The 121,896-nt window shown below is 40.7% G+C and overlaps 1 protein-coding gene and 1 long non-coding RNA gene across 4 annotated transcripts; one reads left to right on the forward strand and one right to left on the reverse strand.

The window, feature by feature from the left end:
* Positions 1 to 47,882: 47,882 nt before the first annotated feature.
* On the reverse strand, positions 47,883 to 61,152 carry LOC134732499 (uncharacterized). 2 transcript variants are annotated; one of them, XR_010115740.1, is made up of 3 exons: positions 61,036 to 61,152; positions 59,787 to 59,884; positions 47,883 to 47,988 (listed from the first exon to the last, which is right to left on the reverse strand). It is a non-coding gene; the product is annotated as an uncharacterized lncRNA (long non-coding RNA). The 2 variants fall into 2 exon arrangements; XR_010115739.1 differs by lacking the exon at positions 47,883 to 47,988 and adding an exon at positions 53,392 to 56,246.
* A 29-nt stretch (positions 61,153 to 61,181) lies between these two features.
* On the forward strand, positions 61,182 to 119,084 carry PNPT1 (polyribonucleotide nucleotidyltransferase 1). Of its 2 annotated transcripts, none has more exons than XM_055240599.2 (28): positions 61,182 to 61,433; positions 67,149 to 67,209; positions 68,397 to 68,471; positions 69,809 to 69,914; positions 71,051 to 71,100; positions 74,347 to 74,410; positions 74,504 to 74,551; positions 75,454 to 75,567; positions 82,162 to 82,348; positions 83,271 to 83,322; positions 83,941 to 83,998; positions 87,822 to 87,918; positions 88,681 to 88,783; positions 94,192 to 94,262; positions 95,978 to 96,014; positions 100,039 to 100,105; positions 100,189 to 100,278; positions 101,457 to 101,510; positions 107,345 to 107,451; positions 108,316 to 108,387; positions 108,480 to 108,543; positions 109,607 to 109,690; positions 110,319 to 110,402; positions 111,621 to 111,727; positions 111,833 to 111,888; positions 114,332 to 114,410; positions 117,472 to 117,519; positions 118,795 to 119,084. In XM_055240599.2, exons 1-28 carry the CDS (start codon positions 61,273 to 61,275, stop codon positions 118,948 to 118,950), a joined length of 2,352 nt encoding a protein of 783 aa, XP_055096574.1. In that variant the 5' UTR covers positions 61,182 to 61,272; the 3' UTR covers positions 118,951 to 119,084. The 2 variants fall into 2 exon arrangements, with proteins under 2 accessions (XP_055096574.1, XP_055096576.1); XM_055240601.2 differs by having other exon boundaries at positions 61,381 to 61,433; positions 68,401 to 68,471.
* Positions 119,085 to 121,896: the final 2,812 nt, after the last annotated feature.

The following is a 121,896-nucleotide window of genomic DNA, read 5'->3' on the forward strand; positions in this document are numbered from 1 at the left end:
ACACATCCAAAGCAAGACACAACATCCTCAGAAGTCACAAAGTAAAGGATTATTCATTTGTATGAAATAAAAATATGAAATTTCTAAGCAGGGTTAAAAGACAACTGACAGACTTGGAAGTTTTACAGCATGTAAAATAAAGAAAGAATTAATGAGAACTCTCCAAGTTAATAGGAAAAGGACAAAAAACTAGTGAACAGGAAATTCACAGGAAATACATTTAAATGCCTGATAAACACATGAAAAGATTCCTGACATTGCTAAGAATGAAGAAAATACAATTTTTTTAAGTGAAGTACTATTTTTTATTCATCAGATGGGTGGAAATTCAAAAGTTTGATAATACCAAGTTTTTACAAGGGTGTAGGGAATAGCACTCTCACACTCTTATCTGTGGACATATAAATGGTACAAACTTTGCAAAGGTTATTTTGGCAATATCCATCTCGATACAAATGCAAATACCCTTTAACCATTGATTACACTTCTAGGATTCTATCAGCATATGACATGGTTTGGCTGTGTCCCCACCCAAATCTCATCTTGAATTGTAACTCCCACAATTCCCACATGTCATGGGAGGAGCCCAGTGGGAGGTGACTGGATTATGGAGGTGGGTCTTTCCTGCACTGTTCTCATGATAGTGAATGAGTCTCATGAGATCTGATGGTTTTAAAAACAGGAGTTTCCCTGCACAAGCTCTCTCTTTGCCTGCTGCCATCCACATAAGACGTGACTTGCTCCTCCTTGCCTTTTACCATGATTGTAAGGCCTCCCCAGCCATGTGGAAATGTAAGTCCACGAAACCTCTTTCTTTTGTAAATTACTGAGTCTCAGGTATGTCTTTATGAGCAGCATGAAAATGGACTAATTCAGCATATATCCACAAAAACACAAGTAGTAAGATTTTAACTACAGCATTTCTTGAAACAGTGAAAAATGTGAACAACTTAACTTTCCATTAATAGTGAAGTGTTTAAAAAAGAAACAACTATGATATAGCCTAGGAGTTAGAAATCTATTGGCCCCTGAGCCAAATGTGGCCTATATCCTGCCTTTGTACTGTCTCCCAGCTAAGGATGGTTTTTGAAGAATTGAGGACAAGGAGGACAAATAAGAGAAAGGGAAGAAGGAGGGAAAAAAATGACAATATGTGACAGAGAACTTAAGTGACCCAGAAAGCCTAAATATTTACTATCTGTCCCTTTACATAAAACATTTGTTATAACCATGAAGATGAAGGGAAAATTAGGGTAACTAGGGTTAACCTAATTGCCAAGGACTGAAATTAACAAATTTATCCTATTCCTATCATCTTTAAGGCTACTGTGCCACTATCCGATAGCATTTAAAGATATAACTCTCACAGTGCCCCTTTGAAAGTTTGCGAGGCATTTAAAACATAAGCCCCATTTAAAAACACAGACACACTAACTCAAAGTGGCTGTCTGTACTGATCACTATCGCTAGTGAGTGGTTATCTATGGCTCATGGCTCTCAGTTGACCAATGTTGATATCACAAAACCATAGTTTCACAGGATTAAGAGACCCCAGAAACTCGTATAGTTTGAATCTTAATCTTACGCCTGGATCCTCTTCAGAGTTCCTAACAAACAGCTGGCAAGAACTTACTGTGATGAGGGCCATTCCAGTATGAAACAACACTGAATGGGGGAATGGTGCACGGAGGCGCATACACCAGGTACAATCAGAGACTTGTGAAATGTTCACATTTTGGTTTATTGAATGATTAATAAGATAGCAGACTCTAAACACCTAAAGTAAAAAGAGACTACTAAAGGAAGTTTTGTGGGAAAAATCTGTGACACTCACTACTTACTTCACATAAAAGCAATGAATAACCTGTTTCTGAAACTACAAGAATTAACCCAGGTGTTCTGGATGTGGTGATCTAGGGCCAGCATATGCAATGCAGGTGTTTTAGGTTCTGTTCGAGAGCACTACTATGGAAGGTCCTTTTATTTCAAAGATTTTTATTTATCATTTGTAGATTAGCTTCAGTGGTTGACTCAGAAGGTGAAGAGACAGATCATTCCCAGGTTGGGGAATGTAAAACTAAGTGATCCGTTAGAAAAGAGATATCTCTGACACCAGGACTTGCTTTGTTGTTTTGCAATAGGAAGAAGATTGCTCTTGGAGATGATTCTACTCCCAACTCCCGCCTCATGGCACGCTTCTGCAACTTACCAGGTGTAACCTCTTAGCCTCTGTTATTTTATCCATAAAGTAGGAATTTATACCTTGCCTGGCCAAAAGTGGGATTGAGGCGGATCACTTCATGAGGGCCTACCTGACAACAAGACCTATGATTCTGGCTTAAATTCCAAAGTCACCATGTTTTTAACTTTTTGCCACAAGACAGGAGCCATTCTCTCCCTGTTCTAATGATTTAGTAATCCTAAGCAAGGCAACAGGCATGAGTTATGCTGACTATTCATGTCTTCTTGATTCATAAGTTTGTGAATTTTAGTCGTAATCACTTTTCACCAGAGGTAGAGAATCTAGTAAAGTGAGTAGTAGTACAAAAACCTCAAACTGTATTCTGTTTACTCCATAAGCAAACAAACAAAAAAACATGGCTGACATTTTCTTACTCAATAGCACCTTGCCTGTAAAGATTGCTTTACGACTGACAAGATCCAGGCAAAATAAGCAGCCATGTCTCTACTTTCACATGTGGAAACTAGTACCAGCTCTAGAACCCAGATCTCCTGGCACCTCTGAGAGTTATGTTTCCATTATTTTCACCTCCAGACTTCCATTAAATGATCCTGAACTACTGCAAATAAGAATTTAGAGACTTTCAGGGGGGAAAAAACTCAAAATCTATTCTAGCCACTGTGCTGAAAAGAGCATATACCTTCGAGAAAGACAGACCTAGTGTTTCTCACTCCTAGTTACCTTAAATATAAATTAAATGAGGAATATGATACATCCCTCACATGGTAATTAGCAGAATTAAACAAGATGATATATGTAAGTGTAGGTAGATAGTGGATTCTCTATTAATACTAAATGCCTTAATAATCTCAGCATTCAAGAAATTCGACTTTAGGCCAGGTGGGGTGTTTCACGCCTCCAATCCCAACACTTTGAGGACCAAGGCAAGAAGATCTCTGAGGCCAAGAATTCAAGACCAGCCTAGGCAATATAGTCAGACCCCCCCACCCCTGACTCCATCTCTACAAAAAAAAATTTTTTAAACTAGCCAGGCACAGTGGCACATGCCTGTAGTCCCAGCTACTCAGGGTGGTGAGATGAGAGGATCCCTTGAGCCCAGGAGGTCAGTGAGCTGTAACCACGCCACAGCACTCGAGCCTGGGTAACAGAGAGATGCCTGTCTTTAAAAAAGGGAAAGAAGGAAGGAATTAAAGAAAAAGAAAGAAAATAAATTCTACTTTATTTTGGGCTTAAATCTTTCCTGTTACATTTTTTTTTTCTTTTCACACTGTGGAAGATGTGTGTGTGTGTGTGTGTGTGTGTATGTGTGTGTGTAAATCTTTAGTACCTCAATGTATTGTAAGTTTTAGAGTATGAAGGGAGGCTGGGCATGGTGGCTCATGCCTGTAATCCCTGCACTTTGGGAGGCTGAGGCAGGCAGGTTGCTTGACCCCAGGAGTTTAAGACCAGCCTGGGCAACATGGTGAAACCCTATTCTACAAAAAAATATAAAAATTAGCAAGGCCTAGTGGTGCATGTCTGTAGTCCAAGCTACTCAGGGGGTGAGGCAAGTGGGTCAATTGAACCCAGGAAGTCAAGGTGGTAGTGAACTGTGATCGTGCTACTGCACTCCAGCCTGGGTGACAGAGTGAGAAGAAAGGAAAGAAAGGAAGAAAGGGAGAGAGAGAGAGAGAGAGAGAGAAAGGAAAGAAGGAAGGAAGGAAAGAAGGAAGGAAGGAAGGAAGGAAAGAAGGAAGGAAGGAAGGAAGGAAAGAAGGAAGGAAGGAAGGAAGGGGAGAGAGAGAGAGAAAGAAAGAAAGAGAGAAAAGGAAAGAAAGAAAGAAAGGAAGGAAGAAAGAAGAGATAAAGGAAATCTGAATATAAGCTCTACATCAAGTTAGCGATCCTGATCTTAAGCCTAGCATAGACAGTATGACACTATATAACTCATTGAGGACCAAGGCAAGAGGATCTCTGAGGCCAGGCATTTATGGGAGCCTCCTTGTGTCATATCAGCACACGGGAAGAGAAGCCCTGAATAACCAAGAAACAAACAAAAAAAAGAGACCTGAATCACTTGCTGTTGGGTTTTTTGTTTGTTTGTTTAATAATTGTAGCAGATGAAAAAGTAGTGGAAAGATCCTAACACGCAAAATGCTACCCATTTGCATCTTATACAGCATTGTTTAAACTCTGAAAACAGGGGGAATTGATTCCTCTGCCCAGATTTCCCCTGATAGTGGCAGTTTAAAAACAAAACAAAACTGGACTTGACTCTCACAAAATATTTTTCTTAAAAGCCTTGCAAAACATCCTAATGGTTTTCAAAGGCCAGGCCTTAAAAGCAAAATGATTTTGCAAAAGCCAACTCTGGTTTTGTTGAAACTACCATGGCCAAATGAAAACTTCACCCATCTTTCATGAGTTAAAGAAGCAGCAGAGCAGCATACCAAGCAAATGGCAAGGCTACAGTCAATGTAACTTACATTGAGAAAATAATGACAGTTCAGATTTGAAGGAGCTCAGAGTCAAGCTTTATCCTCAAACAGAGATTCATTAAGCACATAGTGTACTAACCACAGCGTACCCTACAGGGATAAATTCAGAACTCTTGGCATATAAGATGTTAGGGCTGGAGCAACTCTGAACTTCTTTTATAAAGGCATGAAAAACATGAGAAGCATGCCTCTGAACCTGAGCCAACACATAAGACTGCCATGCCCTCCTGTTTGGGCAAGAAATTGAAAAACATTTAACCTTCGGATAGTTATCTGTCCTCATCATGTTATTCCAATCCGTAATATTCTGAAGATAGAAAACTAAAGCTAAAATTTGAGTAACTGGGAATAGGGTGAGGAAGACCCTATATCTAAACCCAACTTCACACTGCCAATTACTATCACTAATATTACTACTCTTACCTCTTCTAGCAGTAGACTTCAGCGGGTACTATAGGTGTATTTGCCAAAAAATTGCATAGATATGTTTTGGAAGAAAATACTGTGTTTGAGGAGCAAATGATATGAGGCAACAATGCTTGTTGGAAAAAACACAATGAAAAGAAAAAAGAAACAGCAATCCAAGGAAATTGAAAAACTAGGATAAACAAAGTGAGTGATGAAATCACATAGTGAGGAAATCCGTAAAGCAAGATTAGGACATGCACGCAGAGAAATAAATATAAAATGGAGAAGGGAAAAAGCAAAGAGCGGACATAAGAAAAATTTTTAAATGACAAAGGAAGAGAAAAGGGCATAGGAAGACAGGGTTAGAGGAAGTGAGGGACTAAGCACTTGTAGGACAAGAAGAACACACTTGCAAACATTTCAAAAGGCACCCAGGTAATGGCACAAAATGATCTTGGAAAATGTTTGTCTTTGAGATGTTTTACATTTGCATTATTTGGTCCTGTATTAATTGCAGCAAATAAGGTATTTTTAATTGTGTTCAAGTACTAGGCAATGTAAGTCAGACTTTTTAAACTATTAATGTATAATTATGCCTCAGAACTTTTTCCCCAATAAGCATATAAGCAGACGAAGTCAATATAAAGTTACTATGATGGAAAAATACTATGAGTATTAAGGAGTCCTGTGGGGTAATTGTGCGTGAAAGAACACAAAAACACCTAAGCTTTCCCCTTGGAGAAATATTAGGAATTTCAAATAGAGGAGAACACAGTCTCAGTGTCAAGCAAGCTTAATATCTTGCCCTTATGCATAATAGGAGCAAAACTAGACTCATACTTAACTGGTCCGTTTCTCACAGAATAATTATTTCAGTCATACCATTCTAAAACCATCTTAATACAGAAATTTTTAACACAGAAACTCAAAGACTGTAGCCAGTAAGCCAGCCACAATGGCACACATATGTAGTCCCAGCTACTCAGAGTATTGCTTGTGCCCAGGAGTTCGAGACTGGCCTGGCAATGCAGTGAGACCCTGTCTCTTAAATAAATAAATAAATAAATAAATAAATAAATAAATAAATAAATAAAGACTGCAGCCAGTAATGTGAACAGATAAAAAAATTACAACTTCTAATAATATCTTCCCAAATTTTGAAGCCAGCTTTTCTTTTCTTATTTAACATCTAAAATGTTGTGGTATGCAGAATTTTGGCATGCATTTTAATCTTTGCCCCTGGGATTACTTCTATGGTTATGGTTCATTACATGGTAAAAGGATGTTAATGATCTAATGAAGGTTTCTAATCGGCTGACCCTAAAATAGAGAAATTATTCCGGATTATCCAAGGGGACCCCAAATAATCACATTTACACTTAAAAGCAGGAGAAGAAGTCAGAGAGATGCAATAGAAAAGGAAGTCAAAAGAATTGAAAGTATGAGAAAGATGTAATGTGCTGTTGTGGGCTCGAAGGTGAAGGGGGCCGTGTAGGAGGCATGAGTAGGAACTGAATTCTGCCAACAACCTGAATAAGTTTGTGCTTTAAAATGTAAGTCCTATTATTATTCAGGTATGATGGGCCAAAAGATCAGAAGACAGTTGTCATTAAAAAGACAGTTTGTTACTCACAGTTGCCAAAAGAAGGGGGCACGCCACACCACACAGGGAAGCACCAGGGTTGGTCAGGACACAAGAGCCCTAATTGTGGTTCCCATAGGAAGAAATGGGTGAGGCAGAGTATGCAGGTTTAGAACTGGCTAGTTAGAAAAATTACATTGGGTTCTGGAGAACGCAGGTTTTCCCCACGTGCCTGGTACCTGGGCCCTGGGATAATAGAGCAAGTGGAAAGGGGTCCTGAGTGTGAGTCTGATAAACGAAGTCGTTAGGGTATGGGCTCTGAGTTTGCTAATTTGCATATGAAAGGTACACTCAAAGGCAAGCCATTTACTATCTCTAGGAATTGGCTAGCCCTAGAAGGTACAGGCACGGGAGTGCCAGCAAAGTCCCAGATGTCAAAGCATCAGAAATACAGAAATAAAAAGGCATGATTAATATCTTGGATACAGCTTGGATACAGATTCTTCCCAATAGCCGCCAAAAAGGAATGCAGCCCTACCAACACCTTGATTTTGGCTTTGTGAGATCCTGAGCAAAGAATCCATGCCATGCCATGCCATGCCAGACTTCTGTTCTACAGATCTGTGAGAAAACAAATGGATATTGTTTTAAGCTGTTAAATTGGTGGCAATTTGTTACGGCAGCAAGAGAAAACTAACACATATGCCAAATCTTCTTTGGGGTATGCTTCTAATTAATTCTCTGGGCATAATATATCCTGAAGAACTTTCTGCCCTTTCACAATTATAATCATACAGAAAAAGGCTAATTAGACAAGCTATGTTTGATGACTATTTTTGGCAGGCTTCCATTAAGTTAAATATAATATGAAAATTCTAATGTTATTCACCATTCGAGTATGGAGGAAAATTAAATAAAGATGTGCTTAGGAAATTACTTTGAGTTTGTGAAGCTCAAATTCTTAAAACTAAGTATTTGAAGGTTATGTGAGCTATAATAAAGACTGATAATGCAGCACATGTGATCCATTCCTATTAGGCAAAAAGCTAACTGTATTAATATATATATTTAGCCACAACTTCAGATCGAGATAATGTCATAAATTCATGTTTTGGGCCACTCCCCACCCCAAATAAGTTTATAGCAATGAAAGATAAAATAGAAATTGGAAAAAAAAATTCTAGCCAGGCTTACAAAAAGACAAACATTTCTGTGGGTCAGAAACCAAATATTCATTCATTCATTTACTTAACAAGCTTTTATTAAGCAACAATGTGATAGACATTGTTCTATACAAAGGATGCTGAGCTGAACAGAATAAAGTTCCTGCTCTTATGAAATTTAGGTTCTAACAGAAGAGAATTCTAACAGAAACACAAAGCAATAAACCGGTGGATGCAGTAGGCAAAGGCAGACAGGAATTTACATCCTTAATGGAAATCAAGACTATCAGCATCCTATGTGAGGTAGAAGACCAAATCCAGTCACGCTGCTTGAAATAAGAGACTAAGGTGGATCCCAGCACTTTAGGAGCCAAGGTGGGCGGATCGCCTGAGGTCAGGAGTTTCAGACCAGCCTGGCCAACGTGGTGAAACCCTGTCTCTACTAAAAATACAAAAATTAGCCAGGCATGGTGGCACACGCCTGTAATCCCAGCTACTCAGGAGGCTGAGGCAAGAGAATCACTTGAACCCAGGAAGAGGAGGTTGCAGTGAGCCACGGTCACACCACTGCACTCCAACCTGTGTGACAGAGCGAGATTCTATCAAAAAAAAAAAAAAAAAGAGAGAGAGAGAATGGAAAGGAAGCTGGAAAAAGCTCTATTTCTGTACCTTCCTCTTAATGTTGCAGTGAACCTGAAACTTTTCCAATAAAATTGCCTTTTTAAAAAATTTTTGGCTGGGCGCAGTGGCTCATGCCTGTAATCCCAACACTTTGGGAGACTGAGGCTGGTGGATCACAAGGTCAGGAGTTCGAGACCACCCTGGCCAATATGGTGAAACTCCATCTCTACTAAAAATACAAAAATTAGCCAGGCGCGGTGGCGTGTGCCTGTAGTTCCAGCTACTCAGGAGGCTGAGGCAGAAGAATGGCTCGAACCCGGGAGGCGGAGGTTGCAGTGAGCTAAGATCAGGCCACTGCACTCCAGCCTGGGTGACAGAGCGAGACTCCATTTCAAAAAAAGAAAGAAAAAAAGTTATCGATTTAGTTTGGGTCTGCATCCACATCAAATTTCATGGTGAATTGTAATCCCTAGTGTTGGAGGTGGGGCCTGGTGGGAGGTGATTCCATCATGGGGGTAGTTTCTCATGAATGATTCAGTACCATCCCCTTTGGTACTGTCCTCATGATGGTGAGTGAGTTCTCATGAGATTTGGTTGTTTAAAAGTGTGTGACACCTCCCCCCACCTCCTCTCTCTCTCTTGTTCCTGTTCCTGCCATGTAACATGCACCTGCTCCCGCTTTGTCTTCCACCATGAGTGAAAGCTCCCTGAGAGCTCCCAGAAGCAGATGCTGCCATGCTTCCTGTACAGCCTGGAGAACCGTGAGCCAATTAAACCTTCTTTCTTTATAAATTCCCCAGTCTCAGGTATTTCTTTATAGCAATGTGAGAACAGACTGATACAGTTAGAAATCCTGGAAATTAAAAAATAGAGTTTAAGTTTTCAAAAACCTTCATAATTGAGATAATGGAATCCAGAACTGATATATTGAAAGAGTGCTAGGAATTTACCCAGAACCCGTTATGGTGGAATAAAGAGGTGCAAACACATTATAAAAAATATGGAAGATCCACTGGGCATCTCCAACATATATATAACGGGAACACCAGAAAATAACATTGAGGAAACGGCATACACTTTTCCAAAATAGAAGAAATACAGTAGCCTTCAGATTAAAAACACCCACCAAGTGCTACAAAGAATAAGTGGGCCGAATTTATGCTAAAGTAAAAAGTCTATCCTTAAAATACATATTTATATTTAAAATCTTTAGAAGATTTTATGAACTTATACACTGATCTCAATGTTCCTTAGCAGCTCCAAAACTCAATGGAAGACACACATAAGTAAATTTTGAATTTCCAGTTAAAACTGGTTTGGAAATTGTATCTAACAATGTTAAATTTATCATGTCTTCCTATTAATAAATTGCCTATCCATTTCAATGATTCTGTGGAGTAATGATGTTGAAGTAACTCAAAAAGTTAAAATGGAGGAAAAAATAAAGTCAGACATTGGGGAAATGAAATATTATTAATAAATTGCCTGTATTATCTGGAAGAAGGGCAAAGTTTCTATTAACTTTAGATTTTGATAAGTAAATTAGGCACGTTATAATGTATAGTGTAATTACTAAAAGAATAAAACTGAAGTATATAACTACAAAGCTAATGAGTTTAAAAAATATTGCCAGTCAATCTGGAAAAAAAGCAAACAAAGAAAGAAAAAAATGTAGACCAGGTATGTCAAACAGAAATAAATAAAATAAAATAACATAATTAAATAAAAATATATCAATGGTTACCTTCAATGTAAATAGACTAGATGTTCCAGTGTTAGAAACAAAGATTTTTAACCTGGATTTTGAAAGGACATTGAGAAATTGAAAGTTAAAAGATGCGAAAATCATAAACCATGCAAATAATAACCATAAAAAAGCTGTGTGCACTTATGTTAATATCACAAAATCAACTTTAAGGGAAAAAAGTGTCTGGCACTGTGGCTCATGCCTGCAATCTCAGCACTTTGGGAGGCCGAGGCATGTGGATTACCTGAGGTCAAGAGTTCAAGACCAGCCTGGTCAACATGGCGAAACCCTGTCTCTACTAAAAATACAAAAAATTAGCTGGGCGTGGTGTTGGGTGCCTGTAATCCCAGCTACTTGGGAGGCTAAGGCAGGAGAATCGCTTGAACCCAAAAGGCAGAGGTTAGAGTGAGCCGAGATCACACCATTGCATTCCAGCCTGGGCAACAAGGGCAAAACTCCATCTTAAAATAAATAAATAAATAAATAAATAAATAAATAAATAAATAAATAAATAAAAGTATTCTAAATAAAGAGGCTTCCTAATGATAAAATTTCAATTCACCAGGAAGACAAAATTTTAAATTTGTACGCACCTAACGTGGCCTCAAAATATGTGAAGCAAAAACTGATCTACAAGGATAAATAAAGGAATCCACAATCATACCAGGAGATTTAGCATACCTCTCTCAGTAAATGATAGAACATTTACTATCAATATTAAGACATTTAACAGTGGCTGGGCATGGTGGCCCACACCTGTAATCCCAGCACTTTGAGAGGCCGAGGAGGGTGGGTCACTTAAGGTCAGAAGTTCAAGACCAGCCTGGCTAACATTGTGAAACCCCATCTCCACTAAAAATACAAAAATTAGCCAGGCATGGTGGCATGTGCCTGTAGTCCCAGCTACTCAGAAGACTGAGGCAGGAGAATTGCTTGAACCTGGGAGGCAGAGGTTACAGTGAGCTGAGATCACCACACTGCATTCCAGCCTGGGTGACAGAGCAAGACTCCATCTCAAAACAACAGAAAAAAAGACATTTAACATTAACATTAAAAAGATGACATTTCTTCCTCAATTTATGTAAAACAAACATAGAAAAATAAGGACAAATTATTTGAACAACACAATGAACAAACTGACTTACTAGATGTACCAGACATACATAGAACACTGAATCCAACTGTGGAATGTACAAAAGAAATATTTACAAAAATTGCCCATATACTGGACCATAAAGCAATTCTTAACAAATTTCAAAGGACTAAAATCATACAAAGAATGTTCTATGACCACTATACATTTTGGAAGGATAACTACAAAAATTGCCATTTTTTGAGAAATTATGAAAGGGGCCAAAGAAAACAAATAAGAGAGAAATTAGAAAATAATTTAAAATTAATGATAATGTACAAACTTGAATACCAGAACTTTAAGATACAACTAAAACAATACTTAGAGGGAAATATATAACTTAAACTGAATACGTCAGGAAATTACAAGGACTAAAAATTAGTAAGCTAAGCATTTGTCTCTAGAAATTAGAAAAAGAAAAAGAAAATTGAAGAGAGCAGAAGGAAATAAATAATGAGAGAGTAGATAGATATTAAATAAAAAACAATGGAGAAAAGCCAATAAAGTCAAAAGGTCTTTCTCTGAGAAAAACTAACAAAATTGACAAACCTTTGGTGAAACTGATCAGGAAAAAATAAAGAAGGAATGAATAACAAGTATCAGAGGTAAAAGAGGGCACCACTACTGATGCTACACACATTAAACAAATAATAAGAGCATATTATTGACAGATTTTGTCAATAAATTTTAAAATTTAGATGAAATTTTATAAAAACCTAGATGAATATCATATAAAACTGATATCAGAAGAAACAGAAAATATTGAATCCTATAAACATTAAAGAAGTTAAATCAGTAGTCAAAGTGTGCCCACAAAGAAAACTCCAGGTCCAGATGATTTTACTGTTGAGTTTTAACAAACGCACAAAGAATTAATAATTCCCATTATATACAACCCCTTCCAGAGAACAGAAAAATAGAAAATACTGTCCAACTCATCTCTTATGGCTAGCATAATTGTGATACCAAAACCTAACAATGATATTATAAAGAAAAGAAAATTACAGGCCAACCTCACTTATGAGCTATGATGGTTAATTTTATGTGTTAATTTGAGTGGGTCATGGAGTGCCTGGATTAAACATTGTCTCTAGGTGTGTCTGTAAATGTGTTTTTGGATGAGATTAGCATTTGAGCCAGTGGACTCAGTAAAATAGATTGTCCTCCCCAATATGGTTAGGTATCATCCAATCCACTGAGGGCCTGAGTAGAATAAAAGGTGGAGGGAGGAGGAATTCACCCCTTTTTTCCTGCCTTACTGGTTGAGTTGCCACATCTCATTTCTTTTCTTTTTTTTTTTTTTTTGAGACGGAGTCTCACTCTGTTGCCAGGCTGGAGTGCAGTGGCACGATCTCAGCTCACTGCAGGCTCGCAAGCTCGCCTCCTGGGTTCACACCATTCTCCTGCCTCAGCCTCCCAAGTAGCTGGGACTACAGGCGCCGGCCACCACGCCTGGCTAATTTTTTGTATTTTTACTAGAGATGAAGTTTCACCATGTTAGCCAGGATGGTCTCGATCTCCTGACCTCATGATCCGCCCGCCTCGGCCTCCCAAAGTGCTGGGATTACAGGCGTGAGCCACCGCACCCGGCCTCCCACATCTCATTTCATCTAATCTCATCAGGCCTTCGGACTCAGACTGAATTACACTACCAGCTTTCCTGTGTCTCTAGCTTACTGACAGCATATTGTGGGATTTCTCAGCCTCTGCAATTGCATGAGCCATTCCACATAATAAATCTTTTGCGTATATATTTGTTTTATTTCTCTAGAGAACCCTAATATATGAGCATAGATGCAAAAATCCTAAGCTAATAGTTTGCTCTACTGGATTGGCAAATACAATCTAGCAACCTATAAAAATAGATCTTGATCAAGTTGGATTTATCCCATTTATCCCAGAAACGTATGGTTGGTTTAATATTCAAACATTAATTAATGTATTTAACTATGTTAACAGATTAAAGGAGAAAAAAGTCATATGGTCATCTCAATATAGGCAGATAAAAGTACTTAATACACTTAAACATCTATTTATGATTTCATCAAATAAAGCTCTGTGCAAACTAAGAACAGAAGAAATAGTCTTTATTTTGATAAAGGATATTTGTAAAAACATACAATAAATATCATACTTAAATGCTGAAAGTTTTTCATTTAAGATCAAGAACAAGACAAGATAGTCTCCTATCACTGTTTCTAGTCAACATTTCACTGGAGGGCCCAGCCATGAGGGAAAAAAAGCAAGAAATTAAAGATAAGAAATTAAAGCAAAGGAAAAAACATAATTATGATCATTTACAGCTGATAATGATTATATACAAAAATCTAAATATACATATAAATGAGTTGTTGGCATTTAGAACAAGAAAGTTTAGGAAACGTATTAGATAATAAATCAATATATAAAAATCTATTTATACCAGCAACAAATAGAAATTTTAATTTTATAAAAGATACCATTTACAATAGCATTAAAAAATTACCAATTACTTAGGAATAAATCTAATAAAGATGTTTAAGACCTTTATAGAGAAAATTATAAAACCTTGTTGAGAGACCTTAAAGAAAGTAATACAGAGGAGACTGTCCAAGGATTGAAACAGTCAATATTAAAAATATGGCATTTCTTCCACAATTTATGCATAAATTCAATGCAATCTTATCAAAATCATAAGTTTTTATGGAATTTGACAAATTGCTTTTAAAATTAATATAGAAATGCAAAAAGCCAAAACAATCAAGACAGTCATGTTAGTTTTCTAGGGATGCTATAACAAAGCACACCACAACCAGGTCATATCCAGAATATGAAGAAACTCCTCCAAATAACAAGGAAAACCAGGAGTAAAACTGGTGAAAAGACTTGAACAAACACTTCTCAAAAGAGAAAATCCCAACAACCAATACCATATTTTTAGATCTTCAGTGTCATTATTTTTCAGGGAAATGTATTTTAAAACCACAACGAAATACCACTACTCATCCATCAGATGCGCAAAAATATAAAAGTCTAATAATACAGACTACATTATACAAATGGAATTAACTGTATTAACTGTGTTGAGTTATCCAAAATATAGAGCATCAGAAACTTACATAATGTGAATGATGTAAATTGCTACAAATTATTTGAAAATGTGTTGCATTATCTAATCAAGTTGAAGATATGCTTACCTTATGACCTTGAAATTCTACCCCCAAATCTTTATCTTAGAAATCGTATGTTTAAATGTACCAGGGTATATGTACAAGAACATCCACAGAAGCATTGTTTATCATCACCCAAAACTGGAAACAATTCAAATGTCCATTAGCAAAAGAATGGATAAATAAAGCATGATCTTTTTTTTTAGAAACAAGGTCTCGCTATGTTGCCTCTCTCTGGCCTCAAATTCCTGAGCTCAAATGATCCTCTTGCCTCAGCTTCCTGAGGAGCTGTGATTACAGGAAGCTCCTCTCCACCCAGCAAGTGTGGCCTTAATCAGCAATGAGAAGGAACAATCCATAACTATAAATATTAATAGGAATAATTTTTTTTTGAGATGGAGTTTTGCTCTTGTTGCCCAGGCTGAAGTGCAGTGGCACGATCTCTGCTCACTGAAACCTCCACTTCCTGGGTTCAAGCGATTCTCCTGCCTCAGCTTCCTGAGTAGCTGGGATTACAGGTGCCTGCCACCATGCCCAGCTAATTTTTGTATTTTTAGTAGAGACAGGGTTTCACCATGTTGGCCAGGCTGGTCTCGAACTCCTGAGGTAATCCACCTGCCTCAGCCTCCCAAAGTTCTGGGATTACAGGCGTGAGTCACCCATCTGACCAGGAATAATTCTTAAAATAAAGTCAAGAGAAGAAAAGAAAAGTCACACAGAGAATACATACAATAATGACTCCATCTATATAAACACCAAAAACAGGGAACACAAACTCTATTACTCAGGAGTATATACCCAAGTAGTCAGATTATAATGAAAAACAAGAAAAATACTTCTATAAAAGTCAGGAGAGTGATTTTCCCTGGAGAAAGAAAAGGAGCTTGGGATTGAGAGGACAATTGGGAAGACAGACACAGGAAGCTTCCTATGTGTCAGTAATGTTCCATTTCCTTACCTGGGTGGTAGTTTTCATGGATGTTCACTTTACAGATATTTTTTAAACTATACATATGAGTTGTACGCACTTTTTGTATCCTATATTTCACAATATTTAAATTGTTTAAAAAAATTTTAAGCCCAAATTGTCTGGAAGAGAATAAACAAGTCAATCTTTTAGTCAAGAGAGAAGACTGTGATTTTGAAAAGAGACCCCTCTAAGTGCCATAAGGGGATATATCATTGAAGATTTTCTGAGCAGGGAATAATAATATCAGACTTTGGCTTCAGGAAGCTAGAAACAGGATGGTAAACAGTCTGAAGGCAAGAAAATTGTAGACAGATGGAGGCTCAGAATTGGAATTCATCTGTTAGAATTGGGTAGGTATGAGAGCTTTTAGGGAGATAAACTATATACAACTTAGCAACTCGTCAGCAGAGCAAAGAATAAGGCAGAGAAAAATTAAATACGGCTCCAGATCCCAATCCTAGGTGACTTTCATGGATGATTCTATCATTAACTCAAAAGGGGGTCATCTAAGGAAGGGCAGATTTAAGCATATAGACGACAAGTTACATTTTATACATAATGATGCAGAGGTACTAGAAAATATCCCACTGCTGATATTTTGCTGACCATTAAAATCATAGACCTGTTAGATACTGGATAAATATGGAAGAAAAATAGGGAGAGAGATTCATTTAGTAGGGAAGGCTGGGCTGTATATACAGATTCAGGAGCCAACCACAGACAGCTAACAATGGATCCCCATAGACCAGATAAGTCCGAAATTGGATTAAAACGAGGAATAAGAAGAAAACAATGCCAAGATCAGATCCTTGAGAAACAAAGTTATAGAAGAAAGATGAAACAGAAAAGGGGCTAGCAGAGAGATGGGAAAACCAGGAAAATGTAAAGAAGCCAAAAGAGAAAATAAGTGATATGGTTTGGCTCTGCGTCCCCACCCAAATCTCACCTTGAATTGTACTAATCCCCACATGCCAAGAGTGGGACAAGGTAAAGATAATTTAATCATGGGGGAAGTTTCCCCCATACTGTTCTCATGATAGTGGGTAAGTTCTCATAAGATCTGATGGTTTTATAAGGGGGGGGGGGTCTCCCTTTGCTCAGCACTAGTTTTCTCTCCTGCCACCCTGTGAAGAGGTGTCTTCTGCCATGAATGTAAGTTTCCTGAGGCCTCCCCATCCATGTGGAATTGTGAGTCAATTAAGCCTCTTTTCTTTTTAAATTACCCAGTCTTGGCTATTTCTTCATAGCAGCATGAGAATGGACTAATACAATGAGTTTCCAGATTTAGACAACAGCAGGGAAGAGAACTGAAAGTTCATTGTACTTAGTCACTGACCAATTCTTAGTCAACTTTATGAGAGTGGTTTCAGTAAATGTTTGGGGGCAAAAGCCAGGCTACAAATGGTTATGGAATTTCGGGATTCTTCTGGATTAAAATAGAGGATTCTTTCAAGACTTTTGTTAATGAAAAGGTGAACTAAAGGAAAGTAACATGAGAGATGAATAAAATCAAAAGAAAGACATTTGTGGTTCTAGTCAGATAGGAAAGCTACCACAAAGAAATATTAAAGAAGCAAGATGGGGTCAGAGTAGATAAGTGAAGAAACAATATTCTGGGAGCTGGAAGAACACAAGCACAGGAACTAGTCTTTGAAAGGAGGAAGAACACACCCTTGTCTGAAGCAGAAGACCTTGGATATTAAAGTGTGCAATGTGAAAGGAAAAGTCAGAGACAAAAATGTTAGTAATAGGAAAGTATTTTTACTTCTAATGTCTTGTAACGAAGCCTAGTCTAGTCTAAAACAATTGGCCCCATAAGCAAAGCAAACAGCAGATATTTAAGGGGAGAGATGCAAAGTTACCAAGATAACAGCATGCCTATTTATGGCAAAAGCAGCCATTTTCTCATATGGTTAGCATATCAGCAAGGATTGCCGCCTATCTGTAGACGGCAGAAGTCAGGGTAAAATTGCTTCCAAATAGGAACTTTACAGAAAGGACTCAAACGAGGCTTCACTATTTCAGGGCTTATGTTAGACAAAGTGTTCTTGCTTTTTGTTTTGTTTCAGTTTGTCTTTTTTGTGGTTCAAGATGTACTGTTCATGTTGCTCTCAGAGTTGAAGTCATCTGCAGTAAGTATCACATTGAAAAACTGTTGAGGAAAACACAAAATGCTTGAGAAGGCCAGTGTGAGAAATATGAGAGAGAGTAATTATAGATTTCAAAGATTCTAAAATATCAGAGATGGCCTGTAATTACACCTGTAATTCTAGCACTTTGGGAGGCTAAGGCAGGTGGATCACTTGAGGCCAGGAGTTCAAAACCAGCCTGGCCGACATGGTGAAACCTCGTCTCTACTAAAAATACAAAAATTAGCCAGGCATGGTGGCAGGTACCTGTAATCCCAGCTACTTGGGAGGCTGAGGCAGGAGAATTGCTTGAACTCAGGAGGCAGAGGTTGTAGTGAGCCAAGATTGCACCACTGCACTCCAGCCTGGGCGACAGAGTGAGACTCCATCTCAAAAAAAAATAAAAAATAAAATAAAATATCAGAGATGGTGAAAACAGGAAAGTCATCCAATCCATCCTTATAGATATATGTTTGGGGAAAATGAGGCCTAGAGAAATGACTTAGCAAAAAGCAAAATTTGAACTATAGGGCTATCAACACATAGGACAGTGTTCTTTAAGCCTTACCATATTGCCATGTAAAATCAAAGTTCTTTGGAGCCCAATTCCTTCTTCGTGAGTTATGTAATACATGCATAGGAATGGAATCCTAGCATGAGCAGTAAAACAAGCATTTCCTATGCTTTCAAATGCAAGTGAGGTACCTTGGATTATATTTCTTTTGGTCTTGGCCAGACTTTCTGGTGTGGGGGGTTGGGGAGAGGAACACAGTATTTCTTTTTAAATTCATTAAAAAAGTTCGAAGTGTTGTAGGGATAAATTTAGAAGAAAAAATTGCCTAATAGTATAGCATTTTATATTAAATTGGTGTTTTAAAAAATATTTCTAGCTTCCTAATTTCTAAATTAATCAAGAGCTCACTTTGCATTAGATAAATTAATCCTAAGAACGGCTAAAATAAATGTACTTATTTAATCACAGAAGTTATTAAGATACTATTAAGACATGGAAAAATTTCAAATCTCTTGCTAATATCAAATCACATTACTAAGTTGTTTTGATAATGAAGTTTAAGTGCAGCTTGAAGACAAGACTAAAAGGATAAAGAAACACTTCACTAGTCTTCTACCACATTTTAATCATGCCAGAGAATAGTGAAATCTGCTAATATGTGTAAAATAGCCAAATGAGGCTAATCAATTCATAAAAACGAGGAAGCCACAGAAAATATGTCTACTTCTCATTTACAGAAGAGCAACCTGAATGTATATTTTAGGAAAAATTGTAATTAGAAAAGGCCCATTTTCTTAGTTACCCATTGTAGATTCAAATGTGAAGAATTGTCAAAAATAATATGAAGGCAGCTGTTTCCAATTATACTTATTTTGACAACTGAAAATGAGTAAACAAACCAAAAATAGTTTAATATTTTAATCAATGTAGCTTCTTAATACTAACCAAAATAATTATGCTTTATATTAATGTACAATTTAAGAAACACATGTTAATGTTTAAATAAAAAGGAATTATTTTCCTAAGTTCTCACAAATTCATTTTTATACAAATTGAGGTAAACAAATTTAGGCAGACAAAGTATATCTTCATAAACACAAATATTCCAAAGAAGTCATGCCCAGTCTCTAAGTCAGATATTCAAATTCACTCAACACAAGTTCATAAAATGTTTCCACAATATTTGTTATTTGAAAGATAAGTCAAAATAGAATGTCAATACAATAATAGTATAAATGTGACTCAACTCTCCTAAATATTTTCCATTCTGCCAAAGGTAGATTTCTACCCTAATTCTTAAAAAAACAACAAAAACAAACAACAAAACTATTTTATAGTAGGAAAACTTCAACTTTCTGACTTTCTGTTTGGAAGGAATGTTTTGTCATCTATCAAAACAAACAGATAAATAATAAGGACAAGGCAAAAAGAAGGGAAACATAAGCAAGAGAATTAGTTGTCAATCATATAAAAGAGCTAGAATAATACTGCAGAAACAATACAGGAATCTGGGTTTTTCTTATCTAGACTGCTATGAAATATTTGGAACACCATTTAAACATTTTGTATTTTTTGGTTAAAACATCTTTCTAATAAGGACCCATCCTTCTTTCATTACAAACCTGCATTTTTCTTTGAAGCTTTCATTAAGACCTTTCAGTAGAAGGAATAGGGATTTTTCTCAAGAGAAAAGAAGTGAAGATTCAAAGGCAGCTCTAACCTTATATATAATATACTATGGGACGCTAGAAAACCTGCCTGCTCCCAGACAGGCAGGTTCAATTAGCCTGACATCACCTAAAATTTCCACAAATTTGTTATATTTACAGAATTTCTTTGGGGATCAGAAATTAATTCTAAAAGATTCCTGTTATTAAAGTGCAAAATGGTATATTCCTGCTATTTATCTTTCCAGCAAGCTAGCTGGCTATGCCTAGCTTGGAGCAGATACATAAAGGAAGGGGACACTCAACTGTTTCAGGTCAGTGGCCGGGCACGGTGGCTCACACCTGTAATCCTAGCACTTTGGGAGGCCGAGGCAAGCAGATCTGCTGAGGTCAGGAGATCAAGACCAGCCTGGCCAACACGGTGAAACCCCGTCTCTATTGAAAACACAAAAATTATCTGGGCGTGATGGCAGGTGCCTGTAATCCCAGCTACTCGGGAGGCTGAGGAAGAAAACTAGCTCAAACCCAGGAGGCAGAGGTTGCAGTGAACAGAGATTGCGCCACTGCACTCCAGCCTGGGCGACAAAGCGATACTCTGCCTCAAAAATAAATAAATAAATAAATAAATAAATAAATAAATAAATAAATAAAGGACTGTTTCAGGTCAGTGGCTATCCATCCTTACCAAGGACAGTAGGGTGAGGAAGATATCCAGAGCAAGGGGTATGGTCTAAAGGCAAATCTGTGGGGGCTTTGAGGGGGGTGTCCTTAAACAAAGCCATATGGGAATAGTCATGTTATACCAGAAACTTGGGGACAGCAAGAGAACTAAAAAACACCATTTTCCTACTTTACCATTTGATTTCCTAAATACTTTTCGTTGCCAGAGGTAGCTTCATTCACAGCATAACGGTATTGGTTGAATGTACCAGAAAAAAGCAACATGTTACCGTACTGTAAGTTTTGTGTTTCTCCATATTTGGAAAAAGGAGCTGTTTCTTCATATAAATCTGTGCCTTGTTTTCTGCCTTTGAGTAATAATTCTGCTTTTCCCTAATTCCTTATCTGCCTAGTCCTGCAGCAGGTCAGGCGTAAAACACAGGACCAGTCAGGATCATTCCACCTTAACATTAAACAATCAGGCCAAGGGCAGGAAGGAGCCAGGAGTAGCCATCCTTGCATATTTCTAAAACGAAAAGCCATGACTTTGCTTATTTAAAGTGTCAAGCCATCTCATGGACTAACATTAGGATCAAAACCAGATGGTTAGCCTGTTTAAAGATTACCCTGTTTTTCCTAAGAAAAAATAACCCTAGTTAGCTTAAAAAACTATAATCTAATTTTTATCTTAAAAAAATAAAAAGCTCTTGAAAGTAAATTATTTCACACACACAGACCCAAAAACACCATAGTTTACTTGGGTGGAAGGGAGGGGAGGGAAAGAAAAAGAAAAGAGACATAAATTGAGGTTTGTGTGGAGCATAAGTAATTTGAACCCTGGACATGGGCATAGATCTTTACCATTAGTAATTCTTCTGCTATTCCGGGGGAGAGGAGAGATAAAACTAGGGTTGAAAACAATTCAGGATTGACCAGAGATTAAAGCAGTAATTCCAATGCGGGTGGGGGATCAGATTCAGAAATACTGGAAAGCTTTGTTTTCCTCACCCTGTGTCTTGGAACCGCCGGATCAGAAGTTGGCAACTCTAGATTAAACATCATAACAGCTGGGATGAGGAAACTCTTCACAGAAGGGCCACCCCAAAAGTCAGGAATGAAAAAATGCTAGAGGAATAAACACAAGGAAATCCCTCAGGAAAACATATCTGGCCACTGGGTGGGTACCAGCTTTGTGTCATATTTGGTATGCACTGGAATTTTTTTTCCTTTAAAATAAAGACTTTTTTTCCTTTCAGAAAGTTTTCTCATTTTTAGATATTCACCCATCTTTCCTAGAAACTTCACTTCTAAGTATATATTGCTTATAAGGCTTTATTTTGAGGGGACCTCTGAGGCCCTTCAAGTGATATGAAAACAGAGCACTTAGAAAGTATAGCAAGGTGGGAACCAAACCCATGAACAGGTAGTCAGAGACCCTGGAAAACAATCCTTGGTCAAACAAGGATCAAAATCAAGGGCAGAGAGAGGGTCTAGAAAGATAATAAAATATCCTTAATTTAGCTTTTTAACCTTGAAGAGAAATCCAGAAAAACAAAGCTTTCTATATAGTATGTGCTTTTCCCCCCATTGAACAATGAATTCTCTAGGTAAATGTCAGAGAAATTACCAGAATACCTTCACTTTAAGTTGCCACATAGGCAGATACATTTCTTCTGTATACTAAGGAAGAAATAGAGCTCTAGGCCAGGTGTGGTGGCTCACGCCTGTAATCCCAGCACTTTGGGAGGCCAAGGTGGGCGGATCACCTGAGCTCGGGAGTTTGAGACCAGCCTGACCAACATGGAGAAATCCCATCTCTACTAAAAATGCAAAATTAGCCGGGCGTGGTGGTGCATGCCTGTAATCCCAGCTACTTGGGAGGCTGAGGCAGGATAATTGCTGAACCCGGAGGCAGGATAATTGCTTGAACCTGGAGGCGGAGGTTGCAGTGAGCCGAGATCACACTATTGCACTCCAGCCTGGGCAACAAGAGTGAAACTCCATCTCAAAAAAAAAAAAAAAAAAAAAAAAAAGAAAGAAAAGAAATACAGTTCTAATACAATAATACAATAGTTGACACTTGTATTGGACTTTTTTTTTTTAACTGACTTTAGGGGAAAAAAGTCACTGGAATATGGCACCAAAACATCTTCTCTGGAAACTTAAAGAATCTAAACTAATTATTGGACAGGGCTACCTGGAAAATCTAGGCGAGAGCTCCTTTAAGCCAAGGAAAGACCATATGTTTTTGAACACTATCTTGGCAGTCAAGCATATTCTGGATGTGAATTATTCTTCTACCAGTAGCCGTATCTGTGATCTCAGGCAAGTTGGTTAGCCTCTAGAAGCAAAGGGTTTCTCAGCTATGAAAATGGAGCTAATACTAAGCTCCTCAGCAGGGTTGTTATGAGAATTAAATGAAATGATGTATGTAAGCTCTGGTACAAGAAAAACAAATAATAATAAAGCTAAACGGTATCTAGTGATAGCTGAGTGTCAGGCACGGTTTACCCGTATTCTTAATTTAAACTTCACAGCAATCCTATATTACATGCTATTAGTAGCCACATTTCACAGATGAGGAAACTGAGGTTTAAGTAATTTGTCTGTGGTCCATTAGTTAGGAAGTAGTAAAAATAGGTCCCAAATCCAACTACTCTTACCCACTGTGTAACTACTACCATTCAATACTCATCAGTATACCCCCAGTACCAAGCACAAGCCTAGCATATTAGGCATTCAATAAATAATGTCCTGTATTGAATTTAATCTCTCCATATTACTTAGCACTGAGACTGGCAAGCAAGTGAACTGTCCAGGCCAGGCGCAGTGGCCCATGCCTGTAATCCCAACACTTTGGGAGGGCAAAGCAGGAGGATTGCTTGAGCCCAGGAGTTCAAGACCAGCCTGGGCAACACAGTGAGACCTCATCTCTACAAAAAAATCAAAAAATGAGGCAGGAGGATCACTTCAGCCCAAAAGGTGGAGGCTGCAATGAGCTGTGATCGCACCACTACACTCTCACCTGGGTGACAGAGCAAGACCCTGTAAGAAAGAAAGAAAGAGAGAGAGAGAGAAAGAAAGGAAGAAAGAAAGAAAGAAAGAAAGAAAGAAAGAAAGAAAGAAAGAAGAAAGAAAGAAAGAAAGAAAGAAAGAAAGAAAGAAAGAAAGAAAGAAAGAAAGAAAGAAAGAGGAAGGAAGGAAGGAAGGAAGGAAGGAAGGAAGGAAGGAAGGAAGGAAGGAAGGAAGAGGGAGAGAGGGAGGGAAGTTAGGAAGGAAGGAAGGACTGTCCAATCAACCAAATAAATTGTAATCTTATTTACAATACCAAAAGGCATGCTTGTCATTTTCTTCATTGCTTTTATTTTTCTTAAGTGAACTGAATGAGAGTTTGGGTAATAGAGTACACTCTAATGTTCATGAATGTTACAAGAAAACTATAGACCTGGCAAGGTGCAGTGGCTCACATCTGTAATCCTAGCACTTTAGGAGGCCAAGGCAGGCAGATCATTTGAGGTCAGAAGTTAGAAACCAGCCTGGCCAACATGGTGAATCCCTGTCTCTGCTAAAAATACAAAAATTACCCGGGCATGGTGACAGGTGCCTGTAATCCCAGCTACTGAGGAGGCTGAGGCAGGAGAATTGCTTGAACCCAGGAGGCGGAGGTTGCAGTGAGCCGAGATCACACCACTGCACTCCAGCCTGGGGGATAGAGTGAGACTTCATCTCAAAAAAAAAAAAAAAAAGAAAAAGAAAACTACCGACCAATATTGCTTATGGAAATAGAAATAAAAATCATCAACAAAATACTAGCAAACCAAACCCAGCAACATATAGAAAGAATTATATACTATGATCGAGTGAGATTTATCCCAGAAATGCACAGCTGAAAATCAATGTGATAATCACAAATAGCCTCAAAGATATGACATGCAGCATTTTGTCATTTTACTAAGAAGCAGATTTGAATCACACACAGCACGAGACTGATGCGTGCAGGCAGGCATAGGAATGTGTTTGGTGTGTGCATTGAGAAAGGGCCCACTTGGAAGGCAGATTTGCCCTTTTCTATAGGTCATTATCTTGGTAATAATTCCTATGAAGTTGTGGCGGGAAAGGCTTCTTTGTGGAAAACTGGGCCTGAAATGTCAGCCAAAGACAAAGCTATAGCAATATTCATGAATTTGGGATTCAAAAGAAGATGGGGAAAATCCCTAGTAGATATCATATGGAATTTGACAACCATGAAAACTAAAATCAGATCAAGTCAGAACCACCCAATTGGAAGACCAAATAAATTATCTAACAATTACCCAAAAATTCGGACGCAAACTTTCAAAATCCAGTTCCTCTTTCTTATAATTTTTCCATGGTTGTTATATAAATATGATATATTCATGATTTCCTATTTATCTTCAGAAGCTTTTAAAAAAACTGTTATATTTTTGCATTTTCCAAATAGCACAAGGAATCAGACATCAAACCAACCATAATAAAGGATTTAAAACGGACATAAAGAAAATATGAAATTGCTTTGCATTGTAACAAGAACTTAACCACATTCCAGGGTAAATATTATGTTCCCATCCAGATAATATCATAAGAGTAAACTAATGGCTCAGAAACAACATGTGTGATCTGACTAAATTAGTGTTACTATGGCAACGTGATATTTTCAATTTCCTGACCCTTAAAGTTAATTTCAACACAGCAATATGCTGTGTTTTCCATTTTGCTGCTATAGTTTAGTACAGTAGAAATGCACACTGCAAATCAAAGTTATTTAACACTCTAAACTACAACCAGGAAATAAAAGTAGGAACAACTATATTCTCTTAAAAAGTTCACTCATATGTCATCTATGGTTCATTCCATAACCCAAGTCCTCATCTGGCTTGTCTTTATTTTTCCCAACAGTTTGCTGGCAGATTAACAAACTCAAAATAAATAGAATTTTTCCACTATCTAATTCTGAATTTGGCAGAGGAACTCAATGATGAATCTATTCCTACCTCAAAAAATGTTTTCTTTTATACATTTCACTCACCCATACTCAAGTCTGTAGACTAGAGGAATAACATAACTTTATTATGGGGGTGTTTCTATCATGTTTTTCAGGAATAAGTCAAATGCAAATTAAATCATAACATCTGAAATTTCAAATAGGAATACTCAGTTTTTCTACCATTTTCCATTTTGGATTTCTTCCAGGCCATCTGAGAAGAAATCTCACAGGCTTTATTCCTCATATCCTAACCTAAGAAAAACCCCTCACAATAGCAGGTAGTGCAATGGCTCACAGCTTTACCTATCCCACAACTCGATCCTGTTTAAAGTACAAATGTTTCGCAGCCCATACAACCTTGTAGCTAGCTAACTTATGCAGGACTTACAATAGTAAAATAATTAAAACAATTTTTTATTATTTCCTTCACTGTGCATAAGTAAGTGAAGGATTATAGCTATCCAAAAATGCTTTCTCTAGTCATTTTTTTCTCATTTTTTCTATTTAAACTTAGTCCCAGTCACTCTCCACCTACCAAGTCTACTTCTATTACAAATCTTTTCAAAAGAGCCTTAAAGCTTTTTCATTCTAGTTTGGAATTAATACCAAGGAAGTGACACAATGTGAACCACCCTGCTTGTTCCACGTAGGTTCCTGGAAACAACTTATAATTTCTATTTGGAAAGAGACAAACCTAGATTATACATGGGCTTTTACTGTGGAATCAGTTAACATTTCTGTGTCCCCAGGACATTATTTCAAGGGGATTTATTAATTTATACTGCATAATGCCTCCAAAATTAAGTTTACCAAAATCACGTCACTACCCTATGCAAAAACCTTGAATGATCTTTCTTCCTCCATTGCCTACAGGCTAACATTCCAAAAGGCCCTCCACAATCTGGCAGCAATTAATGATGGGGACCCTACTTTACTCTTGCTACCCAGACTCTCTCTTACAACCAGGGTAGGGAGGACTTAAAATTTCTTTCCAGCAGGATGTAATATGTGCTGTGGACCAGGGAAACTGTGTATTGTGGTCCATCCACTCTTCCTAATGAGCGTTTTATTGAAGTTACCCAGTTCTTTATTCACAATTCCATATTAGTTATGTTAGAAGTGGAGGCCGGGCGCAGTGTAATCCCAGCACTTTGGGAGGCCGAGGTGGGTGGATCACAGGGCCAGGAGTTCGAGACCAGGCTGATCAACATGGTGAAACCCTGTCTCTACTAAAATACAAAAATTAGCTGGGTGTGGTGGTGGGCACCTATAATCTTAGCTACTCAGGAGGCTGAAGCAGGAGAATGGCTTGAACCCAGGAGATGGAGGTTATAGTGAGCCGAGATGGTGCCACTGCACTCCAACCTGGGCGACAGACTGAGACTCTGTCTCAAAAATAAATAAGTAAATAAATAAATAAATATTAAAAAGTTTACTGCTTGGCCAGTCACAGTGGCTCATGCCTGTAATCCTAGCACTCTGGGAGCCCGAGGCAGGTGGATTACCTGAGGTCAGGAGTTCAAGACCAGTCTGGCCAACATGGTGAAACCCCATCTTTACTAAAAATACAAAAATCGGGCCGGGCGCGGTGGCTCACGCTTGTAATCCCAGCACTTTGGGAGGCCGAGGCGGGCGGATCACGAGGTCAGGAGATCGAGACCACAGTGAAACCCCGTCTCCACTAAAAATACAAAAAAATTAGCCGGGCGTGGTGGCGGGCGCCTGTAGTCCCAGCTACTTGGAGAGGCTGAAGCAGGAGAATGGCGTGAACCCAGGAGGCAGAGCTTGCAGTGAGCCGAGATCGCACCACTGCACTCCAGCCTGGGCGACAGAGCGATACTCCGTCTCAAAAAAATAAATAAATAAAAATAAAAATACAAATAAAAATACAAAAATTAGCTGGGCATGGTGGTGCATGCCTGTAATCCCAGCTACTCGAGAGGCTGAGGCATGAGAATCACTTTAACCCAGGAAGAGGAGGTTGCAGTGAGCTAAGACGGCACCATTACTCTCCAGCCTGGTTGACAGAGTGAAACTGTCTCAAAAAAAAAAAAAAAAAAAAAAAACTTTACTGCTTAATCTGCTAAATTTGAGGGGTTTTTGTTATGCAGCAATAGATAACCAACACATCCAGGTAGCCATCTAACAACGAAGAACACCAGGCTGAAGGTAGAGAGGGCAGTGAGGCTCACATGCAAACGGAGCTACAACCCAAATTAACCCACTCCTGCACACTCTACCTCTAGTTCTCTTTAGTTATATGAACTAATAAATGCCCTAATACCTGCCAGTTTTCCAGGACTTGCAAAGGATGCTGTTACAGAATTTCTTTGAGGGGGACTCAGTGTCCCCAAAGGTGACTTCCCAGCTACCCTGATCTCTGCTCATTTGCTCACGTAGCAGCCCTTTAGTCTTTGCCCTCTTATTCTCACCCATCCTTCATGGCACCATTCGAGCCTCACCTTTTGCAATCAGGCAACCAGTGCAAGAGGGTCTCTAGGTAATCTAAAGTCAAACATAACCTTTACTGTCACTTTGATTCACTTGGCACTTGTCATATGCTGCCTATCTTTAATGAGCATACGTTTATCTAGAGTGTCACCACCTTGAAAGTAGGGAACTTTTTTGCGTGTGTGTGAGATAGGATCATACTCCATCGCCCAGGCTGGAGTGCAGTGGCATGATCATGGCTCACTGCAGCCTCGACCTCCTGGGTTCAAGCGATCCTCCCACCTCAGCCTCCTGAGTAGCTGAGACTACAGGTATGTACCACCAAGCCCAGCTAATTTTTTGTATATTTTGTAGAGACAGGGTTTTACCATGTTGTCTAGGCTGGTCTCGAATTCCTGGACTCAAGTGATCCACCTGCCTCAGCCTCCCTAAGTGCTAGGATTACAGGTGTGAGCCACTGTACTGGCCAGGACCATTTTTTATATACTCTTTCATTCCTATGGTATTTGCCATGGAAGGTACTAATTGAATACTGACTGTTTGATTGTATCTATCGGTCTATCAGTCAGGATTTCTTAGCATCCTGGCAGGTCAGATGCCAACACATCTGCTGGGGCAAAAGGAAAACTCAGAAGAAAAGAAGAGGTTACCTTTTTTTTGGCCCACGTTTTCTTAATTTCATCACTTTGATATGCAATAATTTTTAAAATGCTGCTTGGTTCCTGATAACATCATCCCATAAGACTTTCTGCATATTTGAAAAGGATGCAAAGCTATCCATAAATATTGGTTATTATATTTATATATATGGAGAGAGGCATATGTAATGTCTATTCTACACAACCTGAATTCAGTAGAGCACAAGTATAAAGTATCCTTTTTCCCCCCAATTACTACCTTAACCATGCTCCACTGAACCTCCCTTTCTCACCACTTTAACAACATTCTGGGCAGCTCTCACAGCTTTGAAATGAAGAAGTCCAATCCTCCCTTCCTGTAGATAGCTCAGGCATTTGTGGCCAGGACCTGAAATGGAAAACGGGTGCAGTCTCCACCTTCCTTCCCTCTTGAGTTGTGGGATTTGGGAGTGGTGGCTTGTAGCAGATGCAGAGACAGAAAGGAACAGGGTCTCATTCAGTGCTGCAGCTGTGGTCTTCTCTTGGCTGGTGCTGTCGATTAGTCTCTGTGTGGTGGGTGTCCCAACACTGGCTCTTCCACGGGCTACATTAGAGACTTGCAGGAGTCTCCCCAGGGCAGAGTTTCCTGCTGTGGGAGCACCCTCCACCCGGCTCTTCTACTACCCCCTCAGTTGCTTCCCCTGGCATTGCCCCCAACTCCTTTTGAGTAGAGTACTGGCAGGACAACTCAAGTCCGGCTACTTCCATGGTGGCTTCTTGACCACTGGAATGCCCATACAGCACTGTCATAGCACCAGATGGGTGCAGCCTGCTCCACTGCCTCACTTCTCTCTGCCTCATTATCTCAATTCTCCATTCCCTTACTCTCATAGGCACTGAGGTCAGATCAGCTGGTGTGAGCTAAGAAATAAGATGTCATTCTTCTCATTTAATCCCACTCTCTGTAGGTGGTCCTCAGGGCACCCAGTCTTTGGCTTCATAGCAGGAGCCACTGTACTTTTCACCAAAGACTTGAGACTCTCATCACATGCCTGTCTTCCCTGTCTAGTCAAAAGTGTAAATAGATTGGGCATGAGGAGTGGTTGAGTCTCAGATGATGATTAGGGGAATGCCCAGTCAGTTTGCCTGACTCTTACTAAATCCTGGAGGAGGTACTTGGCCTCCAATACGCGGAATATGAAGTTCTTGGTGCCACTTTGTCCTTAGCTTTGGATCCAAGTCACCAATTGCCCATTCCACATTCTGACACATCTCAGAGAAAAGGAAGCTAGTGTGGTGAAAAGAACTGGATTCTTGCCTCTGCTCATCAGTGTCAGCTAGCACAGTACTACTGTGGGAGTCTTTAATTCTCCATGTCCATATTTTCTCATCTGTAAAATGAGAATACTATTTGCTTAACCAATCAACGTCATACATACACGATGTGATACTATCCTAAATATATAAAATCATATTGATTTTATTTCATATTTAGGTTGTGTCTATAGAAGAACATCCAGGAAAAAAAGTCAGTTATGCCAGTTTCTTAGCACTGATGTATAACGCTAGCTTGTCACATATTATGTAAGAGGTAATAAGACTATTGTGTGGATTAAATGTGATCATGCTTGAGGAAGGCTTGGCATAGAGAAAGTGCTCAATTAATATTATCCATCATTATTATGTTTATCTCTGTGACCTTAGATAAGTCATTTAAGTCCTCTGAGTCTCCATTTCCTCATTTTAAATTGAGGGTAATAATAGAGTTCTCAGGATTCTATGAAATCATGTTATCTGGAAGCAATTGTAAATTTCTTTGTAAATGTTAGATATTATCTATGAAACAAGGACATTGAACTTTTAAAGTATTTTCCTCTTCTAAAATGCTATGTGTTTACTAATTGGTGTTACAAAGAAAGAAAAGAAAAATGTTTCTTTTTCAACAGAGTGTGTCGGAGTTATTAAAAAATAAAATCAGCAAACACTGCCTCATTTTATCCATGAACTCACAAATTTTCATAGATAGTAAGAGACTGGTCTTTCTTTCTATCATACTTTCAATTCTTATCTGTTCTCCAAGATATTTTATGTCCTCAATGTATATACATTTCAAGCACCATCACATAACCTAAAACAGAAAGGAAATTATTTAAGATACAATGGAAAACTACTAAAGAATCAATCAATAAAACTTAGTTATAGGGGTTACTTATTCTAATTCTTGGCATCTAAGACCTTGGTGGAAAACTTTCTTTCATCCAACCTTTAAATATGAATATTAATCATATCACAAAGATATTAGCTCCATTTTGGAAATTCCAAATTTTAGCATATTCCTTTCTTATTGAATAAGGTATAGAGTATATTCAAAAACTAGGGTTTGGGTGGGTTCAGTGGCCCAGGCTTGTAATCCCAACATTTTGGGAGGCCAAGACTGGAGGATCACTTGATCACAGGAGTTCAAGACAAGCCTGGGTAACATAGCAAGATCCAGTCTCTATTAATAAATAAATAAATATAAATAAGAAAAATTTAAAAGTTGACCATTTATAATTCTATATATGTAATGTGATACCAAGTGCTATTATGGTCTTCGAATACAATGTGAAATAATTGAATCAACCTAGCTAACATAAACATCACCCCACATATTTAACATTTCTTGTGGTGAGATCATTTGAAACGTATACTGTTAGCAATTTTGAAATGTACAACGTTCTATTATTAACTATATTCACCACGATGTGCAATAGATCTCAAAAATAAACATATTCCTGCAGTGTAAAAAAAAAAAAAGAATAACACACTATTGTCACAGGCAACAAAATGGATGAATAACTTTAAGTAAAAGAAGCCAAGCATAAAAGGTTACAACATAGTGTATGGCTTCATTTGTAAAGGTTTAAAACAAGAAAAACGAGTCTCTGATGACAGAAGTCAGAATAAAGGTTTTCTTCCTGGGGTGGTATCTGGAAAGGCATAGAGGGAGGGGCTTCTAAATGCTGGGAATGTTCTATTTTTTTATCTCACTGTTGATTACATTAGGCCTATTTCATTTGTGAACATTCCTCAAAATACTGATGATTTAAGCACTCTTTTGTATGTACACTATACACCAGTAAAAAGCTTATTTTATTAAAAAAAGAAAAAATTTAAAACTAAAGTTTGTTTTTAAAATAATCTATGTAATTTACATTCATTGGCTAGTCTGTCAAAAAATATCTTGACTACCTCAGCACAATGAAATTTGAAAGAAACATAAATCTAAGTTTCTATTGTCACAACATATCATAATTATTTATTGCAATCTTTAAGTACAAAATTGAAACAAACTCTACAATGTCTGCCCTTAACGAATAAAGTAGTAGTTAACGTATTTTGGCTACTAAAGACATTCAGACTCACAGTTATTTCTAATTATTAAGCTTTGAAACGGGAGATTATCTTGGAAACAATCAATTTTAAGTTTTAAAGTTAGCGCCTCAGTGGAAATTTAATTAGCAAGTGGCTCCATTTATCTATAAAGCAAAATATCTTTTGAACAACCTTCTCTACATATTTTTATGGACCTTTGCAATTGAGAAGGGCTTTCTCATGCATTTTTTTATTTAATGTGTGAGATTCTTTGGGAGAGAAGCAGAGTAACTGAGGAAAATGAGGCTCAGTGACTTGCTCGAGATCAGAGGAAATGGTAAAGCAAAAAGCAGAACCCGGGTTTCTTCAGTCCCAGAGCAGGAATCCTTCCGCCCCAACAGGCTGCTTCAGACACCCATGGAGTTATCAGAAATCCTGAGAGAACACTTCATCTATCCCCGGACATCCACCAGTTAAAATCACATCCAAAATAAATAAATAATAAAATAAAATCATGTCCAGTGTGGAAAAAATGCTTACAAAATTCTTCATTTACTTATTCACTCATTCAAAAATGATTTGTCGCGGGCGCACTATGTGTCCAGCATTGTGCTGGCACTTGGCATCAGGTTGTGAGTAAATCAGACACAGCTCCTACTCTCCCAGAGCTTGCAGTTCAGCCACGGACAGAGACAACTCACACCATCACACAGGTAAATGTATAATTACAGACCATGAGGAACGCTGTCCAGAGTGAGCACAGCACGCTTTGAAAGCGTCTAGCAGGGAGACCTCACTTTATCTGAAGCATCAGGGTGGGCTGGGATGGGAGGAAAGGGTAGGGAAAGAAGGAGCAACCAAAGCCAGAGAAAGCCGTGCCCGGCCAAGAGAATCACATCTGAACAAGCCCTGAGGCAGGAAGGAAAATTGAACGTGCGTTATGATAGCAATTTTATATAAGCAAAGGGGGAAAAATCTAGCAGGAAATACTCCAAAACATTAATGATGTTTTCCTCTGGAGAAGGACTGGCGATGTTCATTTCCTCGTTAATGCTTTATTGAATATTGCAAATTTTCTGCAAATAAAAATATAAGCTTTGTGATCTGGAGGGGAAAAGAATAAAAAATCTGGCTCAAAAGACCCCTGTGTGAGAAAAGAAGGGAAAATAGAACCCTCTCCTAGCCACTCCAGAAATCCAGGAGCTGGAGTGTGAAGCTGGAAGTAAACAGTACAAGAACATAATTCATTCTGATGATTTTTGATTTTTGATTATTTTTATTTTATTATTATTATTTTATTTCATTTATTTATTTATTTATTTTTGCCTAGGCTGGAGCACAGTGGCAACAATCATAGCTCACTGCAGCCTTGAAAACCAGGGCCCAAGCGATGCTCCCACCTTGACCTCCCAAAGTCCCGGGATTATAGGCATAAGCCACCAGTCCCAGCCCACTTTGACAATTTAAAAGGGTCCTGAATACTCAAAATGTACAAAGCTTTGCAAGAAAGGGAACTAATGTGTATCTAGCCCTATCATGTGGCTAGAACTACCCTATAACTCTACAACATTTCCTGGAACAGTAATATACAGATAATTGTGCCTTATTTCCACAATTTACCTTCTGATTGTATTCCTTTCTCTCACACTAACTCTGTTAGATGATCATTATCACCCATATTTTACAAATGAGAAAGAAAGTGAAATTTAAAGAGAGGTTAAGTAACTTGCTCACAGTCAGTCCTATTAGGTGGGAGAGCTGGGATTAAAAGAAAATCCCAGGCTGGGGTGCAATGGCGCAATCTCGGCTCACTGCACCCTCCACCCCCCACCCCACCAGGTTCAAGTGATTCTCCTGCCTCAGCCTCCCAAGTAGCTGGGATTACAGGCACTTGCCATCACACCTGGCTAAATTTTTGTATTTTTAGTAGAGATGAGGTTTCACCATGTTGGCCAGGATGGTCTCAAACTCCAGACCTCAGGTGATCCACCCGCCTCGGCCTCCCAAAGTGCAAGGATTACAGGCGTGCGCCACTGCATCTGGCCATAAATTCTTAACTGACTCTCATGGTGCCCTCTATATGTGAATGGTCTATGGACTGGTGTCCCTGCTGAGACTGGTGAAAGACAAGTTCTCTTTAGAAACTTGAAGCAGGTGGAAAACCACCTTGACCCTGACTGCCATTTGCCTAAGGGTCTGAGACCTAGCCTAGAGGGAGTCTGTTCCTGATTCTTAGAGAGGGCACTAACCAATAAAACCTGGGCTCTGATTGCCCAAAAGCAGTTTGCCTTGTAAAAACCAAGTATCTAGCCTAGTGGGTCTCAAACTGTAGCATTCATCAGAATCACTCAGAGAAATTGTTCAAATGCGGACCAATGGGTCCACCCTCAGAAGTTCTAATTCAGTAGGTCTGGGGTGGGGCCCAAGAATTTGCATTCTAACAAGTTCCCAGGTGATGCTGATGTTGCTTGGTGGGGGGACTGCCACTTTGAGAACCATTAGCATAGTCTAATGTAAGGCAGGACTCACAAGATTGTCAGCACCTTGCACCAAATTCTGAAACTGAGAGTTTATCTCAGCCTGGCCATCCCACCCCACCTCCACCTTCAATAAAGTGGTTCTAGAGTAGGTAAATAATGGAGAAGAAACTGTGCCTCTCAAACCTGCGATGAACCAGGACCAGAAATGTTTGCTGGAAAACAAAAACAATTGATTTGGGGGATGTTGGAAGTTGTTTTTTTTCTTTTTGGAGGGAGTTTTGATTGCTGTCATTTGGGTAATTATTTTTAATATGAAATGAAAAACAAGACACCCCAAGCTTTAAAATGTTGTTGCTACATTAATCCTAAAATGTTAGTTAAGTTCACCCACAAATATAAAAATTAAAATTCCATTTTACAGTTTGAGTTACAAAGGAGGTCCCAAAAAAAAAAAAAAAAAAAAAAAAAAAAAAAAAAAAAAAAAAACCTGAAGAGGGGAATTAAGCAACACCTGAGCGCCCTCTAGTGGGAAATGAATTCTCCTAGTGTCCAAAGGCTGTAGTATGCTAAACAATAAATGAGATTTCCATTATTTTCTTTTAACCCTTTGAAGCTGGCAAATGGTTTGTGCATTAAAAACAAATATAAATAAAAATAGAAGAGAGCTAAATTTTAGATCGTGTAAATATCTGTTACTCTTCAAATTTTCACCCACTAGTTTGAGCATCCATTGATGATTCTTGCTTGTCTCAATTATTTATGATGGCAGAAAGTATCTTTACTTACATTATAGAATCCAAAGCACTTTAACAATATATTAATTTATTAATATAGAATTCTAGTAAACTCTTGAGATTACCTCAAGTTGTAAATATTATGCTGGTCTCATTTGAAAACACGTTAAGACTTTTGTAAAAATCACTGGTCTTGTGGCCGGGCATGGTGGCTCACGTCTGTAATCCCAGCACTTTGGGAGGCCGAAGAGGGTGGATCACCTGAGGTCAGGAGTTCGAGACCAGCCTGGCCAATATAGCGAAACCCTATCTCTACTAAAAATACAAAAAGGTAGTCAGATGTGGTGGCGGGCACCTGTAATCACAGCTACTCAGGAGACTGAGGCAGGAGAATCACTTCAACCTGGTAGGCAGAGGTTGCAGTGAACCCAGATCATGCAACTGCACTCCAGCCTGGGCAACAAGAGCAAAACTCCAACTCAAAAAAAAAAAAAAAAAAGGAAAGAAAGAAAAAGAAATAACTGGCCTTGTTTCCGTTTACTTCACATTTCGTAAAGCTAACTTTTGCACTTTGTAAGGTGTCTTGACCCACGACATGGATCTCTCTGGATTCAAATTAGTACAGCACGTACCTAAATGTTCAGAGCCAGATCTAGGGGTTCAGTATAAACCTGTTTTTCTATTAGACGCCTTTATTTCTATAGAGGCAGTACCATCTTCTCAATCCCTTGTAATCCAACCATCTTTAACCTTTGACCTGAGCCACACTCTCAAATGCAATAATTTCCCGCTCTTCTTCGTCACTGGTCCCTCCTCTCCATTCCTGTTTCTGGCATCCTGGTGTAGTGTCCTGACTCCTCTCTGCCTTTAATTTTTCTACCTCTAATGTATCTTATATAATACCTGAGATTATTTTTCCTAAAGCGTAGTCCCATTCACAGTATTGCCTAATGCGAAGCCCAATGCTCATTAGAGACAGAAGCCCAAAGCCTTTGAGGACTTGGCTCCGACTTACCATGGTAGCCACATCCTCCTTATCTGGCTTTAGCTTACTCTATAGTCACACAAACAGGAAGTCTCAGTTGTTCCCAAACAATATCCTGAGGGTGATTGTGCCTTCACTTGGACAATTCCCTCCCATCATATCCCCATATCCAAATCTTACCAATCCTTCAAGGCCTAGACCAATCCTTCTCTATGATTCCATCTTTCCTAATTCTGCAAACCAGAAATTATTTATCCTCTTTTGAGTCCTATTTTTATTTTATTCCTCTGAGTTCTATTTCTGTTTCTCTGTGTCATTTATTACTTTCAACCTTGTGTTACAGGACAAGGTGGTTAACAAGTACCTCAGACTTGGCACGACCAAAAACTGACATCATGGCTGGGCGTGGTGGCTCACGCCTATAATCCCAGCACTTTGGAAGGCCAAGGCAGGTGGATCACCTGAGGTCAGAAGTGCGAGACCAGATTGGCCAACGTGATGAAATCCCGTCTTTACTATAAATACAAAAATTAGCCAGGCGTGGTGGCGGGTGCCTGTAATCCCAGCTACTTGGGAGGCTGAGGCTGGAGAATCGCTTGAACCCGGGAGGCAGAGCTGGCAGTGAGCCGAGATCATGCCACTGCACTCTAGCCTGGGCAACAAGAGCAAAACTGTCTAAAAAAAAAAAAAAAAAAAAAAAGACATCATCTTCTCTCACACTCTAAATCTCTCAGAAACCTGGGAGTCATCCTGGAGTCCCCCCTTCCCCTCAGCCTTTACTGTAATCATAAACCAAATTCTGGATGCCCTGAACATCTCTAACATTCACACCCATTCTGCCGTCTTGCAATGCCCTAGTTCTTGTCATCCTCATCACTCATGGAACTACAGCAACTAGTCTCTTTCTTGTCTTCTGATCTTACCCCCTCAAGTTCACCCTCCACACTACCACAGGAGACATCTTTTGGAAATTCAGACCTTTACATCTCTCTCCTACTTAAACCCACCTATAGTTCTCCACTGCCTACAGAATGCAGTCCCGGATCCACAGCACGGAATCACCCATCCTCTAGTTTTGCATCTTACCACTTTCCACCTACAGTTTACAGTACAGTAATAGCAAACTGATTCCAGTTCCCTAAACACACTCTGCTGTTTTACAATTCTCCACCTCTGTTCTGCCTGGGCTGATCTTCCCTTCAAGATCCCTCTTCCAGAACCACCCCCATTGCATTACCCCAGGAGCGCTAGTCACACAGGATACAATGAGTCGGGCCAGGAGCGGCCTCTGGCATCCTCAGCTCCACTTCTGTACCTGGTGATGTCATTCTGGTTGAGTTCAAAATTCATCTTTCTCAGGAAGCTTTCCTGGAATTCTTCAGCAAGCAGAAGTCTGTGCACAGGGCTTCTATCATAGCACCTTGCCATGTTTTTTTGTTTGTTTGTTTGTTTGTTTGTTTGTTTTGAGACAGTCTAGCTCTGTCGCCTAGGCTGGAGTGCAATGGCGTGATGTTGGCTCACTACAACCTCTGCCTCCTGGGCTCAAGCGAGTCTCCTGCCTCAGCCTCCAAGTAGCTGGGATTATAGGCACCCACCACCACGCCCAGCTAATTTTTGTATTTTTAATAGAGATGGGGTTTCACCATGTTGGCCAGGCTGGTCTCAAACTCCTGACCTCAAGTAATCTGCCCACCTCCGCCTCCCAAAGTGCTGGGATTATAGGCATGAGCTACCATGCTGGGCTGCCATGGTTTCTTTTGAAGCTACCTGGCTATGTGTTTGTTTCTTTCATTACTAGAGTTAAGGGCAAAGTCCATGACTTACTAATCTTTATAGCTCCAACTCCTAGCCCAGTGTCTCATACATTCAATAAGTGTTGGTTAAACTGAAATGTTATGTTCATGCCATCTCACTTCCAGGACTGATTTGCTAGAGAGGAATTCTGACTTATAGTACATATCTTTACATCATCTATAGTCATCATACACAAAGCTGGCTAAATATTAGAATCTCCTGAAGAGTTTTTTGTTTTGTTTTGTTTTAAATATAGCTTCCTGGGCCACGCACGGTGGTTCACACCTGAAATCCCAGCACTTTGGGAGGTCGAGGCAGGCAGATCATTTGAGGTCAGGAGTTCGAGACCAACGTGACTGACATGGTGAAACTCTGTCTCTACTAAAAATACAAAAAAATTAGCCAGGCGTGGTGGCACACACCTGTAGTCCCAGCTACTCAGGAGGCTGAGGCAAGAGAATCGCTTCAACCTGGGAGGCAGAAGTTGCAGTAAGCTGAGATCATGCCATTGCACTCCAGCCTGGGTGACAGAACGAGACTGTCAAAAAACAAAACAAAATAAACAAACAAACAAAATATATATATATGGGAATTGAGTGTATTACAAAGATGCCATTTCATATCATGGGGGAATGGATAGCAACCATTTCTCCAATAGTGCTAATTTTCATAATTTCCCTAGGACATAATGTGATCAGTAGTTTAATAATTTGATTGTGATACAGAACCAACGCTGACTACATAGACAACATGTATACAAAGCATAGGACACAGAGCCACTTTGCTGGAATGAGTGGCTACTCTCAGGTATTTATTCACCTGGGCAATGCGTTTGCTCTTACATTTACCTTTGATGTTTATGAGGTATGCTGCAAGTAAAATTGCCAGGTCAAGGCCAAAGATTAAAGAAAAGAATAAGTGGAGGGAGTGGAATGTAATGAAAGTGAAGAAGTTTGTCAGTTTTAATATAATTTATTATTTTTAGCATCTAATAACTAAATATATTTATATTCAAAATTCCTTTATTATTGAAACCCCTGCAGCAAAAATAACTTTGATATTTCCCCTCTAAAAATTCTCTAACTCCTAATTTCCTTAATCTCCGGAAACAATGGTTTTGATAATATACTTTTCGTAGTGATAAATATCTTAGGAATGATACTATTGGCTTACAACAGAATAAGTTATATTTAATAAATAGTATTGCCCGACCTTATGGAACTTACAGATGAAGGGAAGAAGAAACCATTAAACAACATCAACATGACCAAACTTGAACTCACCTTTTGTCTCCCAAATCCAGACTTCTTCACATCTGTTTAAGAGAAGCATACCATGTCTTACTTGACTCTGGCCATTACATATTTCTCCAGCCTCATCTCTTGCCACTTTTTCCCTCAAACGTTCCTTTCCAGGCCACGCGCCGTGGCTCACACCTATAATCCCAGCACTTTGGGAGAACGAGGCAGGTGGATTACCTGAGGTCAGGAGTTCAAGGACAGCCTGGCCAACATGGTGAAACCCCATCTCTACTAAAAATACAAAAATTAGCCAGGCATGGTGGCAGGCACCTGTAATCCCAGCTACTCTGGAGGCTGAGGCACAAGAATCACTCAAACCCAGGAGGCTGAGGTTGCGGTAAGATCGCGCCACTGCACTCCAGCCTGGGTGGCAGAGCAAGATTCCATCTCAAAACAACAACAACAACAACAACAAAAATTCCTTTCCAAACACAATAAAATCACTTCACTTTCCTCACTTCCTGGTTTTTATATATGTGTTGCCTCTGCTTTAATCACCCTTTTCTACCCCTTTGTCACTTGCCTACTTAGCAAGCAGCTCTTCACCCACTCTAGGAAGCTTGACCTGACACCCTCCTCACTAGTTTTTATTGGCCTCTTATCTCTCTGCTCCCTATGGCACCCTGCAGTATGCCCATCATAGCTGCTACTACGCTGAATTGTATTTATCTGTTTACTTCTCTCCTTCACCACCAGACTATAAACTCGTTGATGGTAAGGATTGTGCCTATAATGTTTACTCTTATACCTCTAGGCTTAACACAATGCCTGGGACATGGTAGGCATTCAATAGTTCATTGGTTAAATGGATGGATGGATGAATGAATGAATGAACAGTGTGATAAGTGTTATAGAAAAAAATTATCAAAGAGTGTCAAGATCACCTTCAGGTTTGACCATTCACTGGATGGACTCACAGGGACTCAGAAAAGCTATTACACTCAAAATTATGGTTTACTACAGCAAAAGAATGCAGACTTAAATTAGCAAAAAAAAAAAAAATACATAGGGCAGAATCCATGAGAAACCAAGAACAAGCTTCCAGTTGTCATCTCTCAGAGGAATCTCACAGACAGCACTTAATTCCCCCAGTTAAACAATGCGTGATAACAAGCGCAAAGTGTTGCCAACCAGGGAACCCCAGCAAACCCTTGGTTCAGAGGTTTTTATTGGGGTCAGTCATATAGGTGTGGGATACCTGCATGACCAACTCTAGTTACTCTATCTCCAGCCTCCATCCAGAGGTCAAACTGATACAGTGTGGCCCAGGGCCTCAGTCACACAAAAACAGGCATTCATCATAAATCACATTGTTAGCATAAACTATTCACGTAAACCAAAGTCTCAGGTACACAAAGGCAGTCTTATCAGAGAGGACATTTCAAGGTCTCAGAGGTTACCTCCCAGGAACCACTCAAGGATCCTTCCTGAAGACCTTCGGAATGTGCAGAATTTGAGGAACCCAGGACTACTGAGTTAACCGTTTGCTTATTACAGAAACTTGGTAGACTGGGGTAGGCTAAAGCAGGCCTCCCAACAGAAACATCAGCTGAGCCGCATACAAATGTAGAAGCAGCATGAGCAAAATCACTGAGGCACAAGTGAATATGGCTGTTTGGGGGACTGAAAACTCGTTCAGCTCAAGTCTCCTCTATTACAGATCCTCAAGTTTCAAGTCCCTATGACCACCCCTCCCCAACCTGCGTTTATCTTCTCTCTAGGCTGTCTTTTCAAAATACTGGATAAATGCTCCTCAGATCATTCCATATTCTTCTTAATACTTTTTGTAGCATGCAGAACTTTATGCCCCTTTTCTCACAAAGCATTTCTTTCAAAATATGGTCTGTATTTATTTTGAAACTCAAAAAGTATTTATTATTTTCTTTCTTCTTTTTAACAATCTCTCCTGGGGCACTTAAAGTACCCTAGTTACTTCCTAGGTTGGAGAGAATGGTAGGATAGCATAAAATATTAGGAGAGAGGAATAAGTTTATATCTTAAAATATAGTCTCATTATACTCATATGTCTCCTTGCAAATTTCTCAAGAGAAAACAGAATCTCACCGGGCGAGGCGGCTCACGCCTATAATCCCAGCACTTCGGGAGGCCAAGGCAGGTGGATCACCTGACGTCAGGAGTTTTAGACCAGCCTGGTCAACATAGTGAAACCCCCTCTCTACTAAAAATGCAAAAAAATTAGCTGGGTGTGGTGGTGGTCACCTGTAATCCCAGCTACTTGGGAGGCTGAGGCAGGAGAATCGCTTGAACCTGAGATATAGAGGTTGCAGTGAGCCGAGACCACACCATTGCACTCCAGCCTGGGCAACAAGAACAAAACTCCACAAAAAAAAAAAAGAACGAAAGAAAGAAGGAGAGAGAGAGAGAAAGGAAGAAAGAAAGAGAAAGAAAGAAGAAAGAAAGAAAGAAAGAAAGAAAGAAAGAAAGAAAGAAAGAAAGAAAACAATGTCATATATCACTTGAATTCCCAGTTGCACATTGCTCATGAATTTATATTAGGCCAAGTCTGCACGGTCATGCTCCACAATTAAATAAAATGATAAATGTGAATAGTGCTGCAATGAACATACATGTGCATGTATCTTTGTAATAGAATGATTTATATCCCTTTGGGTATATACCCAGCAATGGTATTGCTGAGTCAAATGGTATTTCTGGTTCTAGATCTTGAGACATGGAATCAACCCAAATGCCCATCAATAATATAGATAAAGAAAATGTGGTACATATACACCATGGAATACAATGCAGTTACAAAAAGGAACAAGATCATGTCCTTTGCAGGGACATGGATGGAGCTGGAAGCCATTATCCTCAGCAAACTAACGCAGGAACAGAAAACCAAACACTGCATGTTCTCACTTATAAATGGGAGCTGAACAATGAGAACACATGGACAAATGAGGGAAACAACACACACTGGGGCCTGTCAGGGTGTGGGGTGGGGGAAGGGAGAGGACTAGGAAAAATAGCTAATGCATGCTGAGCTTAATAACTAGGTGATGGGTTGATAGGCACAGCAAGCCACCATGGCACACGTTCACCTGTGTAACAAACCAGCACATACTGCACATGTACCCCGGAACCAATTAAAGTTAAAATTAATTTTTAAATGATAAATGTGAAAACAACATACTGCCTACATTCAACATATTCGATAAATCATTATTGAAACCAAACCCCAATATTTTAAGCATCATTTCCAAATTTACCTCTTCATCAAAAGGGATAACAATTTCAGTGTGTGTAGACCTCGTCTTTCTTTTTTTTTTGAGATGGAGTCTCACTCTGTCACCCAGGCTGGAGTGCAGTGGCATGATCTCGGCTCACTGCAACCTCTGCCTCCCGGGTTCAAGCAATTCTCCTGTCTCAGCCGCCCCAGTAGCTGGGATTACAGGCACCGGCCACCATGCCTGGCTAATTTTTGTATTTTTAGTAGGGACAGGGTTTCACCTTGTTAGTTAGGCGGGTCTAAAACTCCTGACCTCAGGTGATCCACCCTCTTTGGCCTCCCAAAGTGCTGGGATTACAGGCATGAGCCACCACACCTGGCTAGAGCTCAAGTCTTGAGTGAAGTATACTTTCTTAACGTTCAGAGTATTTAAAAAATTTAATTAGGAGGTCATTAGGCTGAAACAACTCTGGCACCTTGGGTCCCTTACTAATAAACCAAAACCTAACTCAATGTCAACAGTAAAATGAAACTTAAGCTTAATCAATCAGAAACCACCAATTAACCTCTAACTAGGAACTTTCCACTTTAACCAATCAAATATTTTCTTTGTCTTGCTTCCACAAACACCTGATAAAAGTTTTCCCATCAAACCCCCCTGGTAGAGTCCTGGACTGCTTGAGGTCTGGTGCTGCCCAATTCATGAATCTCTGCCTGCACAAATAAATTCTTCCAAATTTTAATGTGCCTAAGTTTATCTTTCAACAAAAGCAACCAAATTTTACAAAAGTTAAAAACTAAAACTAGGCCGGGTGCGGTGGCTCACGCCTGTAATCCCAGCACTTTGGGAGGCCAAGGCGGGCAGATCACGAGGTCAGGAGATCAAGACCATCTGGCTAACACAGTGAAACCCCGTCTCTACTAAAAATACAAAACATTAGCCGGGCGAGGTGGTGGGCGCCTGTAGTCCCAGCTACTCGGGAGGCTGAGGCAGGAGAATGGCGTGAACCCCGGGGGGCGGAGCCTGCAGTGAGCCGAGATCGCGCCATTGCACTCCAGCCTGGGCGACAGCGAGACTCTGTCTCAAAAACAAAACAAAACAAAAAAAAAAAACAACTAAAATTTCCCACAAGAAAATACTGGGGCAGGGGAGGTAAATTAAACTGGGCTATGTAGCTAAAGCCGAAACCAAATTAAACAAGGCCTAATGAGAACCAGGCAGAGGCCTAAGAGAAATCTCGTACACCCTTTTCATCCTGGCATTGCTTTGCTTAAGAGTCCATCAGAGTCTGTATTTAAAGGGATAAAACGTGAACAGATTTACTAAAGAAATTGCTGTGCTTTCTCACATAATGATATAGGCTCCATGCATGGTTAGTGGTATTGAGAATGATGCATATGAGAACCAGGAAAAAAAGAGACAAGGATTGCTAAAAGAAAGAGAAACTGCAAATGTGGGTGAATTTCTGTGGACTCAATAATTTTTGAAAGCTATATGAGAGACTGAAAAGGACAATAAAATATTAAAGTTGACCAGGCACGGTGGCTCATATCTGTAATCTCAGCACTTTGGAAGGCCGAGGCAGGCGGATCACCTGAGGTCAAGGGCTCGAGACCAGCCTGGCCAACATGGTGAAACCTCGTCTCTACTAAAAATCCAAAAAATATTAGCTGGGAGGGTGGTGCGTGCCTGTAGTCCCAGCTACCCGGAGAGGCTGAGGCAGGGGAATTGCTTGAACCCTGGAGGCGGAGGTTGTAGTGAGCCAAGATTTCACCATTGCACTCCAGCCTGAGCAACAGAGGGAGACTCCATCTCAAAAAAAAAAAAAAAAAAAATTAAAGTTGATATTACTGCTCAACTTCAAAGCCATCTCTCTCATAAGATTGATTCACAAGAATAAGCAGAGGCTTTATTTATTTATTTATTTTGAGATGGAGTCTCACTCTGTCACTCAGCTGGAGTGCATTGGGGTCACTGCAACCTGTGCCCCCCAGGTTCAAGCGATTCTCCTGCGTCAGCCTCCCAAGTAGCTGGAATTACAGGCACCTGCCACCAGGCCCAGCTAATTTTTGTATTTTTAGTGGAGGCGGGGGTTTCACCATCTTGGCCAGGCTGTTCTGGAACTCCTGACCTCATGATTCACCCGTCTCAGCCTCCCAAAGTGCGGGGATTATAGGCATGAGCCACCCAGCCCGGCCCTAGAGGTTTTATTTTAAATGTAAACATTTCAAAGACTACAGCATGATCTTGAACACCATCTCTTTAAAAGAAAACAAGCTGTGAGAAGCTAAAAGCTTGTGATTTTAATGAGGGTTAACGATGATAATGTCAAGCTTCTTTGCATATAATAGTCCATTTATTACAACAGCTCATGCTTGTCTGCTGAGCCACCTGTTTCATATCCAAGACACAGTAAGCATATTTTAGTAGAAAGTCTTAAGTTACTCTAACACATTCTAAATTTGGCTCAATGTTATCATCTTACACAATGAGCCAAAATTCAAATGTATAGATTGCTTCTCTCCCAATCAGACTTATGCCAATTGTCAAAAGAAACCAGAGAAAATTGGGTGAAGGATGGTTTCCACATTATCCCTGAGCTAACATTAAAGATAGCCTATTCCAAAATCAGGTCAAAGACATAATTATTCTGTTAACAAAACACAGAAACACAGAAGAATGTTAAGGAGCAAGAGAAAATGTTAATATGTTCTGAAATTCCCACTAGCATAATTGACCAAAACAATTCCAAAATTCCCCAAATTTTAATTCACATTAATTACAAATGACAAATACAATTAATATAAACTGTAATGGTCTAAACTAATTTGACTAAGCATGCAATGCACTGTTGGCAAGGTCAGGCTTTTGTGCTCAATTACTGTTCATTCATCCTGATTTTAAAGAAACTGTTTTGTTTTGTGAGAAGGAACAATGATCCCACTATCCTAAGAACAATTAACCAATGTGAAAAGTTAGACAACAATCCAGTGGCATGGGGTGTGAAGGGGGGCGCTGCATTTAGTTAAAATCTAAGAACACACAAGTAAACACCAAAGACTACTTGTGAATTGATTCTGTTTATCACAAATCAGTAAAACTTTCTCTGTAGCAGTTTGTGACTGAGTTGCATGTACGAAAGCATCAGGAGTGTGGTCAGCATGGGAAAAATCTATTCCCTAGGAATAATGACAATGTTGGGTGGTGGTAGAAGTAGCAAATCACCAAAATGGTCATTGGCGGTGGCATGACACAGAGCAACACTCATGACACTGAGGGTCTAGACATTGAACCTTGCTGTTTTAAGATCTGGAAAAATTAGGGGTGGTCCTCTTTGGAGACAGACCCTTTCTGATTCTCTTGTGTTGGAATGAAGGAAAAGTTCAGTATACCAAGAGACAAAAACAGGCTGAAAGAGGTTTTTACTATCCCTTATTGTCAATTAAAAACAAAAAAACTGCAGCAGCAAGTATCATCCAGGCATATCTAACCTGCTGCTACCTTCTGCCTTAAAGTGGGAGTTTTTAGTTATCCAATTGGTCCAGAACCCCAGAACTGTGCAGTTTGTTCGTTCTTAGGGAAGATACAGAAGAGATATCTGCTACCTGCACCAGCAGAGCTGGGTGACCGTTCCAAAGGAGGGAAACGTTCTAACCTCGGTTATTGCTTTCCTCAGAGCAGAAACTGTGGGCCAGCGGTGCCATCTAGTCACAGCTTTCTTACTGAACCCATGACAATGAGGAATAGGTGTGTTTGTTTCTTAAAAAAAAAATTAAAAAGTAAAACACAAAAATTAAGTAAGAAAGCATAATTTTTAGATAAATGCTTACTTTTCACGGACAATGAAAAGAGCAGTAGCAGATATATTTTCTGGATCTTCCCTAGGGACAAACAAACTGAGCAGTTCGGGGGCTCTGGACCAGTTGGATAACTAAATGTGTGAACGTACTCTTCCTTGATTTTCCCAAGTACACAGTCTGTATTCTGGATAGTGCAGCAGTGTCCATTACATATATAATCCCTATAAAAATTCTGTGCAATTGACATTGTTATGACATTCACACTCACCAGTATGTGAAACTTTTTTAACTGCAAATGTCAGAAGCCCAGTAAAAATTAACTGGGCAAAAAAAAAAAAAAAAAAAAAAAAAAAAATCCAATAATTCACATTTCCGCAAACAAACCAAATGTCCATCAACTGATAAGTGGATAAAGAAAACATGGTATATCCATCCAATGAAACATTATTCAGCCACAAAAAGGAAGAATGTAGTGATATATACTATAACATGAATGAACCTTGAAAACAACCACCACCTTTTTATCCTCATTGTTATAATTCAACATTTGATCCATTGGTCCCACCATTTCTCACGATTCATCAACTTTCTCTTGGCTTCATGTCCACAGCACCTTGTCTAGCCTAGATTTCATGGTCCCCTCCTTATAATCACTCTTCTGCAAACATCCATAACTCGTTTGCCTCTCTCTCCCTCAGTCATCCTTGCCTAGGGTATTAGTCAGCTTGGACTGCCATAACAAAATACCATAAACTGGGTGACTTAAACAACAGAAATGTATTTTCTCACAGTTCTGGAAACTAGCAGTCTCAGATCAAGGTCTGACAGAGTCTGTCCTTGGAAGAGGCTCTCTTCCTGGCTTGTAGATGGCTGCCTTTTCACAGTCCTCACATGATGAGGAGAGAGGAAAAGCCCAAAAGCTCTCCGATGTCTCTTCTTATAAGGAAACTAATCCTATCAGAGCTCCTCCCTCCAGATTTCATTAAACTTAATTACTGCCTTACTTCAAACGCAGCAACATTGGGGGTTAGAGCTTCAACATACAATTTTTTTTTTTTTTTTTTTTTTTTAGACAAGGTCTCGCTCTGTCACCCAGGCTGGAGTACAGTCACTCAATCTTGGCTCACTGCAAACTCCACCTTCTGGCCTCAGCCTCATGAGTAGCTGGGATTACAGGCATATGCCACCGCAGCCAGCTAACTTTTTTGTGTTTTTGATAGAGACATGGTTTCACCATGTTGGCCAGGCTGGTCTGAAACTCCTGGCCTCAAGTGATCCTCCTGCCTCAGCCTCCCAAAGTGCTGGGATTACAGGCATGAGCCACCGTGCTGGCTGAACTTCAGCATATGAATTTGAAGAGTGGAGGAACACAATTAGTCCATAGCACCTAGAAAACCCCAACCCCAGATGAATACTACCATTCACTTTTTCCATGCCTGCACCAAACAGGTACAATTTGCTAGAAAAAAAAGTCACCCAACTGAATAGACTGGTTTCTCTTGAAATTCATGATCACAAACTTCAAAGGGCATGTAGCAAGGCACGACTGTCTAGCAATCCCACTGTGTTTCTTGAGTAGACTTACTCTTCCATCCCCCAAAATAACTTCCTCCCTTAACTTCACATACCTTCTTTACCCCTTACTCTCAGCTGCTCCCCTTGCCTCAAAATTCACTAGAGACTGAAGCCAAATAAATTTTTCCCATCCTCCCTTAAGCAAATCTTCTAACTCACCTGCATCTGGCTGGGCATAGTGGCTCATGCCTGTAATCCCACTACTTTGAAAGGCAGGTGGATCACCTGAGGTCGGGAGTTCGAGAACAGCCTGGTCAATACGGTGAAACCCCATCTTTACTAAAAATACAAAAAAAAAAAAAAAATTAGCTGGGTGTGGTGGCACACACCTGTAATCCCAACTACTAGGGAGACTGAGGCAGGAGACTAGCTTGAATCCAGGAGGTGGAGGTTGCAGTGAGCCGAGATCGTGCCACTGCACTCTAGCCTGGGCAACAGAATGACACTCTGTCAAAAAAAAGAAAGGAAGGAAGGAAGAAAGAAAGGAAAGAAGGGAGGGAGAGAGGGAGGGAAACTAATTCACCTGCATCCGTTCTCAGCCTTGCACTCTCTGCCATCCCAATGAAAGAAATTTTCCTCCTCCTCTGTGTATAACCGGATGTTGAATGAGCACTGAATGGTCTCAGAATTTGAGTTAAGGCTCTAAAACTGAAAACAATGAGTAATAATTGCCCCAACACTCTACAAAATCTAAGATAGCAGAATTAGTCCATAATTATCAACTCCTATCACTCATTCCAGCCAAAAAGCAGAATAGTAGAAATTTGGAACACAGATTGATGGGAGGCATTGAGGTAGACAGTTGCCAGCCTAGTTAGAAATGATGGTGACATTTTTCTCCCCTCTCTGTGGAGGAAGTCAGAGTCCCTCTTGCCTATCTTCCCCTCCAAACTAAGCAATGGGAGCCCAAGAGAACCACAGTAGAGAACGAGGAAAAGACTGGCATCTCCCTCTCCAACTAGACATTTATTAAGCTGTACAATAGTCTTATGCTATCATGAGTTAGAAGCCAAGCCCAGGCCCAGGAAGAGAGTTATCAGGAAGTCTTGCCATATGTCCCCTAGAGCTAGACTAAGCCTTAATAGAGTTTAAATCCATTTTTTGATGTTTGATTCCTGATCATTTTTAACGCTCACCACTTTCTCTTCCCCTTGTGGCCCACATCTGGGCAAGCTGATAAGAAAGCTCAGGTGCTCCGTCCTTTGGCACTCGTGGGAGATTCTAACCACAGAAGCCTCTGCCTACCCATACGCAGAGACCATCGCCCCACCCCACCCAATTACCAGAAGAAAAACTCCAAGCCAATCTCCTTTTCCTACTCTCTCAAGTCACCTTTAGACCAGCTTGTGAAGCCTGTCCTGCTTTCCCCAAAAAGCCTCATTATGAAAGAAATACACCTGACGGGGCACAGTGGCTCACGCCTGTAATCCTAGCACTTTGCGAGGCCAAGGCAGGCAGATTGCTTGAGCTCAGGAGTTCAAGACCAGCCTGGGCTACATGGTGAAACCCCATCTCTAATAAAATACAAAGAATTAGCCAGGCGTGGTGGCATGCGCCTGTAGTTCCAGCTACTTGGGAGGCTGAGGCAGAAGAATTGCTTGAACCCAAGAGGTAGAGGTTGCAGTGAGCTGAGATAATGCCACTGCACTCCAGCCTGGGTGACAGAGCAAGACTCTGTCTCAAAAAAAAAAAAATACACCTTTTCACACCCTTTTGATGTGTGTGTATGACATCACCAGTCTTGACATCGAATTAGAATGTTGGGTGAGGGTCCATCCTGCTATTGCAAAGTGGCCATACCAGGAACATTTAAGAATATGGACACTAGTGCCTGCTTCCCACAGAGAATTTGGAAGACAGAGGCTACCTGAAGCCACCAAATGGCAGAGCAAGAATAGAGATCAATGTTTGAAACAAGCTATAATTTTACCTGTTTGGGGGACAAGGATGTATGAGTTTGTGGTCCAAGAGAACCCAAGAAATCCATTTTGAAGGTACTTCACCTAAGAGAGCTAAGAGCCAAGACAAGAGGATCTCAGCAGTAAGAAGCTGTGCAATAGGGCCAGGCGCAGTGGCTCATGCCTGTAATCCCAGCACTTTGGGAGGCCGAGGTGGGCGGATCACCTAAAGTCAGGAGTTTCAAGACCAGCCTGACCAACATGGAGAAACCCCATCTCTACTAAAAATACAAAATTAGCCAGGAGTGGTGGCATGCACCTGTAATCCCAGCTACTCGGGAGGCTGAGGCAGGAGAATCACTTGAACCCAGGAGGTGGAGGTTACTGTGAGCCAAGATCGCACCACTGCACTCCAGCCTGGGCAACAAAAGCAAAACTCTATCTCAAAAAAAAAAAAAAAAAAAAAAAAAAAAAAAAAAAAAAAAAAAAAAGCTGTACGAGTACAATAGACCACCAGGAGCAGAGGCTGAAAGAGTCACAAAAGATCACCCAGAGAGCACTCACACTGGGAAATGGCGTTAGTTTGGCAGTCCTAGCAGAGGTCACCCATGTAACCCACACCTATAACCCATATCATGGCCAGATTTTGGATGTCTGTAGCAATGGTAGAAATGGAAAACATCCAGTGTTGGTCAAAGAAGAATTCCACTGGCTCCAGAAATTGAATTATTGCATTCCTTCCTCTATTCTATTATCCTATGTCCCAATCCTGGAAGAGCCATACAAATTATGGAGGCAGGAGGAGGCAAAAAAAAAAAAAAAAAAAAAAAAAAACTTGTGAATGAAAAAATTAGACTCTTTCTTCACCTTCCTTAGTAGAGAGGAGAGGTCTTGAATTGCATGAGAGGCCTGTGGCTTCTGCTTAAGGTGTAGAAATCTGGAAAGAGCATCCCACTCTTAGAGCAACAAAAACAATCACAACAGTAGCAACAACAAAGCCAGACCATCGGAAAATTCACAACTCTTCTTGAGCACATCAGAGAACTGAAGAGACAGAACAACCTACTAACCGGAAATCTTAGGAAAGACGGGCACCTGCAAAGAGAGCTGGGACATGAGCTCTTGCCACCTGGAGCAGTCACCACCAAACACTGGCAAGAAGAAGAATTCAACCAAATACTTTAATTGCTAAAACCTGAGTATGGGCTATTACTGTGCACTGAATTGTGTCCCTCCACAATTCATATTTTGAAGGCCTAATCTCCAATATGATAATGTTTGGAGATGGAGCCTTTGGGAGGTAATTAGGCTTAGATGACGGTGTGAGGGTATCTTCATACAGGGATTAATGCCCTTATAAGAAAAGACCAGGGAACTTGCTCAGGTTTTCTCTCTCTCCCTTCCTTCCCCTTCCTTCCTTCCTCCCTCCCTCCTTCCCTCTCTCTCCTTCTCCTTCCCTGCTCTCTCTTTTCCCCTCCCTCTCTGCCTCTCTCTCTCCCCTAAAACCCTACTCTCTCTTTCCTTGTAAGGACACAAAGAGAAAGTGACCAACTACAAGCCAGAAGAGGACCCCTACCAGGAACTGGATTGGTCAGCCCCTTGATCTTAGACTTCCCAGCCTCCAGAAGTATAAGAAATACATTTCTGGGCCAGGTGCAGTGGCTCATGCCTGTAATCCCAGCACTTTGGGAGTCCGAAGCGGGCGGATCACAACATAGGAGTTTGAGACCAACCTGACCAACATGGTAAAACCCCATCTCTACTAAAATACAAAAATTAGCCCTGTGTGGTGGCATGCACCTGTATTCCCAGCTTACTCAGGAGGCTGAGGCAGGAGAACCGCTTGAACCCGGGAGGCAGAGGTTGCAGTGAGCCGAGATCACTCCACTGCACTCCAGCCTGGGCAACAGAGCAAGACTCTGTCTCAAAAAAAGAAAGAAAGAAATACATTTCTGTTGTTTAAGCCAACCAGTCTATGGCCTTCTGGCTCAAGCTGACTAAGAAAGCTACCCAGAGAATATAGAACCCCTGGTGACCACAGACACAAGAGGAGTTTGCAATCACTCAAAAGCTTGTCTCCATGGACCTCACTGGACCTTACAAAAAAGACTCAGGTAAGAGCAAGAATCCTGAGAGCGTCCCTCGTGGTGTAGGCCTGGGGAAGGGGGACACAGTCACTGTGGGAAAGGCAGAAGCCTCACTGGATGCTTCTTTCCCATCTCTCCAAAGGAATAGAAGCCTTAGGTGCTGTGGGAAGGCAGCAAACACCATTAGCCTAAGACATTGTGAAAAGCAGCCAGGCACAGTGGAGCATGCCTGTAGTCCCAGCTACTCCAGAGGCTGAGGTGGGAGGACCCCTTTAGCCCAGGAATTTGAATACAGCCTGGGCAACATAGTGAGACCCCCCTCCCCCAAAACAAAGAGAGAGAGAAAGAGAGAAGGAGGGAAGAAAGGGAAGGTGGGAGGGTGGCAGAGAGGAGGGAAAAGAAAGGAGAAAGGTGAGGGAAGGGGAGGGGAGAGAGGGGAAGGGAGCGGAGAGGGAGGGGAGGGGAGGGGAAAGGAAGAGAGGGGAAAGGAGCGTTAGGGGGAGGGGAGAGTAGGGGAGGGGAGGGGGGAGAGGGAAGCAGAGGGGGGAGGGGTGGGGAAGGGAGGGGAAGGGAAGGGAGGGGAATGGAGGGGAGGGGAGGGGGGAGGGGTGGGGAAGGGAAGGGAGGGGAGGGGAAGGGAGGGGAGGGGTGGGGAAGGGAAGGGAGGGGAGGGGAAGGGAGGGGAGGGGAGGGGAAGGGAGGGGAGGGGAGGGGAGGGGGGAAGAGAGAGGAAATGAGAGGGGAAGGGAGGGGAGGGGGGAGGGGGAAGCAGAGCGGGGAGGGGAAGGGATGGGAGGGGAAGGGTTGGGAGGGGAAGGGAAGAGGAAGGGAAGGGGAAGGGAAGGGAAGGTGAAGGGGAAGGGGAAGGGGAAGGGGAAGGGGAAGGGGAAGGGGAAAAAAAAGAAAAAGAAAGAAAAAGCTGTGGAAACTGATTGCAGCTCAGGGAAGAAACAGAACAAGACTCTCTACCCCTGGGGAAGGGGCAGAAGGAATGCTGGGCTCAGAACGACAGCTGGGATGGGGGTATGAACACAGAGAATGCCACCAGCACCGAAGACCCTGAGACACAGGGCCTGCCTGAGACTGTGGGTTAATCAGAACAACAGACAGCACAAGCTCCTGACTTCCCACCTCCAGGCTAACAAGCTGCTAGTGACAAGTAACAATGACTTCCTGCTAGGAGAGAGTATGGAGAGGCATCTCTGAGGTGTCTCTGAGGTGGCAAGGGAAGCAGGAAACAGATTGCATACTCAAGTGAATTCTGAAGAGAATTTTAGGAAAGTACTAGTTACAGAGTGGCAGGCAGATTCCAGGACTAACAAGAGTGCTGCAGCACCGAGGCACTAGCAACCATGGGGAAGTGTTAAGGCCGGAGCAGCAAGGAGGAGAAGCAGAACTGGAGTGAGAGCTGGAAGCAGGCAAGCAGGGCCTGCCTGGTAGGAGCCACAGTGGCAGAGAAACATAGCCACTGCCTCGCCATGACGAATTATGGCTTCCTAATTTTTAGTATGTCTCTCCTCTTGTATCTCCTGCTGGTACTTCCCATTGGCTGATCCAACCAATAGCCAGAGGGCCAGGGAGCTGGGGTGTTGCAATCCATAATGATCAGTTCCCTGGGGCACAGAGCAAAGCCAAGGAAGGTAGAGAATGTATGGATGGGAGCAAATGGAAAATACCTAGCATAATACATTTTCTTTTTTTTTTTTTATTAATTTTTTTTGCATACAAAAACAATAAACATTTTCTAAAAATACATACAAACAAAAAGATGCGTATCAAACATATTAGGAAGGTTGCACATGGGAAGTCGGGGAATAGAAATGGGGGGTGGGAGTTAAAACAAATGAGAGAGGGACTTTATATGGATCAGTGATAATAACTCAATCCTCTATTTGACAAAGAAGAGGGAGAAGGAAGAGGAAGAAAAAGAAAGTGGGATAAAGGATCAGAAAGGGAGGAAAATAGAAAAAATTAGAGTATGACTCCAGGGTAGACCTGTTTTGTTGTCACTGAGTTGGTTGGTTTGTCTGTTGTATTCTTCATGTTTCGCCAAGTTGGCCAGACTGGTCTTGAACTCCTAGCCCGAAGTGATCAACCCGCCTCGCCCCCCAGAGTGCCGGGACCACAGGCGTGAGCCACCACGTCCAGCCCCCACATTGCTTCTGGCCTCCGTGGTAGACCTCCCAGACGGACCGGCCAGGCAGAGGAGCTCCTCACTTCTACCCAGACACGGGGCGGCCGGGCAGAGGAGCTCCTCACTTCCCAGACGATGGGTGGCCGGGCAGAGGTGCTCCTCACTTCCCAGACGGGGCAGCCAGGCAGAGGCGCTCCTCACTTCCCAGACGATGGGTGGCCGGGCAGAGGCGCTCCTCACTTCCCAGACGATGGGTGGCCGGGCAGAGGCGCTCCTCACTTCCCAGACGATGGGTGGCCGGGCAGAGGCGCTCCTCACCTCCCAGACGATGGGTGGCCGGGCAGAGGCACTCCTCACTTCTTCCCGGACGGGGCGGCCGGGCAGAGGCGCTCCTCACTTCTTCCCGGACGGGGCGGCCGGGCAGAGGCGCTCCTCACTTCTTCCCGGGCGGGGCGGCCGGGCAGAGGCGCTCCTCACTTCTTCCCGGGCGGGGCGGCCGGGCAGAGGCGCTCCTCACTTCTTCCCGGGCGGGGCGCCCGGGCAGAGGCGCTCCTCACTTCTTCCCGGGCGGGGCGGCCGGGCAGAGGCGCTCCTCACTTCTTCCCGGGCGGGGCGGCCGGGCAGAGGCGCTCCTCACTTCTTCCCGGACGGGGCGGCCGGGCAGAGGCGCTGCTCACTTCCCAGACGATGGGTGGCCGGGCAGAGGCGCTCCTCACTTCCCAGACGGGGCGGCCGGGCAGAGGCGCTCCTCACTTCTTCCCGGACGGGGCGGCCGGGCAGAGGCGCTCCTCACTTCTTCCCGGACGGGGCGGCCGGGCAGAGGCGCTCCTCACTTCCCAGACGGTGGGTGGCCGGGCAGAGGCGCTCCTCACTTCCCAGACGGTGGGTGGCCGGGCAGAGGCGCTCCTCACTTCTTCCCGGAGGGGGCGGCCGGGCAGAGGCGCTCCTCACTTCTTCCCGGACGGGGCGCCCGGGCAGAGGCATTCCTCATTTCTTCCCGGACGGGGCGGCCGGGCAGAGGCGCTCCTCATTTCTTCCCGGACGGGGCGGCCGGGCAGAGGCGCTCCTCACTTCCCAGACGGGGCAGCCGGGCAGAGGCGCTCCTCACTACTGCCCAGACGGTGGGTGGCCGAGCAGAGGCGCTCCTCACCTCCCAGACGATGGGTGGCCAGGCAGAGGCGCTCCTCACCTCCCAGATGGGGCGGCCGGGCAGAGGCGCTCCTCACTTCCCAGACGATGGGTGGCCGGGTAGAGGCGCTCCTCACTTCTTCCCCGACGGGGCGCCCGGGCAGAGGCGCTCCTCATTTCTTCCCGGACGGGGCGGCCGGGCAGAGGCGCTCCTCACTTCCCAGACGGGGCGGCCGGGCAGAGGCGCTCCTCGCTTCTTCCCGGACGGGGCGGCCGGGCAGAGGCGCTCCTCGCTTCTTCCCGGACGGGGAGGCCGGGCAAAGGCCCCCCTCGCTTCTTCCCGGACGGGGCGGCCGGGCAGAGGCCCCCCTCGCTTCTTCCCGGACGGGGCGGCCGGGCAGAGGCCCCCCTCGCTTCTTCCCAGACGGAGCGGCCGGGCAGAGGCCCCCCTCGCTTCCTCCCGGACGGGGCGGCCGGGCAGAGGCGCTCCTCACCTCCCAGACGATGGGAGGCCGGGCAGAGGCGCTCCTCACTTCCCAGACGATGGGTGGCCGAGCAGAGGCGCTCCTCACTTCCCAGACGGGGTGGCCGGGCAGAGGCGCTCCTCATTTCCCAGGCGGGGTGGCCGGGCAGAGGCGCTCCTCACTTCCCAGATGATGGGTGGCCAGGCAGAGGCGCTCCTCACTTCCCAGACGATGGGTGGCCGGGCAGAGGTGCTCCTCACTTCCCAGACGGGGTGGCCGGGCAGAGGCGCTCCTCACTTCCCAGACGGTGGGTGGCCGGGCAGAGGCGCTCCTCACTTCCCAGACGGTGGGTGGCCGGGCAGAGGCGCTCCTCACTTCCCAGACGGTGGGTGGCCGGGCAGAGGCGCTCCTCACTTCCCAGACGGTGGGTGGCCGGGCAGAGGCGCTCCTCACTTCCCAGACGGTGGGTGGCCGGGCAGAGGCGCTCCTCACTTCCCAGACGGTGGGTGGCCGGGCAGAGGCGCTCCTCACTTCCCAGACGGGGCGGCCGGGCAGAGGCGCTCCCCACCTCCCAGATGGGGCGGCGGCCGGGCAGGGGCTGCAATCCCAGCACCCTGGTAGGCCAAGGCAGGCGGCTGGGGCGCAGAGGCTGCCGCGAGGCCAGACCACGAGGCCAGACCACGCCACCGCACTCCAGCCTGGGCAACACCGAGCACTGGGTGAGCGAGACTCCGTCTGTAGTCCCAGTACCTCGGGAGGCTGAGGCGGGCAGAGCACTCGGCGTCAGGAGCTGGCGACCAGCGTGGCCAAGATGGCGAACGCGTGCCTGCAGCGAAAGGAGAAAAGGCAGGGAGTGGTCGCGCGCGCCGGCAGTCCCAGGCAGTCCGCGGCGCGGGCAGCAGCAAGCGGAGTAGATTGTAGCCTGGGCCAGAGAGGGAAAGAGAAAGAAAGAAAGAGAGAGAGAGAGAGAGGGAGGGAGGGAGGGAGGGAGGAAGGGCATAATACATTTTCACGCTTCTCTTGCATCAACACAACGCTGGCTCCAACTTCATAGCCATGCAGCCTCTCCCTCCTCAGGGTTCAGACCAGGCCCTCTTCTCTTTTCTCTCTACTCTCTCTCTCTAATCTCTACTCCCACAGTGATTACTTTTATATTTATGTTTCCCTAGTCCTCTCCTCTGCGTCCTGCACTCAGATCCAACTATCTGCTGACAGCTACACTCTGGTGTCTCAGACATTGCATTTCTGACCCATCTGAGCCTATTAATGGTCTTCATTCTTCTCTCTCTGTATCCAATTCATCAGCAAGTCTGATCAATTCCACCTCTAAAATATATTCCAAATCTGCCCATGCTTTCTTCTTGTCACCCCTGCCACCACATCAGTCCATGCCACCACATTAGTCCTAATCACAACATTTCTCTCTTGTCCTCCTCTGATCCATTCTAGACCTGGCAGCCAGAGGGGACCATCTTAAAATGTACGCTAGATCATGCTACTTCCCTGTTTAAACTTTCTGCTGTTTTCCCAAACCCCTTGCTATGCTCTGCCTTCCTCTTCTACTTCATACCCACTTGCTTACTACTCTCCTGCTCACTACTCTCTAGTGACACTGGCTTTTCCACATCCTCAGAGAAGCCAAATTCTCTCCTGACTTGGGGCACCCCTCCCGCTACAAGTCATGCTCCTGCCTGGACCCCATGTTTCAGAAGCTGTCTTCTTCTCGTCCTTCAGATTGGCTAAAATATCTCCTCAGGAATGCATTCCCTGGCCACTGTTTTTGAAGTTTGTTCTCTCTCCATCCCATTATTCTCTTTTTACCTAATTTATTTCCTTCTTAATATTAACCACATTACAATTTATCTGTTTATGTTTGATTGCGTTTTTGTCAGTCTCTCGTTAGAATGCAAGCTCCATAAACCACATTCTAATTTATCTGTTTATATGTTTGATTGTGTTTTTGTCAATCTCTCGCTAGAATGCAAGCTCTGTAAAGCAAGGATTATGCCCTATGTTTCTCTTGACATCTCTATGGTCTCAAGCCTAGCACAGTGCCTGGCATAAAGCAAGTATTCAATAAATATTAGAGCACCTTATCATGCTTTCCATGTGCCAGGGACTATCCTTACTTTCATAAAAATAAGACTGCATTAAGTCCACATAACAACCCTGGGAGGTAGATATTTACTATCATTCCCATTTACAAAAGAGGAAACTGAGGCATAGAAAGGGTGCGTATCTTATCAAGAGTCATATGTTTAGGAGGGGAAAGAGGTAAGATGCAAACCCAGGCAATCTGATGGCAGAGCCAGCACTTTTAACCACTATGCAATACCTATTCCCACATTCACTTCCATAGATGAATTAATAACTACATAAATACATTAATTAAGTGGAAGGACAGACATAGATTGTATCCATAAGTCTGCCTAGGGAAGTAAAGAGGATAGTACTGAAGACTGAGTTTGTTTGATTGATACGTGTGAGGAGTATGTGCCAAGCACAGAGAATCATATCTGCAAAGCCATAGAGGCAGGAGAAAGTGTTGCAAGGGAACAAGCAGTTCAGTTTACTTGGAGTACAAAGTGAAAAGAGGGAGGGAAGAAAATAGGGTAGTAAGAAAAAGTTGATGAGGCCAATAGGAAAGGAAAGTTTATAGTCCATATAAAGCAGTTTAAATTTTATCCTTAAAGACTTAGGAAGCCACTGAAAAAATTTAATCAGGATGGAGACACAATTCTATTTGTGATTGAGAAAGATCCTTCTGGTAGTGGTGTAGCGCAGACTTTCTTAAAGTTGAGTAGGCTACATTCTTTCAAGAGAAAAATTTTTTCCTGAACACTTCAGGGTCCGCTGATACTTTTAATTATAATGTTACTATATAACAAAATATAACTTCCATATTGTTACAGCTTTTAGTCATAAAAGCAATACAAATGTATACCCTGTCTAAACTAAACTACAAATTAAATCAAAATATAGTTAAAGGGCCAGGCTCTGTGGCTCACGCCTGTAATCCCAGCACTTTGTGAGGCCAAGGCAGGCAGACCACCTGAGGGTGGGAGTTGGAGACCAGCCTGGCCAACATGGTGAAACCCCGTCTCTACTAAAAGTACAAAAATTAGCTGGGTGCGGTGGCGCACGTCTGTAGTCCCAGCTACTTCGGGGGCTGAGGCAGGACAATTGCTTGAACCCAGGAGGTGGAGGTTGCAGTCAGCCAAGATTCATTGTGCCCAGCCTGGGCAACAGAGCAAGACTCCATCTCAAAAAAAAAAAGTAGTTAAGCATAATTTAATGCAATGGTGTTTTACTTAACGTAGTTGCTTATTCAGAGCATGCAGTGGTATTAACTATTTTGATGCAGGTTCATTGGAGTTTGAAGAAAAGGGAAAAGGAGAAGTTGCTGGTGGATTTAAGTTGGATCATTTTTAATGTCCTTCAGCAGTCATAGGTAAATAAATCCCTTTTAAATTATATTTTGGCTGTTAAACTATACTTGACATAACTCTACTTCTAGAATAACATCTCAGACTGAACCTCATGGATTATAGCTTCAGTAGTAACAACTACAAGAATTTAAACTTTTTATATTTTTCTTTCTATGCTAATCTAAAAATGCTTAATATAAACATATAAACGTATTCTGTATCATCTATATCTTCATAACAAAGCTCTGCTACAAGATTTTAGTGCCTACATTTGCTTTTGAGTTTACAATCCAATTACTACTATTTGAATTATATCAGATTTGTGTGAGGAAATGGGGGTGGGGGATTCTTAATAGGTAAATGCTGCTTTCCGTCATTTCTGGCTGGATGAAAGCTAACTGATTCAAGGAGTTCAAGGAGTTCTGAAGAAGAGAAAAATGTTCAGAATACCTGGAAACTGGAGGAAGAATTAAGAAAAGGCTGCATAAGGTTGGGCGCGGTAGCTCACGCCTGTAATCCCAGCACTTTAGGAGGCCGTGGTGGGTGGATTGCCTGAGGTCAGGAGTTCGAGACCAACCTGGCCAACATGATGAAACCCCATCTCTACTAAAAATACAAAAAATTAGCCAGGCATGGTGGCGGGCGCCTGTAACCCCAGCTATTCGGGAGGGCTGAGGAAGGGGAATTGCTTGAACCCGGGAGGCGGAGGTTGCAGTGAGCTAAGATCGCGTCATTGCAACAAGAGTGAAACTCTGTCACGAAAAAAAAAAAGTCCGGGCGCAGTGGCTCACGCCTGTAATCCCAGCACGCTGGGAGGCAGAGGCGGGTGTATCAGGAGGTCAGGAGACCCAGACCATCCTGGCCAACATGCTGAAACCGCGTCTCTACTAAAAATACAAAAATTAGCTGGGTGTGGTGGCACATGCCTGTAATCTCACCTACTCCGGAGGCTGAGGCATGAGAATCGCTTGAATCCAGGAGGCGGAGGTTGCAGTGAGCCGAGATCGCGCCACTGCACTCCAGAGCGAGACTCCATCTAAAAAAAAAAAAAAACAAAAAGAATTAAAAATGTTCATCCTTGATTTAAAAAAGAAAAAAGAATGATGAGCTCTAAACAGACAAATGATTTGGTGGCAAAGCAGCTGACACCTTGCTTTCATGAGCTATTATTACTGATTTGGGATTTCCATTCCAATAGAGGGATTACCATTAACTTGGTTTACAGATTTTTAGTGTTAAAGCAGTTTTTGCGTCTTCTCCCTTTTACTTTACTGTGAGTTGCCACAGAGTTTTCAAGACCAATCAATCTACTGAAATCTCTCACGAAGAACGTTCAAGCGATTCCCCTGCCTCAGCCTCCCGAGTAGCTGGGATTACAGGCATAAGCCACCATGCCCGGCTAATTTTGTGTTTTTAGTGGAGGCGGGGTTTCTCCATATTGGTCAGGCTGGTCTCGAATTCAGGTGATCCGCCCGCCTCGGCCTCCTAAAGTGCTGGGATTATAGGCATGAGCCACCGCGTCCAGCCAACGTTTTTAATTCTTAAAACTGTGTTTGAATGAGTGTTGGGTTTTTGCTGTTTGGTTTTCTTTGGGGGAAGGCGGTTATGACCTTACACAAAAAAATATACATCATAATGTGAAAATGCCCATTGGTTCATTCAAGGAACAACATAAAGAATTTCTAACAGAATGGATTAATGGGGTGGAAGAAATTTATCCACTCTCTAAAAATTTTTCAAATCTCAAAAACTTTTTTTTTCATTTTACAAAATATTTACTTCAAACAGTAGCTGGCATTTTGCATTTAAGAATTCGACCAAAAGTGACAGGAATATAAATTGCTAATTATTAGCAATGGAAATGAAAATGAATCAGAAATGACAATAAAGATTTCTAAAATTACAAGTCGATGAAAAATGAATTTACTGTAAATTCGTTAACACAAATCGCTGCAGTAACATATCTGCTATGTGAAATTAATAAAATAAAAACCAGCGCGGAGAAGGGGAGAAGGAGATCTCTTTCCAAGGCCCACCACGCAAATTCTAATTCTTAGTTCACAGAGCCAAATAATAATAATGTGTTGTTCTATAACTTCTAGTATTAAAAGTAAATATAAATTTACTCTGCATATTAAACATTTACATTATTCTAGGACTTCTCCTTTAAATTACGATAGTACACACACAAAAACCTTATTTATCTAATTGCCTTTCGTTGGCACATAAAGACAAAGATCGTTTACAACATAATCGCGTTCTGATAGGTTTGACCCTCCCTAGTCTTCGTAGAAGGTGGCCAAGGTTTCCGTTACCCCGGCGTCCCTCGCGCACCGCGGAAACGAAACTGCATCAGGCTCCGCCCCACGGTCTGCGGAGTGAGCCAGTCAGAGCACAGGCTGGGTTGATCGCGTGCCGGGTGTCATGGCGGCCTGCAGGTACTGCTGCTCGTTCCTCCGGCTCCGGCCCCTGAGCGATGGTCCCTTTAGTCTGCCAGGGCGGGATCGGGCACTCACCCAGTTGCAGGTGCGAGCACTATGGAGTAGCGCAGGGTCTCGAGCTGTGGCCGTGGACTTAGGCAACAGGTAAGGAGTGACGTGCGCTCACTGTATTGTCATAAGGTGTCTTGTCCAGCCAGCTTGAGCGTATTTATCTCCCAGGGTAGAAACCCAGTATCCCAGGTCTATTTAATCTCTCCTTACCCTAAACCTAAATTCCAAATTTCCCTTTCCGGGTTTGGAATGTGTCTCCTCGGATCCTCCTTCCCGCTCTATGTCGTGCCCTCTGTTGGTGTGTGGCGGGCTTCTTTGCTCCATCCGACTGTGTCCGTCCGCCTGACTTCCGATCTCTTTACTTTCCGGGACCACTGGGCTCTTAAGTGGAAAACATTCCACCTAGGGATAACGAGTTGACGTGGATGTATCATGTCATCCAATGTAATTGATTGCCTAAAGTGTGGCCACTATGACCCTGGGTTAGGAGGAAAAGGAAAAGTCAGTTTTTTGAACGCCAGTTATATGATCCTCGCAATCTTTTTAAACCTGTCGTAAAGGTACTATTACCCTCATTTTATAGTTAAGACTACAGAGGCTCAAAAAAGGTTAGATAACTTTCTAAGAGTCAATTAAAAATTTAGTGTTATGGGACTAGGTGGTTTTCGAATTTCTGGTTCTTGCTTACAAAGCCCGTACTTTTTTTAGGGGACCGTTTAAAAAAAAAAAAAAACACTTATGCTTTAATCGTTTTTAGAATAAATGGAATTGCTAATGCAAACTTCATATATCTAAATTTTTTACGTGTACTTTGAAAGAATTTTGACCCCAGTTTATACAAAAAGCAAAAAAATCATTTTGAATCCAGGTCTCCCACTCAAACTTGGATAAGTAATTGACGTTGAACAAGTTAATTCACCATTTTCTTGTGCAAAGTGTGGAGACTGGATTCCATCAAGGGTCTGCAAACTTTTTCTATAAAGGACCAGATAATATATATATTAGGCTTTTTGGGGTACACACTGTGTGTATGTGTTTACAAACCCTTTAGAAATATTTTAAAAAACGGCCAAGCACAGTGGCTCACACCTGTAATCCGAGCACTTTGGGAGGCTGAGGTGGGTGGATCACCTGAGATCAGGAGTTCGAGACCAGCCTGGCTAACATGGTGAAACCCCGTCTTTACTAAAAATACAAAATTAGCTGGGCGTGGTGGCAGGCACCTGTAATTCCAGTTACTTGGGAGGCCGAGGCAGGAGAATCGGTTGAACCCAGGAGGCAGAGGTTGCAGTGGCCGAGATCGTGCCATTGCACTCCAGCCTGGGTGACAAGAGCGAAACTCTTGTCTCAAAAAAAAATATGTATATATAAAAACATTTTTAATTGTAGAGTAGTACAGAAATAGGCCACGAGCTGTAGTTGGTTGCCCCTAGACTAGGTTTTCTCTAAGGCTCATTCCACTCCCAGCATTCATTAATTCTGATTTTTGAGGGAGAGGACAGCTAGTCCATTCTTCAAGGACTGCACGTGCTTCGAAGAAATGCCCAGAACATTTCATTCAACAGACGCATACTGTGAGATAGGCACTAGATACTCAAAACAAGGTGCAGCTGCTACCCTCCATATTTTCCATAAATAATCTACTTTGACTCTTTCATTTATTAGTCAACGTGTTCCTCTTTTGTAGGTAGTTCTTTTTAAACTTGTGTCATGTATTGAAATAACTAGACTCATAAAATATCATACCTGCTGGATAAATTCTTTCATTTTTGTCTTGTTTGCCATTGGCAACATTTATTGAGTGACTACTATGTACCAGGCACATTATATTTGTTATCATATGTATTCTTTACTGCATTCTGGAAGATTATATAATTATTGTAGGTGTTTTGCAGATAATATATTTAATGCTCACAGTAACCTTGGAGGCAGGTGTTTAATTTTCATTTCAGCAAGCTTTTATTGAGCATCTACTATGCATCAAATCACTGAGGATATTCAACAGAATATGCCACAGTGGGCAAAATGCTAAGGCAGTAGCCCCATTAGTAGAGTAGAACTGTAGCTCTCACAGTTTTTCTTCCCTGTGTTTTGGGCCCACTTCAATCTAGTTAAAGATCCTCCACTCCCCTTCACAAAGATCACTTAGGTATTCAGAAGTCACATTGGTAGACAGAATGCCAGTTCCTGGTAGGTTTTGAGAAGTACTGGTGGCATGTTACTCAGGGTTAAACAAAATTTCAAGATGTCAAATTTACGTTTGCCCCATGAAACCATTACTTAATACTGATTTCAGCTATAGGTTGTTGCAGGTCTGTGATACTACGCAGTGTGACTGGTTTTGAGTATCTCATTCCTTCCATCTACTCCACGTATTAATCCAGTATCAGCCTCCTCTCTGTACCGCATTCCCATCAGTCAGAGGAGACCCATTTTATTGTAGGCTTTCATCATTACAACATCTGTGTTGAATAAATAGAAACCCAACTAGAATTTCTCAAATATTCCCTGATTTAAAAAAAAAACTAATATTTCAGAGTCAAGAATTTGATACTAGAAAATCTTTGTATTTACTAACATGTATTAAATGTACACACTTTGTTCTGACTTTCAAACTTAACAAAATGAGTCTAACTGAATAGATAAATATGCTTTTCATTAACTCAGGCTTCTGGCAAAGGTATTTAACAGGTGAAAATATTAAGGGTTGTTCCTTCATCTCTTTGGTATGGGAAGGACAGAATAATCTTACTTGGAGTAGGGCATTGGGCCTGTCTACATGCTTGTGTTTGGTTTGTGCATTTTCAGCACCAGACTATGATAGAATGTTGCCAAAGCTGAGTTCATGTGACAGAGCATCTTCCTCTGTATCTTCAGGGGTCACTGACTTGGTTTCATCTCAAAACACCTTTTGATGAATCTTGAGCTCTTTGACAAGTTTCGCTGGTCTGTTTCAAGACCTCAGTAACCTCTTTTTGCATTCTCTGCTGAAACTGGGGAATAAGGCTAATAGTGCTACCTATTTCATGTATATAAGATGGCTTTATTAAGATATAATTCACATACCATACAGTTCATTTAAAGTGTACAACTCATCTGGGAGCAGTGGCTTATGTTTGTAATCCTGGCACTTTGGGAGGCCAAGGCAGGAGGATTGCTTGAGTCCAGGAGTTTGAGACCAGCCTGGGTAACATAGTGAGACCTTATCTCTACAAAAAACTTAAGAATTAGCCCAGCGTGGTGGTGCACACCTGTATTTCAAGCTATTCGGGAGGCTGAGATGGGAGGATCACTTAAGCCTGGGAGGTCAAGGCTGTGGTGAGCTGTGATGGCACCACTGCACTCCAGCCTGGGCAACAGAGCAAGACCCTATCTCAAAATAAGTAAATACAGATAAATAAAGTGGACAATTCAGTGGATATTAGTATATTCAAAGTTTTGCAGCCATTACCACCATCAATTTTAGAACACTTCTATCACCCTAAAAAGAAATTCTTGTGTTTTTTTTGTTTTTTTTTTTTTTTTGAGACGGAGTCTCGCTGTGTCACCCAGGCTGGAGTGCAGTGGCGCGATCTCGGCTCACTGCAACCTCCGCCTCCCGGGTTCACGCCATTCTCCTGCCTCAGCCTCTCCGAGTAGCTGGGACTACAGGCGCCCGCCACCACGCCCGGCTAATTTTTTGTATTTTTAGTAGAGACGGGGTTTCACCGTGGTCTCGATCTCCTGACCTCGTGATCCGCCCGCCTTGGCCTCCCAAAGTGCTAGGATTACAAGCGTGAGCCACCGCGCCCGGCCAAAAGAAATTCATTAGTAGTAGTCACTTAGCGTTTCTACCCAGCCCCAGGCAACCACTAATCTACTTTCCATCTCTAGATTTGCCTATTATGAACATTTCTTACATGGAAACATAGTCTTTCGTGACTGCCTTCTTTCACTTAACATAATGTTGTCAGTGTTTATCCATGTTGTAACATGTATTAGTACTTTGTTCCTTTTTATTGCTGAATAATAATCAGTTGTATGGATTATACCACATTTAGCTTATCCATTCATCAGTTGATGGACATTTGGGTTGTTTCCATTTGGGAACTATTATGAATAATGCTACAAGGAACATTCATAACAGGTGTCAAGTGGTATTCATTGTGATTTTGATTTGTATTTCCCTGATAGTTAATGATATTGAGCATATTTTTATGTACTTACTGGCCATTTGTATGTCTTCTTTGGAGACATGTCTGTTCAAGTCCTTTGCCAAGTTCTAAAATTCAGTTGTCTTTATTGTTGAATTATAAGCATTCTTTAAATATTCTAGATATTAACACAAGTCCCTTATCAGATATATGGTTTGCAAATATTTTTCTCTTAATCTATGGTGTTTCTTTTACTTTCTTAATTAAAGTTTTAAATTTTGATGAAATCAACTTGCCTATTTTTTTCTTTTGTCACTTACGCTTTTGATGTCATATTTAAAACTTTGTATGGCCCAAGTCTCTGAAGATTTACTCCTGTGTTTTGTTTCTAAGACTTTTATCGTTTTAGCTCTTACGTTTGGGTCTAGGATCCATTTTGAGTTAATTTATGAAGATTCATTATTTTTTGCATCCACTTGTCCACTATTGCCTCAAAAGACTACTCTTTACTCATTTAATTGAAGATTATTCTTTCCCCTTCTGTTGAACGTGAGGTCCTTATAGGCAATATTTAGAAGTTTATATTTTGTCCTAAAAGCATTGGGAGAAATTCTAGTTTGTTGTTGTTGTTGTTGTTGTTTTGTTTTTTTTTGATACGGAGTCTCACTCTGTCACCCAGGCTGGAGTGCATTGGCACAATCTCGGCTCACTGTAACCTCCCCTTCCTGGGTTCAAGCAGTTCTCTTGCCTCAGCCTCCCTAGTAGCTGGGATTATAGACACGCACCACCATGCCCAGCTAATTTTGATATTTTTAGTAGAGATGGGATTTCACCATGTTGTCCAGGCCGGTCTTGAACTCCTGACCTCAGGTGATCAGGCCTGCCTCAGCCTTTCAAAGTTCTGGGATTACAGGTGGGAGACACCACGCCTGGCTAAAGGATTTTTAAGTAAGGAAACAATCCTGTTTGTATGTTAAAACATTACTGTAGTCAACAAGGTGAGAGATGATAAGAGACTGTACTAAGATGGTAAATGGAGCCAGGCACAGTGGCTCACACCTGTAATCCCAGCATTTTGGGAGGCCAAGGTGGGAGAATTGCTTGAGGCCAGGAGTTCAAGACCAGCCTAGACAATATAGTGAGATCTCATCCATACAAAAACTAAAATTAGCTGAGTGTAGTGGCGTGCACCTGTAGTGCCAACTACTCAGGAAGCTGAGTTGGAGGATCGCTTGAGTCTAGGTGTTCAAGGTTACAGTGAGCTGTAATTGTGCCACTACACTCCAGCCTGGGCAACAGAGCAAGACCCTGTCTCAAAAAAAAAAGAAAAGAAAAAGAAGATACAAGGCACAATGACCCAGCCCCCCCGCCCCCCCAAAAAAATAGATGGTACATGGGAATTAACATTTAGGGAAACAGTTCTAACTTCTGAACCTCCAAAATACTTTCCTGTTCAGATCAATCCTGTGCCTTGGTTTCTGTATTCTTCTTTAAGCCACTCTGAAATTCCACTTTTACTTTTGATAATGATCATGGATTCTGCCCCTTTTTGTTGGTGGAGTGGGTGGGTGGGGGGTTTACAATCTTCCCTTAGAATTCTTTTATTATTTTATACTAAGCAGGAATTGTACAGATGACCTAAGTCTTCTTGTATTGCATTTTTATTTTTAAACAGGAAATTAGAAATATCTTCTGGAAAGCTGGCCAGATTTGCAGATGGCTCTGCTGTAGTACAGGTAAAAAGTCCAGATTTTTAAAATGCATCTTAAAAATGGTTATGGAGACTCATAACTAAATGTGTAACTACAACATCGTGTAACTACTTAGAATTTTGGTACTGGAAATTAATTCAGCTACTACTAAGATAATTTCTACTGTAAGAATCATTCCAGACAACCAGAGTCCAGAGTGCTGCATGTATTAAGTGACCTATTTTTTTTTTTTTTTTTTTTTTTTGAGGTGGACTCTTGCTCTGTCTCCAGGCCGGAGTACAGTGGTGCAATTTTGGCTCACTGCAACCTCTGCCTCCCAGGTTCAAGCAATTCTTTTGCCTCAGCCTCCCGAGTAGCTGGGACTACAGGCGTGCACCACCACACCCAGCTAATTTTTGTATTTTTAGTAGAGACGGGGTTTCACCATGTTGGCCAGGATGGTCTCGATCTCTTTTTTTTTTTTTTTTTTTTTTTTTGAGATGGAATCTCACTCTGTTGCCCAGGCTGGAGTGCAGTGGCGCGATCTCGGCTCACTGCAACCTCAGCCTCCTGAGTAGCTGGGACCGCAGGCACCTGCCACCACGCCCAGCTAATTTTTTGTATTTTTAGTAGAGTCGAGGTTTCACCATGTTAGCCAGGATGGTCTTGATCTCCTGACCTCGTGATCCGCCTGCCTCAGCCTCCCAAAGCTCTGGGATTACAGGCGTGAGCCACCGCGCCTGGCCTGGTCTCAATCTCTTGACCTCGTGATCCACCTGCCTTGCCCTCCCAAAGTACTGGAATTACAAGTGTGAGCGACCGTGCCCAGCTGTATTAAGTGACCTTTAACATCCTTTCCAAACCTGGGCTTCTGTTTTATGTGTTAATAAATTCTGTTGTGCTTTTCTAGAGAAAGTGATTTTGGTATTTTCTTCTATAGTAATAATTGGGGAATTTTTCCTTATGTATAGCCACATAAGAAGTAGAGAATAGTATTCAATTCATTGGATATGACTAAATTACCTGTTAATCTTTCCTTATTTTAATTCCATAGCTTTTGAAGCTCAGAGATCAAGACTGGACTACTTGTGAATATTTTTTATTTCATAATCATGTCATAGAATTAAATATCTTTTCTTGAGTTTAACTGGAGTAAGGATTTATTCAGTTGCTACTTAGGTGCTAATATCTGATTTCAAAGGAACTTACCAGTGTTGTTCTTTATGTTTAAGTCAGGTGACACTGCAGTAATGGTCACAGCGGTCAGTAAAACAAAACCTTCGCCTTCCCAGTTTATGCCTTTGGTGGTAAGTATTTGCTGATTTATCTGAACTGTAATATGGTCTAAGTAAGTGTAGAATGTGTAATATTTTTGTGCAGTGTCTGGTGAGTGGAAAATACAAACTCGCACAACAAAGATTTTTTCCTAGTTTTTTGATACTGATTCATTAAAAGAGTATAAACTGCTTCATAAACAAATACTAGGATTAAGCATACTTTAGAATTTGGAACGTCCAGGTGCGTAAGTTGACAAGAAGATTGGAAGTGCATGAGTACTTTGACATTGAATAAGCAATGAATTCATTGCACTCATAGTTTCCCTTCAGTATGACTCTTCAAGTACAGTCAGCCCTCCATGTCCCTGGGTTCTGCATCCATGGATTCAAGCAACCATGGATCGAAAATGTTGGGGAAAAAATTGCATCTGTACTGAATATGTACAGACTTTTTTTCTTGTCATTCCCTACACAATACGGTATAAAAACTATTTACATAGAATTTACATTGTATTAAGGATTGTATGTAATCTAGAGATGATTTAAAATGTATGAGAGGATATACATAGGTTATAAACAAATACTGTGGTGTTTTACATCAAGGATTTGAGCATCCATGGATTTTGATATCTGCAAGAGGTCCTAGAACTAATCCCCCAGGGATACCAAGAGACAACTGTATATGTTTAGTAATGAGCTCATTAGAATTTTATAGCTCCCTTCTATTATGAAAAGGGGGGTACAATTATATTTAACAGAGTTGATACCAAAGAAAGCAATGTTTGACTTGATCAGAATGAGCATCTGTGGCAAATAGTGAGTCTTCCACTCTTACTGTTGAGTAGAAGACTTTTTTTTTTTTTTTTTTAAGAGACAGGGTCTTGCTCTGTCACCCAGGCTAGAGTTGTTCAGTGATGTGATCATAGTTCACTGCAGCCTCAAACTCCTGGGCTCAAGCAATCCTCCTACCTTAGCCTTCTGAGTAGCTAGGACTATGGGCACAGGCCATTGTGCTCAACTAATTTTTTTTTTATTGGGAGTAGAGACGAGGTCTTTCTATGTTACCCAGGCAGTTCTAAAACCCCTGGCCTCAAGTCATCCTCCTGCTTTGGCCTCCCAAAGTGCTGGGATTACAGGCGTGAGCCACTGCACCTGAACGTTTTTTAAAATCACTTTGCAGAAACATTTCTATCAACTTTCCTCTCCCCAAAAGATACAAAATGCTAAGTAAATAACATTTTCTACTCGGAGTCTAGACTGTGTTGTTAGCAACCTCAGGAGAATTAGCATACATATAGTAGTTCTTACAGTATAATTTGTTTCTGCAAAAATAATTATATGAACTTTTTTTTTTATTGCTGCTTCAGGTTGACTACAGACAAAAAGCTGCTGCAGCAGGTAGAATTCCCACAAACTATCTGAGAAGAGAGATTGGTACTTCTGATAAAGAAATTCTTACAAGTCGAATAATAGGTAAGATATTAACATAGAGGCATTCATCTTCTCTGATATGCCTATGTTAGCATCTCTTCTCTTGCATCTGTGTTCTACAGTGTCTTAAGTTTTCCTTCATAGCATTAACACCACCTAAGATTATTCACTCTTTCTCTTCCCTCACTCAAATGTGGGCACTACGAGAGAAAAAAGCTTTTGTTTCTTCACTGTTGAATCCCTAGTACCCGTTATACTGCTTAGCACAGAATAGGCATTCAATAAATATTTGTTGACTAAATGAGTAAATCTCTATTGAGCATGTGAATTTTTTGGCCCATACCTCTACTCTGTTGAATCTATTCCTCGTACATTTTTTCATGTTCAGAATAGTAATTCCTAAACATTACATTCATCAGCTACTGAAATATGTCCATAATCTTTCAAATCGTTAACATCCCTACATATTGTGGGATCATATGCAATTTATAGCTCTTCTACCCAGAAATTGCTTTTTTTTGAGATGGAGTCTTGCTCTGTCACCCATGCTGGAGTGCAGTGGCACGATCTCGGCTCACTGCAACCTCTACCTCCCGGGTTCGAGTGATTCTCCTGCCTCAGCCTCCCGAGTAGCTGGGATTACAGGCACCCACCACCATGCCTGGCTGATTTTTGTATTTTTAGTAGAGATGGGGTTTCTCCATGTTGGTCAGGCTGGTCTTGAACTCCCGACCTCGTGATCCGCCCGCCTCAGCCTCCCAAGTGCTGGGATTGCAGGCGTGAGCCACTGCGCTCGGTCAGAAATTGCTATTTTATGTATATTTATATACAGTCTTCAGACACGAAGTAGCAAGGAAGCATTTTCTTTTGGCCTGCTATTGGTCTTAAGTCTCTTTGCGCTGCTTATATATGTAACTGTTGCCTGTGGAACCAGAATGAAAAATTGCTCCCCAATCTTTATTGTTAATGTGCTCCTTCTCCTTCTGTGTTTGTTTTTGTTGTTAGGGCATGGTATGTAATAATGGAAGCACTGACATTTATCTGTGTCCCTCTTAGTTAACCAGTCCAAGGGGATTTTTCTTGAAAACATTGAATGGCTATCTATATTAGTTCAAAAGTTTTGAACTGTAAAGCAACTCTGTCACTATGGTTTAATGTCTTTTTTTTTCTTTTGGCAGATCGTTCAATTAGACCACTCTTTCCAGCTGGCTACTTCTATGATACACAGGTAGATTCTGCTTTAGGTTTTTTAGTTGCCAGATCAATCAAAAATTACTTAATGAATCTCTGTAATATTTCCTAGACTAAACATTATAAAGAACATAAGAATTTTTTATGATACTGTTATATTTTACATTAAGTTTTTGAAAAAAGATAATACTTTTTTTTTTTTTTTTTTTTTTTTTGAGACAGAGTCTCACTGTGTCGCCCAGGCTGGAGTGCAATGGCACGATCTCAACTCACTGCAACCTCCACCTCCCAGGTTCAAGTGATTCTCCTGCCTCAGCCTCCTGAGTAGCTGGGATTACAGGCACGCACCACCGTGCCCAGCTAATTTTTGTATTTTTAATAGAGACCGGTTTTCACCATGTTGGTCAGGCTGGTCTCGAACTCCTCACCTCGTGATCCACCCCCCCCCCCCCCACCCCGCCTCGGCCTCCCAAAGTGCTAGGATTATACGCGTGAGCCACTGTGCCTGGCGAAAAGATAGTACTTTTAAAAAGCTAACATTTATTCAGTGTCTGTTTGAGTTGACACCCGAATCTGAGTAGGAGTTAGCCAACCAAGTTGTGTCAGGGAAGCATTGAAAGCCCAGAGGCAGGAAAGAAATTAGTGAGTTTAAAAAGAAGATCAGCGTGACTAGAGTGAGTGGAGACCAGATCAGGCTGGGAATAGGACAACCAACGTAACTAATCTTTATTACCTAATTTTATTGCTGGATCCTCTGAACCTCTACTTTATTATATGTTAATACTTTCTGAATAATATTTTTTTCAGCATAATGACACATATACTTAAGTAACCATTTCATTCATTTTTTTTTTTTTTTTTTTGAGACGGAGTCTCGCTCTGTCGCCCAGGCTGGAGTGCAGTGGCACAATCTCGGCTCACTGCAAGCTCCCCCTCCCGGGTTCACGCCATTCTCCTGCCTCAGCCTCTCTGAGTAGCTGGGACTACAGGCGCCCACCACCACGCCCGGCTAATTTTTTCTATTTTTTAGTAGAGACGGGGTTTCACCATGGTCTCGATCTCCTGACCTCATGATCCGCCCGCCTCGGCCTCCCAAAGTGCTGGGATTACAAGCGTGAGCCACCGCGCCCGGCCTATTTCATTCATTTGAAATAAATAAATACACCTTGCAAATATGCCTTTGCAAGAATATCACAGCCTCAGCCTCAGGAAGTTTTTTTTGTGTTTTTTTTTTGTTTGTTTGTTTTGTTTTGAGTCAGGACCTTTGTTGCCCAGGCTGGAGTACAGTTGGCATGATTATGGCTCACTGCAGCCTCAAACTCCTGAGCCCAAGTGATCCTCCCAACTTAGCCTCCTAAGTAGCTGGGACTACAGGCACAAACCACTATACCCAGCTAAGTTTTTTTGTTTTTTGTAGAGAGGGGGTTTCACTATGTAAGCCAGGCTGGTCTCGAACTCCTGCTTTCAAGTGATCCTCCTGCCTCAGCCTCCCAAACTGCTGGTATTACAGGCATGAGCCACCACACCCGATCAGGGAAGTTTTTTTCTTAAGTGCATGACATGGGCACATTATTGCAGTATAAAGTTTGTTTCATCTATGCTTATAAACAGAAAATTTTTTTTTTTTTGAGACGGAGTCTCTCTCTGTCACCCAGGCTGGAGTGCAATGGTGTGATCTCGGTTCACTGCAATCTCTGCCTCCCAGGTTCAAACCATTCTCCCTGCCTCAGCCTCCTGAGTAGCTGGGATTACAGGTGCCCGCCACCACATCCGGCTAATTTTTTTCTATTTTTAATAGAGACGGGGTTTTGCCATGTTGGCCAGACTGGTCTTGAACTCCTGACCTCAAGTGATCCCCTGCCTCAGCCTCTCAAAGTGCTGTTATTATAGGCCTGAGCCACTGCACCTGGCCAACAGAAATTGTTTGTTTGTTTGTTTTTTGAGATGGAGTCTTGCTCTGTCGACCAGGCTGGAGTGCAGTGGCGCAATCTCGGTTCACTGCAAGCTCCGCCTCCCGGGTTCACACTGTTCTCCTGCCTCAGCCTCCTGAGTAGCTGGGACTACAGGCACCTGCCAACATGCCCGGCTAATTTTTTGTATTTTTTTTTAGTAGAGACAGGGTTTCACCATGTTAGGCAGGGTGGTCTCGATCTCCTGACCTCGTGATCTGCCCACCTCAGCCTCTCAACATGCTGGGATTACAGGCACGAGCCACCGCGCCCAGCCTTTTTTTTTTTGAAACGGATTTTCGCTCTTGTTGCCTAGGCTGGAGTCCAGTGGCGTGATCTCAGCCAACTGAAACCGCTGCCTCCGGGTTCAAGTGATTCTCCTGCCTCAGCCTCCCTAGTAGCTGGGATTATAGGCGTGCACTACCACGCATGGCTAATTTGTGTGTTTTTAGTAGAGACGGGGTTTTGCCATGTTGGCCAGGCTGGTCTTGAACTCCTGACCTCAAGTGATCCTCCTGCCTCGGCCTCCCAAAATGTTGGGATTACAGGCGTGAGCCACCATACCTGGCCGAGAAAATATTTTTATATGATAGAAATAGCTAACATGTACTGAATACTTGCAACATGCAAGGACTGTGATAAGTGCTTTACCTACGATATTTATCTAATTCTCATAGGAACCTTTTGGGAAGATGCCATTATTTTTCACATTTATTTATTTATTTAGAGACAGATTCTCACTCTGGCACCCAGGCTGGAGTGCAATGGCGCGATTCAGCTCACTGCAACCTCTGCCTCCTGGGTTCAAGAGATTCTCCTGCCTCAGCCTCCTGATTAGCTGGGACTACAGGCACCAGTCTCTACACCGGCTAATTTTTGTCTTTTTAGTAGTGACAGAGTTTCACCATGTTTTTTTTTTTTTTTTTTTTTTTTTTGAGACGGAGTCTCGCTCTGTCGCCCAGGCTGGAGTGCAGTGGCACAATCTCGGCTCACTGCAAGCGAGTTTCACCATGTTGATCAGACTAGTCTCAAACTCCTGACCTCAGGTGATCCGCCCTCCTCAGCCTCCCAAAGTGCTGAGATTACGGGCGTGAGCCACCATGCCTGGCCTGTTTTTCCCTTTTAAAGATGAGGAAGCTTTTGAGGTTTAAGTAATTTATCTAATGTCAAGCATTTGGTTAAATGATAGCCAAAATTAAGAGGTTTGGCTACAAAGCCGCTGCTTTTAGCCATACGGTGCTCTGGTATTTTAGGCCAAGATGTTAACCTAAATGATAACCCTTCCAAATCAAACAGATTATTTTAAGTGCTTCAAATTTTTTCCCTTTTACCAGGTTCTGTGTAATCTGTTAGCAGTAGATGGTGTTAATGAGCCTGATGTCCTAGCAATTAATGGTGGTAAGTATAAAAGTAGGGATTAAAATTATCAGTGTTGATTTTTTTAAAGCAGTGAAATTCTAATTTCAGCCCTTATTTTTCTCCTTTTTAAAGCTTCTGTAGCCCTCTCATTATCAGATATTCCTTGGAATGGACCTGTTGGTAAGTTAGGATTTAAAAGTAAGAAATCATATGTACATTTTTTTCATTAAGTAGTAGTGACCATGTTACAGCAATGGCATATGGCTCTGATTTATAACCTCTTCATGAATTGAACTAGATGACATTCTAAGTCTCCTTTCAGGTCTTTCAGACATTTTCATCCTTGTCTTGGGTTCTGTTTCTAATAGCATATGTTACAGTGTTACAGATTTTATGTCCCTAGATATTTTGACCTCATAATTGCCTCTTTCTGTTAGAGGACTTCTTTTTTTTTTTTTTTTTTCTAACTGGGAAATTATCAGAGTATATACTCCTTCAGCATGAAATTAATGTAACTTACGGCTGTTATAAGTTCATAATCATGCAATATAAAAATGGCTCATTGAGTAAATAATTATCAAGTGTCCTAGGCAGAGCAGGCCCTAGCAATACAACGATGAAAGATGCAGTTCTTGCTTTCAGCATAAAGGAGACAGATAATTATTTATAATCAGTGTTATTATAAAGACATAGAGTGCTAAGAATATGATAGAGGAGCAGGTTTGATTTTGCGTGGTCAGGTTGTCAAGGAGGGCTCCTCAGAGTCATTGTGTAAGCTGAACCTTAGTAGGATCTGGTGTTAAGCATTTGCCTTAGAGAGGATACTGACTAGACCAGGGGACAAACATGAGCATAATCCCAGAGGTGTGGAAGAAGTGGTATATTTGAGCAATTCAGAGTGGTCCAGTGAGGCCAGAAGGTAGGGTGGGGTAGGATGTTCTGTGGGTCTTAAATACCATGGTAGAAACATGGATTTTATTCTGTGGTCACAATCAAAGATGGGGTTGAAGCCATGACTGGAATAATGTCTTGAAAACTGGGAATTTCCATTAAATAGTTGCCAATATTCTAATACATTTCAGGGGCAGTACGAATAGGAATAATTGATGGAGAATATGTTGTTAACCCAACAAGAAAAGAAATGTCTTCTAGTACTTTAAATTTAGTGGTTGCTGGAGCACCTAAAAGTCAGATTGGTAAGTTGTTTTAAATACCACATTTGTTCTGGATTTTACTTTCAAGTTCTGGCTTCTTAAACTGAATTTAATCTCTGTGTGTATGTTTTGTTGGTAGCCATAAAAATTTTTGTTATGTTTTGTCTCTGTCCTATTTTTGTAATGTTTTATCTCTGTCCTATTTTTGTAGTGCTCTTGCTTCGTGTCAAATGATACCTAAAATTACAGGATTGTATTCAATTTTATTTAAAAATATACAAAAATATTTACCAAGATCATTTCAGTAATTATTTTTAGACTAAATTTTAATTAAAATTATTAAAATTATAACTAATTTTTAGTCTAAAAATAATTTCAGTAATTATGTTTAGACTAATAAGTTATTAGTCTAAATAACTTAGTTTAAAAATAGAAGTTCTAAGTCTGGTAGTAACCATTTTATTAGTTTAAATATTATAATTTAGCTATTTCATTCTAAGTCTGCTTGGTATCCTCTTAAGAAGTGACCCATTTCTACTAGGTGGAAAACTGGTAATAAAATAGAAGAAATGCATTGACCATGGGCCATTTTCACTTACTCCTTGTGACAGAAATGTCATACTTGCATACGAAAATCAGGTCCTTGTTCTGTGGAAGGAAAATGGGCTTTAGCAGTCAGAATGACCTGTATTTGAAACCTGTCTTTGCCACTATAATCATGTGATCTTGGACAAATTATTTAAGGACTTTTATTGTTGGTTTATTCTACTATGTGATGTTAGATGTGTGGGACTTTTTGACATAGGGTCTTCTGATGTGGGAACATTTTGATGAAACAAAACTATTCAACTTTTACTGCTTTTTTGTACAAGTAATATGTGAAACATCTCATTTCCAGCTTCTTCTTCTGGTATGTTAGCCAGTGATGAAGTTAAAATTAGGTTCTGTAAGTTAGAAAAATCCCCACATATTAGTTGGGGGTTGTGTTGTCGAACCAAATAAATAAGACTTAAACAAGATGGAAACTTTGTTTTTCTCTCAGGTAAAAGAAATTCAGAGGTGGTAAATCTAGGACAGTGATAGTGGTTACATGACATCTTCAGAAATCTAGATTCCTTTTAGCTTTCTCCTCTGCTATCCTCAAGATGTGGCCTCATCTTCATGCATATGAACTGGCATGAAGAGCTCTGGCCAACTTACCTGACTTATAGGCAGGAGGAAGAAAAAAGAAGGGAATAGCAAAAAGGTGTGTGGCAGTTGAGTAAGTCAACCTGCGTTTTAAGCAACTTTCCCAGAAATCCCCACACAGCAGTTTCTATTTACATCTCATTGAGCAGAACTGTGGCACATGACTATACCCTTGAGTGCAAGCGAGGCAAGGAAATGATTTTTGTATTCTGCCTCCAGAAGGTGGGATTAGTCCTGTGAGTAACTATCAAAATGTAGAGAGGATATTCCAAAGAATGGGGAAGCCGTGAATAATAGATGATGTCTACCTCATGTTTGAGCATCTCGGAGCCTTGAGCAAAGTATTGGTTTCCTGTTCATCTGAATTTTTGCTGAAAGTTACGGCGTTCGTTTATTCACTATTAGTAAACTAGTCTTATTACTTTACAGGGTAGTTACGAAGATAAGAGTCAAGATTTGCAAAGTGCCCAGCATGTTACTGGTACCTAATAAGCATACAGTTAATACCTGCTATTATCATTAAGACACAGAAGTGGCCGGGCGCGGTGGCTCACGCCTGTAATCCCAGCACTTTGGGAGGCCGAGGCAGGCAGATCATGAGGTCAGGAGATCGAGACCATCCTGGCTAACACAGTGAAACCCTGTCTCTACTAAAAATACAAAAAAATTAGCCGGGCGTAGTGGCGGGCACCTGTAGTCCCAGCTACTGGGAGGCTGAGGCAGGAGAATGGTGTGAACCCGGGAGGCGGAGCTTGCAGTGAGCCGAGATTGCGCCACTGCACTCCAGCCTGGGCAACAGAGCGAGACTCTGTCTCAAAAAAAAAAAAGACACAGAAATAAACCTGCTGCTAATTGGTCATATAGCCACTATCTGCCTTAGAGTTTGAACCCTTCTAATTGTTAAGTAGACATTAGAAGAATGAACTAATAATCTTTTTTTTTTTTTTTTGAGACAGTCTCGCTCTGTTGCACAGGGTGGAGGAGTACAGCAGTGCGATCTTAGCTCACTGCAACACTGCCTCCCAGGCTCAAGTGATTCTCCTGCCTCAGTCTCCCATGTAGCTGGGATTATAGGCATGCACTGCCACGCCCAGCTAATTTTTGTATTTTTAGTAGAGACGGGGTTTTGCCATGTTGGCTAGGCTGGTCTCGAATTCCTGGCCTCAAGTGATCTGCCACCAAAAGTGCTGGGATTATAGGCGTGAGCCACCGCACCCAGCAGAACCAAGGAATCTTTGCTGCGCATATGGCATGCCATAGAAACCCCATAGGCTGACTTCCAGCTGGCTCTTCTCACCTGTTGCTTTCAGGAGGGAAGAATGAGACTCTAGAGTGCATAAATTTCAGAGACTAGTCTTGGGTAGAGGGAGGCTGAGAGTGATTCAGAACCAACCTGTAAGGAGATGGTTTTCAGGAATTACCAGCCTCCATTTTATGACTTTTGTATCACTATTTCCATGCAGCTATTCAGCCAGCTCTCTCTGTTTTCATAAAGATGCATCAAATATGCATTTTAACCCCTTGTTTACCTGTTAAAGTTAACATTGGGTCCAAGTGAAATACCACCATCATGGAACTTCCATGATACAAAAATACAAAAAAGTAATTGCTACTATTTCATTATTAAAATATTTAGTCATTTAGTCATCCAAATCTTTTTTTTTTTTTTGGAGACCAGGTCTCTCTCTCTTGCCCAGGCTGGAGTACAGTGGCACGATCTCGGCTCAGTGCAGCCTCCGCGTCCCAGGTTCAAGTGATTGTCTTGACTCAGCCTCCTGAGTAGCTGGGATTACGGGTGTGCACCACCACACCTGGCTAATTTTTGTGTTTTTAGTAGAGACAGGGTTTCACCATGTTTATCAGGCTGGTATCAAACTCCTGACCTCAGGTGATCCACCCGCCTCGGCCTCCCAAAGTGCTGGGATTGCAGGCGTGAGCCACCACTCCCAGGCAGTCATCCGAATCTTTACAGTATAATCTTATAGGGCAAGAATAATTACACCATGCTGTCAGCTGCTGGATAACTTCAACACCAACATTCTGAACAGTACCATTTAGATGCTTGTTTTCAACTGGTATATTTAATATCACTATTATTTCTGTATGTGAGAAGATATGTCTGGAAAAAGTATACCAGTAACATATTTTTAGAAGATATTTTGGGTCTAGAATTTATAGCTTCTTTTTTTTTTTTTTTTTTTTTGGTTGAGATGGAGTCTTACTCTGCCACCCAGGCTGGAGTGCAGTGGCGCAATCTCGGCTCACTGCAACCTCCACCTCCAGGTTCAAGCGATTCTCTTGCCTCAGCCTCCCAAGTAGCTGGGACTACAGGTGTGTGCCACCACACCTGGCTAATTTTTTAATTTTAGTAGAGATGGGGTTTCAACATGTTGGCCAGGCTGGTCTCAAACTCCTGACCTCAGGTGATCCACCTGCCTCGGCCTCCCAAAGTGCTGGGATTACAAGTGTGAGCCACCATGCTGGGCCTATAAGCAATCATTTTGACAAGCTTTTATGTTTAAATTTTTAGCATCGATGGCAGTGTTGTCCAGTAGAACTCTGCAGTGAAGGGAATGTTTTATATCTGATCATGTGGCTACTTAGCACTTCAGATGACTTCAGATGTGGCTAGAGTAACTGAGGAACCAAAATTTTAATTTTGTCTCATTTTAAATAATTTAAATGCAAGTAGCCATATGTGGCTAGTAGTTACCATATTGGACAGCACAGCTCTGTAGACTCAACTGTAAGGAGTGTTCTTTCTTTTTTTTTTTTTTTTTTTTTTAAGACAGTCTCACTCTGTTGTCAAGCTGGAATGTAATGGTGTGATTATACATCACTACAGTCTCAAACTGTGGAGTTCAAACGATCCTCTGTCCTCAGCCTCCTGAGTAGCTGGGAATCCAGGCACATGTCACCACACCTGGCTAAAGGAATTTTCTTAGAAAGTATTTTTTAAAAGGAATTGCATTAAAGTTTAATGAGTGAAAACAAAATTTATTTGGGGGGTAACCATTTTTCTTTGTCATATTCTATTTTTTTAATTTTACCGTTATTTTTATTAGATATAGCATCTCATTATATTGCCCAGGCTAATCTCCTGGCCTCAAGCAATCCTCCTGTCCTGGCCTCCCATAGCACTGGAATTACAAGCATGAGCCCCATGCCCAGCCATATATATATATTTTTTAATCTGGTTCTCAACTCTTCTCAACTCTGTTGTCCAGACTAGAGTATGAGTATAGTGGCGTGATCATGGCTCACTGTAGCCTAGCCTCAAACTGCTGGCCTCAAGTGATCATCCTGCCTCAGCCTCTAGAATAGCTAGGATTACAGGCACACCACCACAGATGAGTTTTTTATCTTCTAGCTTTTATTTTTTTAGGGACAGGACCTTGCTGTGTTGCTCAGCCTGGTCCCAGACTCCTGGCCTCAAATAATCCTCCCACCTTGGCCTCCCAAAGTACTGGGACAATAGTCGTGAGCCATCACACCTGGCCACATATTTCATTTTTAAAAGCAATTTATTGAGATATAATTTACACCCATTAAATGAATTTTTAAAAATCTCTGGTTTAATCCTGTCAAAGTGAGAGGATATCCTGGAAATACAGATGAGAAAAAGAATGTAGCCATCTCAGTATCATGGTATCAGAAGAAATTTCTTCAGGCCTGGTGCAAAATACGGAAACCTTATTTCCCTTTACCCTCTCCCATTTGGAATGCAATTGTTATCATTTTCTTCTACAGTTAGAACCATATCAGACAGTGTTACAATTTTTGCTTTTGCTTCAACTGTCAAACATAATTTAGAAAACTCAAGAGGGAAAGAAAAGCTTATTGCTCTGTATTTACTCTTTTTCTCTCTTTATGTATTTATTTATTTATTTATTTTTGAGATGGAGCCTCATTCTGTCGCCCAGGCTAGAGTGCAGTGGTGTGATCTGAGCTCACTGCAACGTCCACCTCCTGGGTTCAAGTGATTCTCATGCCTCAGCCTCCTGAGTAGCTGGGACTACAGGTACCCACCACCACGCCTGGCTAATTTTTTTGTATTTTTAGTAGAGACAGAGTTTCGCTATGTTGGCCAGGCTGGTCTCGAACTCTGACTTCAGGTGATCTGCCCACCTTAGCCTCCCAAAGTGCTGGGATTACAGGTGTGAGCCACCAGGCCCAGCCTCTATATTTAGTCTTAGTTTGCATACTGATTTTCTTTCCTTTCTAACAGTCCACGATATCTGCTCATATTTTTTCATTTCTGTTTAGAAAACTTCCTTTAGCTATTTCTAATGCAATAGAAAAAATTATATTGGGCTGGCGTGGTGGCTCACGCCTGTAATCCCAGCACTTTGGGAGGCTGAGGTGGGCGGATCACAAGGTCAGGAGATCAAGACCATCCTGGCTAACATGGCGAAACCCCATCTCTGCTAAAAATACAAAAAAATTAGCCGAGCGTGGTGGTGGGCGCCTGTAGTCCCAGCTATTCAGGAGGCTGAGGCAGGAGAATGGCGTGAACCCAGGAGGCAGAGCTTGCAGTGAGCCGAGATGATGCCACTACTGCACTCCAGCCTGGGCGACAGACAGAGACTGTCTCAAAAAAAAAAAAAAAAGAAAAAATTGTATTATTCAGTCCTTTAGTTGGCTTACTTGAAACAGGATTGCTGCAGAGATTTCCCCATCTGTGCAAGAATTAGACAATGTGAGAATTAATTGTTAAACAGGAAATATTTATTAGATTCCTATTGTGTTACATATTTTTACATTTTATTTAAAATATGTATTGCCAGGGGTGGTGGCTCACGCCTGTAATCCCAGCACTTTAGGAGGCCGAGGCGGGCAGATCACAAGGTCAGGAGATCGAGACCATCCTGGCTAACACAGTGAAACCCCGTCTCTACTAAAAATACAAAAAATTAGCTGGGCATGGTGGCGGACGCCTGTAGTCCCAGCCACTCAGGAGGCTGAGGCAGGAGAATGGCGTGAACCTGGGAGGCGGAGCTGGCAGTGAGCCGAGATCGCGCCACTGCACTCCAGCCTGGTCAACAGAACGAGACTCCGTCTCAAAAAAAAAAAAAAAAGTATTAAAAACAAATGCACTTGTATACTTTAAAAGATTTAGTTTTTATTTTATGTGACTTATAGTTCAATAAAACTTTTAAAATAAATATATAATTTCTTTTTTTTTTTTCTGTTTCATTTTTTATGGGAAATCCCTCCTTAAACTTAAGGAGAATATAAACCTAAATACAGATATCAAGGTGTCTTTATTCATTTACCACTGCTTACATTTGGGAAGTATGTTGATTCTGAGGAAAGAAATCAAGGTGGATCTATCACTAAGAAGTAAAATTGATCCATAATATTTATGTCATGTCATGGTATTTGAAAATGTTGTATTACTGAGAGCTTCGATGGCAGTCATTTTTTTTTTCTTTTTCCTTTAAATAGTCATGTTGGAAGCCTCTGCAGAGAACATTTTACAGCAGGACTTTTGCCATGCTATCAAAGTGGGAGTGAAATATACCCAACAAATAATTCAGGGCATTCAGCAGTTGGTAAAAGAAACTGGTGTTACCAAGAGGACACCTCAGAAGTTATTTACCCCTTCGCCAGAGATTGTGAAACATACTCATAAGTAAGAACATCTGTGCAAATGAAAATATGAAATTGTCATCAGATTTAATTTCCTCATGGGAGAGAAACTTCCCATGGAAGCACTGCCCATGCATTACTTCATAAATAGCACTTTTCTGTTTTAAGAGTCATTCCCATAAATATCTGTTTACTCATAAATAGCTAAATATCTGTTTACTTCATAAATAGCACTTTTCTGTTTTAAGAGTCATTCCCATAAATATCTGTTTACTCCCTTAAGAAGGATAAGCCCACATCACTCTTGTAAGACCTGACTTTGAATCTGAAATGAAAGAGAGTGTTTATTGGTCAAGATTCAGGTAATCACCACATCTCTCCACGTCTGGGAAAAAGAGAATAAAACATAAGATATTTGAATATCTAAGGAGACTGTTAGAATTCTCAAAAAGAAATCAGATGTAATCACTGTTTCATGCCCAGTGCTTAGAACGTTAGGCAGACACTCAGTAAATGTAAATGAATCACTGGAAAATTATTTTATTTGAAAAAATTGAAAAGGTTAATACTTTCCCTTAATGTCAGTTGCACAGCCATGAGTTGGAAATTAAATTAACTCTTCCTAGCAAAAGAGTTTCATGTGATAATGGAGCCTAAATGGGTAGAATGAAGAAAGGAAGAGGTTAAAAAGAGTATGTGAAAGCTGAAATTAATTGAACAATTAAGAAGAAAAGAACAGGATACCACATGTGGTTTCCCCTGAGAGGGTGAGAGAAAGAAATGTGTTCTATACCATAAATAGTAAACAGATTAGCAATGATAAATAGCAATATAAATTTTTAATTCTTTCTGAAGTATTTATTAAAGTTTTAGCTGATTATTATTAAATATTTCAGTTTTGTTTATAATAGAAACTGCCTCATGTTTCCAGATATTATGCTAACATTTATTTTGTGCTTAAATAGACTGGCTATGGAGAGACTCTATGCAGTTTTTACAGATTACGAGCATGACAAAGTAGGTATACCTGAGTTTTGTCTTCTATAATTGCCCTAGGAATACATTTTTGTCATAACTCATGTAATTTTCTTTATGAATGCTAGTCCTATTTTTATTAAAAATCTCTAAATGAAAAGCTAACAAAAGCCTAATTGTTTCTCCGTTCTTTTGTTTTGTTTTGTTTTTGAGACAGAGTCTCTCTGTGTTGCCCAGGCTAGAGTGCAGTGGCGTGATCTCAGCTCACTGCAACTTTCGCCTTCCAGCGATTCTCATGCCTCAGCCTCCCAAGTAGCTGGGATTACAGGTGCACGCCACCACACTCAGCTATCTTTTGTATTTTTAGTAGAGATGGCCATGTTGGCCAGGCTGGTCTCGAACTCCTGGCCTCAAGTGATCTGCCCACCTTGGCCACCCAAAGTTCTTTTCTTTTTAATGTAAGTTTTAGGGGAGTGTACAAATGTATTTGAATGAATTAACATATAGTATTTGTCATAAATCAAGAACCAATTCTAATATTTTAAAGAATATTAAAGAAATCTGAGTAATTCACAGTGTGTTCATTGTATAATAATTAGAAAACAGAAATATTAAATGTTGTCATGTATATGTGATAACTGAACCTCAACTTTCTTTTAGGTTTCCAGAGATGAAGCTGTTAACAAAATAAGATTAGATACGGAGGAACAACTAAAAGGTAAATTTCATTTTATTTTATTTTATTTTATTATTTTGCTGAGGGCAGCTTTAATAAGGCATGGCCTGACTCTTGCTTCTTGGGATTAAAGGTCAAAGAGGAAAGGCATCACATCTGTAAGCAAAGAAGAATTCAAAGGACTTTGAACTTTACAGCTGCTGTTCCCTAGACCTAGAATGCTCTCTCATAGTAGGTGGTCTTCTTCTAATCCAAGGTTCAAATGCCACCTCTTCTCCAAAGCCTCCCTGAACTGTTTTGGGGAAAGAGGAAGTCCCCTTTGCACAGAACCGCTATTACTATGTTTTTTTTAATTTTAAAAGCGTTAAAAGAAATAATAGACTTTTTTTTTTAACTTTGGTTGAAGATCTCAAGTAAATGTTACTCTCATTGTTTCTCAGCTTTATTGTCAATAAACTTTTAATAATGATAGCTCACAGGGTTACTGGTAAATTAACTTCTATGAATGTAGCTAGCACTACATTTGATGCAGAGTACGTACCTAGTAAGTGTTGAATGTGAATGTTGCTGATCTTTTCTGAATCAAACTCTTAGCATACAAGAAATGTAACCTGGTATCTTGTCATTTGAAAACCCAAATATATTATTTAAAATTCTTGAGTTCTTGATCTGTGAAATTGCAGTGTTAATAATACCTGGTTTATGGGGATTAAATGAGTGAATCATTTACATCTGCGCCTGCCACACAGTAAGTGTTCAATAAATGTTAACTGATGCTATTCTTAATACCTAGTGGAATCATAAGATACAGAACTTAGGTAATTTAGCTCTCCAGTAATTATTAAGCAAAGGATCTTACTGTATAATATCAACCTCTGGCCAGGCGTGGTGGCTCACGCCTGTAATCCCAGCACTTTGGGAGACCGAGGCAGGCGGATCACGAGGTCAGGAGATCGAGACCATCCTGGCTAACGCGGTGAAACCCTGTCTCTACTAAAAATACAAAAAGTTAGCCGGGCGTGGTGGCGGGCGCCTCTGGTCCCAGCTACTCAGGAGGCTGAGGCAGGAGAATGGCGTGAACCCGGGAGGTGGAGCTTGCAGCGAGCCGAGATCGCGCCACTGCACTCCAGCCTGGGCGATGGAGCAAGACTGTGTCTCAAAAAAAAAAAAAATAATAATAATAATAATATCAACCTCACACAAACTGAATATAAATGAAGTATGACATAGTTTTTGTTAATTTTTCTAATAGACAAATATACTCTCACATGAATATTTATTTTAAGATAAAAAACTGGCCAGGTGTGGTGGCTCATGCCTGTAATCTCAGCACTTTGGGAGGCCAAAGTGGGTGGATCACTTGAGGTCAGGAGTTCAAGATCAGCCTGGCCAATATGGTGAACTCCATCTCTACCAAAAATACAAAAATTAGGCGGGCGTGGTGGCAGGCGCCTGTAATCCCAGCTACTCAGGAGGCTGAGGCACGAGAATCGCTTGAACCTGTTAGGCAGAGGTTGTAGTGAGCCGAGATCACCACTGCACTCCAGCCTGGGCAATAGAGCAAGGCTCCATCTCAAAAAAAAAAAAAAATGCTGTTAGCATTGATACTAAGGCCATTAATTGTAATTGTCATTGAATAAGTTTAGTCCTTTGTCACTACATTTCATCCTATTTGGTAAGAAAGAAATTTTATAGCGAATATTGTCTTATTTTAAAAGAAAAGTGACTTTTTGTTTGTATTATACATAGTAGAATATCTTCACGACCCTCTGGGTTGATAGGATATTTTAAACGTTTTGGTACTGATTGTTTTCCTTTCTAAGTACAACTCAGTTAAAGCAGAAAAGATATTAAAGTCTAATATTAAAAATTATTCTTATCTGAGGAAGATACAATCTAATATATCTTTCTATGACCATTTCTTGTGTTTTGGTTACTTTGAAGTTATGTTTAATAAACCATACACATGAGAGAATAGTACCTTTTTTTTTTTTTTTTTTTTTGAGACGGAGTCTTTCTCTGTCCCCCAGGCTAGAGTGCGGTGGCGCGATCTCGGCTCACTGCAAGCTCCGCCTCCCGGGTTCACGCCATTCTCCTGCCTCAGCCTCCCGAGTAGCTGGGACTACAGGCGCCCGCCAACACGCCCGGCTAATTTTTTTGTATTTTTAGTAGAGACGGGGTTTCACCGTGTTAGCCAGGATGGTCTCGATCTCCTGACCTCGTGATCCGCCCGCCTCGGCCTCCCAAAATGCTGGGATTATAGGCTTGAGCCACCGCGCCCGGCGAGAGAATAGTACTTAAAACTTGGCATAGTCCCAGCTATTCGGGAGGCTGAGGCAGGAGAATGGCGTGAACCCGGGAGGCGGAGCTTGCAGTGAGCAGACATCGAGCCACTGCACTCCAGCCTGGGCGACAGAGCCAGACTCCATCTCCAAAAAAAAAAAAAAAAAAAAAAAAACTTGGCATAAATTAATTGATAGGGTAGAATAGTTTAACATCTAAACCCTAAGCTAAAAATAAAATAAAATAAAACCATATGCCTTTGAGGCTGACAGATCTGTATTCAGGTTACAGCTGTATCAGTTACTACCTGTGTGGTCTCAGGCAGTTTACTCCACCTCTTTGTTTTTTATTTATGTTTTTTTTTTAAACTCATTGGTTATCTCTTACACAGTACTTTACCCCTTTAAGCCTCAGTTTCTTCTTCTGTAGAATGGGAATAATAAAATTTAGTTCATAAGTTATTATGAAAGTTAAAAGCATTAAAAAACCAATAAAGTGCCTGGCTCATGAAAGCATTCGACAAATATTAGATAGAAAACAGTTTGTAGGGATTTATAATATATTTTTAAAATTTTTCCCCAATTTGCAGATTTAGATTAAAGGCAAAAGAGCGAGGGTGTCTACTCTTAAAACTGTCAGTTAGGCCGGGCACAGTGGCTCATGCCTGTAATCCCAGCACTTTGGGAGGCCAAGGCAGGCGGATCACCTGAGGTCAGGAGTTCGAGCCCAGCCTGACCAACATGGAGAAACCCCGTCTCTACTAAAAATACAAAAATTAGCCAAGTGTGTTGGCACATGCCTATAATCCCAACTACTAGGGAGGCTGAGGCAGGAGAATTGCTTGAATCCAGGAGGCGAAGGTTGCGGTGAGCTGAGATCATGCCATTGCACTCTAGCCTGGGCAACAAGAGCGAAACTCCATCTCAAAAAAAAAAAAAGACTGTCAGACCTTTTCCATAAAGGTTGGCTGGATTCTTCTGGTAACATAGTAGAAAAGGGAACTAATGGGCTGGGCGCATTGGCTCACGCCTGTAATCCTAGCACTTTGGGAGGCCGAGGCAGACAGATTGCCTGACTTCAGGAGTTCAAGAGCAGCCTGGGCCACATGGTAAAACCCTATCTCCACTAAAATACAAAAAAATTAGCCAGGCGTGGTGGTACATGCCTGTAGTCCCAGCCACTCAGGATGCTAAGGCAGGAGAATTGCTCGAACCCAGGAGACAGAGGTTGCAGTGAGCCAAGATTGCGGCATTGCACTCCAGCCTGGACAACAGAGCAAGACTTTGTCTCCAAAAAAAAAGAAAGAAAAAGGAACTGATTTCAAAGCACTGTCATTCAGTCATTCAGGTAGAAAGCAAACTAAGTTCACAATATCAACACAGTTGTGGTACTTGGTACTTGATGTGTCACAGTTGGTTGAGAACATTTAATTTATCTACTTTGTTTGCCTGAGGACTAAACATTCAGAGTCATCTCCCTTGGTTGATTCCTGTAGTTAGTTGATTTTATGCTATGAACTTTAGAGAAATCCTATTTCCTAAAAAAGTAAAAATCTTTGTTTTGGTTTGTCTTTTTTCTATAGAAAAATTTCCAGAGGCCGATCCATATGAAATAATAGAATCCTTCAATGTTGTTACAAAGGAAGTTTTTAGAAGTATTATTTTGAATGAATACAAAAGGTAAGCATACCCTTTTTTGTTGAAATTGAAGTATGCACTGTCTCTGCAAGTTGCCTTGAAAATGGAAACTTGATCAAAGAAAGTTTGTTTTTTTTCAAGTGAACAGTAAAGAATTATAATATTTGCTGTATAAATGGACACCTATTGAAGAAAAAGTACGTGATATGTGACCATCTGTCTTGGGCCTGGTGTGTAAAGCAGTGCCTGCCAGCCCTGACTGCACTTCAGGATTATCTGTAGAGGTTTTTTGTTTGTTTGTTTGTTTGTTTTTTTGAGACAGAGTCTCACTCTGTCACCCAGGCTGGAGTGCAATCTCGGCTCACTGCAAGCTCCGTCTTCCGGGTTCATGTCATTCTCCTGCCTCAGCCTCCCGAGTAGCTGGGACTACAGGTGCCCACCACCACACCCGGCTAATTTTTGGTATTTTTAGTAGAGACGGGTTTCACCGTGTTAGCCAGGATAGTCTCGATCTCCTGACCTCGTGATCCGCCTGCCTCGGACTCCGAAAGTGCTGGAATTACAGGCGTGAGCCACCGCGCCCGGCCTACCTGTACAGCTTTTTAACAACACAGGAATATAGGTTCAACTTCAGACATTCTGATTAAGTGATATTCAGGATAGTGCTCAAGTATCTATTATTTTTTAAAGTTCCACAGGGGCTTATGATACACAGCTGAGATTGAGAACTTCCTGGGAGAGATAAAGACGTGATTTTTCTGTTTCCAGCATTACTTCATGTACTTATTTCCTATATCACTATAGGTGCGATGGTCGGGATTTGACTTCACTTAGGAATGTAAGTTGTGAGGTAGATATGTTTAAAACCCTTCATGGATCAGCATTATTTCAAAGAGGACAAACACAGGTAATTTATATAAAAAGCTCTAATTATTTGCTGAATTAAGATTGTTTAATTAGATCTAATAGAAGTACATTAGTAGATGCTGTAGGTTTTGTCATATGGTATATATTATTTATTTAAATTAATATCTGGCAGTTCTTGTTTGTTTTGTTTGAGACAGGTTCTTGCTTTGTCACTCAGGCTCCAGTGCAGTGGCACAATCATAGCTCATTGAAACCTCTAACTCCTGGACTCAGGCGATCCTCCCACCTCAGCTTCCTGGGTAGCTGGGACTACAGGCGTGTGCCACCATGCCTGGTTAATTAAAAACTTTTTTTCGTAGAGACAAGGTCTTACTATGTTGCCCAAGCTGGTCTCAAACTCTTGGCCTCAAGCAATCCTCCTACCACAGCCTCCCAGTGTTCTGGGATACAGGCATGAGCCACCACGCCTGGCCTTTGGTGTGTTTTCTATGTAATTTTCACAGTTTTTTTGAGGTATAATTGCTATTCAATAAACTATGCTGTTTAAAATGTATGATTTGGTAACTTTTCACAGTATGCAACTGAGAAACCAGCCAAGATAATGAACAGGCCGGGCATGGTAGCTCACACTTGTAATTCCAGCACTTTGGGAGGCCCAGGAGGGAGAATTGCTTGAGGCCAGGAGTTCGATGTTGCAATAAGCTATGGTCATGCCATTGCACTCCAGCCTGGACTACCGAGCAAGACCCTGTCTCTTAAAAAAATTTAAAAATGAAAAAGATAATGAACATATCAGTTACCCCCAAGAGTTTCCTCATGCCTTTTTGTAATTCCTTCTTCCTGCCCCCTACCTCCTCGAGAGACTACTGATCTGCTTTTGTCACTATAAATTAGTTTGCATTTTCTGGAATTATCTGGTATTTCTGTTGTATCTTTCTTTTAATATTGGGTATACAAAATTGAGTAACTCAGACTCCACTTTATGGCATATTGTCATTGTTGACCTGTTCAAGGCCCTCATTTGTTTTCTCCATTTAGCCTCTACAGTTCTATACCTTTTCTATTCTTTATTCTTTACATAGGCACCCACTCTTGTATTTAACAGGTAGCCTTCTGGTTCTCCTTCTGTTCGTTTATTAATATTTACCTACATCTGTATTCATTGTTCTGTGTACCATATTATGTTTTATACTCCTTTCCCACATTGTTTCTTTAATTCTATCAATCCGATAGGTACCAAGTAGTAACTTTTTGCTTTAATTTGTATTTTCCTGATTACTAGTGAGGCTCAGCATTATTTATATAACAGCCAGTCAACATGGTCACTGCATAAACCATGCCCTGGGGAACTGCACACCTCCAGGGCACTATTTCACATGGATGTTGTCCCCTAGAGTTGTGCAGTGTGGTGGCCCTGCCTCAGGTTTGCCCTTTTATGAATTTTCTGTCCATATCCTTTGGCCAGTTTTTCTTTTTTTAATGTGGTTTATTGTATTTTACCTGCTATTTTGTAGTAATTTCTTAAGTGTTTTAAATATTAATTCCTTTTGGTAACAAACTTTGTATATATATGTTTCCTTTATTTATTGCCTTTTAACTTTGCCTGCGATAGTCTACTATGTTTAGAGTAAATCTGAAAACTTTAGTTCTAATATAAATTCTTCTGTACCTCAGTTACAAAGTTACTCACCTACTTTTTCTATTAGCATTCTAGTTTTAGCTGTCAAATTTAGACCATTAGTCGATCTTTGAATTTATTCCTACACGTTGTATGAAATGAAAACCTCCATAGTGAGCCAATTTTACATTATTCACTAATACTTTATTTTTCTCAATGACTTGTGATGTCACCATATGATAGTCAAAGTTTATAAATACATTGTTAAACTATATCCTTTTTCATTGTTATGTGAATTTTCTGGGCCACTGTCAAACTATTTTAATTATTATGATTTAGGGGTATATTTCAGTATCTGAGAAGCAAGCCATCTTCCCTGTTTGTTTAATCCCCTCAAAATTATCTTAAAATTTAGATACATTTATTCCTTTATTTGAATTTTAGTATTATATCAAGTTCTCAAAATATCCTTCTAGGATTTATAATTATAATTGTACTAAATTTTTATATTAATCTGAGAGAAGAATGATACTTTTACAATTTAAGCTATAGTCTACAATGAATATAGTCAGTGTCACCTTTGATTCAGGTTTTCTTTTATGCTCTTTAGTCAAGTTTTTAAAATACCTTTATAAAGATGTTCTGCATACTTTTGTTGTCCATTGTGACAATCTCTGGCTTTGTAACTGTAGTACTTAGTCCATTCATGTTAAATTTAATCATTGATGTGATTGAATTTACTGTCATTTTATTATTTGTTTTTCTTTTGCTCTTCTGTTGTTTCTCTATTTTTTACTTTCAGCCTTCTTTTTGAATGAATTGAATAGTTCTTATAATTTTATTTTAATTTGCCTATTTATTTTTTAGCTGTACCTCTGAATTATTTTCCAGTGATTACTATAGAAATAACAGTATACATCCATAACTTCTCACAACTTTTTATTTATATATTTTAAAAAATTTTTGTAGAGTCAGAGTTTTGCCATATTGCCCAGGCTAGTCTTGAATTCCTGGGCTCCAGCAGTCCTCCTGCCTTGGCCTCCCAAGGTGCTGGTATTACAGGCATAAGCCACCATCCCAGGCCCTCACAGTCTTTTTAGAATTAATTTTGTACCACTTAACATAAAATGAAGAAACTTTGCAACCATTTAGGTGCATTTCCTGCCCCTTCTATCCTTTATATTGCAGTTGTCTTATCAGTTACATCTACATGTGTCATAAACCCCCACAAGGCAGTGTTATAACTTTCATACAATCATGTATTTTAAACAAGTAATAAGAAAAAGGCTTTTATATTGGCTCACGTATTTACCATTTCTGGTGCTTTTTATTCCTTTCTGAAGATCCAAGGATGGATCCAGTATTATTTCCCTTCATTCTGACAAGACTTCCTTTAATATCATCCTATGAGTTTTCTTTTTTTGGGACGGAGTCTCGTTCTGTCGCCCAGGCTGTAGTGCGGTGGCGTGATCTTGGCTCATGGCAAGCTCTGCCTCCCGGGTTCACGCCATTCTCCTGCCTCAGCCCCCTGAGTAGCTGGGACTACAGGCGCCTGCCACCACGCCCAGCTAATTTTTTTGTATTTTTAGTAGAGACTGGATTTCACCATGTTAGCCAGGATGGTCTCCATCTCCTGACCTCGTGATCTGCCCGCCTTGGCCTCCCAAAGTGCTGGGGATTACAGGCGTGAGCCACCGTGCCTGGCTCATCCTATGAGTTTTCTAATAACAAATTATTATCTTTCGTTTTTCTGAAATGTCTTTATTTTGCCTCTGTGTGCAAAGAATCTTTTTGCTGGTATAGAAATTCTGGGGTGAGCCTTTTTTTCTTTTAGCACCTAAACTTGTTTCAGTGTTTTCTTTTTTTTTTTTTTTTTGAGACAGAGTCTTGCTTTGTCGCCCAGGCTGGAGTGCAGTGGCGTGATCTTGGCTCACTGCAAGCTCTACCTCCTGGGTTCATGCCTATGCCATTCTCCTGCCTCAGCCTCCCAAGTAGCTGGGACTACAGACGGCTGTCACCACGCCCGGCTAATTTTTTTTTTTGTATTTTTTAGTAGAGACAGGATTTCACCATATTAGCCAGGATGGTCCGGATCTCCTGACCTCATGATTCGACAGCCTCGGCCTCCTAAAGTGCTGGGATTACAGGCATGAGCCACCGTGCCCAGCCGTTTCAGTGTTTTTTGTTCTCCATGTTTTTCTGATGAAAAGGACCCATTCAAATCATTGTTCCATATCTATTATTATTTTTTTCATGTGGGTGCTTTCAAGATTTGCTCCTTATCTTTGGTTTTCAGCATTATGATTGAAACGTGTGGTTTCCTTTGAATTTATCCTGCTAAAAGTATCCTGAGCCTAAATCTGTACATTGATGTCTTTCACCAAACTTAAGAATTTTCATCGATTATTTCTTCAAATATTTTTTCATGCCTCATTGTCTCTCTTCTTCTAGAATTGCAACTGCACATGTTATTCTTTTGATACTATCCCATAGGTCACTGCAACTATGTTCTCTTTCCTCTCTTCTGCAAATTGGGCAATTTCTGTTCATTCATCTTCATGCTCACTGACTCTTGCCATCTCCTTTCCATTATGAGATACTAAAGTTTTCAATTCTAGAATTTCCACTTATTCTTTTTTATGTCCTTTGAGTATAGTTATAATAGCTGTTAAAAATCTTTTGTCGCCGGGCACAGTGGCTCACGCCTGTAATCCCAGCACTTCGGAGGCCAAGGCGGGCAGATCACGAGGTCAGGAGATCAAGACCATCCTGGCTAACACAGTGAAACCCCATCTCTACTAAAAATACAAAAAAATTAGCTGGGTGTGGTGGCACGCACCTGTAGTCCCAGCTACTCAGGAGGCTGAGGTAGGAGAATCGTCTGAACCCAGGAGGTGGAGGTTGCAGTGAGCTGAGATCGCTCCACTGCACTCCAGCCTAGGCGACAGAGTGAGACTCCGTCTCAAAAAAAAAAAAATCTTTCGTCTGCTAATCCACCATATTAATCAACTCAGAATCAGCCTCTATTCCTGGTCTTTCTTCTTGAGAATGGGCCCTGTTTCGTGTTTCATTGTAGGTTGTTTTCTGGATGTTGTGAATGATACATTGTAGATTGTCTGGATTATGTTACGTCTCTACAAAGAAGACTGATAATTAATTTATTTTTCTTTTCTTCTTTTACTGAGACGGAGTCTCGCTCTGTCGCCCAGGCTGGAGTGCAGTGGTATGATCTCGGCTCACTGCAATCTCTGCCTCTTGGGTTCAAGCTATTCTTCTGCCTCAGCCTCCCAAGTAGCTGGGACTACAGGCACACTCCACCATGCCCAGCTAATTTTTGTATTTTTAGTAGAGACAGGGTTTCACCGTATTGGCCAGGCTGATCTTGAATTCCTGACCTCGTGATCCACCCACCTCAGCCTCCCAAAGTGCTGGGATTACAGGTGTGGGCCACCATGCCTGGCCTGATTTTTTTTAAATTTTAAGCAGGCAGCTGTATTGGCTGAACCTGTATTGAGGCTTCCTCAACATACTGTCATACATAGTTCTTAAAAATATTGCTTTCTCTTCCTGCCTTCCTTCCCCAGCATTCCTAGAGCAGTGCTTTACATATGTAGTCTATGTGATGTTAGAACTTTGGATTATTGAGGTTTACACATAGTATGAATATTTATAGAATAAATAAGTGTTTACTGCAGTTAGTAGCATGGCAAGCTTTGTGTAGGATGTACTTATCTCATTTTTTAAAGAGTTAGTTGGATTCTTCAAGTATTTTTAGTTTTCATCTTTGTGGTTAGTGTATTAAAGCCTGAGGATTTCTTTTTCTTTTTTAGGTGCTTTGTACCGTTACATTTGATTCATTAGAATCTGGTATTAAGTCAGATCAAGTTATAACAGCTATAAAGTAAGTTACGTTTTTATGATGTTTGTTGTGTTTTATGATGTTCTATTATGTAATTAAAGCTTATGTGGTATATTATTAATTATTGTTACTTTTTTTAACCTGTGTTTTTGTACTTCATTTTTCTGTTTACATCATCATGATTTCAAAGGATTTTGTGTGTGTGCTAGATTGTCTTCTAAATCACTGATTTGGAACAAATATTAGTAAAGCATTTAATTCTTTAATGTGAGTATATTTAGTTTGTTCTCTGTCTCTAGAATGATTTCTTAGGACAGACTTCCTTGGTAATCTTGAATGGATTGGTTTTTCTATTAGAAACGAGAGCAAATGAATACACGAAAGCCCCCATTGCTGAAAGTAATCTGGAGGCTGTTAATGAAAAACCTTGTTAATGAAAAGCCTTGTCGAATCCCAAGCCACCTTGTGATTTTGTGTTCAGAAATGCTTGGCTGTCCTCCTCTGCCCCTAAAAAGTCAACAGTAAAATCATGCTAATCAATTTTGATGATAAGAATCTGTATTACAGGCCAGGCGCGGTGGCTCACGCCTATAATCCCAGCACTTGGGAGGCCAAGGTGGGCGGATCTTGAAGTCAGGAGATCAAAACTATCCTGGCTAACAGTGAAACGCCGTCTCTACTAAAAATGCAAAAATTAGTGAGGCGTGATGGTGGGCACCTGTAGTCCCAGCTACTCGGGAAGCTGAGGCAGGAGAATGGCATGAACCCAGGAGGTGGAGGTTGCAGTGAGCCGAGATTGCGCCACTGCGCTCCAGCCTGGGCGACGGAGCGAGACTCTGTCTCAAAAAAAAAAAAAATCTATATTGCAGTCCTCACCAGCATTATTGCATAGCGTCTTGACACTCATAGCCAGTTCTTTATTTTCCTCAGTGCCTAGTAGGGCTACTTCCTGTTCCTGGTTAAGGGTCTCAGAAGACCACAGGGCCCGGCCTTCCTTTTCCTGCTGCCCAACTGATGAGGATAATTCCCAGTAGCCGCTGTAATTGTTTTCCATGTATCTGACAGAATCGACAGTGCAGCTATGTGTGTGAAGGTGGAATGCAGAACACTGGGCTTGGTCAGGGTACCTCCATATATTCTAGTCTTAGGTCTATAACCTGTGTAAATAAAGGGGCACACATCATCACTCAGCCACACTGGCCTTTGGTTTCTATTTCTTGTCAAATGAACTGGGCCAGTGACCTGCTATAATCCTCTCTGGCTCGCAAACTCTGTGATTCCTTTAGTCCTCTGAAGGAGTTTGGTTTTTAGATTTCTTTTTCCAAAGCTACAGTTTATGATCATGCAGATTTTGCCCCATCCCAGGACTTTTTCTTCATTTCACATATTGACTGGCAGAAGCATTGTAGCTCTGAGATTTAACTAAGGTGGGTATAGCATTTAGGATTCTCTCAGTAGTTATTAATGCTTAAAAATACATCTATTGTCTTGTCTTAGTATTCAAATCTGGATATTTAAGGTCTTATATTTAAAGTAAAATTGGTTTCCTAAATCTGTACAATTCATTCATAAGCCCCAGAAGAAAATATCATCTCACAATCATCCTTCTAATCAATTCTTTGGTTTTCAGTTTCAGTCTGATTTTTCATTAACACCTAGTTCTTTTGTAAAATCCCCTTAAATCTGTTTTAGTTGTGTTTTGAAATAAATATGTTTTTTCCCTATGATGTTTTTAATATTATGCCTTTTATTTTTAGTGGGATAAAAGATAAAAATTTCATGCTGCACTATGAGGTAAGGTGAATTTTTTTCCTCAAAATTTTATTTATTTTTGTGAGACAAGGTCTCACCCTGTTCCCCAGGCTGGAGTGGAATGGTGCAGTCTCAGCTCACTGCAACCTCTCCCTCCCAGGCTCAAGACATCCTCCCGCCTCAGCCTCCCGAGTAGCTGGGATTACAGGCTTGTGCAACCACAATTGGCTAATTTTTCTATTTTTTTCTAGAGATGGGGTTTTGCCATGTTGCTCGGGCTGGAACATTTTATTTTTAAAAACTTCCAGGATACAGTAAAGTTGAAAGAACTTTACAGTGACTCTCCATATATCCACTACCTGAGTTTTACCAATAATATTTTATTTTTCTAGTTTTATCATATATCTATTAAGGTCAATTTGGGGCTACTATTTTATTGCTTACAGAAGGCATGGCAAGCTTTGTGTAGAATGATAAGTAGAGAGAGATGTAAGTAGTATTTTTAGAGAGTACTGTAGCACTCTCTAAAGTACTACTTGAGAGAGATAAGAGATAAGTACTTTAGAGAGATAAGTAGTATTTTTCTAATCAACAACTTCGTGTTCTAAGTCATACATAAAACTTAAAGAAAGTATAGCAGACAATATCGTTTTAGGTTAAAAAAAAAAAAAAAAGTCATGCCTGTGTATACACGTGTGTCAAACAAAAGTAGAGTTTTTTAAATACCTCAACTGACAAATCACCTGTTTGCTCATTGAAATGTTCATATTTATACTCAGTTGATTAGTAGTAAAAGATGAGACATTTAATATTAAGTTACTTTATATGAGATAATTATAGATAATTGAGTTTGTGATTGACTTTATTCACAACAAATCCTAAGGGACCAGACCTAATATAAAGTACTTTTAATTTTATTATTTGGCCGGGCGCGGTGGCTCACGCTTGTAATCCCAGCACTTTGGGAGGCCGAGGCGGGTGGATCACGAGGTCAGGAGATCGAGACCACAGTGAAACCCCGTCTCTACTAAAAATACAAAAAAAAATTAGCCGGGCGTGGTGGCGGGCGCCTGTAGTCCCAGCTACTCGGAGAGGCTGAGGCAGGAGAATGGCGTGAACCCGGGAGGCGGAGCTTGCAGTGAGCCGAGATCGGGCCACTGCACTCCAGCCTGGGTGATAGAGCAAGACTCCGTCTCAAAAAAAAAAAAAAAAAAAAAAAAAAATTTATTATTTGAAGAATGTACATGGAGAGCAGGGCATGGTAGCTCATACCTGTAATCCCAGCACTTTGGGAGGCCGAGGAGGGAGGATTGCTAAGCCCAGAAATTCAAGACAAGCTTGGGCAACATAGTGAGATCCTGTCTCTACAAAAAGATCTAAAAATTAGCCAAGCATGGTGGCATGTGCCTATAGTCCCAGCTACTCGGGAGGCTGAGATGGGAGGATTGCATGAGCCCAAGAGGTTGAGAATGCAGCAAGCCATTATCACCCCACTGCACTTCAGCCTGGGCAACAGAGTGAGACCCTGTCTCAGAAATAAAAAGAATACAACATGAGAGACTTATGTAAAGTAGCAAGTCATTTCGTTTTTGTATAACCGTTGTTGGCTGCCCAGAATTCCAGCATTTCACTCTTGCTGAATCTGCTGTAATCAATAGAGAACATTTTTTTGTAGAAAGTATATGCTACAGAATATCCATAAACATCGAGATTCATACAGGGCTTGAATCCCTTGTAAATATCCTGTTCTGGATATACCCTGGTGCTACAGAAGCCAGAGAGGAATTGTAATTGAGTAAAGCAGGTTCTTTGTCATGAGCTGGAGAGCACGTGGCAGTCTTAAAAGGGCAGCTGTGCACAGTGGAGGTCTAGCTGATTATTGGGTAAGGGGGTTGGGGAGGGAACTGGAGAAGGATATGGGCCATGGGCCATTATTGCCATATTTTATTTTTGTAAATCTCTTTATTATAAAATAAAGCAGAGGTACTGAAAACTGTATAAAACAAAGGATGGCTTAGTAAGTTTTTATAAGGCAAATACCCTTGTAACCACCACCCAAGTCAGGAAATTTAACATTGCCAGCCACCTCAAAAGCCCCTCCATGTTTTTCATCCCAATCTCAATACCCTTCGTCTCTTAAAAGTAGGTAACTACTCTCCTAAGTTTTACAGTAATCATCTTGGATTTCCTGGCTCCATTTTTAGATACTATAGTTTAGTCTTGTTTTTTTCTTTAAAACGTTTGGTATTTCCTTTTTTGTTTCAGTTTGTTTGAGACAGAGTCTCACTGTCACTCAGGCTGGAGTGCAGTGGCACCATCTTGGCTCACTGCAACCTCCACCTCCCAGGCTTAAGTGATCCTCCTGCCTCAGTCCCCCAAGTAGCTGGGACTACAGGCACCACTACACCCAGCTAATTTTTAGATTTTTTACAAAACGCGGTTTTGCCACGTTGCCCAGGCTGGTCTCAAACTCCTGGGCTCAAGCAGTCTGCCTGCCTCAGCCTCCCAAAGTGCTGGGATTACAGATGTAAGCCACTATGCCTGGCCTGATATTTCTTTAAGTCTTTTTAAATCTATACATTTCTCCTCCATTACATTCTATCTATTGAAGCCCCATAGCCATTTTACTTATAGTCTCCCACAGTCTGGGTGTTGCTGATTGCACACTCGTGGTGCAGTTCAACATGTTCCTCCATCCTCTCTATTTCCTGCAAATTGACTGCTAGATCCAGAGGTTTAATCAGATTCCTGCTCCATCCACTGCTTTTAAGAGCAGTGGCTCATGCCTGTAATCCCAGCACTTTGGGAGGCCAAGGTGGGCGGATCACCTGAGGTCGGGAGTTCAAGACCAGCCTGACCAACATGGTGAAACTCTGTCTCTACTAAAAATACAAAATTAGCCAGGCATGGTGGCGCCTGCCTGCAATCCCAGCTACTTGGGAGGCTGAGGCAGGAGAATCACTTGAACCCGGAAGCGGAGGTTGTGGTGAGCCAGTATCATACCATTGCACACCAGCCTGGGCAACAAGAGCAGAACTCCGTCTTAAAAAAAAAAAAAATTCTTGTTAATCTGGAATTACAGATATTTGGGGGAAATTTTTTTTTTTTTTTTAACAGTGTCTCTGTTACACAGGCTGAAGTGCAGTGGTGCAGTCTCAGCTTACTGCAACCTCCACCTCCTGGGTTCAAGCAATTCTTGTGCCTCAGCCTCATGAGTAGCTGGGATTACAGGCATGCGCCACCACGCCCGGCTGATTTTTCCATTTTTTGTAGATACAGGGTCTCACCATGTTGGCCAGGCTAGTCTCAAACTCCTGAGCTCAAGTGAGCTGCCTGCCTTGGCCTCCCAAAGTGCTGGGATTACAGGCATGAGCCACTGTGCCCGGCCTGAAATTACAGATTTTTATGGGAAGTCTTCCTATTGTCAAATGATCACAACTAATTCGTATTTCTTCAAGGTAACATATCTACCAAATAAAACAGTTTGCAACCACTGGCTAAAATAAAACCCTTATGGAAAAGAGCTGTTTCCTCCATACATTTTTGTCATTATGTTTTGCTTGAGAAATACTTCAAAATATGCAACTTTCCCTTTCATGTATTTTGTTTCATATCTGAAAAAGGTAGTGGAGAGAGATAACTAAAAAGTATCAGTGTAAATTAAATTTCAATTTAGTGAAATAAATATGGGCTTTGCTATGAAAAAAAATCTGTGATTCTTCAATGTGTACTTTTTAAATATGTACATATTTTTACTTATTACAAAAATATAACATTTTGTTATTGTTAATAATTTAAACATAATGGAAATTTATGGTGTAAATCCCCATACCCATCCAGTTCCCACATCCTAATCCATTTACACACTTGAAATAGCTACTTTTAGCAATTTGGTATGTATGTTAAATTTATATTATGCATTTTTTGTATATTTATGAATGTACTTTTTTAAAAAACAAAAATGAGATTCTACTGTTCTATAAGTTGTTTTATTATTTTGGTAATATAACTTGTACATCTTTCTATGTCAATTGTATATGTGTGTTTGTGTTTTTTTTTTTCTAAGTTTCCTCCTTATGCAACTAATGAAATTGGCAAAGTCACTGGTTTAAATAGAAGAGAACTTGGGCATGGTAAGTACAGGTCTGTAAACTTACATGGTATTCTTACAGAGACTTAATACATTTTTTACTTATTGTTTTCTACTCTAATTTAGGTGCTCTTGCTGAGAAAGCTTTGTATCCTGTTATTCCCAGAGATTTTCCTTTCACCATAAGAGTGACATCTGAAGTCCTAGAGTCAAATGGTATGGTATTGAAATACTTCTTTCATAGTGGAAAAGACCATATTCCCTATTCTATTATTGTTTTCAAATGTAATGTTACATTTTGTTTATTACTACAGAACCCAAGTTTATTGCAAGAGAAAAATGTATTGAGTTAATCATATACTTGTCTTAATCTCTGTTCTTAGCTAATGAGTTGTTTTGAAAACAATATAAAACAAATGTTTTTCTTTATCTGTTATAGTAGATCCAGTTTGGCTTGTTTCTTTATTTGTACCAACAAACCACAGAACAAGGTTAACAGAGAGAGGAAGGGCCAAAATAGAGTGATCATTAGGTAGGGGATACCTGTCACATATCCACATGAATAATAAGTGTATATCACAGAGGGAGTCTAGGCCAAGAGGTCACATTTAAATAAAAAATTAGTCCATGGGTCAAGGTACAGTGCAGTCATTAAAGGCAGAAAGGTCATGGAGTTCTTAAAGGTGTAACAGACATAATTCAGATAGTCACATATTTTGACGGAAAAATACCAAGGTAAACTCAGAATTTAAACTAAAGACTTTGTGGTTCTCTACTGGGTGTGACTAAATTAATGGGCTTATGAGAGTGAGAGAGCCAAAGCCCTATATCTTTAACTACTTCTGATAAGCAAGAAAAAAGATATGCCCTAGGAAGTCTATTAGAGTATCTGTAGCAATACTGCGCAATAGAACTTTTTGTGATGGGCTGGGCGTGGTGGCTCACACCTGTAATCCCAGCACTTTGAGAGGCCGAGGCGGGTGGATCACGAGGTCCAGAGGGTCTAACATGGTGAAATCCTGTCTCTACTAAAAATACAAAAAATTAGCTGGGCGTGGTGGTGGGCTGAGACTCCATCTCAAAAAATAATAATAAAATAAAACTTTTTGTGATAATAGAAATCCTCTTTATCTGTGCTATCTAGTTGAAGAATTAAATTTACTTTAATTGATTTAACTTTAAGTCACCACTTATAGCTAATGGCTACCATATTGGACCTTGCAGCCCCGTAGTTTATAGCTTAAAAGACCTTGCCTTAGGTGCTTTTAAAAAGAAGAAGATACTATTGAATATTTGTATTGTAATTGAATATTTATAGGGAATAACCAATAGTAACACTTTTCTACATTTAAAAAAATCAGTATAATATAAAGCAGTTATTTTTCTTTCTATAGGGTCATCTTCTATGGCATCTGCATGTGGCGGAAGTTTAGCATTAATGGATTCAGGTAAAAGAATTATGTCTCAAAACTGCTGATATTGCTCATGCCTGTAATCCCAGCACTTTGAGAGGCCAAGGCAGGAGGCTCACCTGAGGCCAAGAGTTTAAGACCAGCCTGGGCAACATAGCAAGACCTCATCTCTACAAAAAAGATTAAAAAAAAATGCTAACCTTTTATACACACCTGTTGGTATAAAATGTAAGATTTCTTTAAATTTGGATTTTAGTAAAACTCAAAGTCAGATTACAGATGACCAAATCAAGCCAGAGTCAAGATGGTTGAAAAGTAGAGCTTCAAATATCCAGATACCTGCTGGAATTCTTATTTTTAGCTAAAAGCAGTACACTGAAAAATTTTTATTTGCATTGGTGACCTAGTAAACTTTATTTCCTTCCAAAAGGTAGAGAGCTCCAGAATTGATTCCAATCACCAAGGAAGTTTTGATTAATAAGTACTATTAGGAATCATAAGAGAAAGCAACTGTAATCTTTCAGTCGATTTATACAAGCCAAGAGAACAATGCCACTCAGGCATGTACACACAATTTTAGGAAGGCGGGACTACAAATGGTTCATTGTAATCCCCAGGTCTGAAACGCCAAAAACAAAAGCATTATGCTAGGAGATTTTTTTTTTTTTTTTTTTTTTTTTTTGAGACAGAGTCTTGCTCTGTTGCCCAGGCTAAAGTGCAGTGGTGCAGTCTCGGCTCACTGCAACCTCCGCCTCCCGGGTTCAAGTGATTCTTCTGCCTCAGCCTCCTGAGTAGCTGGGACTACAGGCGCGTGCTACCACGCCTGGCTAATTTTTGTATTTTTAGTAGAGATGGGGTTTCACCATATTGGCCAGGCTGACCTGGAACTCCTGACCTCGTGATCCACCCACCTTGCCCTCCCAAAGTGCTGGGATTACAGGTGTGAGCCACCATGTCTGGCCGCTAGGAGATTCTTAAAACCAATTCGTGCCAAACTGTCATCAATGCTGCTATTCCAGAAGAAAGAGAGAAGGAACCTAAAGACACTAAAGAGGCCACAGAAGGAGTTCTCTGGTAACTTAACACATTTACAGTACTGGCATGAAAGATAGAAAAGAGGGCCGTAACAGGATGAAATGAAAACATGGTTTGAATATATAATAATATTATCTAGAAAAATTAAAACTAAAAACAGGCCAAAGCAAAAAATGCTAAAGGTACTTTTGTAATTTATTCAGTAAAGGAAAACATAATCTGATATTTAACGTAGCTGGTAAAATACTGCTGCTACTATTTTCATCTTCATTCTTTTCACTCTACAAATCTTTACTTTGTGGCACCTATGTGCCAAGCACTGATCTAAGTTCTTAGGACATGGTGATGAACAAAACAGTCTTAGACTTCATGGCACTTGTGTTTCTCAGTCTTCCAAATCTCATACTGGAAAACACTGAACAAATCTTGAAAAAGGTAAACTGAAAAATAAAAGATGACATCATAGGAGAGTCTTTACCTGCCATTTTTAAATGAATTCAGATCTTTTGGTCTAGACAAAAACTCATCCTTGATTATAATGAGAACTTCAGGATTCGATTACTGAAGTATGATGGCAGTCATTGAGAAATCGTGGAGACTGGTATCCCAAGGACAGAAAACGTTCTTCTTATTGGAAGAGAAGAAAAGTATTTTCTATAAAGTATAACCCAATGAACTTGATCGTGACCCTCAACAAGACTCTTAAGAACTTATAAAAAGAATGGTTTATAAGTAGTTTAGAAAGGAAAGGGGCCAGGCACAGTGGCTCATGCCTGTAATCACAGCACTTTGGGAGCCTGAGGTGAGTGGATCACTTGAGGTCAGGAGTTTGAGGTCTGCCTGGCCAACATAGTGAAACCCCGTCTCTACTAAAAATACAAAAATAAGCCGGGCGTGGTGGCCCATGCCTGTAATCCCAGCTACTTGGGAGGCTGAGTCAAGAGAATCACTTGAACCCAGGAGGCGGAGGCTGCAGTGAGCCAAGATCGTGCCACTGCACTCCAGCCTGGGTGACAGAGTGACTCTGTCTCAAGAAAACAAAAAAAAAAGGAAAGGGACTACAGAAAGAAGCCAGAAGGGACTTCTCCAAAATAAGTCATGCCATAGTTAATTCACTTTCTGTTTTGAAGAAATTACTGCATTTGCAGTAGAGGGTATTGCTGTTGCTGTGATGTATCTATAATTCAGCTTTACAGTTTATGATATCTTTATGATATCTTGTGTAAATGATGCAGAAATTTAGACTAGATAATAGGTGCACCATTCATACTGTTACGGGATGAGCAAAGGGACTGCTTAATCTGATCAACAGGTCAGAGAAGGATCTCAAGTTGAAGATTTGAGGATGCTTATTTCAGCCCTGTCTCTTTCAATGTTGACTTGACTGAGAGCACTGGCCTGCCAATAAAAATACTGATTAAAAGGAATGGGTGACTGACAAAATTGAGCAGGAAAAAAAATATGGAGCTTAATAGTTTAAAAATTAAATTTGAAGTATTAAAGCCAAAAACCTCAAAAAAATTAAATTTGATAAGAATGAATGTCAAGTCCTGTGGGATGGGCCAATACAAGGTATACAGTTCAATTCAAATATGAATTTGAATTGCTTGAGTAGGGCTTGCCCTGCCCTAAGTCAGGCACTGTCCTATGCCCTGGGGATACAAATTGTACCCAGTTTTTGAAAAAGCTTAAAGGTTTGAAAACAAAAAGATACTAATAGATTGAAGAGGTAATAATACAAATATGTGTAAGGTTGATTGATGAACTAGGCTGAGCATAATTGGCTGAGAAAGACTACTACATTTCATCTGATTTTAAAGGCTGAGTAATTGTTGAGAGGCATATTAGGAGCAGGGCCTGTATTTCACATGAAAGGACCAGCATGTGCAAAGTTAAGAAGTTACAGTGTAGTGTGTTTCAGGAATGTATTCAAAAGAGGTGTTAAGGTAATCAAGTAGAACCATATATTGAAGGTTATTGTTATGCTAAGGAGTTTGGACTTAAAGCCAGCATTTTTCCAATTCAGTATTCCATGGAATAGTGTTCCACAGGACATTGATTATTGTATACCATGAAAAAGTTTATTCTGTTCTAAAGTAAGTTTCAGCAGGGTTAAGCAGGTTTATTTAATGTGGATTAAATAGACTTTAATAAGCTAATCCGAATACTGACTCTCTAGGAATAGGACATGTAATATTTTTCCAAATTTATTTGATCACAGAATATGTACAAAATTTCCTGAAAGTAGGCAATGGGGAACTTGAAGGATTTAATGGAAAGCAGTGGCATGATTTGAATCTGCTTTTGTTTTTTCCAAATAGTTTTTCCCAGCTGAAGTGATGAATAGCCCTGAGGAATGAGATGGGAGAGACTAAGAAGCAAAGAGAGAAACTAAAATCTGGGAAGCCAGACAGGGAGATTGTTGCCAGGGCAAGAAATGATGTGGACTCAGACTAAAAAGTAACAATAGGTATTTTAGTATCTAGGGTAAAGGACTGCTTTCTAAAAAATAAACAGATCTTTGTGACTTGATGGGATATAGGAAATGGGGAAAGAAATGTTGATTCTGGCATGAGTGTCTTAGTTGCTTTCAACCAAAGAATGCAGGAGGAAAAGGATTTTTTGATAGTGATTCAATTTTGAACATATATGTATTTCTTTCATCCCCATCATTATTATTATTTATAGAGACGAGGTCTCACTGTGTTGCCCAGGCTGGTCTCAAATTCCTGAGTTTAAGTGATCCTCCCATCTTGGCCTGCCAAAGCACTGGGATTACAAGCATGAGCCACTGGGCCTGGCTCAATTTTGAATATATATTTAAGGTGCTTTGGGGACATTTAGCTGGAGATGTCTGACAGGGAGTTTACTAATACAGGTCTGGGGTTTAGCACAGAGAGCTGGACAGGTAGGATAGATTTTTAAGTCATCAACATTATAGATGGTGGTTAAAATCATAAGTATAGATGAGGTTGCTTAGAGAAAATGAAATGAGATCCACACTCCTTTATACCAAAGTAAATTCCAAGTGATCAAAACTTAAACATTTTTAAACAGATGAAAGATGGTAGGTTTTATCAAAATCTTGGAGAAGAAATGCTCTGCTAAGCAAAACCCAGAAACCATGATTACGTAAACTAAAAATCCTACACAGAAAACTAATGACCATAAGCAAAGTCAATGAACTAGGAAATAAAATATTTTATATTTGTATGTTATTAAACATAATATTTTATCTTTACATTTTAATAAAGATCTGTCAATATTGAAAGAAAATCAGTAATAAAAAGACTGCCAACCAAGTAGAAAAGTGTTGAAGGCCATGAACAGGGAGTTCTCAAAATAAGACTTATAAATAGGTTTATGAACATGAAATAGTTTTCAACCTCAGTCATACAAAACAAGTCAGATTTAAAATAACCATTTTTTACCCTTTTTTTTTTTTTATTTTTTTTTTATTTTTTTTTATTTTTTGAGACGGAGTCTCGCTCTATCGCCCAGGCTGGAGTGCAGTGGCGCAATCTCGGCTCACTGCAAGCTCCGCCTGCCGGGTTCACGCCATTCTCCTGCCTCAGCCTCTCCAAGTAGCTGGGACTATAGGCGCCCGCCACCACGCCCGGCTAATTTTTTGTATTTTTTAGTAGAGACGGGGTTTCACCGTGGTCTCGATCTCCTGACCTCGTGATCCGCCCGCCTCGGCCTCCCAAAGTGCTGGGATTACAAGCGTGAGCCACCGCGCCCAGCCATTTTTTACCCTTTAAATTGAGAAAAATCAAAAGATTTGACAAGAATTAATAAGAATATAGAGTAGCATGTACCTTCTTACACCACTGGTAAAAGTTTAAAATGCTATGTCTTTAGAAGGCAGTTTGACAGTCCAACAAACGTAAATGCACATACCTTTTGACTCAGCAATCGCATTTCTGTGTGTGACTTATAAAACATACAGGGAGTACTATGCAACTATTCAAAGGAATAAAGTACAGCTTTGTGTGGTGGTATGTGTCAATATCCAAGACGTGTTATTAAGTGAAAAAGGCAAGGTGCAGAACAGTAAATGCCTACAGTCTGCCGCCACGAATAAAGAAAACAAAAGATTATATTTACATTTATACTTGTGCACAGAAATTTTCTGGGAGGATACACTAATGTTAGCTGCCATGGGAAGGTAAACTGAGGGGTTCAGGCTGGAAGAATTTACCAAATAGATGCTTACTTTCCAACAAAAAGAGAATAAGACACCTGAAGCAAAAAAGCAAAGCAATGGATAATTTAAAAGTTATAAAGTTTGCTATTGTTAGAGAAGTTCTTGCTGGATATGGTACTTGTTTACATTGTTTTAGGGAACTTTATTATATGTTCAAAAACAAATGAAGTAGTCAGATGACCTCTTAAGACTTCCAACTCAGCTTCGGTGATTGTCAATTTAGACAACAATATCCATTTACATTAAAAATAAATGTCTGCTGGGCGTGGTGGCTCACACTTATAATCCCAACGCTTTGGGAGGCTAAGGCTGGCGGATCACCTGAGGTCAGGAGTTCAAGACCAACAGGGCTAACATGGTTGAAACCTCATCTCTACTAAAAATACAAGCAAATTAGCCAGGCATGTTGGCCGGTGCCTATAATCCCAGCTATTGGGGAGGCTGAGGTGGGAGGATCGCTTGAACCCAGGAGGCAGAGGCTGCAGTGAGCCAAGATGATGCCACTGCACTCCAGTCTGGGCAACAGAGCGAGACTCCCTCTCAAAAAAAAAAAAAAAACCTGATAGATAAATATTTGTTTTAGGCTCATGTACACATTACCCACAGAAGTTCTTTTTCCCAATTATAGGGGTTCCAATTTCATCTCCTGTTGCAGGCGTGGCAGTAGGATTGGTCACCAAAACCGATCCTGAGAAGGGTGAAATAGAAGATTATCGTTTGCTGACAGATATTTTGGCAAGTATATTCCCAGTTTCAAATATTTAATAAGGAAGACTAAAAATAAATAAATAAAAATTAAAAGATAAAAACAAATAATGGTGAAGACTGTATGTACTTTGCACGTAGCATATGGTTAGAAGAGTGCTGGTATTTGAAGAACAGGTACTTGTTCTTCCCTTCCTCCTCTGCATGTTCACCTTGTATCTATAGGATATGAATTTAAAATAGGTATTATATTAATAGTAATAGGCCAGGCACAGTGACTCATGTCTGTAATCCCAGCACTTTGGGAAGTCAGGAGTTCGAGACCAGTATGGCTGATGTGGCAAAACTCCATCTCTACTAAAAATACAAAAATTAGTCCGGGCATGGTGTCACATACCTGTAATGCCATCTACTTGGCAGGCTGAGGCAGAATTGCTTGAGCCCGGGAGGCAGAGGTTGCAGTGCACCAAGATCGTGCCACTGCACTCCAGCCTGGGCAACAGAGCAAGACTCTGTCTCAAAATAATAAAATAAAATAATAAAATAAAATAAATAAAAATTACTTTAAAAAAATAGTAATAGTTATCCTTAAGTATTGCAGTAATACACAGTGTAAGTGTTCATAATGGCTCACTTTTGGATGATCATAAATTCATTCTCAGGCATTTATGAGGGAAAGGAATGATCTAAAAATAAAATGATGTTTCTGGTGAAAATAATTGTAGCTTAAAAAGTCACAAATTGGAAGTGGTAGTTAATGTAGAAAACATTGCTTTGTGTTTGGACTTAGGATATGGTTTACTTCTAAAGCTGTTTTTTGAAATGTTTCTACAGTGAATATGTTGACTTTTGGTTTTGTTTAAAACTGTGTCATAACTTTTTAAATTCCTGAAGGGAATTGAAGATTACAATGGTGACATGGACTTCAAAATAGCTGGCACTAATAAAGGAATAACTGCATTACAGGTATTTTTAAAACCCATTTTGTTTCATTTTTGTAACATTTAAATAATGCCATGAGTCAATATTTATATAATTGTTTGACTTTTCCATATTAGGCTGATATTAAATTACCTGGAATACCAATAAAAATTGTAATGGAGGCTATTCAACAAGCTTCAGGTGAGCTAGTGTGCGTGATTCTCCTTTCATTCTTTTCCACTTTGCTAATGGGAACTACAGTTCTCATTAGGCTTATTATAAAATATTGCTTTAAAAAGTGGAATTTCATATAACTTAGATCAAGTACTGGCCAGGTGTGTTGGGGCACGTCTGTAATCCCAGCACTTTGAGAGGCCGAGGCAGGCAGATCACTTCAGGTCAGGAGTTCGAGACCAGCCTGGCCAACATGGGGAAACCCTGTCTCTACTAAAAGTACAAAAATTAGCCAGGCGTGGTGGTGCATACCTGTAATCCCAGCTACTCAGGAGGCTGAGACAAGAGAATTGCTTGAGCCCAGGAGGCAGAGGTTACAGTGAGCCGAGATCACGCCATTGCACGCCAGCCTGGGTGACAGAGGGAAACTGTCTCGATCTCCTGACCTCGTGATCCGCCCGCCTCGGCCTCTCAAAGTGCTGGGATGACAGGCTTGAGCCACCGCGCCCGGCCGAAAGATGTTTTTTTGTTTTTTTTTTTTTTTGTATTTTTAGTAGAGACGGGGTTTCACCGTGGTCTCGATCTCCTGACCTCGTGATCCGCCCGCCTCGACCTCCCAAAGTGCTGGGATTACAAGTGTGAGCCACCGCGCCCGGCCCGCAGAGGGAAACTGTCTCAAAAAAAAAAAAAATACTAAGTAGCCAGGCATGGCATGGTGGCTCATCCTAGCACTTTAGGAGGCCAAGGCAGGAAGATTGCTTGAGCCCCAGGAGTTCAAGACCAGCCTGGGCAATGTAGTGAGATCCCATATCTATTTTAAAAAAAGAAGAAGAACTAAGTTTTTGGGACGCATGAATAAACATCAAAATGGGTTACCAGTGAAATTTCAATTTTTACAAATTAAGCAACTCTCTTTAAGGTAGGATTTATGGAGAAGAGAATATGAGTGAATTTTCAAGGTAATAGGGATGTGGAAAGCTTCAATTATTAAGCTAGAGGGTTTAGATTGTATACCATAAAAACTAAGAGTGCAGTATTTCAGATCATACTTGTTTTATGTAGTTATAATTTTTGTGTTTTTCTCTTCTAGTGGCAAAAAAGGAGATATTACAGATCATGAACAAAACTATTTCAAAACCTCGAGCATCTAGAAAAGAAAATGGACCTGTTGTAGGTAATACATTAAAATTTTAGTGATCGGCCGGGCGCGGTAGCTCACGCCTGTAATCCCAGCACTTTGGGAGGCCAAGGCAGGTGGATCACGAGGTCAGGAGATCGAGACCATCCTGGCTAACACGGTGAAACCCTGTCTCTACTAAAAAATACAAAAAATTAGCCGGGTGTGGTGGTGGGCGCCTGTAGTCCCAGCTACTCAGGAGGCTGAGGCAGGAGAATGGCATGAACCCGGGAGGCGGAGCTTGCAGTGAGCCAAGATCACGCCACTGTACTCCAGCCTGGGCGACAGAGCAAGACTCTGTCTCAAAAAAAAAAAAAAAATTTTTTTTTAGTGATCATGGTAAGATAAACATTAATATATGAACGAATATTACTGCTTTTACATTGTTTTTACCCAGTGCACAAAACAAAAATATTTAAAATACTTTTGTACTTAAAATGCTTTAAATTTTAGGGAATATTCTTTAACAGTTTTCAGTAATTTTAATCATCTACTTTTCTGTTTTATAGTAAAATATTTTTATATATGTCTAGGTCAAAAAAAAAAAATCTCAAGTGACCATGGCATGTTTTAGGTTCATGTATGTAGTTGAATTGTTTATATATTTGTCTGTATTACATTCCAGAAACTGTTCAGGTTCCATTATCAAAACGAGCAAAATTTGTTGGACCAGGTGGATATAACTTAAAAAAACTTCAGGCTGAAACAGGTAAGAGTTGTATGAAGTTTGGGGTTTTTTAATTAAATGCTAGACCGTGAAAGTTTGCTATTTCATCTCTAGTATGTTGCTTTAAATATATATTTATTTGAGAAATGAGAGAAAGACCAGGAGAAAAGGATATGACATGTCTTGACTGTGAGTTTTCTGTGTGCCTATTAAAAAATTAGCAAATGGTCATTCTTAACAATATTCAAGAAGGATTACAAATAATTCATCAGGACTTTTTTGCAACATTTTATAGTTGAACATCTAGAATAATTTTTAGTTTTTAACTTTAGAGGAATTATTACTTAGTTATTTCTTTTTATTCTGATACTTTCACTTAGTTTTATTTATACTCTTTTATTTAAAGAGTATACAAAAAAATAATATGCTTTAATTTATTTTTCCTGAAGCAATATTTGAATTACCTCGTACTTCAAGGTTTGAGGTTATTGCAAGAGAGTGAGAAGCAGAGTCACCTTAGCCATTTGCTAACATTGAGAAACTGATGTGATTTTGTCCCTTATTCATTTATTCACCCCTCCTAAGAGTAAGCGGGAGAAAGAAAAAAGGTAAGGAAAGGGTTCTATTATAGTTTCTACTCGTAATTAAGAGAGCAGAACCAGACTCTCCAAAATTTGTATAGATATATTTGATTTCACCAGATGGTAAATTTCAAGAAGTCAAGCATATTGGCTCACCATTGTATCCCCAGGGCCTACCTAGTATAATGCCAGGTACCTAGCAAGTATGCAGAGTGTATTTGTTGATGAATGAATTCCTTCACTCCTAAAGTAATGATTAAATACAGCATAACTCCACCCAGCTACTAATAGGTCCCTCCTGTTCTCACATCTATTTTTAAGAGTAGTTTCCACTGGAATGAGCAAGTTAACTTTTTTTTTTTTTTTGAGATGGGGTCTTGCTCTGTCACCCAGACTGGAGTGCAGTACACAATCACTGCTAACTCCAGCCTTGACCCCTGGGCTCAAGTGGTCCTCCCGACTGTGATTCCCATGTAGTTGGGCACATGCTACCAGGTCCAGCTAATTTTTTAATTTATTTTTTGTAGTAACAGGCTTTCCCTATGTTGCCCAGGCTGGCCTTGAACGCCTGAGCTCAAGTGATCCTCCCACCTCAGCCCTCCAGAGTGCTGGGATTACAAATGTGATCCACTATACCCAGCCAAGTTAACTTTAATATGTTACATTATGTTTTTAAAAGGTGTAACTATTAGTCAGGTGGATGAAGAAACATTTTCTGTATTTGCACCAACACCCAGTGCTATGCATGAGGCAAGAGACTTCATTACTGAAATCTGCAAGGATGATGTAAGTATAGATCATATTAATTATGTATCATATAGCTATATTTGTTTTTTCTACTTTTTGTTGATGTTTTCTTTATGAATCTTATGGCTTATTTTGCACTTACAGCAGGAGCAGCAATTAGAATTTGGAGCAGTGTATACCGCCACAATAACTGAAATCAGGTAATATCAAGTAATATACTATGCTGAGCTTTTTCCTTTATTTCTTTAGAGACAGGGTCTCACCCTGCCACCCACAGTGGGATGCAGTGGTGCCATCGTACCTCACAGCTGCCTTGAACTCCTGGGATCAAGCAATTCTCCCACCTCAGCCTCCTGAGTATTTAGGACTACAAGCAAACACCACCCCACGTGGCTGATTTTTTTATTTTTTTGTAAAGACATGGTCTCACTATGTTGCCCAGGTTGGTCTTAAACTCCTGGCCTCAAGCCATCCTCCCGCCTTAGCCTCCCAAAGTGCCAGGATTACAGGCATGAGCCACTGTGCCCAGCCCTGTTTTGGTTAACAGATTCCTATTATAATCCCAATTTAATTTTACATTTACTTTATTTACTTTGAAATCATAAGGTGTTTAGATTACATGCCAATTGCCATGTAATCATTACTTTTTAAGGTATAGTATATTTTATTTTCGATATCATTTTATAAAATTTCAGTAACAGTTCTGTGGTTTTAATTATGATAGGTTCTCTTAACTGAATTTTTTTTTTTTGGGGGACAGAGTCTCGCTCTGTCACCCAGGCTGAAGTGCAGTGATGCGATCTCGGCTCACTGCAAGCTCCGCCTCCTGGGTTCACACCATTCTCCTGCCTCAGCCTCCCCGGTAGCTGGGACTACAGGCGCCCGGCACCACACCCGGCTAATTTTTGTATTTTTAGTAGAGATGAGTTTCACCGTGTTGGTGAGGCTGGTCTTGAACTCCTGACCTTGTGATTCGCCACCCCCCTTGGCCTCCCAAAGTGCTGGGATTACAGGCATGAGCCACCGCACCCAGCCAACTGAATTCTTCAACCAAATTTTCTACTAGTAATTGGCAAAACCCCAAATTAATTTTCCCAGTAAATATTAAATAGGCCCAAAATAGACTTAGCAATATTTCCTTCTTTTTTTTTTTCTTTTGATGGCTTATTTTAAACATATCTGAATGCTTAATTGGCACATATTTTTAAATCCAATTTCAGCCAGGCACAGTGGCTCATGCCTGTAATCCCAGCACTTTGGGAGGCCAAGGCTGGTGGATCACGAAGTGGGGGGTTCGAGACCAGCCTGACTAACATGGTGAAACCCCATCTATACTAAAAATACAAAAGTTAGCCGGGCATGGTGGTGCATGCCTGTAATCCCAGCTTCTCAGGAGGGTGAGGCAGGAGAATTGCTTGAACCTGGGAGGCAGAGGTTGCAGTGAGATGAGATCGCACCACTGCACTCCAGCCTGGGTGACAGAGCAAGACTCCATCTCAAAAAAAAAAAGCCAATTTCAATCTCAAAGCATTTTTTTTGGCCAGCTAAAAGAGCCTGTTTTTTTAGGATAAGAAAATCCCTTTTTTAAGAAAAAAGAAATTATCAAATGTAGCAAAAATGTTCAAAGCTATTTGAAATAAAATAAAAGGCAATGAGATAATTTGTTTAATATTGCAGGTGAAAAATAAGAAATGGGATGGCGTATTTTCATGGACTAGAGAAAAAAGGGAAGATTAGTTTTTAAATGAAATAAGTATCCCATTTTACCTGACCACCTTCCTTAAATCCTTACCTTACAGGTTAATCATATGATATTCTATACTATTTTTAAAATATTTAATGTCATTTCGAAAATTTTTGGAAAATCGAGATCAGCCTGGCCAACTTCGTGAAACCCCGTCTCTACTAAATATACAAAAATTAGCTGGTCATGGTGGCACATGCCTGTAATCCCAGCTGCTTGGGAGGCTAAGGCATGAGAATGGCTTGAACCTGGGAGGTGGAGGTTTCAGTGAGCCCAGATGGCACCACTGCACTCCAGCCTGGGTGGCAAAAAAAAAAAAAAATGGTTTTGGAAATTTATGAAGAGAAATACAGAAAAACATATATTCTAAAAGTTTTTTTTGTTGAGGCGGAGTCTCGCTCTGTCGCCAGGTTGGAGTGCAGTGGCAGGATCTCGGCTCACTGCAACCTCCACCTCTCGGGTTCAAACAATTCTTCTGCCTCACCCTCCTGAGTAGCTGGGATTACAGGTGCGCGCCACCACGCCCAGCTAATTTTTGTATTTTTAGTAGTGACGGGGTTTCACCATGTTGGCCAGGATGGTCTTGATCTCTTGACCTTGTGATCTGCCCGCCTCGGCCTCCCAAAGTGCTGGGATTACAGGTGTGAGCCACCGCACCTGGCTCTAAAAGCTTTTTTATTGCATGTTTTTTATCTTTTCTTCATTCTTTGATTCACATATATTTATTTACAGGGTATGTTTTCAGTTGAAAAGTGTACTTTTTATAGTTCTAAAATGTGCTAGAATGGGTTTCTTTTCATTTTTTACTTTTTCCTCATATGAAAACATAATGTTTTATTTGTCAATGGATATACAGATACTTATTATTTTAACCAGGCTTATTATTTATTTTTTTGTAGAGATACTGGTGTAATGGTAAAATTATATCCAAATATGACTGCAGTACTGCTTCATAACACACAACTTGATCAACGAAAGGTAAAAAGACAGATGTTATTGTTATTATTTTTATAACTGCCTTAAAACACCGTATTGAAATTACCTAGGTTGGTAAGAATTATACACTTTGCCTACTACTAGCCTAAACAGAGAAAACAAGTGGCAGAGATGCTGCTGGCAAAAAGTTTTACATTGTTTAGCATTAAGAAAAATTGGCTGGGCAGGGTGGCTTATGCCTGTAATCCCAGCACTTTGGAAGGCCGAGGCCAGTGGATCACAAGGTCAAGAGATGGAGACCATCCTGACGAACATGGTGAAACCCAGTGTCTACTAAAAATACAAAAATTAGCTGGGCATGGCGGCGTGTGCATGTAGTCTCAGCGACTCGGGAGGCTGAGGAAGGAGAATTGCTTGAACCCGGGAGGCGGAGGGCAGTGAGCCGAGATTGTGCCACTGCACTCCAGCCTGGTGACAGAGTGAGACTTTGTCTCAAAAAAAAAAAGTGTCTGTTTTACGATATATTAAAATATATTATAAAGCCATAGACAATAAAATAGTATATTACCCCATAGACAATAAAATAGTATATTACCGGCCCAGAAATAGATAATCCATGCAACAAGAAAACAAAAACCAGAAATAATATACATGGGATTATAATATATGCTACAAGTTGTATTATAGACAGTGAATAAAGATTATGTAATAAATTATATTGGTACAGCTGGTTGTCTTAAAACAGGATCTCTATTCATTTTTATACCTAAATCCTGTCTGGATCAAAGAGCTAAATGTGCTTTTTTAAAAAAGGTGGTGGTGGGAAAAGATAATCTTGTTGGGGCAGGAGGGTTTACTAGAAGAAAATTGGATGTTTTAATACGATTAGTAGTGGAGAACTCCTCAACATGATATCAAAGCCAAAAAAGTAAATAAATTTATCAAATTTGACCCCATAATTTTTTAATTATATGGCAAAAATTTCAATAAGGTTAACAGATAATCAGCAATCTAAAGGAAAAATGCTTATAACATACAACAGAAGCTTAATTTACAAAGGGCTTTTATCAATCAGTAAGAATGATGAATATCAATAGAAAAATAAGTAAAGAACATGAACAAATTATTTTTATAAAAAGCCAGGATATTTAATATCAACAGCAATTTTTGAAATGCAAAAGTTTTAACTTTCAGATAGTTTAAAATTCTCAGTGTGTATAAGAGAAAAGATGGACATTTTCATACACTGTTGATGGGAGTGTGAATTGGGACAAACTTTTTAGAGGGTGTTTGGTAAACGTCTACGGACCTAGACATTGTAGGGTTTTGTTTGGAGAGGATAATTAGAGTAGATGAATTCATGATCTGTGCTACACTGCAACTTATTTTTTTTTCACCTTTTTATTTTGAAAAGTTTTTAATGTACAAAAAAGTTGAAAGAATAATACACTAAACCCTCATGTATCTTTCTCCTATATTCATCAATCATTAACATTGGCAACACTGGAATTTAAAACAAATTATTGTCTTTAGGTGATTGTTTAAAACTATATAGTTTGAAACTTAATGGTATGCTTAATTTATTGATATGAAAAGATGTCCTTGGGCCAGGTGCAGTGGCTCGCGCCTGTAAGCCCAGCACTTTGGGAGGCCAAGGTGGATGGATCACTTTAGATCAGGAGTTTGAGATCAGCATGGCCAACATGGCAAACCCCCGTGTCTACTAAACATACAAAACATACAAAAAATTAGCTGGGCATGATGGCGTGCACCTGTAATCCCAGCTGAGGCAGGAGAATCTCTTGAACCTAGGAGGAGGAGGTTGCAGTGAGCTGAGATCATGCTACTGTACTCCAGCCTGGATGACAGCGCGAGACTCCATCTCAAAAAAAAAAAAAAAAAGATGTCCTTAAGATATACAGTAAGCACAGAGGGTCCATTTTTATAAATGCAGTACACATACACTAAATAGACATCTGAAGGGATACTCATTGGAATGTTAGCAGTAGTTATCTACAACTTGAGAGGGTTTTGAGACAGGGTCTTGCTCTGTCACCCAGGCTGGAGTATAGTGGCACGATCACAGCTCACTGCAGCCTCAGCCTCCCAGGCTCAAGTGATTCTCCCACCTTAGCCTCTGGAGAAGCTGGGACCCCAGGCAAAAACTGCTACACCTGGCTAATTTTTTTGGATTTTTTGTAGAGGTGAGGTTTCTTCTTGTTGCCCAGTCTGGTTTAAGCAGTCCTTCCACCTCGGCCTCCCAAAGTTCTGGGACTACAGGTGTGAGCCACTGTACCCGGCCTGTTTTGGATAATTTTTATGTTCTTAATACATCTATATTTTAAATCTTTATAATTAACTGATTTTTTTTTTTTTTTTTTTTTTTTTTTGAGACAGAGTCTCACTCTGTCACCCAGGCTGGAATGCAGTGGCACAACCTCAGCTCACTGCAACCTCTGCCTCCCAGATTCAGGCAATTCTCCTGCCTCAGCCTCCCGAGTAGCTGGGACTACAGGCGTGTGCCACGACACCCAGCTAGTTTTTGTATTTTTAGTAGAGACAGGGTTTCACCATGTTGGTCAGACTCGTTTCCAACTCCTGAGCTCAAGTGATCTGCCTGCCCCGGCCTCCCAAAGTGCTGGGATTACAGCCGTGAGCCACCATGCCAGGCTAACTGATTTTTTTTTTGTTTTTTTTTTGAGACGGATTCTCGCTCTGACACTCAGGCTGAAGTGCAATGGCGCGATCTCGGCTCACTGCAAGCTCCGCCTCCCGGGTTCACGCCATTCTCCTGCCTCAGCCTCCTGAGTAGCTGGGACTACAAGCGCGTGCCACCACGCCCGGCTAATTTTTTGCATTTTTAGTGGAGATGGGGTTTCACCGTGTTAGCCAGTATGGTCTCAATCTCCTGACCTCCTTATCCGCCCGCCTCGGCCTCCCAAAGTGCTGGAATTACAGGCTTGAGCCACCGTGCCTGGCCCCTAACTGATTTTTTTAATCAGAAAAACGAATAAAGCTTGAGGAAAAAATGTGTACTTCAATGGACACTACGTAATTATGTACAACAACTAATAGATTAACATGTTTTTTTTTGTTTTTTCAGATTAAACATCCTACTGCCCTAGGATTAGAAGTTGGCCAAGAAATTCAGGTACTTGTATTCCACCTTTTAGCCTTAAAGTTGTAAATTGTTCTTGAAGCTTCCATTATTTTTTTCAAAAAGTTGAAAGAAGAGTCACCATCTATGATGTTTTTTATTTATATGCAGTACTTCATTTTTAATCTTAGAATTGCTTGAACAGACTCATTAAGGATTTAAGACACAATTCTTTCTCTCAAGGAGCTTGCAACTTGGCCAAAATGGTAGTCACCCTTAGTTCATTTAAAAAATACATGAGCATGTTAGCGTTAGCTATGCAGACTCCATGATTTGGAGACTGACATAAGAACTCTGATAAGGTAACTTGTTGAAGTCTTTGAATGTCATCTTTGAGGAGGTGAGACTTTGTTTCTCCACTACTTAAAGTTTTTGAGCTTGGTAAGAGCCATGTTATTCAGGCCTAGAATTCGTATAAAAAAATTGGCCCTTTCTTTGTAGTCCTTTATGAGTGGATGAAAGAAGTCATTGCCAGTCTGTTTTTTTGAGCTCCACCACATTCTCTTTCACTTACGCTAATAACCCATGACCTGAGTAACTAAGGCTTCTGGTTTATTCCCAATCTGTAGTCTTATTGTCCAGGTAGCCTCCAGGGGAAGATGAGTGCTAAGATATAGTACCTCTGTATAAGGTGGATTTTTTGGTTTATTGTTGTTGTTGTTGTTGTTGTTGTTGTTTTCACATCAGAAGGAACTTTAAACCTTCCGCATTTGCCCCTGACTTTCATTTTCCAAGGTGAAGCCAAATAAACACTAATGTGATGGTCCTTTGAGCGGTAGTGAAAATCCAAGTTTTCACATCAGAAGGAACTTTAAACCTTCCGCATTTGCCCCTGACTTTCGTTTTCCAAGGTGAAGCCAAATAAACACTAATGTGATGGTCCTTTGAGCAGTAGTGAAAATCCAAGTGACCTAAGCATAATCCTATATAGTATATAACACAATTAGGCTCAAAAGCCCTTGTCTAGAATCATACACTATGCCTGTGACTGTTCCCCCAGTATAAGGACTTGGCCTGGTGAGAATAAAAAGGCACAGATGAGTTCAGCAGCAGATTATAGTTGAACAACTAACTGCTCCTGTCTCTTTTTTATAATGACTACTTATATATATTAAGTGTATACCTCCACTTAGCACTGAACTATGCTTTCAGTGAACAAGTAAAAACAAATCATTGCCTTATTTGGACCACGTAAATTTAAATGTCTATTAGTTTAGATGTCACTCAATGTGCCGTAACTTTAAAGGAAGATCTGTTTCTTTAACACAGGTGAAATACTTTGGACGTGACCCAGCCGATGGAAGAATGAGGCTTTCTCGTAAAGTGCTTCAGTCGCCAGCTACAACTGTGGTCAGAACTTTGAATGACAGAAGTAGTATTGTAATGGGAGAACCTATTTCACAGTCATCATCTAATTCTCAGTGATTTTTTTTTTTTAAAGAGAATTCTAGAATTCTATTTTGTCTAGGGTGATGTGCTGTAGAGCAACATTTTAGTAGTATCTTCCATTGTGCAGATTTATATATAATATAAATACATTTTAATTATTTGTACTAAAATGCTCATTTACACGTGCCATTTTTTTAATTCGAGTAACCCATATTTGTTTAATTTTATTTACATTATAAATCAAGAAATATTTATTATTAAAAGTAAATCATTTATACATCTTAGAAAAAATTACATACTTTTGGTTTTACAGTTCTGAAATATATGAAAAACTTAGATAGGATATGTCATATGTTATTATAACGGATCTCTTCCTACATCTTATTTTTCTTCTTTGTATACAGTAGTGACAGTTTACCTTCAGTCATCCTACAGGTCACCTCTTTGCCCAACAACTTTACTTGCCTACAACGGTTCACAAACTGGAACAGGCCATATTTAAAGCCAGTGCCTATTTCTTCAGAACTGTTAATAGATATAGTGAGTTGAGGGAGCTAATCTGATACACTTTTGATAATATAATGCTTTCAAATTAGTTACCAAATCATAAACATAGTGGAATAAATATAAATGAGATTCTAACTAGGATGAATGTGGTAGTAATGATGTATATTTTTCAAATTTACCTAAACATAGAAAAATTATTGACTGGGCATGGTGGCTTATGCTTGTAATCCCAGCACTTTGGGAGGCTGAGGCGGGCAGATCAGGAGATCGAGACCATCCTGGCTAACACGGTGAAACCCCGTCTCTACTAAAAATGCAAAAATTAGCTGGGCGTGGTGGCGCATGCCTGTAATCCTAGCTACTCAGGAGGCTGAGGCAGAAGGATCACTTGAACCCAGGAGGTGGAGGTTACAGTGAGCCGAGATCGCGCCATTGCACTCCAGCTCGGGCACAAGAGCAAAACTCCGTCTCAAAAAAAAAAAAATTATTTACTTGTCAAATTGAACTAGTTCACTTTGAATGTGTATATTGCTCTAATGTATGGAAGTTCTTAGTATAAGAGCTGAAGGATAATGACTTTCGGTTACTAGATGTTTGAAATAGATGTTTAGAGGTTACTGATACACATGTCAAGTTGTTCATTCCCATCATTTAAAATATCACCTTATAATTCCACACAAAAGTAAATGGAATGTGGATGTCATAATTTAGAATGTGTAATCCTTTTTAAAATCTTATAAAAATACACTGTACTCAGTAGTACGTGCCTGTAGTCCCAGCTACTTGGAAGGCTGAGGTGGGAAGATCACTAGAGCCCAGAAGTTCGACACTGTAGTGTGCAACAGTCATACCTGTGAATAGCTACTGTACTCCAGCCTGGGCAACATAGCAGGACTCTTCTCTCTCAAAAAATGTTAAATCTTATAAAAATGTAGGTAAATCTGGCCGGGCATGGTGGCTCACACCTGTAATCCCAACACTTTGGGAGGTCAAGGTGGGTAGATCACCTGAGGTCAAGAGTTCGAGACCAGCCTGGCCAACATGGTGAAACCCCGTCTTCACTAAAAATACAAAAATTAGCCGGGCATGGTGGCGGGTGCCTGTAATCCCAGCTACTCAGGAGGCTGAGGCAAGAGAATCTCTTGAACCTGGGAGGCAGAGGTAGCAGTGAGCTGAGATCGCACCACTGCACTCCAGCCTGTGCAAAAAGAGTGAAACTCCGTCTCAAAAAAAAAAATGGTGGGCACAGAAGCTCGTGCCTGTAATTCCAGCACTTTGGGAGGCCGAGGCAGGTGGATTACCTGAGGTCAGGAATTCAAGACCAGCCTGGCCAACACGGTAAAACCCCATCTCTACTAAAAATACAAAAATTAGTCAGGCATAGTGGCGGGCACCTGTAATCCTAGCTACTCGGGAGGCTGAGGCAGGAGAATCACTTGAGCCTGGGAGATGGAGGTTGCAGTGAGCCAAGATTGCGCCATTGCACTCCAGCCTGGGCGACAAAGCAAGACTCTGTATCCAGAAAAAAAAAAAAAAAAAAAAAATAGGTAAATTCATGACTCAGGGTTAACTAGTTCATAAAATATTACAAATTTATCTGGCTAAACCAAAGATTTTTAAGTCAATAAACATTGATTATATATCTATTGTGTGTAAAATAGCATGTTAGGCAATGATGATATACTTCTGAAATATTAAAGATTAATTGAAAATGAAAGATTAAATTTATTTGCTTTCTACACTTGATAGACTATTATTTAATAACAGTAACAAAAGTTTTTATTCTCACTTCTGCTTTCTAAGACATAATTCTTACTTTAAGATATCGTCCTTAATGGTAAAATTTCAAAGTTGCAATTTGTGTTTTTCTTAAATTTTCTGGTTTCTTTTTCAAAGGAACTCCCAACTCCTAATAGTATGGAAAATGAAGCCAGTTCTGAAACAGACTCCAGAAATCTGAACTGACACAAAGTACAAATATAGCTTACTAACTGCAAGCCACCAAAAGAACACCATTTCTGCTTAAACCAAGAGCCTATACTTTATGTCTGAACTTTTCTTATTTTTGTCTTCATTTAAATGTTGGTAGTTTTCCCTACTTTCCAATGAAGTTTTTCTTTTTCTTTCCTTCTTTCTTTCTTTCTTTCTTTTTTTTTTTTTTGAGACAGACTCTCACTCTGTTGCCAGGCTGGAGTGCAGTGGTGCGATCTTGGCTCACTGCAACCTCCACTTCCTGGGTTCAAGAGATTCTCCTTCCTCAGCCTCCCTAGTAGCTGGGATTACAGGCGCCCTATGCCCGGCTAATTTTTGTATTTTTATTATTTTTTTTATTTTCTTATTTTTTTGAGTTGGCGTCTTGCTCTGTTGCCCAGGCTGGGATGCAGTGGCGCATCCTCAGCTCACTGCAAGCTCCGCCTCCCAGGTTCACGCCATTCTTCTGACTCAGCCTCCTGAGTAGGTGGGACTATAGGCACC

This window comes from Symphalangus syndactylus, chromosome 14 (assembly GCF_028878055.3).
Source record: "Symphalangus syndactylus isolate Jambi chromosome 14, NHGRI_mSymSyn1-v2.1_pri, whole genome shotgun sequence".
Lineage (NCBI taxonomy): Eukaryota > Metazoa > Chordata > Mammalia > Primates > Hylobatidae > Symphalangus > Symphalangus syndactylus.

Excerpts from the sequence above, each read along its gene's own strand:
- PNPT1 (XM_055240599.2), top strand. The coding sequence starts at position 61,273 with ATGGCGGCCTGCAGGTACTGCTGCTCGTTCCTCCGGCTCCGGCCCCTG. Across the intron at positions 67,210-68,396 it reads ATGGCTCTGCTGTAGTACAG|TCAGGTGACACTGCAGTAAT; the intron begins GTAAAAAGTCCA and ends TTTATGTTTAAG. Across the intron at positions 96,015-100,038 it reads ATTTCATGCTGCACTATGAG|TTTCCTCCTTATGCAACTAA; the intron begins GTAAGGTGAATT and ends TTTTTTTCTAAG.